Source organism: Haemaphysalis longicornis, unplaced genomic scaffold (assembly GCF_048455015.1).
Source record: "Haemaphysalis longicornis isolate Haplotype H1 unplaced genomic scaffold, Haemaphysalis longicornis Haplotype H1 scaffold_12, whole genome shotgun sequence".
Lineage (NCBI taxonomy): Eukaryota > Metazoa > Arthropoda > Arachnida > Ixodida > Ixodidae > Haemaphysalis > Haemaphysalis longicornis.
The window spans coordinates 72,956,827-73,101,005 of NW_027526225.1; the positions used below are offsets into that span (position 1 = coordinate 72,956,827).

Here is a 144,179-nt window from a genome sequence, read left to right on the forward strand (position 1 = left end):
TTCAGAAGTGTTGGCCACTTGTAGCGTTTCACAAGTGAGCGATTGTATTCGGAAAACGTTTATTTATAAGACTTTTTAGGGGCGAAGCTTCTCTTGCTCGTGCTCTGTCCCGTCCCTCGTTGCTGCTGCATACGGCACGGCACATTAATGATGATTGCGGCACGATACCCCTAGGGATTGGCCAACCAAAGATTGGCCGACGAGGTCAAAACGTTCAACGCGTACGTTGCTGCCCAACAAGGAGGACAGGAAGAAGAGGTTGTCGTTCGTCGCCTGCGAGCTCAAGACACGTACCGGGGGTACACGACACAAGACGCTCTGCACAAGGCGACGGCCAAGGTGGCTAAAATGTCGCACGCCGAATTCGCCCACTTACCAATGGAAGTTCTCATCGTACAAAACAACCCCTACACAATCACCACAAACATTGACGTCGTCGACGGGCTTGTCAACGGAGCGGTGGAAAGCTTGACGTGTCGAGCCTGTATATGATGTGTGAGCGAATGTTTCACGGGTTTACCGATAAGCATTTTTGCTTCGCCCCTCTCATCATCATTCACTTCGTGGAGATGGCGGAATTTTTTGTGTGGTTTGTCGGCGCCCACAGGGGCCTTGTGCCACGTGCTACACTTTCCGAAGGGGTCAGCAGGGGTGGCACTCTTCGTCCAGGGCTCCAGCGGCCTCTGCTGCTTTGTGTGCGCGCTCAGTCAGAACTGTGTGGTCATCCCAGTAGTCGCTGGCCAGCAGTGCCTCCCGTTGCTCTGCATTAAGGTTTGGGATTTTGGGGACAGCCATTGTTCTTTGGCATTCCCATGTGGTTTGGCAGGGGATGGGTTGTTGATTGCACAATAAGCATGCGAGAATTGTTCGAGCATGAAACTCGTGATTCATGATGTTCCGGCGGGATTCAAGATGTGGACGTTGAGGTCGCCCTGCGTCGACGTCGGGTGTTTCTTCTATATTTACGGACGGGAGCGCTCGGAGCAAGAAGTACTCCACGGTGCACTGGAGTGTGTTTGGTCCATTGACCAATGTAGAGTGCGACCACCACGAGTCCGTCAGGAGTGACTATGGCACAGACGTGTCCCATGTCCCTGGACACTTCGGTAGCGCGTACGGAGGAGCAACCATCAATGTTATTTTCGACGTACACGACCAGCCCGCCTCCCCGACGACCATCACCCGACCATTTAGCTACGGGAGTGTAACCGTTCAAAGGACATCTTTCCACGTTTGTGGGAAGCACAGAACACCCCCCGGCACACAGAATGGCGTTTTAGAGCACGTCTTTTGCGTTTTTCAGAAGATACCGGACGTTTAGCGCTCCGATGACAACGACATCGTTGTCGCCGTTACGGTGAAAGTCTCGAAGTGCGGATGTGGTTGAGGCCGACAGGTGACGTTTGTCCATTGAAGCTCGGTCTACGTTCTGGACTCCGTGTTAGAATTTCCAATACTCCGCCGAATTGGTCAGGATGAGACGGCCGACGTCGGTGCATCCAGAGAGAGGGAGAGAGAGAGTAACGTAGACCAATTTCTGGAGATGTTCGCGGTTGTATTCGTAAACCACGTCTGAGTACGTCGCCCCGCACGATCTGTATATCGTGACTGCATTCTCCTGCATGCAACGCGTTTTCCTGTCCATAGTCACGATCGCGGTTATCTTTCCCACAGGTACACAGTTGGTCTCGATCTTCATCCCCCTCCTGCGACCATTGTCCACCAACTGCTTGGCTTTGGCTCTGGCTGTCGTGTCGGTACCAGGAAGTACCACGCCGGAGTGTTTCCCGGTATGTACTCTACGAGGCGAAGGACGTTAGCGGTGTTGTTGAGCAACCCGTCCTTGACGTCGATGTTGGTGGCGATCATGCACGGCTTGCCCGTTGCCAAGGCAATTTCTTGCAGAAGATTGCCTGCTTGGGGGGCTTCTGAATTTCGCCTTGGCACGAACCCGTTCATCATCAGGACGGTATCCAGTGTAGACGTCCAACGCCTTGCAGATTTTCACGTCGTCAATGTCACGCAAGTCAACATCGGTGTTGAATTTCGACTCCTTTTCGTTGGAGTAGAAGAAGATTCGAATCGTATTTGGCGCACACAGGACCGCTTCGAGCGCCGCTAGGAACCGACTCCCGAGTAATGCGATCTCGTCCTCTTCCAGCTTCCGGCCAGCGCTGATTTTGGTGACAATGGCCGAGTAGGACTGACCTTTCTGTCTGACAACCCGACGCAGAGGAGGGTAGGAGAGGTAGTGGCAATTAACGTGCGAGCTGAAGCGCGACACTTAAGCGCGGGGGCCCGCGCCAGCTGTGAGCGGAGGAGGATAAAAATCTTTATCGTGAGCATGGTAATGTTCGAGTGATCCCTCAGTCCAGGAGACCATAGGACGACCATACTGCCTCAGCTCTGTGTCTAAGGCCTGGACACAGAGCGAGAGCTGCGCCCGAAAAACACATGAAAAAGTTGGCACAGTCAACACCTTATGTCTGGACACTCCCCCTGAGTGGGCACGTGTCAAACACTTCAAGGGCATCGTCATCATCATCATCATCGTAATCGGCATCAGATCACGTGTGTAAAGTTGGCTTCACCGCAAGCCGTTTCGGGGCACGCCACCAGCGATGGCGCAAGACAGCCAATACAAGCTTCGCTTAAAAAAAACGTCTTTCGTGCCTGGAGTAAAGCTGAATAAGCTACCAAATTCTAGTTCCTTCAAACTGAACGAACTTGCATTTTGCCATCGTGGCCCCTTTAAAACAAAGGAGTGCGGCCGCTTGGCGCCTGTTGCAGTTATTCCCGACGCGCGCGTTGTCGGCTGTCTAATGAGTTCAGCGTTAAGGAGGCGCGTCAACTCGTTCTTCGCTTCAGTGCACAAAAGCTGGCGACGGCGACAATGCAGATGCCAGCAGCAGTGCAAGATTGTTCGCTACGCCACTGGTAGACGAAACGGTAGCTGTTTAGAAAACAGCCAGCGCAGGCCGCAAGGCCAGAGTCGGCAGTTGCCAAAGAAAGGGAGTGCAAGTGATGAAGTGACGGTTGAGAGAGAAAGAGTGCTTAACGGAACAAAGGAGGCAGCGCGAGAAAGAAGAGAAGGCCAAAGACAACGTAAGAATAGAGCGGGCGACGAAGCCTGTCGTATACTTAAGCATCAACGGGGAAACAAAAAACGGAGAGTAGGGCGACGCGCTAAATAAGGCGGAAACAAACAAACAAACAAAGCAAGGGGAGACCGCCGGCGTCGCGGAATTGCGTCCGCACTAAATTCCAGCAGCCAACAACACCACCCGGAGTGCGTCCTGCATCCTGAATTAATGCAATTGATTTGATTGAAGGAGAGACAAGATTGACGAAAGTAACTATTCATTGACAACGTCGAGCGGAAGGAACGAGACGGCGCACGTCAGACACTTCCTTCCCATGTGGAGTTAATCAGAGCAAGCGGGGAATTCGCTGAAGCTACACTTGGACTTTGTTATGGAGTGGTGAAAGGCTACTAGCTGTTAATTATAACTAGAAGAGAGAGAGATAAACACTTTATTGAGTGTTCTGTGGTCTAACGGGCTGTAGTGGCCCACCAACTTGTGCCGGCTGGCGACTTCGGTAGCTCTGTTGACCCTGGCTTTGCACCTGTGGGCCTGAGCTCCCCAGCACCTTTTCCCACTACCCCCCACAAGTAATTGGAGGAAACGGGTCTTTAGGACATCCCCATAAGATGCGAGAAATGGTGGCGAGGGAACCGCATGCAGGGCATTCCGTAGAGGGGTAGTTATAAGGTCGAGTTGCGGAATCGGGGAAGGTGTTTGCGAGGAGAAGACGCCATGCTTGTTCGTGGGACTGGTCGAGCTGGGTATGGGCGGGAGGGTACCTACGGCAGCCGAAGCGATGATGGGTAGTAATTTCACTTTATGAGTCTGTCCCTGGCAGGTCTCGCCCCGGCTCGTATCGTAAGCCCTCGAGCCGCGTTGTGGGCAGCCTCATTTCCCTCGATACCAGTGTACAGATAAGCTCTACTGGGGAATTGGGTGGATTTTGTTGCAGAATTTGGAATGCCATCCTTGATATTAGCCCGCTAGCGAAAGTTCGAGCGGCCGTTTTAGGATAAGAGATTACGAGTGATGGGATTGGCCTCATCTTGAGTGCTAACGCAATGGCCGCCTGTGTGGCTGGGTGGAGAGTGTTAACGGTTAGGGAGATGAGTGGGGAAGGTGGGGGAGGGTTGGTATCGGGATCGTTAATTGCAGCGATGGCATAGGAATGGTAGTGCCTATATTCGGCAACATCCACATATACTCGATCGGGTCGAACCGGGAGGCGTTTATGTAGCGTATACCCTTTATTCTCCACAGCCCGCGTTGTGAATAGGATGCATGTTGCGAGGGATTGATCTGATGATGAGCGGAGTGAATGTCGCTAGAGAGGGGATATTTCGCTTCAAGGGCGTCGAGAATGGTTATTCCTAATTGGTTGAGAATGTGATGCCCAGTGGAAGTTTGCGATGGGCTGACCACCTGGATGGATAAATGGGCTTCGATTAGCTCCTCTGTCGTGTTATGTATCTCAAGCCCCTCGAGTCTGAAATGTACTGAGAGGGAAGTGAAGGGCAGCTTTGTATTCCCGGCAGATGAGGCGACTGACTTTCTATAATTCACTTTTGCTATAGATTCAAGTAGGGGAGTGAGTACGCGAACCTGCTGATAACAAATGCCTGGATCAACCGGATCCTCTCTACCTCCTTGTGCCCCTTGCGACGGTTAGAGATTCGCCTTATGAGCCCAATGGTTTGGTTGCCATGCTGTTCCAATTTAGGGAGAAATTGCGTGTTGGCTCGATTTCGTTGAATTATCCCCAGTAAGGCGCGATTCATACAGGCATACATTAGGCGTCCTCGATTTGCGGGTCGTGGATGTACTCATGCGCCGAGGTACGCGTTCCGGTTCATGACGTTAGACCTCAAAGCGCGGCGTTAGTCCTAACGTCAGGCAGTCGCATTCCCGCGTCGCCCCTCTCCCTGCTGGGCAACCTTTGCGCAAGCAAGTTATTAACTGGAGAACACGGGAGGCTTCTCAAAACAGGCTTCACGAACTCCCCTTGCAACTGGCAGAGATAGTATAATATTGCTGTCGCACTAAAAAGGCTCGACAGGCGTTTCTATGTCTGAGCAGTTATACGCAGTGCTGGAGGCGTCATTCAGGATTTAAGTTTCGTATGATCGAATACCTTTTTGACCTGAGTATCAGCGAGAGTTCATCCCTATTCTCAACCACGTGTGAAGGCTGAACGACGAACGCAAGCTTGCTCCTTCGAGGAACATCGTAAGAAGCGGGGAAAATCCTGTTCCTAATGATGACCAGTGGCGTTTGACCCGGGATTCCGGGATGAGGAGGATGGTGACAATGATCACGAGAAACGCTGGGTACCATCTCGATCCCGTACTTGATAGCAGACTAATGTGCAGGCGCTCATTTCAAATTTGACATGCAGCCTAGTGATGTATATATGCCGTGTTGGGAAAAACATGGTGTTTCAAAAAACGCATTTGGTGAGTGAAGAAAATAATTCCAAGGGCAGTGCTTTGATTTTTGTAGTTAGAGCAGGTTGTTTGAGAACTAAAAGCTTTGTGTGGAAGTACTATACACAAAATGACGGGGTATGCGTGGTGTGCGGAAAAGAAACAGAAACTATGCGGCACGTTGTTTTAGAATGTGAATGTATCCATCCAAATCTTTAAGAGCGAAATATTCGGCTTCCAGATGCCCTCAGATTTAAGGGTAGCACAGAGGGAGTTAACTTCAAGGCTGTCGAGACGACTAATAGAAGAATAAAATGCTGGTGGACGAAAAGCAGAGAGGGGAATACTGCCTAGGACAGCTACCACCTGCAACAGGAAAAAAAAAATATTTTGTGGCTGTCCTAAAAGCAGCGCTAGTATTCAACGGAGAGTATAAAACATAGATATATTAGTCTTTTCTTGATAATCAATCAATCACTAGCAATCAGTCAATCAACCAAAAAAAGTGAGCAAAGTCATCAGAGAACCTTTCCGGAGGTAAGAGATAACGGAACAGGGGATGGCAAAAGAAGGATAACACGAACCGGATCTTGCGATAATTGTCAGGGGTTGAAGGAGAACGGGTGATGAAGGTTCAAAAATGAAAGGTAACAGTCTTCGATTGGTAAAGAATATATCCGAACATACAGGAAGATAGAAGACGAAGGGTAACGTATATGGGGTAACAGAATCTGAATGGTCACAGAACATAAGCAGGACTTCGGGAACTACGGGATAGCAGATGAAACGGTGTAACACCGAACCAATGCAAACATCAACAGCCAAGTCCGGAATTGACTACAACTCCGGAGAGAATCCAGAGTTCTTAGAATTAAGCACACACTGCCGCAAGAACAAAGGGTTCCGGAACAAGCAAAAGGTAACACAGGCCGCATTCTGTCGACGTCAGGGGAAGTGACTGAGAAAGATGGAATGGGTGGAGGAAGGGGAGATGCACGAGAAGGATGAGGAGGAAAGAGGGAGAGGCAAGGCGGAGCGCGGCGAATTAAGGTCACGCCGAATGTATCCAGAATAAACCACCAGGGCCAGCGCGCAGGTTCGCGGAGAAAAAGGAAGAACAAAATGTAAAACAAAGTAACGAAGGCATGAAGGAATGGGTGGAAGGGGGGCAGGCGCTGATGGTTGGTGATAGCAACTCTCTCTCTCTCTCTCGAGAAGATGGAAAGGGAAATAAAAAATACACAAAAATAAAAAAAGACCGAGAAGGGAAGAGGAAGAGCAGGGAGGATGCTGGTGGTAATGTTGCTTGTGGCAATGGTCGGGTGCCAAGAACACCCCCTCCACCCTCCACCCGGAGTAATCTACGTACGTCCAATGGTTCAAGAAAGGAGGAGGAAGGTAAGCGCGCGAGGACGACAACAGGGCGAAGTGTTTCGCGACACACGCGAGGAGATACGCTTGGAGCCAGCGAGTACGAGAGTCGAAAGAACAAAGCCGGCACCAGCGCAACACCCTGCGGTGTACCACTAGTGTCGAGAGCACCGCGTGAGAAAGCCGTCGAACGCACGCCATGGACCGCGAGGCAAGCAGCCTGGTGATAAACTACGCCGTCCTGATCATCCTCTTGCTCATCCTATGGGTTCTCTACACAGGAGTGAGTATTGAAGGCCCATTTCAAAACTTTCACCCGTGGAAGACCCTTAATTGCTCCCACCCTTTTTTGGGAGCCGCTGCGTCGAACTCACTGGACTGTTTTCCGCTTGCTTAGTTTTTGTCATTGCTAACTGTAAATTCCTGCATTGAAAGGTACAGGTATTGGCACTGCTAGCCTATCCATTCCTGAATGAATGGTAAGACGTAAGAGTTCTAGTTGATCCTCTAAGATCGGCTAGAAAGTTAATGCAATGACATTTTTCATTAAGAGAGACATTACAAGTAAAGTTGCCCCTTAAACGATTTGTTTGTTTATGGCTTAATATTTCTCAAGCGTACGTATCAACCTAACTACTAGATTTTGTTTGAAGTGCACAGGATTTATCTTTGTTACAGTTTTAACCGGTTTATTTAATTGCCAGTGATCAGAAAATTAAACAAAAAACATGTTGAATAACTTTTAAACATATGTATTGAGGTAAAACCGCCCATGCTGCCCAATTTCCTGCGCAGAACCATTAAGATTACGGCTGAAATTTTATTCCAGCCACAGGCAACTCAGAACTCATGTTTTATCCTGTGGCTGAAGACTTACTTGTTGCACTCAATTAACATAAACATTCGATTCGTTTTTCAAATCACCCGCTGCGGTGGCTCAGTGGCTAAGGCGTTGTGCTACTGAGCACGAGGTCGCGGGTTCGATTCCCGGCCGCGGCGGCCGCTTTTCTGACGGAGGCGAAAAGCAAAAACGCCCGTGTGTACGAGATTTCGGCCCACGCTAAAGATCTCCAGGTGGTCATAATTAATCCGGAGCCCTCCACTACGGCGCGCTTCATCGCTTGCGTTGCATCGGCGCGTAAAACCCTACAATCAATCAATCGTTTTTCAAATCAGTGGACGTCTATCTATGCGCAAGCATACTTTAACGTGTGTTATCTACAATTTGTTAGCTCGGTAAAAAAAATTTCGATGTTACTGCGCTAATAGCACTGGGGTGGGCAATAAATAGTTTGTGGTAGGAAGTGAAATTTCATATGTAGCTGTTGACAGTGCGTGGCCTAGGAACAATGGACAGTTTTGTCCCGAGTCGTAGGCGTTTCGCAGTGGCCAGGTCGTTCAGTAAAACACGCTTTTCAACGCCACGGTTTGTTGGCGCTCGCGTTTGGAAAACTCCCTCCAAACTATGTTTTGTGGCGCACTCACCTCAAACTTGGCAAAACTAGAAGTGGCATTCTGTCCCCTTGCGTGGAGAGTAGGTTTAGACACTAATTACAGCGAAAACCACGGGTTCTAAACCTGGTTTAAGCCCCAAATGCAAGCCACATCTCTTGAGTGGTCACATTTAGGGGTCACAAATCGCTCAAGGCAGTGAAGACGAGCAAGCGTCACTTAGTGGTGGAGAGTCTTTTGTTCGTCGTATGTGATATAAAACCAGTTACAACGAGTAACGCCCACATGTTGGTACTAACACCGTATTCAATATTCCTAACTGCAAAAATAGGGCAAAACAGGTCATGCGTGAACAGCAAGATTCTCGAGGAAGAACTTGCACCGCACTCTTAGCTGCCCCTAGAGCTGACGGCAGAAGCTGCAGGACACCAAGCGCTTAGTCATTCTAGAATTTTTTTTTTATTGCTGAGGTAGGAAATGTATTACGCGGCACATAATTTATGGTACCACATACTACAGCTACGCAAGAACGTTATACAGAAGTTAACGAGAGTGATGTTGTTGTTGTTGGTATATACGGAAATCAGCGTTTTTTTAACGTTCCAAACCATTTAACATGCCGAATAGATACCAAACATCCCGCAAGGACGCGCTGAGCCACCTCAAATGGACTAATTGCGGACTACCGGCAGCAGTAGTCTGCTTGTTCGCTCCCTCAACGTCGTCATCGGAGTGGGCCCTCACGTCCATATTCAGCCGCTACTAAAACACACGCATTCGCAGCAGCACTGCATCCGACTGGAACAAAACCTTCGACACTAGACCACCGCCATTTATTTCACGGAAAACAAGTTACGACAGGCTCAACAAGGCTATGGTCCATTCTCAAGCTGCATGCATCACAGCGGATGCTATACGCAGCCTTCAGACATCCGCCCAATGAATGCGTCTAACTCGCTGTGACATTTCAGAGCGCCGGGCCCGAGAAAAATCTACCATCTCTTCCTAAAGAAAGTTGAGAGACGCGCGAAAGCTAAAAGCGCGCCAAACCTTCACTGAAAGTGCGTCCAATGGATCCTCAAGCCTTCAAAGAACCAAGTCGCAAACGAAGAACAAACTCGTGCGACGACTTCTCGCGCGTCAAGTAAACGCATATACGAACGATCTAAACGTACACCGATACGTGGTTTATGAGATAAAAATATATGCTCCTTCTTATTGCCTTATGTAGAAGCGTTCCGTTTTCGCCATTTCCAAATGACCGCTTTAAAGGAGCCATGAAGACAAAATACAAGTTGGGTTTATTAGAAAGACTGCTTAGTCCCGATAACAATGATACCAATATCATCGCAATCTTCGAACAAATAACGGAGATGTTAAAGAAAACGTGTGAAGCAGTCGCGACTCCCTAGCCGATTTCCTGCAACTTTTCTATGACGTCACGGAACCTTGTTTCTGCGATTGGCGGCCGCCTAACTGACCTGTCGCGACGACACACGACTGGACGTCTGTAATGGGGCCTCTAGTTCCATTTGACCGCATCACTTGAATGCTAACGTGCAGTTAACGCACTGAAAATTATGTTTTATTGTGGGCCCGTATGACGACATTCTTGCTCAAACACGTCACTGTGGCGCAAAATTTGAAAGTTTTTAAATACTTCTTGCTTTTTATCGTTAAAAAACATCTTTTGTGGATGTAATGGAGCTGAGTGAGATACTGAATCCTAGTTCTTTCAAATTAAACGAAGTTGTATTTTCTCTTCATGGCCTCTTTAACACAATGACATCCCGGTTTCACGCACGCGCCGTATACGTCCAGAGATCTCATCACAGGTTTTCGGTCGACCAACCGATCTATCGGACGCCATCGGTCCAAATAAGTTAGCTTTCGCTTCAAAAGCAACACTAGGCGGTGAGGCCTTGCGCTTTCACCGGCACAGAGGGAGGACGGGACTGTCCTTCCAAAGGAGGCCCAAACGCGTCTGTTGTCGCATTTCTTCAGCTGGAAACGCGGTTGAATGTCACGCTGAGTTAGACGCGCTCAGAGCGCGGATTGCTGAAGGCCTCGAAGAATTTGCTGTGCTCCGCGCAGTTTGCGAAATGAGCTATAGCTCTACGGCCATTGACGGCCCCGAAGGAGACTACAACCCCCACTCCGCACGAACGCTTCCCGAACAATTGCCTTCGAAGCCTGGGCAACAACACACGCCAACATTTCGACGACCGTACCACTGGCCGGAACAAAGTCATCACTCGCACGGCCACCCAAGGACCGCTTCACAACTTGGCTGCTAACCGATTATCTCTGCACGTGAACCACGGTTCAAGCCAACCCTGACAACTCATATATTCCAACTCCCGTTCCGTGAAACAGTGAAATATACAGCTCGCGGTACAGTCCAGTCCTTTTACGTACACGCCTGGCCTACGAGCCCGGAAGATCGGTTCGCATCTCACGAGCTGCGGTGTTTATTATGGACACTCCTTACACAAAACATTCAGGAAGTACCCGATGTTTGTCGCACTACGCTTGGCTTAATGAAAATGCCCATACGCCTGCTCTCTCGTTCTCTTACTCACTCGTTTTTTCTGTGAGCTGGGCTGGGGCTGTTGGCGTCTCTTGTCGTAGTCGTCGTCTCATGTAGTCACGGCACTAAAATACCGGGGGAACTCGTAATGCGTACTAAAAAAAAAAACACCTGGACACTCGTTTACGCCTCGCGCTAGAGAGCTTCGTGCTTCAAATACAAGAGACTGTTACAGCAAGGCTGTATACCTGTACCCCCCAACGGTTTCATCTCCGTTTGCAAAAACGCCAAGGCGCCAAGAATACACTTATACACTGCGTGCTTCGCCCCTCACTAGTTTTCACGTTAGTGGAGATGGCCCGGGATTTTTCTCGAAAAGGCCGAAAGCTCGTTGAAGTCACTCGCGCTAAAAAGACGAAGAAACGATGCGAAGAAAGAGATGCAAATGCGGTGTACCAGTCAACGAGTTGCGAATAAGCACCGCTGGGTTTTCCGTCGATTAAGTTACTGTGGACTAACTTAACCAAGATTTACTGGTAGTAAATCAAATGGTTTGAACATCAAATTGGGTATATTGCAGTTTGCATGGGAATCGAACCCAGGTGCTCAGAGAGAAGCGTTACCAGCACGGTATACGTCAGCCCGTTGGCTGCAATGGAACGAGAGTTATAACTCTCTTAAGAGGTCTCCATCACGACTGCAGGTTACGCAATTACGTTCTGCTAACATCTTATCTAAGTCAAGCCAAATTCAATTTTGTTGTCCTCATTCTTTTTGTCGAATTACGGAAACTCGCTACGTTTTCTGAAATACCGAAACTGCTTCCGTTTTTTTATGGAGGTGCCGGATTACGGACGCTCCCTACGTTTTGCGAAATACGGAAGCAGTTTACGTTTTTTACGCAGGCTTTGTCCGTAAAAATACGAAATTTTCTTACAGTGTTGAGTAGTGCGTACGGAACTGACGTCATATTAAGTGGCAGGTGAACGTAACGGCAAATGAGTACAACAGGTTCACCCAAACCTCGGAGAAATCCGATTCCTGGGATGTCATGGCCGAGGTGTCGCCAATCCGCCTGGAAAAGAAAATCCGAGACCAAAGCCGCAGTAACGGAATCGAGGAAAGAGACGCAAACATAATGTAGTAACAAAAAAGTACTTGATAAGTACCACCTGGGGTACTTATCAGGTATCAAGTACTGGGGCAAGTACCGCCTGTGGTACTTGATAAGTACCGCCTAACGCTTTCGCATTCAGAGCATGTAAACAGCCTCAAGTTCCCCGAGGAATTTTAACGTTACTTTTGATCTAGAATGCCGAATTAGCCACGCACTTGTTATACCCAAGCTGTTGACATTGTTCTGAAGAAAACGCTCAACCATAAACCACCGCTGAAAGAGGCATCTCAGAAGCGCAACGAGAGGATAAAACAGCGGCAAGTCGTTGTTTTCGCTCTCCGCTCCCCAACAAAGCGAACGGCGCGTTGCTATTTGTGGACCCGAGTGCTGCGTGGCCAACGACTGGCGCGCACTCAGCTGAGTCGGTGAGCCGCCGTTCGCAGCCAGCCACATGGGCATTGAGTCGGAGAGGATGAGCCGTGGCTTGTTTACAAGGTTCCGGGCGAACTGCCTCAAGACAGGCGAATTAGTGCGAGAGAAAAGGTTCGCCGTATTAGCGTCAAAACAAACGATGGAGCTGCGCCCATGTGGAAACGAGCGGTTAACGCTGCGTTAGCACTGAGTGAGTTTCAGACGGTTTCTCTTTACGCGCGTTGTATATGCGGGGATGCTTAAAGGGTAGCAGCATACAAGAGGGGGATTCCTGCGGGTTTTAAACCGCAACTGAATTCCGCAGTATGGTTTAGAATTCTAAACTTATGAGAATGGTTGGGGGAGGTCGGAAGCACAGCACATCGTAGCCAAAGCCGTTTGGGCACACACTTTCTCTCCGGGGGCACGTTAGCGGCTGTGTCGAACTTATTCTCTTCTTGGCTTGTTTTTTAACAGAGGAGCTGTTGTAGCAGGCCGTAATGTGCGCTTGAACGTTCAATGCGCAAACTACACGACGACGAAGAAAGAATACGATGCAATGCGCAAACTTGCAACTTTTCTTAAACACAGGATTCAACGGACTCGGGAGATTATTGAGGCACATGAGATCACACGTGCCGGTGATAATTGTGTGAGCATGCCCTCCGTCACCGCCGAGAAAGAAGTGTACTTTTTATACAAGGCCATGCTTTGTAATGACTGAGCAGTCTGAACACGTTCCCTATAGTGTCGTGTGGAAGATAGGGTAAGGTAACGTGGTGATTTGGTGTATGTAAAAACGCGTTTCTTCCTAATAAAGTTAGTTGCAAGTTTGCGCATTGTCTCGTCTTCTTTCTTCGTCTACGTGTTGTTTGCTCATTGAACGTTCAAGTATGATATACCAACTCGCCCAAACCTATACCTTGTTAACGCATTGTGTGGCACGTAACGCGTAACGCGTTAAAAATACCACGAAAATTCAGAGCACTCGTGAGCGCGTGCCTCACGGCGACCGCCCAGCGTCCCCGGGCTACGTGTGTGTAACGCGTTACCGAGACAATTTCCAGGTCCTACTCGCTCGATTTGACTTGCAGGAACTGTTTAAAGTCTACAATGGCGAGGATGAGCTTGCAGAACATTTGCCCCTCTCGGTGTAATGGTTGCCATGAGGTACACGACGATATCGATAAATATGACGGTGACTACTACTAGCACAGTGCAAAGCGATGACGGAACATCCAAATGAACAATTTCAAACTACTACGAATGCGTGGTCATGTGTCCTTCACTGCTCACGTAGAAAGCAATCCTGCAGCTTCGCTATGGTTGAAGCCTTGCTCAACTTTAAGCAAGCTTCCCCAGTTTTTTTGTTTTTTTTTTGAACGCGAAAGCCTTAGTGCCCTATTGTGCAAGAAACCGGTGTCATCGTTGTCCGTAATAGAAAATGGCCGTCGCTTTGAAGTGTAAAAACACATTTGAGTTTGTGTGTACGTTGAACCCGATTATCCAGAGTAGAACTTGAGTGTGTTACCATCCCCCTGCACAGCATATTTCGGCCAGTGGAACAAGAGGTCTCTTTTCTTCGTCTGCTCAGCGCAATTCTGAGCAACTCCAAGCAGCCCAAAGCTGCTCCCGCCTTAGCCGTTCTATGGGCAAATAAAATACGAGCTGCTTGGAGCAGCTCAGAACTGCTCTGAGCAGACGAAGAAAAGAGACCAAAGGGTTAGCCCAGTGAGTGCGGCGCTGACGTCATATCACGTGACAGACGAACGTGACGGCACGTGATTGAAGCAGGTGCACCCCAGCAACGGAAAACTCTCTGGGGAAGCAATGGCGTGAAGTGTCGCTGGACTGCCCGTCGAGACGATTCGCGCTGAAAGAGGAAGAAGCGAAAGCGAAGAAAGAGATGCGAAGACAACGTATCAGTAAAACAGCCTTTGATAAGCATCGCCAGGCTGTGGCCTTCACGGCACGTAAGCTGACTTAAGTGCCCGAAAGATTCTTTGGTTTGTTTTATTGTACTCCGAATTTCCACTCGCTTCTCCTTTCTTTCTGCTCTCCCCTCCTCTCTGCACACGGACGCCACAAAAATGGCAGGCTCACAGCTTCGTTGTAAAATTGTTTTGCGTGTTTTTTTCGCTTACTAACCAGAAACATTGGCACTAGCTGAGAAAAGAATACCAGTAGGCAGTCGACGGTTCCCGTTTCGTCAAAAAAACACAACCGCCCTCTTCTAGACATTTGTATCCCAACAGGAGGGCTCCTATACGCGGATAGTTTTAACTCATTTCCACACACTGGCCGCTGATTTTCTGTTCTTCAGTCGCTACTGTACCCATGCTTAGTTGAGGATGAGGCAACGGAAACTGCTTCCCACAAGTCTGAGAGGTTCTGGTGAAACATTGTTTATTTTTTTAAGCCGTTCGAAAAAAAATGAGCAGGAGATGCGCAATGCGTATAGTTCAAATTAAACAACGATGATGAGTAGATGCTTGCTGCAATAAGGTTTATACAGTAAAAGCTCGTTAATTCGAACTCGAAGGGGACCATAAAATTGTTCGAATTAAGCGGAGTTTGAATTATCCGGCGGTCGCTAGAATGAATGGAAATCGAACCACACTGCGCGGGCAGAAAACAAAGAAGCGGCCTCTGGACTCGTTATCGCGAATTAGGCGCTACTACACGTTTGTGGCAGGTGATTTCGTAAATAATGTTTCGGAAATAATAATGGCATGCGCTGGAACACTGGCTGCTTGGCGTGGCGCCCTTTGTAGAAACGAAAAAAATCCCACCATCTCCACGAAGGGAATGATGATGAGAGGGGCGAAGCGAAAATGCCTATCGGTAAAACCGTGAAACATTCGCCCGCACATCATAGAAAGACTCGACACGTCAAGCTTTCCACCGCTCCGTTGACAAGCCCGTCGACGACGTCGATGTTTGTGGTGGTTATGTAGGGGTAGTTTTGGATGATGAGAATCTCCATGGGTAAGTTGGCGAATTCGGTGTGTGACATTTTAGCCACCTTGTCCGTCGCCTTGTGCAGAGCGTCTTGGGTCGTGTACCCCCGGTACGTGTCTTGAGCTCGCAGGCGACGAACGGCAACCTCTTCTTCTTCCTCTTCTCCTTGTTGGGCAGGAACGAACGCGTTGAACGTTTTGACCTCTTCGGCCAATCTTTGGTTGGCCAATCGCTAGGGGGATCCTGCCACAATCATCATTAATGCGCCGTGCCGTATACAGCAGCAACGAGGGACGGGACAGGACCTCAGCAGGAGGAGCTTCGCCCCTAATAAGCTGTTCAGGAGCGTAGCGCGTGCGCCGCGCTGTTGTTTTTGTTTCGGTGTTTTGCATATCTTGTAAATTTTGTTTGGTTTGGATTTGCAACACATTGTATTCCCTCTGGGCCCACATCTTCTGCGAGGAGCGATGGAAACCAGGGGTAACCGTTCAATTAACCGTTCTGGATAGCGACGCGTTCGAATTATCGGGAGTTTTCCCCCATTGAAATGTACAGGGCTGTGCTGGGACCAGGGCGTGAGTTCGAATTACTAACCGAGTTCGAATTAAGCGAGTTCGAATTAACAAGCTTTTACTGTAATAGAGAAAAGGCTAAGGTATGGCGAATGGGGAGATCTGAAATAAAAATTCGGGCTCCAAGAAGCGCCATCTGTAACTGCTGGAGGAGCCCAAGCTCCACTGAAAAAGACAGGGTAGAGTTGTAGGCCACACAACAGTAGGTAACTGCAACCACCAACTGGTCTTACCCACTCTGCGTAGCTCTCGATCTCTTCCTGGTGAAAGTGTCTTCTGCGGACTTGCTTCGTCGTGGGTTTTGTATTTATAGACGAAGTTGTGTCTCTTTGGGTCTGGATTCAACAATCTACAGGCTATTTCAACTATATGCAGCTCTATTTATGCAAAAAGATTATGCCTGTGCTGCACGGCCGTTTCAAATGCCTTCCGAAGGCTTTCGAACCAATTGTTTATCGAGTGCCCCATTGTAAATACATAGGGCGAATTTGGAAGTGAGCGTTCTACTGAGAATCGAAAATTGCTGTGTAGACCAGTCATTACCGTAGTTCGAAAATTCAGCATTGTCGTCGTAACCAAGAGATGGCACGCAAAATGGCTGAAGGCGCAAAAACTAAAACAACGTCACAGAATGCTCAGAGAGAGAGAGAGAGAGAGAGAGAGAGAGAGAGAGAGAGAGAGAGAGAGAGAGAGGGAGGGAGAAGGCTCTTTAATGTGAACTGGTGAGGTCAGCCCTGCTAGGGACAAGACTTGCTACACCAGATTGGGGGGGGGGGGTGACTACGTTGATGAGTGGTGAATATTAGACATTAAGGGTAGAGCAGGAAGAAGACAAACAAGAAACATTAAAAAAGAAAGTAAAAACAAGAGAATGCTGCCAGCAGAGTCCGGACGTAAAAATACAATTGAAAAGAGAATCGTTAATGTAAACACTGAAACACAAATTAAAGTAAACGACGCGAAAAAAAAGAAACTGACGTTAAATTACTCTGTGATACCATTGTAAACCACGAAAATAAATGAATTCAAAAGTAAGTAGGGTACACTTGGGTCTGGATGGGGTTCGAACCCAGAGCCTCTGAATGCGAGACGTGCACACATCCCAAGCACCGTGATGAATGTTTTACTATCTTTTTGCTCACTCTCAAGACGAGCGGAGGGTATAAAAAAAACCGTTGGCCAAATTTCGGCTGACGGAAAAACTTTAAATAAATATCAATCATCCACAGTTCTTTTAGAATAGGTGGCCATTCCAGGTTAGGTTATTGCAACTTATACACTTCGAAGAGGCTAATTGATACACTGCGCGAAGTATTCGTTCATGCGTTATGAAAAAAAGAGCTCGAAAAAAATTACGCCCACCTCCCCTCGCGGGAACCCTGGTGTGATGCAACGCATCTCATGGGGGGTTCCATTGGCGTTTTCCATCGTATTGATTACGCTTATAGCAGGGATTCTCACGTGAAGGGGAGGTGGGCGGACGACCATCGGCTGAGACCGCCGGAGCGCGGCATGCCGCTTTATATTCACAGTGCCCGAAGGAGAGGAGAGCGCGGAGAGAGAGAGTACTGCACATGCGCAGCGCGCGCAGCGCCGAGCGCAGCGCCGCCGTACGGCGCCTAGCAACGGAGTGAGAGCGCGCTGCGCCAACCCGCAGCTGTTCGGGAGAGAGCGTTCGCTATCGGAGAGAGGAGAGGAGGAGAGGCGCAGCTGTGCGGACAACGCCGGACAGACGCAGGAAGGACAGAGGGGCGAGCATGAGATGCGTTGCATCTAAAATACGGCGACGCCGAATAGAAAACACGTAGGACGAAACGTCTTCTTTTCATAGTGTATCAGAACTCGGGAAAATTTTAATCTCGTTCATGGTATGACACCGTGACGACTTGATGGCATATCTGGCTGAGTAAAGATGGACCTACTGAGTAGTTTCTGGCTTTCGACTTAAAAACATGTGTTAGGTACGCGTTCTGAGTCCTAAATCAGTAATTAGAACAGGCTAACTGCAGAACTACAGTTATAGCACAGTCATAGCAACATTGTGGTATTAATTTATTAGAAAGTGCGAAATTATTATTTTTTTCTAATTTAGGAGGCTGTCGTAGCAACAGTGAACTCAGAACACAATATCAAAAAAAGACAGCAAACACGTATACGATGCCTGCCAGGCAAAACTATGAGGAAAAAATGCATTCTGCGCTAATACTCCTGGTTAACATAAAGTTTATTACTTCTCATTCTTCCGCGCGGAAAAATATGTCATGTGATACCATTTTTGTTTAAGATCCGTAAGGCGATGGGATTGAGAGGACAGACAATTTGCTTCATTAAAACTTCGCTCGAATGTTTTTGTGGGCGAAGGCACTTAGGGGCTGTCGCTGTTGGCGTCTTTTGTCGTCGTCGTAATCGTCGTCTCATGTAGTTACGGAACTAAACACCGGGAAACTCGCTTACACTTCGCGCTAGATATCTTCGTGCTTCAAAGACAAGAGACTTTTACAACAAAGCTGTATACCTCTACCCCTCAATGATTCAATCTCCGTTGGAAAAAACGCCAAGGCACCAAGAATACACTTATGCACTGCATGCTTCGCCCCTCGCCAGGTTTCACGTTAGCGGAGATGGCCCGGGATTTTTTCTGTTTGTTACACATCTAAACGCCTGCGTTGAGCTGTAGCAGGTGGTTTCGAAGCATTTCATACCGCAATCATTGGGTCACGTCCGCTGAGGCCTTCACGGTGAGATATTAAACGCGTGCCGTGGTGTGCGCTGTTCTGTTTCAATCGGGAGAGCAACATCACGGGGAGGGTTTCTGCGTGCGCGTGATGTTGACCAGATCTGTGGCAAACGGCTAAATCACAAACAAACATAGAAGAAAACACAAAACACCTTGCCTTAAAACACTAAGCAAAAGGGGTGAAGTGCGCAAAGAATTTAAGCACTTGCCACCCCTTCTCTCCGAGCCCCGTCTGACTTTCTAAATATTACCTCGACGACCTGAAGGAACATCGTCAAACGGCATCGCGGAGGGTGAGGGGAGGGGTCCTCTTAAAAGATAGATGCTGCGCCTAGACGCGTCAAGTTCAAATATGAAGGGAAGAAAACAGAAGGCAGGAGAGAAGGGGGAAAAAGTTGGGACGTGAGCGGTGCAGTTTTCAAAAATACCTGGCCCGACGGTGCACGCCTTTAGAGTGCAAGCGTCACAGACGTTAGTTCTTGAAACCAGGACACATACGCCTCGTTCGCAACCGAGTGCGGCTGCGCCCCGCTTTTCGTTATTGGCTTTATGGGCTGATAAAAAGCATTTCGAAGAATGAATTGTAGTGTTTTGTTCTTTCAAGTGCTTGGCGAGTTGCGGCATTATTCGCATCCCTCTATTTATTAAGTAGCTGGTTTTATAAACTGTAATTGAAGCATACATAGTTACAGAAATCTAGCGCAAAGCCTCCGTATTTTCTTTCATGACTTAATTCAGCAGCCTTCACATAGCTTACTATCAGGCGATAGGGAACTATGGGCCGGAGTGGTTGCCGTACCGTGACACTTTTTAGAGTGGCATCCTTTTGCGTAGATATGTTTTCACTCACTCACTCGCTCCCTCCCTCCCTCCCTCCCTCCCTCCCTCCCTCCCTCCCTCCCTCACTCACTCACTCACTCACTCACTCACTCACTCACTCACTCACTCACTCACTCACTCACTCACTCACTTTCCCACCTCTTCCTCCTCCTTCTCCTGCTGCTCCTCTTCCATCCTCCATCCTCATCACTTTCGCCATCACATTCATCACAGCATAACGAACCGACGTTACCACTCAGAGGGCCGTTCCATACAAAATCGTCACGGAGGCTACGGCTGATCTGAGCTCTTGTGTATACCTTAAAGCTTGTCTCTGGAATGAGAGCGCGTACAAAGGCGTCCCACACGAAGCGACGGAAACAAAGAACACAAAACCAGTGAGCCTGCTTCACAGAAAAAATAAGAAGTGGCTTAGCTCGGCTATGCCAGGATATACGTAGCGTGAGCCAAGGTTCAACTGGTTATTCTTAGCTTTCCTGGTTGTCTACGATTAGCTTGATTATCATGCTTACTGCAGCTTCAATGACATACAGAGGGTATATGCATTATGTGACACACGTATATTTATCAAGCGGCTCCGGCGCAACGTCACCAATCTCCCCAGAGCTAAGCTGGTTCCACAGACCTCACGCCGGAGTTGCTGCGACGCACGAGCCATCGGTTCCACACCCGGCCACCCCTCGCATGATCATCAAGTGGACTGGGCCGCCACGTGCGGAGCGGAGGTCGGTGAAGACGCTGGGCGCATGGGGTGTGTGAGAGACGCCGGGCAGCGAGCAACGTTCTGTGCTCCGTGGGACGTCACTGCTCCTCACGCATGCGCAGCACGGCTGTCCAGGAGCCACGCGAAACTGCTCAACCTCGGCCAGTGTAGCTCACGCTACAAAAGCTTAAAGGAGTACTGACACGAAATTTCAAAGCTTAGATAACTATGTAAAACGCTTCCTTTTTATCAGGAGATATCTCCCAGCAAGTTTCAACAGCAACCGTTCAGCGAAACATATTTAAAATCCATTTTAATCTTCGCCCGCACGAGAAAGCCCAGAGCGGGCCGACGTGACATCATCTGCTATGTGCCCCAAACTGCCGACGTCGGGGCTCCCGTGACGAAGCCGACGCGCTGGCTGTGGTTGGCGCGCGCTGCTCGGGCGTGTGTACACGTCATGGTTTTGGGACTGACGTCATGCTGCCCGGGCCTGTGGGGACGGCGAAAACCTCGGCCGGTCTGGGCGCGCGCGTGCGCTCGCTCGCGCGCGCTTCCAGAGAGGCAGCGATACGGCAAGAATGGTGACGTCATGTTATACATGCTGTCATGGCGGCCGCTCGGCGTTTTTCAGTCGAAACCGAAACTGGCACGAATAAACGACGCCGTAAATGAATGTTTACGCTGCGCTCGACCGTCTAATCTGTCATTCTATGATTAGTGGGCTGGTATGTACGCATAGCAGCGAAAAAAACGTAACATAAAAATTTCGTGTCAGTACTCCTTTAAAGAGGCAGGAGCGACTAGCATCAGCGGACCACGTCCACACCTAAAATGCGCAACAAAAAAGGTCTCGCAAGAGAGACGCATGCGTAAGCTGCGTTCAACGTCCATCGCAGAAATGTGCAAAAACTCCTACCTCCGCTCCCCACACGGAATGATACCTCCGACAAATAGCCACGGAGCCAGAAAAAAAAAACTTACGAAAAAGCGGGTTATTAAAAACAAAAGGCATACCAGTATAAATATACTCCAGAGAAAAGACGAGTCGCTACTGCGGCTGCCGAAAAAAAGAGTATACACGAAAAGGACAACATGGTGAAAGGGAGCGGCCCCCTTTCCGGTCACAGGCCAATCGTACACGCGAGAGGCGAAGCAGCGTGCGAGGAGGGAGAGGGAGAGAGAGAAAGAGTGAAAAGCCGCGTCTGAAGTAGGCGACCAGCCAATCGCATTTCCAGATCGCGAACGAACGGCTTCAAAACGAGCCCACGGGGATTTAGAACGCAGTGAACGACTCGGTAGTGGGGAACCTCGGCGTTTACGCGAAGTGTCGCGGCCACGACGGTGCTGGCTACCACGACGCAGCATCCAACCCGCGTGACGGATTGAGAAAGGTTGCAGTCAGTCCACAGTTCCAGCCTCCAACGATCTTCCAAATGGACACCCGGGAGGGACAGAGCTTATTCATCAACTACGTCATCCTCATCGTGCTTCTCCTTATCCTTTGGGTACTCTACGTCGGAGTGAGTAGCCGATAACTTCGTTGAAACTGGCTGGCGCGAAAAAATCAGGCTTCGACTCTAAAATAACTGTAACATACACATTTCGGCAAATTTCGTAGGAATTACTTGCGATACGACACAAATGTCCGGTCCCACGAACAGTTCGAGCAGCGCGTCAGCTTATGAGAACGTAATACGTTTGATGTGTTGTTCAGCCTCTCTATCAGTGAAATAACTTGAATTGTGTTTGCACCGTAATAACATGCCAGTGCATTTTATAGCGTTAACTTCGTGGCAGAGGAGAATTTCTATTACAGTCAATAAGCTCGTCAAACCTCTAGAGAAACTGTGAAAGTTGTAGCTTATGCCGGTGGGAATTTTTTTCTTCAGCCGCAAATGTCTATGTTTGCAGCGGCTTCAATTTTGGATGGAGTTATAAGCTTGTTGACGTTTATGCTAGTAGAAAATGTTACAGTTTGTATTTTGCAGGAACCTTAGCACGTTTACGATCTAAACAAGCGCTCCTGACACACCCAACAAAGACCGAATTTTGAATATTAGATGGTGGCTCGATCCCGTGCTCGAGAAACAGTGATGGTGACCTAAGATATAATCCAGAAAATTTTAAGCGACAAATGCAAAAACATTTGGAGAACACGTTTAACATGGCCGTGTAGGTTTATCCCAATCGCACACTCGTCGTTCAACTGCCCGAAAATCATTTTACAGTAACATTCCTCGAACAATTAAATAGATAGTAATCCTCAGCTGCGTTTATACCTTGTTTTCCTCTTAGCTTTCAAGATACATTCTCACCGAACATTGGATATTAGGGTTTTGTAAGGTTGTAGGTTGCGAAGAAATCCGCGCAACAAATGTTGTCCCAAAGTTTCCACTGCACGTTATAAACGAATGTATACAAATAAATTAAGGGATTCAAGTTATTGACGAACGCGATATCTTCTCTTTATATCGATGTCCTTACTGTGTCCCACAGCAGAGAAAAACTGCTTAGTTCCACACCCCCTGCCCAGGCCCTCCCAACTCCTTCGCTTCGTTGCTTGATTGAGCCCTTAAATGCGACTTCGGGACGGCGCAGAAAAATCTCCACAAATTTCTAATAAGTTTTCAATTTAAAAAATGTTAATTTTGCCCTTAGGTCATTGTTCTTTGCAACTCTCAAAAAGCTAAACAGGTGCTTTTTGTAGTTTGACAGTCGCGTTAGTTGGAGTTCATACTTTTTAAACTTTCGAGTTATGCCCCCTTTTGGAGATAAACTCAAAACTGAAAGCAGGACTTGAAGGTAGTATGAATTTTTATTTTGTGTAAAGTTTTTAAAAGGATGTGTGCCTTTTTCACGCAACCGCGTGGCTGCATTTGAGTGGGCCCAGGTGACTTTTTGTCTTACCGAATCTTACTTATCCTTGGGAACTTCCTTCCTATGCTTTACTAACTAGGCTGGCCAGTCCACGCTATTGTCGTCAGTTGACTAAGTCACTGGAATAGTGAGATCGTGTCTCAAGGCACCAGCTAAACCTTCTTCCTACCTACGAATTAGCCTTCCGATAACATAACCAAATTTAACGGTACCTTTCAGGCTTGTATCGACCAAAGCACAGCCTATCTGTTTGAAATCACCGCGGATAACCTTTAGATGGGCCATAAAGACTAAATAGAAGTTTGGTTCATTCAAAGAAAGCTTTCCTTTTCAGCAAAAATAGCAGCAATTTTACCGTAAATTTCCAACGAACAGTCTTACTTCCTCGGCGGGTTCTTATGACGTCGCAGGATCTTGTTTATGCTATAAGCGTTCGCCCACAATGCCACCGCCAACAAACGTAGCTCTGCGATTTTAGTGAGGCCTCTACTTTCGTTTGATCATACAAATTCAATGCTAGCGTGTAGGCAACACACTGATAACTATGTTTTCAGTGTCCTTACAATAGCGTCCCTATACCGACGTCATGTAGCGCGAAATTTGAAAGTTTCTATTTATTTCTGAGCTTGTTTCAGTTTTAAAAAAAACGTCTTTCGATCGGAAATGGAGTTGAGCGATTTACCAAAGGCTAGTCATTCAAATAGATTAAGGTTGTATTTTGTCTTCATGGCCCCTTTAAGAACTGCGCCTTGGGTTTAGAATAACCAAAGGGCTCCAACGCTACGAGATAGCCATTTGAATGAACGACTCCGTGCCCACCTGTTCCACCGCCCTGTCTGACCTCACCAACCCGCCCTTCTTCCCAGGGCGACCACCGTGGTCACTCCCGAATCTGGCAACGCCCTCCACCCACCCTGTAGGCGCACTATTGCGCGATTGTCCTCCTTGTGGATTTGGAGCCGCCAATGGCGGGAAAATTGAAAGAAGACTGCTCTCGCGGTAGCGAAGTTGTCTTGTAGCCCGATGTGCAAGCGCGCTTCTCCAAGAGTAAGTTAATCGTTTTCGTTTCTGCCTAGAGCTTCGCCTGCAGTAGGCAAGTGCTTGAGCTCTCTAACGTGGTCCTGTTGTCCGTCACCAAGAAAATGGCACCTTGATAAATGCCAACAGGGCTTCGACGAGTGAATATTACAAACTGAGTTACTTTCAGTCTGGTGTCTTGAAACAAGGAAGAAAATGTGTAACCTTTCACAACGCAGCTGAGATCACATCTTCGTTTTTTATGGTCCCTGGACTGGTGTGTACGTCTTCGTATAATTTTGTCGTTTCAACCGGGTAGCTCCTTGAAAACTCATTTCACGTTAAACTACTTAATACTAAATGTGGAGCGAAAGTCTGGCTCAAATTGTTAAAAAAACTATTACTGATTTCTCCGTAGGTACATGATCACAGCACTGAAATTATCCGACCTCACCCTTAATCCCTCTTTTCCCTTTTGGCTGTTACGAAAATTTACGGATTCAGCCCCGACACAACTTGATCCCTTCACTGCCCCCCATCTTTTTCCCTGGTGACGTTCAACTTGCCCTACGTCCAATCTTCGCCACTTTGAGCTAGCACCTCTTTTCTTTGCCGCTTTAGTTGCGTGCATCTAGGACTAACGCACTCCGATTTCATTCTTTTACATCGAAGCACTTTTTCAAGCTTCGCAATGCACTGCACCGTATTTTTGCTTACACGTTTATGGACTGTTGGCGCATGCCTCTTTCGTTTCTTTACTTTCCCAAATAAGCTGCCCGTTACACTGCTTTTGCTTCCGGCTATTATCGCCTTGTAAGTGCATCTTCTGCATAGTAAGTTCAGTGCGGACGACAGGCAAGCTTCGCTTGCCACATCGTTCGCAATGCTGCTAGCGTGACTATGCTGACCCTTGCGGAAGACGTGAAGCCCACACAACACGTTAGACAACGTGCTGGCTGGTTAAAAGGGCAAAGAGAGATGTGTGCTAATGCGCCGGATAGCGGTCCTCTTGTCCCTGAGGAAACGAAGCCTTTCGTCATCAGCCAATGTGCAGGGATAAAATCTCGAAAGCGTCAATGACCTTTTAGAAATTTTAGAATTTTTAGCTACAGTCTACCATCGGAACAATTTTTCGAAGAAGTATTCGTGCCTTTGTGTATGTCATGTTTTTTATGGGTGACACAGCTTTTTTTTTTCTTTTTTGTTTATCAGTGTTTTCTTTTTGTTCTCGGATTTCCTGAACTTTTTATTCTGCTTGTCCTTCTTGGCTGTGTTTTTTCATTGTCGCGAGCCCTTTTTTGTTTCTTTTGCCTTTTATTGCCGCTTTTTGTTGCAATTTCTTGTTGAACATTTTACTTTTTTTGTCGAAAGTATGAAACACAAACAGCATGCTCATTTAGGATTCATTGCTATCAAGTACAGATGATGGGCGGTGCGAGCTCTCATGGTATAAGTTGTCGTGTTCTATGTAATAATTCTCTACGTTATTCGGAATGTAGAGAAACCGGTAAGTATTCTAGCAAAAAAAAAAGATGTTTCCAAAGCATAGCCAGAATATCGTGAGGTTGTGTTTAAAGTACTGCTCGTAAACAATGCTTTGTAGTTTACTCTCATACTGCGTAGAATATTCAGTCGTGCAAAAACATTTAACAGGAATTTCCGACCTTAGAACTCAGCAAAAGTGTTATACTTCTGTGTTGTGTAGCCCCGATAATGGTCGTTTGTGATTTCCGCAATGCTTATGAAAGTGAAGCGACAACCCAGTAGCTCGCGACGTAACTCAAAGGGACCCTGCAACACTTTTTAAAACATTTTTTTCTACATCCGCAATGCTTAAGTTAACAAGCACATACAGTACTTAGACTAGGAGGTCACAAAGTGCCTCAGCGAAAAATTACTGCTCTATGCCCGTCACATAACTTAGAAACTTGGCCAAAAAGATTTTCTCTCTTTCCCGGTATTGGCGTTCTTCGTGCGCTCGAATTACGTCATTACAGCGGTATACCTACTATTGGCCGGTTTTCCTTCAATTGCAACAATAAAAGCATTCGATAGCCGCTTTTAAAAAAAGCCACAAAAGCAAAGCCGAAACGGAAGGCGTATCTGCTGCGACGAGCAAATCACGCAGTGCCGCTCCATGATGGCAAAAACTATACACCATTTTCCATAAGCAGCCGGGAAAGGAGGAAAATACTCTCAAACCAGTTCTCTCGGCGGCCGACCAGTGTTGCCTGTGCGCGCTGGGCTGCTAACATCGCTCGGCGCGGTATGCTCCGCTGCGTATACAGGGGGTATTTCGCACCGCGTGCTTAGTTTTTGCGGAACTTTCAACTGTTTTAGCCAATGCTGCGATGCCGTTCAAGGCGCAAACGTCACTTGGTCAGCACTGCGCGGTGGTGGGTTATTGAACAACCAGCGAGAAACAGTCGCTGACAGCACGCATGTGCACGACACTGCCTGAAGAAAATGCAGTGCGGTTGCGGCGTGTTTTTGCTGCAACGCTTCCCAATACACACCGAGTTGAGATATTGGTGGATGCCGCTGATAAATCGCAACGACTTTGTACCAACGACCAACTCCAGGGTTTGTTGGGTGCGCTTGGACGGCAAGCAGACGGAGCAAAATCCATTTATCACACGCAAAGCTGCGTCAGGGAAACGAACCCCCTGAAATGTTAGAAGCAACTTTATCCTTTACCATACAGAATTGATTGATTGGTTGATTGATTAATTGATTCATTATGGTGTTTAACGCCCCGACGCTTCATGGGTGATGAGGCGCGCCGTAGTGGAGGGCTCCGGGTTAATTTTGACCACCTGGGGATCTTTCACGAGCGCCGATACAATACAACATTACAATAACTTCTGGTTCCTTGTAGTCAATTTAAAGTACCATATATTGTTTGGTCATTACAGCCGATTGGCATTAAAAAATACCCTTTTCATCTAATCTAACCTTTAAAATCACGACGTTTTGTTTACTTTTTTTCAGGCCAACGCATTACACTGCCAAACGATATGATAGGATAACTTTCTCCATCGCACACAGCTGGTCGATAGCAGGATAAGCAGGCAGCCCAATGTGGAAACGAAGCTCGAGATACGCGTGAACGCTGCATTTGGAGAATAGCTCAACCTGTTCACAACGCCGTCAAAGGAAAAGCTTCTAATTCTTTTTCGTTGTCACGGAATCTAAGTACAATTACAAAGCAGTGACTGCTGGTTGCGTAAAGCATTTGTGGTGCAAGCAGCGGTTTCACAAAGGTGGGCTCCGAGCGACAGGCCACATGCGCTGCGCAGAGTTAGGTCAATCATAATCACGATCATGATCAACCAGAATTAACTCGCCCGAACGTCGACCCTTCTGCTCAACCTTCGAATAGTGGTTGTGCGGTCGTGTTATTTTTCCGCCCAGGTAATTTCGTTTCGTCAGTAACCGTCATAAGTCTAGTTAAGAAAGATTATATTACATTGCAATGTCAACAGCGTAGCAATCGCCTCGTCGAAAGTCCATCGCAAGCACGGTTCACCGTGACCCACATATGCTGTGCGCGCTTCGCATTCGACGTCCGCGCTTCCGTAAACATGACTAATCGGTGAACATAACGAGCACGGTGGCATTTAAAACACGTATTTAATCCCCGATATCGATTTCTATGTCAGTCGGTGCCATACCGGTACGTTTGCATCGCGGAACTGCGGAGCACCACCGGCACCACCACCACACTGCTACTGCTGCTCGCAACAGCCGGGGTCAGAATTTCCCGCTCCGGCAGCAAATTAGGACCTAAAATCCGTCCGCAGATGATGAAAACAAAACAGAACACACACACACAAGCACTGCAACCGCTAACTTAACGCCAAACCACTACGGTTCACTTGGTAATGCACGGGTACCGAGCAGACGCACGGAAAGAACGGAGCACTTAACAGCCCAGCGCGGAAGTTTCGGCGGTCGCTTCATAGACGGTGCTAGCGTCAGGTCAGAAAAAGCAAATGGCGGCGCCCACCTCTAGCAAGGAAAATGGTGTATAGCTTTCACGGCACTCCCAGACCCGAATGAATAAGTGAAAGCGTTTATCGGAGGTATTGCAGAATCCCTTTAAGACAGCGATCGTCTCTAAACTTCACAAAAGCGGAATTTGAAAAAACACCGCGTTTGTAGTGATGCGTGTCTAAATACAAAAAAAAACGCACCGGTGTGACCAAAATATTGTCATAGAAATAGGCATCAGTAATGGGACTCGCTCTCTGAAATAAAAAAACAAAGAAAAGAAGCACGTGCCTTCGTTGCTAGGAAACGCCTGGACATATAAAGATTCATGAGGAGGAGTAGAGTGCAGCGGCTCACCCGCCGAGCGATACAGCGCTTTTCGGGTGCCGCTCTCTTCGATAAAATCTCTAGTAAGACCGGTCTGATCCAGTTAGGTGGGCTTTTGATATAGAACGGGTTTTAGTGCCACAGCGTTTGATGTGCCGCTTGCGAAGCGCTCGCACTAAAACGTGGGCAATCTACGCAACACCGCACTCGCAACCCCAGGTCAGCTAGTACACGTAGAGACGTTACTCAGCAAGATTTCACGCACTGGACTATAATGCTTTCGCTTTCTTACACGTGGGTGCCCTTTTCCTCTGCCGATTTTTTTGCCCGCTGAAGATCCCCAGGTGGTCAAAATTAATCAGGAGCTCTCCAATACGACGCGCCTCATCGCCTGCGTTGCGCCGGCTCGTTAAACCTTTCCATCAAATCAGATCAGATCAGATCAGATCAGATCAGATCAGATCAGATCAGATCAGATCAGATCAAATCAAATCAAATCAAATCAAATCAAATCAAATCAAATCAAATCAAATCAAATCAAATCAATTTTTTGTAACAACGAATTCGTCCTTTTTTCTGCAACACTAAAAGCCCATGTAAAGCGTGCTTTGCCTGTTGGACACACTTGTCATGGAACAAAACCAACCAAACAAATTTCCCAGGCACCGGAATGTATTCCGGCGCTACCCATCGAAGTTCACGCGGCATTTAAAAATTTTCTCAAGTCGTTCGACCGCAACGCAAATCTAAAAATACAGCCAATTTCAGTGATTGCACCGAAAGTATTTATATAGATTAAAATCAAAGCGTTGTGAACAGTTCTAACGATGAATACACGCCTAAAATGAGAAGGCCGGCATATTTTTCTCAATACCACCTTCTTCATTTGTTTGTTTTTATTTCTGAATCTGAGACTTTGAATCATGAGTTATGTATTTATAGCGAACGTAACCACAGTTATTGCCACTGATAAAGCAAAAAAAAGTAATGGGAATTCCAAGAATGGTCTACTAATGCGAAAGCACTTCTACACTGTTCCTCATTTTAAGTATTTTCCTTCGACAAATAATGTAAATTTACGCCATCGCAGGGCACTACACGGTTGGTTTTTTGACACTGCTTTTTTTCTGTGTGTTGCAGTTTTTTCTTTGGGAATGGGGGGCGCTCTTTTATTTTTTTACTTCGTCGTGTGAGGGAAGACAATAAGGCGTACATTTTTTATTTCAATAGTTTATTTTCATTGCTTATTTAGTTTTATTCTATTTTTAGTTTTCTTTGTAATTTCCTTCAACCAATTATATCCAATCACGTTATGGTAAGGATTAAGCGCATTAGCTCCCCCCCCCCCCACTAATTCTGCATATTTGCGCAAATGCAGGTGCCTGACACCGCTGTTTTTTTGCTGTTCCGGTTTGTTTTATCGGAGCTTTTTTTTATTTTTCTCTACGTTGTGAGGCAGCTGTGTATAAATAGACATTTTTTTTGGTTTCGTCATCTTATTTTCTTTACGTTTCAATTTTTATTATTTTTGGTTGTCAAGGATTTCTTTCGAGAAATTATATCTATTTACGATGTTCTAGCAACTATTAAACGCGTTAACTTCACTAATTATGCATTTTTGTCGAAATGCGGGGCGTTATGCAGTTGATGCAACGGAGTACTCGTTAAAGAATGCCTACGCTTAAAATGTTTGTACTGCATGTGCACAGCACCCCGTAACAAAAAAAGATCCCTTGAATGACACGTACCGTCACGGACAAATAAAATGCGAACACGAAAATAAGATCCAGAACACACCAATAGCGCGATGTCTTTCCATGCAAGTTAAAATGACGCGTGGCTTAATTACGGAAACAAAGTTTGGAAATGTGGCTTTCGAAATACACCAAAAGCGTGCATTATTGGCCCTACATGAACCGTATTTTTCGATTTCGCATCTTCTGGTTCATATTTTCATGTTCGCATTTCATTTTGCCATGACTGTACATGAAGAATTGTACATTGCAGTACAATTATCTCCATGTACACAATTCTTCATGACTCTACACGGAGAATGTACATGGAGGATGGAGAATGTACATGAATGCAAATGTCTGTACATGGAGACTGTACATGGACTGTGCAATTCTCCATGACTGTACGTGAAGACTGTACACAGCGCGTTCCTCTGTACCCGTCTGCTTGTAGCAAACGTGTTCTCGAAGCGTCCGCGACCAACGCCCACGTCTTTCACAGCAGCGCGTCCGGCTACAACCAGTATTTCAGCCTTACACGCGCGCGAACCCGGCTTAACCTCGTCACAACAGCGGCCCTGACAAAAGCGACGCGCACGAGAAACTCGTTGAACCCTCGCAAACCCAAACAAGCCAGCCGTTGGGACATGGGTCTATAGCTGGTCGCGTTACGGGAGCCAAGAACGCGGCTCCCAAAATAAACATCCGGCCGCCGTTACTCCTCGCCGCTCAACCTCGCCCTCCCCCTTTCCCCTTTCCCGCCGCAATTCCCATCTATCAAGCCGTGAAGAGGTTAGGAGTGAACAGGAACGCCGAGGTCACGGGAGCAAAATAAGACAGCCGTCGCCAGCGGCGGCGCCACCGTGGCTTCCTTGCGATGCGGCACTCAATGAACATCTTAAAAGGACCATGAAGACAGAACATAACCTCGTTAATTTCCAAAGAATTAACCTTTGGTAACAAGCTCAGCTTCAATTAAGCCATGAAAGACGTCTTTATAACTGAAAAACGCAAAAAATATCAAAAAATTTTCAATTCTCGCTCTACAAAAGGTTAGAAGTGACGTAAGAGAGGCCAGCACAAAAAATTCCCCGCATTTCCCCGAGGGGAAGAATGTGAAAGTGCGAATGCAGGAGTTGAATTTGCGCGGTTCGGTAATGTTCGCGAAAGAGAGATCACACACACACACACAACTACAAAGAAAGAAAGATGCATTTATTCACAGACACCTATTTGTGTTGTCGTTGTACTTGATTGCTAGAGCAGATCTCAGCTTTGAAATTTCGTGTCAGTACTCCTTTAAGCGGGTGCATTAGCCCTTCTCACGCCCGATTCCTGGCCAATCGCCCACGTGGGTATGTGCCATGTCAGCGGCCAGGCAGCGCGCGCCCATCTCCCCCCGTTGCCAAGGAAGACGAGGAGATTCCTGGCCAATCTCCCACGTGGGTATGTGCCATCTCCCCCCGTTGCCAAGGAAGACGAGGAGCGCGCGCACCCGCAGCTGTTGCTATGTGGACGGACGGCGGTCAACGGAATTCAGGGTCGCTTATAAAGTGCATTCGCACTTAAAAAAAATCATGCACCCTCCGCCTAAGGACAACGATGGTTGAACGCGAAGCTTTCTCGTGGTGGATTCTTTGCTTGGCCAATCCCACACTTCGAGCATGTGCTACGCTGGAGGTATGTCTAGAATACCCGCAGCAACTGTCGGGTCTGCACTCCGTGGGCCTAGCGTTTGGGTTTGGGGTGTACGGGATGAATCGGTACCTGTTGCTTGGCGTTCGCTTCGACCATGTCCAAATGGAGCAATCGGATAGACGCCGGCTTCATAAAGCGAGGGAACCGGCTTCGATTCCGGCCACGGGAACCGTTTTTCCTTTCACTTCACACACGATCATTCATCATCATCGTCGGAGAAAGTTGACTTTTCTGCAGGGCGTATTGGCGTACACCGGCATCAGTGAGGACAATAAAGCTTCGTTTTAAAAATATTTATCAGTGTGTTAACCGCACGCAGCGCTCAGAAAAAAAAGGTTAAACGAAATTAGGAACACTACTATGATTGCACAGCCACGTTGCTTGGTGGTGGCTATGGCCGTCGGCCGCCAATAGCACGAACAAGATTTTGTGACGTCATAAAGACGCGGCCAGACAGTGGCTGGTGAGTCGATACTGCTTCATCTGCTTTCTTGGCTCATACCGTAGTTTTTGAAAGTTTATGATAAAGTTTGTATTGCTGCTGGTGAGCAGAACGGTCATTTTAATGAACAAAACTTGTATTTTGTCGTCATGGCCTTTTTAAACACCGAAGAACGTACGATTTTTTAATGGATAACTTCTTATTCACCTATTGTGACCGTTTCGTACAACCAGAAAGCAAAATAACTAAACATGTGGTGCACTTTCGGTTCATTCCCAACGGATACAGACGTCGCGTTTTCAACGCCTGCGACACGACTTGACCATGTTTGCATCCTGAAAGCTACGCATCAGAACTTTGCGGCATGTGTCTGAATCTGTGCTGCAGTTCTTCGCGTGAAATAAAAACTCAACTTTAAGTGTTCTGGCTCACAATATTCATTGGTTCTGTGGCTGCAAACGCTCATTCTCCCAGCATTCCTAACAAACTCTATTTTTCCTTCCTCCCCCCTACATCGGACCCAACTTCGCGTTCTAATCATTTCTATTCTATGTCGTCCACTGATTACGAATTTCCGATTGGAGATTTCCATTAGAAATTGGTTTATGGGTTGCTCAGGTACAGGTGCACATACTTCTTAATACATCTCACATGAGTGAAGATTACGCCTGTATGCCCAAAACTATTTTGCGAATCACTGCGAGTTTCCTTCGTATTGCTAGAATATGGAAAAAGATGGGTCATTCTTGATGTACCCGATGTGCAGGAGCACTAGCCATAGCTTTAGCCTGTACCTCTCTTAACGCTCACGACTGGAGCCTGTATGTTCCACGAACATCGTACCAGCTATCAGTGTAGAACACCTATAAGAAATACTACCGGTATACACACGAATATAGTTAAAGGCCCGGTGATTACCCTTGCCTATCCTTTTAAATATGTCGGGTGCACACGGTGGAAAACAAAGGCTTAGTGGTCAAAAATTCAGAGAGGCAGTTAAGACTTAGAGTGCTATAGGCTTTATATAGTTGTTGAAGACTGCGACGCTTAGCCTCCGCCTCGATTTGTCTTAGCTCTGCATCCTGTTCACGTTCGCTACATTTAGCTTCAGCCTCGCATTGCTTAACACCGTCTGCCTGTCGCGGTGCACGTCACAAACGTATATCGTGTTCTTTTGACGCCACGCTACAGGTGGTAGTTGTGCGCTTAGGTGTGGCCAGTGCTAGCCTATCTGCTCACAGTGCGGTTTTTTTGTGTTCCCTCGCTTCTTATTCTGAGGCACACTTCCGTGGGCATCCACGTTTCCGAGGTGCCGCTGAGGTAGTTGCTGCACGATCTATCACACAGAAATGCAAAGCTAGACGCGGAGGGCAATGCGCTCCTTTGATGGTGATGTGTATGTTGACGTCACAACCAAATGTGTATTGGTGAGTTTGCCGCAGTTTTCTGACGGACGCTGTCACCGTCACTAGATACCCTCTTTTAAGCGGCTATATGAGATTTGTGGGCCATCCAGTCAGGTTTTTGGTACCATCGTAGACACACCGGACGTCGGATTTCCGTACAACAGGCCATATGAGAATTTCGCCTTCACAAAATTTATTGCTCCCGGGTATCTTGTAAACTGTACTTAGTAAACCTTCTCTACGAGCTGATCCTATAATCCAAGCTCTGGCCGTGTTCCTGCAGCGTAATAATGAATGAATGAATGAATGAATGAATGAATGAATGAATGAATGAATGAATGAATTTATACAGGAGAGGTTGAACGAATCATGTTGGGAAAGAGGAAGAGGTGAAGAGGAGAAAAAAATGTTCGCAGGTGGCATGGGTTTATTTCACTCATCCACTCCCACACACGGACACCTTAGTGAATGTAATTTGGGCAGAAAGTGCAATTGTAAAATTAAACTTTCTTACCTGGGTGATTTCACGTGGTTGGATTTATTGCAAGTTGTTCTACAGACAAAGCATGATTCACAGGGGGAGAAAAGTGTAATAGCAAAATTACTTCTTTTCATCCTGTAAATCGTGCTTTGCCTGCAGAACAACTACGCCATGCAACAAAGCCGACCCTGCGATATCACCCAAGAAAGTAAGGTCCCGGTTTACGCGCCACTTCATCGCGACTGCGCCAGTGGGCCCGTTTCTACTCCACCTTTCTAAACAGAGCGAGACAGCACAGAGACGCGCGAGCATAGCCAAGAGAATAACAGGTTAAGCAAAAAAGTTGGAGGAGGAGGGGATAGGCGACGCCACCTGCGGGCGACACTGGACGCCACTTTCCGCTACTACTATTTTAGCCGCGCAGGAGCGAAGGCGACCTGCAATGCTGCCGGCGACAGACGGGCTGGCTCCCTTAACGCATGCTCCCACGGGCACCATTTCTAGGCCACTAAAAATATGAACCGGGAGGCTTCCGGGCACCGCATGCCTCGCGGGACGGTTTCGCGCACAGGACTGCGACTCAGCCCGGGGGAACTTGACTCTCACATTCACTGGCTTTCGCTCCAGGGGCAGTGACTTTATTAGAGCGACCGGGCCGCAGGTGTCGTTGCCCGTTATACTGTGAATGTGAGCAAATTACCCGCTGCCACCGGGGTCCTTGAATGTGACGAAAATTTGAAGCAGAGCTGGCAGTGGCGGAAACACCAAGGGCTTAGAAAAGAGCTTAGGTCGAGATCAGCTACGCGGCCCCAAATAAAAAAGCGCACAGCAGCACGAAAGCATATGTCTCGGCAAATGTGGCCTGATCGTATTAGATTAAGGTTTGCCTAACTGAAATCACGCCTGATGTTGCATAAAGTTGATTCGCTCACTTGCTCACATTAATTTCAACGGCTCTTTCAAATGAAAACGTGTCAAAAATACCCGCGCTAATTCATCCCACTTCATAAAGCTTAAATGATATTAGTATTATCGAACAATGTTCTCGAATATCCCTGAAAATTTATTTCTCACTGCGCCGAAAGCAACAGCGCGGGATACGAGAGTAACGTGTACACCGACATCCAGAAAAATCAGAGCTATTTGGATCCAGGACAGGGAGTTATTCCCTCCCTGGACAGGGAGTTATTCACAGGGAGTTATTCACACCGGAAGTTTATTCACCCACTCGCTCACAACAATTTCAGCGGTTTTCTAAACGAAAACGTGTTAAAAATACCCGCGCTAACCCTTTTCACGAAGCTTAAGGAATATTACTACTCTCAAACAATTTTCTATGTAGTTTATTGGCGACTTTGCCGAAGGAAACAGCGCGGAATACGAGAGTAACGCGTACACCGATAGCCACTAATATTTGAGCTCTGTGAATCCAGGACAGAAAGTCGGAATGTGCTTCTACTTTTACAGGACCACTTCGCAGTGGCTTCGCGCGAAGACTGCTCGAAGATAACACCCACATGCCCCTAAAAACAACCGCGGCCTGCGTTGTGCGCCTTCTGAAGAGCGCAGCTCGGTACTAAAACCAGGGGGCATGTGGTATGTATCAGCGGAGAGCAGAAACAACAACGCCGGTATAAGAAGTGGAGTCAGAGCGAGGGAGGGAGTGAGACAGAGAGATAGAGGGGGAGAGAGGGAGTGAGAGCTTTATTGAGTACTGAAGACGTTAGCCCCATTAGAGACAGTGATTGCAACTTAAGGTGGGGGTGAATGTAGTAAGGCTATAGGAACGAAAACAGAATAAAAAACGGTAAAATAATAAAAAGGATAATAACGAAAACCGATAATAAAAGGAAAACGATAACCAAGAGGGAAGATAAAATTGAACAAAATAGTAGCGGAGAAAATTTTTTTTAAATGTCATAAAAAAGTGTAAAAAATTCTGGGGGCCGGACGGTTACACGAGTGAGTGAGTGAGTGAGTGAGTGAGTGAGTGAGTGAGTGAGTGAGTGAGTGAGTGAGTGAGTGAGTGAGTGAGTGAGTGAGTGAGTGAGTGAGTGAAGACAGCGCTGTTTATATCCAGGCCCCGAAATTTTGCTCTAATTCCAGTTTTAGTTAAGTACATAGAGCACGCATGCTGCCGCTCAACTACACCATCCTAATCACCTCCTTCGTAGCGTCTCCAGGGTGAAGAGAGAAGAGGAAAAACATCTCCATAACCACTTGTTTCAGCTATTAGGTGACTTATGATTTAGTGATTTAGTGACTTATGATTTATGACACAGAATCCACCACAAAATCCTAAATGGCGAACCACAGTACCGCCCCCGGCGTTCAAAATCACGACCATGTGGCTCACATCAAGCAAGCCGGGAACGTGGCACGGCTGATTCCAGGCACAAAAAACGTCGCTAACAACAACATCAACACGTAAAGCCTAGCCAGATCAAACAACGCAGCTTCCGGATGGGGGAGTAGATCGAGAGACGCAGAAGAGTTGAAAGGGGAAGCTCCCGAAGACGGCGCTCCTAATATACTCGGTCCGTGCACCTTTGCGTGACTACAGACCCAGGCGTGACGTTGAACTCCAGCTGGCGTCAACCGCGAGCTTAACTACGCTGTCGTCGCCGTCACTGCACGAGGCGCGTCCCCGAAAAAGAGCGGGGAAAAAGACAAATTTTGGCACAGTGCTCGGGGTCAAAGCAAAACACGAAGGGCCGCGAGAGCGTTATCACGCGCTCCCGGCTCTCGTCGGAGCTTAGCATGGGGTAAGCGACGCACGGTGTCGGGCCACTGCGGAGAACCTGTGCAGAGAAACAACGCAAGGGCGGGGGCGGTCGGCGACAGTGACGTACAACGGGCGGTGCACAACAATAGAGAGTTTTAGCAGTCCGTCTGTTCCGTCGTGTACGTTGTTACCGGGATTACCGTGACCCGACTGCGCATGCGCGCGCGGAAGGGCGAGAAGGAAGGGCGAGGAGGCACACCCCACCGTGGCGAATGCACGGACGTGGCGAAGGCCGGCCCGCGGAACTAATCCCCCTACCGCGACGAATGCCCAAGTGCCCAGACAGGTGCCGGTCAACACGGTAACTACGTACCATACGAAACGGACAGACTGCTGAAACTCTCTAATGACGTACAGTTGACGCACGCCTATGGCTCCTTGGTATAGTGAGAAACCATTTCAAGGCTACACGTATTTTATTCGATGGGAATCAGCTTGAATATAAACGAACACAAAAGAAGAGGGGGATAGACGACACACTGCTGACTAACAGAAATTTTACTGAAGGAAACGCAGATATATAAAAATAAAAAATGCAAAAAATGCGAAATTTTTGTATTCTACGCGCCATTTTACACGTATTTTATTTTTAGTGCTCTGTTTAATATGCTTGCGGTCAGAATCTCGGGCTGTAGCCGCGTATCGCAGTTGTTGACGTCTGCAAACCGGTATAGTGTTAAGGAGGTTTTATCCGCAGCTGAGAAGGCTTAGACGAAAACCGGGAGTCGTTCTGGAGGTCACACTCGGAAGTGCAGCTGGGGCAGCCGGCGGTATCTCGATACCAGCGAAGCGTTTGCAAGGTAGCTATGTCTGTCTGCGTCTTCGTCGCAGAGCCCACGGGGAACTATGCACGATGACGTTGATGATAATTATGGCTTGGCAATCGGCACATGCCCAACACGGGAGATATTGACTTTTATATATATATATATATATATATATATATATATATATATATATATATATATATATATATATATATATATATATATATATATATATATATATATATATATATATCGTACGTTGTGTGTCTGTGTGTACCGCTGAAAGACATATCTACGAGATTTCACTGTGCTAGTATTTACATACTTATGCGCTTTCTCAAAACCATTCGCAGCTCAGCCTGGCTGGGAGCATAACCTCGGCACACTCAAGCTGTCTTCGTGTTTCTCCAATAGCTTTTCTTCAGAAAGATTTCCGTATTCAGTTCGATTTCAATTGAGCGTAGATACAGTTCATAGCTGTAAAATCAAAAATGTATGCATGCTTAGGTGAGACATCAAATCCCACCTCCATTTCTTGGTAAGAATTCCCAGCAACACTTCCAAAATTTAAAAGCAATGCAGTTGCGGTGTCAAGACAGCAGGAACGGCCATCAAGGTGTCACAGCCAGACTACCCTCGGTCTGCGAACGTGCGCAGGAGCACGTAGGTCCAGCGTCTTCCACCCTTTTCGTTGCTTTGTTACTCTTCGCGCTTCGATGCGCCCCATGGTGCATGTTCCTTCAGTACCCAGCGAGACCGGGCCGCGGTGGGCCGAGTATTTTTAGAGGCTCCCTGAAGCGTCTGCCCGAAATAAGCGCCACACAATCGGGCAGACCCGAACATCGATGAACACGCCGCGACAGCTGAGGCGGTACGCGACGCTGACGCCTGCAAACCTGCGAGCGGTGCGAGCAGCGAGAGCATGCGGAGCGACCGAACACTCAGACGTAGGGTGTAGATTTAGCTACCTAAAGGGAGTTAAATCTAATACACGTGAGCGGAAGGAGCGACCGGACACCCTTATGAGTGTCACTGCGGTGTTTGGCTAGGCATAGGGTGTAGATTTAACTCCATAGAGTGAGTTAAATCTAATACACGTGAGTGGAAAGAGCGACCGAACACTTAAGGCCCGTTCACACTTGCGGCGCGATATCTGTCGCTTTCGTCCCCCGGCGATCACTTTTGTCGTTTGATCTCGACAAATTTTTGTCGCCGCAACAGAAATTGTGTCGCTTTGACGTAAGTGTGAACGGGCCTTTACATGCGCGGTTTTGTGCTTTTCGCGGTTGCCCTTGCATTTCTGTGTTTGAAATGCTCAATAAAGTTGAGGTTGATGTTGTCATTAGCATGTATGTTAAAGAGACTACGGGGTGTAGTTAATACACAGAGCCCACGAGTGAACGAACGCCTTCACGTGGCTGTCATCAGGGTGTATGCGTGCAACTATCTAAAGGGTGTAGTCATGGGCGCCTGCAGGTTGGTGCTAAAGTCCCTTTAAGCCACACCACTTTCCCCCTACCCCCGCATTCTCTCCCCCTTGCGTTGCAAAACGTATTGGTTTGCCTTCCTCGAGGCAAAATTTGGCCGACGTCCATGGGTGTAGTTGATACTTCAGAGCAGTGCACTATGGCGGTATTCTCGTGTTTTGTCCCTTTTGTGTCCGTTTCAAAAGTGTCCGTTTTGAGTAAGCCCTGATTGGCTAAAAGTGAACATCCGGATGTGACGCCATGCAAGAACGGCGGAGCTATGAGCCGCGGCTTCTCGGAGCAGGCGATTTCGAGCAGACGATTTTTCGTCGACTTGTTGGTTCGCTGGCGTAACAATAAACACATAAAAGATAGCTTGGAATAGGTTTAGTCGTTTAAAACGTGTTTACAAGAACAGCTGCGCAAAATTCAATCCAACGCCCACCTGCAACTGAAAGTACGTCGCAATAAAACGGACGCAAAACGGACGTTTTTAAAACGGACAAACGCGAGAATACCGCCCCTGAACTAAAGGGTGGCTAACCGAGCCCCGTTACGTGCGTCCCGGTGGGCAGAAGTTTCCGAGACGCGATAGTGACTATCAAAGTAAATTTCTCTGCTGTCTGACGTCTCAGCATTTTGATTTATATTCGTAAGCGAAGCATCACGCTCCGGAGCATGTGGCAGCAGCTTAGCTACCAGGCTGCGGAAAAATTAACTTTTGATGAAACAGCGTTCTGCAAGCTTTTATCCCGGGCGTACGTGCCCGAGGTATAGGGCATATGATTAGTTAGCCACGGTGCTGTTAGTAAGCAAGAGCGCTGAGAGTGACCGGAAGGCATTTAGTGCTTTTAGCTGGATGTAATGCTTGAAATCCGTAGTATTCAGCTACATAGGTGTATTTAATTTTAAAGGTGGACTCGCCTTTAGAACACATGTATGTTTGACGCAGAATATCAACGCAGCAGATGGGCATACTTTTATCCCAAGCAACCACAAGATGTCCGTCGGCTGTCCAACGTACGTCCACTCCGGCTCAAGCGGACGTCTGACGTCCGTTTCAGAGCCGATGAATATACCATGTACTGTACGTCCATGGGAAATCCGGATTTAACAATTCCGTACGTCCAATCGGACGTCCGAAATTGGATGCAATGTGGATTTTCAGTGGACATTTATAGAATTACAAATGCTTTATACCACGGGCCTGGTGCACTGAAAAACGAAGAAATTAAAATGCCTACTTCAGTTAACAGCTAAATTTTTTATCTGCGTTCCAGAACATAATCATATGTGTACACTGAGAATCACATGTTCCTACAACAAATAATACACCTCCCAGAACAAACGCACTCCCAGGTAGGCAAGTACAAAAATAGAATTTATTAAATCTAGTAGCGGTTAGGACCCGCTGTAGTTATCCACTACACGGGCGACAGGACACAGGATATATGAAATGTGCTGTATATACATGAGCAAAAAGAATTTATTATAACCCACATATATCAGGGCTTGAGCGCTGTGCCAAGCACGGTAAACTTGCTTTACTCAGTTCGCAGTTCTCAGTGCTTTTAGCCCTCCCACAAAGAGATGATTGTTAGAGTCAGTGAGCTGATTAAAAAGTAAAAAGTAGACATAATCTGGTAACACACAGACATGACTTACAATGTACAAGTCAGGGTGTTGATGTACAAAATATTTTTAATTGAAAAGTGGGGTGACTCTTCTGTTTTAACTTTTATTTTACATTGTGCCATTGTTTGATGCTTAGTGGTAATTTTGTATGTCCACGGGCAGATGTTCTTCGGACATATGGAAACGTACGTCCTTTGTACATCCGCTGCTGGATGTCTGCTGTACGTTCGCAAAGGTATATCCTAACACGGAAGTACAGTGGCCGTCCAAACTTTACATTGGATGTTCACCTGTTTTTCGGACGTACCACGGACTTCGGTGGTTGCTTGGGACACACGGAAACTCACGCATGCATGCACAGACACATGTAAACCCGCCACGATCCATAAACTTTATCAGCTTTCTTGGCCTATATTGATGATTACGACGATATATAGCAGCGGTGGCGAGTACCGAGGGCAACATACTCGTCTAAACACAACTTTCCCTGATTGATTGTGGTGTTTAACGCGCCAACGCAACGTAGGCGATGAGGCGCGCCGTAGTGGAGGGCTCCGGATTAATTTTGACCACCTGGGGATCTTTAACGTGCGCCGAAATCTCGTACACACGGGCGTTTTCGCTTTTCGCCTCCATCAGAAAAGCGGCCGCCGCGGCCGGGAATCGAACCCGCGACCTCGGGCAAACACAACTTTCGCACTTCCAGCGTAATCGTTCCTCACCCGAGCGGGATTTGAAAAAAAAAAAAAAATACTACAGCGGCGTTCTTAAATCTAAGCCCACGTTGCCCTTTTGCCCCCAACATTTTCGTAAAAAGTTTGCTGCCGCAGTTTTCAGGTGGAACTATACTCAGGTACAAAATAAAAACGGCAACGATGATGATGATTGATAGTGGTATCCCCTTTGTAGCGGGGCGATGGCGTGTGTTATCTTACCAGAGAAAACTAAAAGAACTAATATACCTATGCTTCCCACTCTTTGTTTAATACTACCGCTGCTCTTAGGGCAGGCACAAAAAAACTTATTAGGCACAAAATACTTATTTTTTCTGTTGCATGTGGTAGCTGTCCTAGGCAATTATCCCATCTTTGCTTTTCGTCCATCTCCTTTCCGTCGCCTTCACATCCCTGAAGTTAGCTCCCTCTGCGCTACCCTTATGTCCTAGGGATTCTGGAAGCCGAACATTTCCCTCAAGTAGATTTGGATGGATACCCTCGCATTCTAACACTATGTGCCGCATAGTTTCTGTTTCTTTTCCGCAGACCACGCATACCCCATCATTTTGTGTATACTTTCCCACGTAGCTTCTACGAAAGCAACCTGCTCTAGCCTCAAAAAGCAAAGCACTGCCCTTGGAGTTATCGTAGAAATTTTCCTTCCTGATGTCCAATTCCTCAGCATAGTGCATCTCTAACGACGTTTTAGCTTCCATTTTTCTCTCCATTTATTCGTTTCTATCTGCCTTGCCTCTTTTTTTGGTTACATTGCCTGTCTTGGATTCCCGATTGTTCTGCGTATTTCATCGTTAGCCTTCTAGTCTTCCTTAGGCACTGCGTGTCCACGCTTTTCATGTATAGGTGCCTAAAAACTTTAGCTGTCTAAAACTTTCGTCAAAGGAAATTGCCGCTGTGCCTCATCACTGCAGCCAGATGTCACTCCGCGTGGCGCAAGTAGTACGTTACTGATAATATTTTGAACATGGCACGAGCCGTTTCCGTGATTTTTTCGGACTTCATATGCTTATAAACTACTCCAGCGACGACAAACGAACTACATGAGAAAATACAGACGACATTACGCATTCACAGAAATCTCCTTTAAAATCACGCGCGCCCATTGACGTCAGGGTCCGTCGCTTGGGCGGAGTGATACCGTACATGAGCTATTGCCGTTCTTATCTTGTTCCCTATAGTATAGTTGAACTCTCCGCTCTAGAGTAGATATTTTGGGTAGATTCAGACACGCAGAAAAATTAAATTCATTTTTTTTTCTTCTTGGAGGCGCTGGCGGTAACGCTGCACTAACAACTTCACACAGCAGGCCGTGGGGTTGCGCGGGAACAGTCCACGCGACAATGGTGTACACTGTAACGCGACTAACACCGAGATGGTACAGGTTAATAACACAAGAACCAATCACGGCTTATCGACCAAGTTGTTATTATCTACAGCAGATGGTTTGGTGCATGTGGAGTGTATATATTTCTAAGTACTTCGCAAGTGCCGTCTTGAATTTTTCACGCAGTACTGATGCAAGATCACTCATTCCTTGCTTGTTTTCTTTTCAGATGTAACGGAACAGCCAACATGGGCCCACAACCAGGTAAGGAGGTGTAATACGTGACACAATACTATTGACGACAAAAACAAGAAAAAATTGCACCATCTTCCCATAGGGCAACCCTGAGTAGTATGCAAAGAAGCCATGGGGTCGACTGAAGTTCCCATTAGTTTTCAGTTCGTCGTTTCCGTTGACGTTCAGCTTCGCGTGCCTTCGTTGTATCAGTAGCTTCTTGACGTAGTTTGAATGAGTGAAGGACATAAGGCGTGTTCGTAGCACATGCTCCCGTCTCGGTTTCAACAACTTAAAAATAATGTCACCTGATAGTATATATAAAAAGGGTGCGACATGCAAAATACTGCGCTTCAAAGATCAACGCGCGCGACACAAACGGCTCACGACATTGGAGTTTTCGGAACCGAAACTGAATAGAAAAGGCAGCCATAGCGGCAGCCGGACATGACGTACGTGATGGAACGGAAGCGGCCGCGTCACGGAAGAGCGCCACGTACCTCCCGTTGCGGCCAGAGAGTCGTGGGATCGAAACCGGGCACCGCCTAACTATTTTTTATAGTGGACTGCGCTGACGTCAGCCCAAACGCTGACGGGGCTGAAGAGACGCGCATGCGCAGTAGAGCGTGGACGGAGGACAATGACAACGAGGGAGGGAGGGACACAGCCCCGAGCATGAGATGCTTCTCATCTAAAACAAACCAACTGCTACTGCAGGCGATGTGCACAACATGACGTTAAGTTCGTCCCAACAATGGTGTCACAAATAGGTGAATTTGGATTCACAATGGGCTTCATTTCTTACAAAAAGAAGAGCAGAAAAATATTGTTCCTTGCTTGATGCTACGATAAGTATTATATTTAATCTGCAGCATTGAGCAAATAAAGTGTGCTTACGTCTTATTCGTTAACCCTTGACCACTCCTCCAGTGTGAACATTTTCTGCCTTAGTACGACCAAGGGACGACAGTATGCAGGGGATCGAGAGAAGTTACGAATATCAGCTTCAGGTGAGGTTATTATTGATTGAAGCTATGGACAAATAAAAAATGATTACAATAGTCCCATCAATATTGTTTTACCAGATCTGACAAAAAGGGCAAATGATAAAGTACGATGCTCGGTCTCGGCCCGCAGAAAAAAAAAAAAAAAGGAGGCTAACCCTATTCTGTACCGCTAGTGAAGAAGTATAAACGACTTCAAGAAAGTGCGCTTATTTTCCAGCGAGAACTGAAAGTATTTTTTTTTCTTTAATTTCGTCCTTCGAGAGCGGAACTTCCACGCAAGGTGGCGGTCCGTAGCGGACTACGCGCCGCTCTTCCCGCCTTGTGCCATCAGTGCGCATGCGCAGGCCGTCTCGCCACTTCTCGGTGCTGGTGGTTCGCGGAGTTACACTGTAGCAGAGGGAAAGCGCTTTCGGCACCGTTTGAACCTCTGACGTCATAACGTCACGTGAGAGCCCTTGGTGACGTCACTTAAGTACGCCAAGTTTCACGCCTTCAAACAGCTGACTTCGGGTTGGCTTTCTTGCATGACAACAACGCCGTGCAAAGAAGCCTCGTTTGATTGCTAAAAAAGAAAACATTGTTTGAACGCAATCAAACGATCCTAAAATAAACTGACCCTTCGATTTTAACTTATAGTATGGTAGCTCATTTAGTATAGGTATTGGAACATCTTTTACAACACAACACAAACATACAGAACGCACCGATGCCCTCAATAGCCTAGGTTCCTTTCCATCATGAAGTTAGAATTACCTAGTAAAGTAGAACTTTAAACTCAGAAAAAAAAAACTAGATTCTCTCAAGTACCAAAAGTACATTTGTTTTGTAGTACATATGCTTGTCTTGTTGTGAAACATCAATAGCCTGAGTTCTTCCCAAAATAGGTCGTACCTAAATTAAAATGCCTTAGTACTCTCGTCAAGAAAATATACCTTATGTGGTCAAGGAAAATGTCAAGTTAGGGAATTGGAAGCGGACACCTGCTTCTACATCCCCCCTCCAAAAAAAAAAAAATATAGTGATGCAAGCATTCGTTATTATGCTGAGAATTATTTGAAAGTTTTTTTGCATTACTTGTGTGTAAGTGGAACTTTTTGCCAGAACTAATAGCTGAACTCACTAACATTTGAGAGGAATCCTCCAAGGTGGAATAAGCTTCTGCAAAGGAAGTGGCAAGCACCTGAAATGCAACCTGATGATGTCAACGATACAGCCGGACCTATATGTTGCAGCACATGCAGCAAGTTAAAAGAATGCTCGAACGAGGCGCTTATGTAGGCAACACTTTTTCTACACTACTAAACCTGGTGGCAATGTTTACACTTGTGAACATTTTGAGCAGAAATAAAACATTAACAATATTTGAAGCAAGACATCAATACATAACTAATATTTGCATTGTTCTTTTAATTAAAAATACATGGCTGCTTGATTTTTGTGATAGCAAATAAAAACATACGCCGTGAAAGGAACAAAAAGCACTGGCGGCGCCCCCTCGTGGCAGTGCTCCAAGTTCACAAGTAACAAAAGGTTCCTGTAGATGGCGCGAGCAGTACAACACCGCTAACATGAATTTGCATGTTTGTATGAACGGGAATCGATCTGCTGGCTTTGAGAAGTTCTGTGAAGCGTAGCCTTGCGATTAAGTGATGTCAGGCAGCTTCACTGTTAACATCAGTGCTCGCGACGCCAAGTTAGTAAAGCTGGGCAAGTTTTTTTTTTCCCACCACGTTGCTCAAAAGTAGGACATACCTGCCTCATGAAAGGTCCCTACACGCAAGATTTCAAATTACACTACTGTTTCATTCACTATTTAAATTCGAATCTGGTTTTTAAGTGCAGAGCACTTTAGGGGCTTCTCTTGCCATCGTAGCTCACCTGCTGGACCCAAGTAGAGCTGCACGGCGTTCCATCATAGCGACGTCCCACAGAGGCTTCAAAAACCAACCGGTTTATATAGTCATAAGCGTTTCAAACTTGTGAACCGCTGGCGTTGGTCATACATCTCCCCATTGTTTAGCGCAAAGAAAACTGCAGGTACATTTGACGCAAACTACATGTAATTAACCGGCAGAACCCGCGTTCATTTACTTAGGAACACTCATTAGGTTGGTTTTTCAAGCAAAAAAAAAGTGGAAGTGCAGCCGCAGCGCGTGCGGGAGGAAAAGTGAGCACAAAAAGAACAAGAGCACCCGCTGGCGCAGTTTGAGGCAGGGGGCGCGCGAGCACTGCGAAGGCGGAAAATTTGAATTGCACTGGGTGGTGGCAGCAGTGAGCGAATAACGGCGCTACAGCTCATTATGGCAAATCACTGCTCTGCACTTCCAACAGCTTTCATATTGAGTGTAACAGCTTTACTTTTTATTGCTTACCCTTTATATGATGTCATTACCGAAGGTTGGATCCGTGCCGGTGGCTCAGTGGCTGCGGCAATACTAATCCCAACTCACAGGCTTGATTCCCAGCAGTAGGCGATAGACCGAAAACACCACAGTGGGTTGACATTTTGGTGTACATTAAAGATCCCAAGTAGCCTTCCACTACGACAGGCCTCGGGGTCAAGGTTCAGCTTACGCGAGCTTGAAGCGCAATAACTAACGCTACTCCTGTCTTCCTTTTTTTGTTCCTTTCCTGATTGCCAGAGGGCCCTCAACGCACAACTCCAAGGCTGCCAAGATACTGCACTTCTGATGCCCTGACAAGCATGGCAACAGCATCGTGACCAGTGGAACTCCCTGAAGAACACCGTGAATCCCCAACCCAGCAAACAGGCTTTCTGGCCCAACAAAAGGCCAATAAAGGCATCTGATAACACAAAACCATGAAGAAATCAACGAACATCTATACAGAACCTTCCACATCTCGGACTCTCGAAGCGCAATAGCAGCCTCTTCACTCATGTACATATTCAAACTGTGTGCCTTACAGCTATGTTCTGTAGATAGAAGCTAAAGAAACGAATGATTTAGCCTAGTCCAGTCACAAAACATGCTTTCGGGTTGCACTCATCTTAACCCTCTTTGACGCATTTATGTTCTTTGACAACATCAACATGTCTGTCATGTTTTTCATGTCCTAGCCAACAAAGTATAGACGCCATTGAGCAAGGCTCCTAGAGCACATCATGTCACTCGCACCAAACGCTGAAATAAAAATTTTCACGACTGTTGGAGCATTGTGTCTCAGTTTGCCTGCAGCATGCTTCGAGTACTGAAACAAAAAATCCTGAAGAGCAGTGGATATAGTGGGTGACCGAGAACAAAGAGCTACTATTAACTGATGATCAAGTGAAAACACCACTATTGAGTTGTTGGTGGCTAATTTTATTTTTCAATTTTAAATAAAGGATAAAATAAACGAAGTTGTGGTTAACAAACCTTTATTTAAAATAAAAATAAAATTTGCCTAACTTTAAAAAAAAAAATTGGAAGCAGCTCATTCCTAATTTTTTTAAATTTAAGCATCAGCTGAGGGCTTCAAAAGCCAACAGTCGAGGCTTCAAAAACGGCATGCTTCAAAAAAAGAAAAAAACCCTGCATCCCTTTTCCTGCATCTCCCCATTGTGTTTGATGAAATGAGCATCTCGTAAAACAACACTTTATTTAAAAAAACTCCCACTTGAGTTGGTTATTGAGCCACACCTTTGAACGCACACACGCGCATACAACACGACTCAATGACATACTCATCGATGGTGTACAGGAACCGCACTATATACTCGAGCCCAATCCCTGCATTTAGTTTCCCAGATCATACCGAATGAGCGAAGTGAAATACTCTATATGTATACACATACGCATATATATATATATTATGTACATTTCACGCCACAGCGATGATTGAAAAAAAAAAAAATTCCCGCACGGTCGAGATCACGTCAAACAAAAAAGCAGCACTTCCCAGGAAAACACAAGTTTTCAAGCAAAGTATTACACACACAAAGATGCAGCTCGAAGAAACAAGAAACAGGTGGTTCAAAGCATAGAGCACAAAAAAAAAAAACAAAGCAGTGTGCAGTCTCGAAAATACACACCCATACCACCACACAAAACTGTTGCCTGGCATCGTACGTCGCAAGGTTAGCGAGAAAAATGTGATATTACCACGCCACTCAAACTTGAGCGCAAAATAAGATGATCAAACTCACATGCTATGAACTGGCACAAAAGAAACACTCCCCAGAGCCGTGTGCTTACTGTTACTCCTACCCAGGTTCATATTGAGGCTAAAAACAAGTTAAAACAACCTCTGTACTGAACGCCTAAAAGCTCAGGCACACACCAAGGCTTGTGTGGAATAATACAGAATGCAAGAATTTTCTTTTTGGCTCATGGCAAAGTCGTGATTCTTCTACAAATTAAGCAAACTATTTTCTTTGCCTATCTTTCCGTGCAGGTTACGTGAGATGTAAAAAAAAAAAAAAAAACTTGGACTCAGTAGCTTTGTTTTAGAACCAAGCTTATAAAATTGAAGACACTCGTTACTAAAGCGCAGTGACAGCTGCACTGGCCAAATGGGCAGAAAAAAAAAAAGCGGCAAGTTATTGAATCATTACAAAGCCATTCGGAAATTCAAAAGTGACCAAAAACAACTCGTAGAAACTATACATACCTTCTTGTAACAACGTCCCAATGCCTCCCACGTAATGCTTGAATTTTTGGCACAAAAAAATGTGTAGAAAAATACCTACAAAGATTTAAAACAGAAATGCTTGGTATACAGATGAAAAATTTTAGCAAATGTGGACTCAAAATGACTTGGTGCTTGTCCCAATCTCTTGTGGTGGTGTCACGCGTTTTGCGGTGCAGTAAGTATGTTTACCTTCAAGCCTTAACTACCCCAACAGCATCCACCAATCAAGAACAAAATCCTACTTTGGGTGAAAATACAAGTGATACCCAAACAATCCAGCTCACAGAAAAACCACCTGGCAAGCTCTTAACAGCGGCGAATAAAACATGAAACTCAAAACTCCCCCCCAACTTCCTGTCACAGCAACTTTGCTGTTGCAATTTTTTTTAAATTTCATACAGGCAGAACAATCGCAGCAAGAAAAGGCAAGGCGTCCTCCTCAAAAAACTTTCTAAACGTGGCATGTAATACGGAGCGATGTTTTGTTGAAACAGCAACGACAAATGTTCCAACAAGCACCTCCCAAATGTTGGGTCCATTTTCAACACACTCTCCAAGTTCACACTGAACCCCCAGATGGCGTTCTCTCATCGATCTTCTAGCTGCTCGAATGGGCATACGTTTTCCAAAAACAAATGATGCTGCTGCAATGTTGCCTCTTTCTTCCTTTGTTGCACTTATCACGCAGAATTTAAGTTTCCATTCAGTGGAACACACTTCTACGACAAAGCTCTTTCAAGAGCTGACCACAGAACTAGCTCTGTCCAACTGTACAAAGGTGGCAGTTTCCTTTTTTTTCCATTTTTACACGCTATGAGACAGAGAGAGACTACTCCATCCACCACTGAAAATAATTTTGGCCACTGAAAGTTCCTCCTCTATGTACAAACACATGCGCGCACAAAAGAATGGCATGGATAGTTAACACCACACACGCACACACACACAAAAAGAAACAGTACACAACTTTGGTGAAGAAGAAGTCTGATGTTCCACTGTTCATTCACTCAAGTCCGACACCTTCCAGTCTCTCTTTTTTCTCCCTTTCTTTCTCGTGGTGGCTTAGCTGCTGACGCCGTGCTTGTAGGAGTAGAAAGAGAGCGTGTTCTTGGCCAAAGCGGCCAGTCCCCAGCCGGCAGGCGTCGTAACTGGACACACGTCCAGGATGGTGTTGGTCACTCCCAGGCGGTGAACCCGCTTCCCCAGGGCGGCATCCCACACGAGAACCTGCATGGATGATGATGACAATGTTCATTGCTGCAACGTCTTCTTTCTGAAGTGGACTGACAGACTGGTGTGGTCCCAGGTTGCTGTATGACCTCTCAATTCCATAGTTGTACAGTTGGCTAAATGCACGTATTTTTATCTTGACTTTACGAAGTAATGTCGTCCGGTACTTCCAATTTAATGAAGTCACGGCAAGAAAGCAAGAACAAGATTCTGGTCGAGGCACGTTTTATTTTGCTTCTCAGAGCCCACATTGAAAACATTCAGTGCTCGCTAATTCTTAAAAGGCTAACATGAAAGAAAAACGGTGAAAGCTACTGTTGTCAACTATTAAAAGTAATGAAAGAAGCCGCTCAAACTGCTCATGGACGGTTTAATACAGTTAAACCTCGTTATAACGAGGCGGTCTATAACGAAATAATGGATATAACGAGCAAATCGTAATTCCCCTTGAAAGTCCCCATAGAAACCGATGCAACTGCTCATGGACGGTTTAATACAGTTAAACCTCGTTATAACGAGGCGGTCTATAACGAAATAATGGATATAACGAGCAAATCGTAATTCCCCTTGAAAGTCCCCATAGAAACCGATGCATTTAAAACCTCGTTTTAACGAGGTAAAATTTGCCCATGGTGGAATATAACAAAGAAATTTCGTTGAGAAATCAAATTTTGAGCTAATTTTACAACAGTGCGCAACGCGGATTTGAGACAGTGCGTGACGCGGCAACTGTATTAGCAGTTCAGAACTCCCGCCACGCGCGCAAAGCTGGATGGCGCGCCATGCGGACGCTGCGCCCGCGAAGTCCCCACCCTCCTCTCGCTGCGCACGGCATGCAGACAATGGGGCCCTTCGATTTACAGTCTCGGCCTCACCGCAGGCTCCCCGAGAAGCAGTCCGACGTTCGATTTTCCCATGTATCCCTATGGCTTCGGGGAATCCTCAAACTACCCGCGATGAGAAAAACCCCAATGAACATGGCGCGCGCGGTTGTGGAGCAGCACGTAAGCGCTGCTCCACACAGTGAAGTGGTCTGGGAGTACTCCCTTCAACTCAAGATCATGGCTTTATCTCAAGTGTCGTGGTTGCATCCCGCGCCCATACTGCGGAGCTTTTGTACATAAAGAAAGACACTCAAAGGTTTTATAACACCTATCCACTGTCGGCCCGCAGCGCCTAAGCCTTACACTGAATGGACGAAAAGAGGGATAACTTCGAACCAGCACCTTGGCGAGGTGAAGTTCAGTTCATGGGGCACGGACGCGGGTTCGATTGACTAACAGCGGTGTTTAAATGTGACCGAATTGAAAAAAGAAAACAAAGCGGAAACCTAGTGACGTCTGCGATCATATTTAATGAGGCGTTGCGGAAAAGCACCGGTTTTACGACGACACATGAACTATCGTCGGCTATCCGAATTCCATTGCCCGAGAGTTAAAACTCTTAATTCATGCAATTTTCGCGACCGGTTTTAGTAGAAATTTCACTCCAAGTGGAAAGGTAAGTGCATAGCAGTTGTTTCTGGGCGATAGGCATTTGTGTGAAACCTCAATAACTTGTTAACTGTTAGGCATTTGTGTGAAACCTCAATAACTTGTTAACTGTACTGTAAAATCAAAACCTTGATTTCGATTTAACGATATTTGCACCTCCAAGTACGACTTTGTTATATTGAGGTTGCACTGTAATGCGAAGGCAAAGTAACCATTCGTCATTAAGGGTGACAGAGTGGATCCCTAGAGAAGGCAAGTGTGGCAGGGGGCAGCAGACATTTAGGGGGTTAGATGAGAAGTATGCGGGGAGTAATTGGTCGCAGTTAGCACAGGACCAAGATAATTGGAGATCCATGGGAGAGGCCTTTGCCCTGCAGTGGGCGTCGATGGGCTGATGATGATGATGACACTGTACTAAGAAACGCCTTTTTACCTCCAAAGGAGAATCTTTCTTATATAATGATTCCCTCAAGGACGTCGAAGGTCGACTGAGCAACAAGATGTTTAATGAACTGTTAAAGGGAGTGTAGGCAAGAGCCCAAACCCTCGCCGCCTGTGTGGTCCTCACCTGCTTGAAGGACTCGTCGCCGGCCACGGCCCAGCAGTTGCTGGAGTTCTCGGGGTCGAGGCAGATGCAGGAGCGTGACAGCTGCACCTGGGTGGGGCCCCCGTTGAACACCTGCACCACGTTGAAGGCACAGCGGCCCTCCGCTTCGTCCATGGGGAACACCAGGTTGCACACCTGCAGGAAAAAAATGGGGCCGTTGCTCTCCCACTCTCTATTATCCTCCACCCTTGCATTTCTTGCCGGTTTGTTTGGCTATTCCCAGCTTTTCCTCTATTCCCACTTCAGCTATAGGTTGTACTCACTAGTGTGGCACGTATGCCGGCAACCATGCGTGCGCGCCACCATGCCGGTGCCTGCACGCTCCCGTTTCTCAAGCGATGTTGTATGTGCTCGGCTACTTGCCAATTGATGTCTTTAGTCTCCCAGCTAACAACATACTCACTGTTACGCGGCCATTTTACCCCAATCAGCATGTGCGTGAACGCTCACAGTTAATTTGGAAGCAGTATTTGGATTTTTTACTGAACGACTCTGCCGTGAGGAAGGTGCGGGGCACACCTGTGCCAATATCTGTGTTTGCAGGCAACTGAGCTGCAGCGTAGGCATTTTGTGCGTCCCGCCCTTTCTTTCGCAACCGCGGCTACATTCTCCGGTGGTGATGTGGATATCTCTAGGGCAAGTAGAGCATCACCACAAAGTGTCACTGCGATTACTCATGTCTGCTGACGCTGCAGCTGAGAATCGGGTAATAACGGCGTAGACAATAGACGCCGGGGCCAGTTTTTGTTTTTCTGTGAGATGCGGATGCATGCACAGACAGGGCGGGCGCACGGTCATGGCAGTTTTCAGTGTCGCCAAAAAAAGAAATTGCCCACTAAACTTTAATGTTAACTTTAATGTGAATACCATCTATAAGTGGTATTCACTGTAAAGTTTAGCTGTCAATTTCTTTGCTTGGCAACACTGGAAACAGCCATGGACATGGCCGAAGCTCCACGGACATGGTGCGGCTTGTTCTACTGCGCCTACAAGCTGGAGGGAAGAAAAAAAAAAAAAAAAAAAAACGCCAGCGTGCATTGTTTGCTTTGTTTCAGCCCGGTTTCCAATGGTGGTATCAACAGAGATGTTATAAATCCCACTCAGATTGGACTCGAGGCATTATTTTACATGAGGTGGGGTAGAGTTTGGAATGTCCAGCACACATCATGTGCTTAGCACGGACAAGTACCGCCATACCGCGGGGCCCGACGTAACCAATAACGACGCATTCACATGGTTGCCCGTATGTGTGCCTCGCCAGTGAATACAAGCTATGCCCAGCCTTTCCCTTAGTCGCAGCTTTAGTTATTTTAAGTTCAGCTGTACCTGGCTTTTGCTTTCTTCCCTATTTTAGCTATTGCTCACTTTCCCGTAATCCTGGTGGAGCCATCTGTTCCCGCACGGGTAACTGCTTGTGCTGGAAGCCCTGCTCTGGAAAGGGGTAACAGGCTGTAGCTGGAACTACTTGGAGTTCTCCAATATGCGCCATTTCTGCAACTCATCTTCACTTCAGAGCCTGAGCCGTGCGAGCAGCCCAGCTTCATTTGTAAATAAAAGGCAAGCATAATGGCGTGGCGTGTAGGGGACATATACCAAGCCCTGCTGAACACTTATTTTCATTACAACACTTACTAAATAAGAGAAGAGTTGGTTTTTAAGTTAGGAAACATTACATCAGGTAATGCCTACTAACACTTTTATGTGATTTCTTTTACGGCTAGCGGCAGCAGCCGCAAGAATAAAAGGAGGGGAACAGCGCAAAATGAACCAACATGCCCAAACCTCAGTCCTTGCAAGCCGCAAGAAGCTGAGTGTTGCTTCCTCTTTCTGACTACAGATGGCAGGCCAACCTGGTTGCCCCTGTTTGCCTCCAGCTTGGTGGGGTCAACCGCAGACCACTTTTTTGTACATGGGGACCATGGAGAGTTTCGCAGCTCTAAATGTTGATTGAACAGTTCTGGGAGCTACCTGCGTGGCTCCATGGCTGTGGGTACGTCAGCGCACCTGGCACATTTTCTAATGCCAGAAACGCTTAGTCATGTTGATTACACCCAACACTAATGGGCTCAGCGAACAAATTCGGCATGATGACCATGTTCGCTATGCACAGGTCGAACTGTATCATCACACCTACTTCAACTCTCCGAAAATCTAGACAATGCCCAAAGCAGTATTTTAACACGACAGCTGTTTAGGCCCAGCTTTGTCTGTCCTTGCACCAAAAAAATACCAAAGCCTCAATTAAAAAAAAGGCAGCGAGGTCTTGAGAATCGAACCCGGGACCTTTACGCCGTGAAACCAGCAACCTGGGCCACCTCAAAGGCCAGAGGGGTATGGGGTTAGTAGCAGCGGCAGAGAACAATAACATGTGCAGCCAACCGGAAAGAAAAGGTACGAGTCCCCGTGGTTGGAATTGAACCGGCGTCTACCCTATTGAGCTATCATCGCGTTCCGAGCGCACAGCATTTCCTTTGAATTCGTAGCGCAGGCATTGGCTTTGCACCTGGCCGCCGGTTCTAGCGCGTGCCAATGCAGCCCACTTCGCGAGAGACGTGAAAGAATACGGACAAAATGATCCGGGCCTGCCAGTCGTAGAGAACTTTCAGCGGCAAGTTCGGACATCCATGTGAGATGCAACCGCCGGGTCTCCGACGGAGGGAGAGGGGCCGCCAGCTCTGCTGCTTCTCCAGCCTTGCACCAGTAGTGCAAGTAGTGCAAACACCACTTTGCCTTGGAGGCTTTACTTGTACGTTTGATTGTCCCGGGCAGAATGAAGAGTTCACTTACGGAGTGAGTGATGTGCGGGTTCCTCAGCGTCGGCCGACAGCTCATGAGCAGGTGTCGCGTGTTCTGTTCGTAGCTGATGGAAACGCAGTTGCCTGGAACAGGGGGATGAAGGCACGAGGGGTCAGACAAACGCACAACCGTGCGAAAGACCGCGCAGAGCTAGAACGAGCAGCTCTGCGGAACTCTCACCTTCGAGGTGCAGCGGGTGCACCCTGAACTCGTTCTCAGCCTGCTTCTCAAAGAAGGAGCACATCTGGAACTGCGACACCAGCAGTCCAGAAGGAGACCTGTCGAGGAAAGAAAAGGAGCGCAACATTGGGGGCTTTGTGGCAACTGGCGGGAAATTTTGAACGAACCGCAAATTATAAGGGAAACAATTTACCATCGCTCACTAGAGGAAGTTGACAGAAGCATGAAAGCTAAAAGTGCGTCCAATCGATCGTGAAACCTTCAGACCCAAATCACAAACAAAGAACAAACCGATGCGACGATTTTTCCCACAGTAAGTAAACACATCTACAAGCAATCTAAATGCATATTGATACGAGGTTTATCAGATAAAGGTATACTACTGTTCTCCTTCTTCATGATCAATGCGTGTATTGTCTTATCTAAAACGGTTCCTTTTCCGCAATTTTCAAGTAACCCTCTTGACACAATGGAAGCCCGGTTCACACGCGCACTGTGTGTCCAGAGATCTCATCAGAGCTTTTCGGTCGGCCGACTGGTCTGTGGGGAAAAGCATTACTTTCCTGACAGGACGCCATCGGTCCCTCTAAGAAATCTTTCGCTTTAAAGAAAAAAACGCCTCAACGCTGGTATAGACGGGCAATCCTATCACCAAAAGAACAGAGGCACACTGCAACAGTTTTTCTTGGTTCATCAGGCTACTTCATTGAACATATCCGAAAAACGACACACTGTTTGAAGTTCAGGCCTGGATGGGAAAACCGGTTTTTCTAGTTCCCACGTACCAGGCCCAAACTTCAAACGGTCGTTACTTCTGCTACAAACAAGATAGAATGATACTGTTAGTCTTATTGCACTCCTTGATTTGTGCGCAGTTCACTGGTACCTTGCTCAGCTGCATCACTCCAGCAGCTTTTTTTACAAAAGCTGTCACAAACTCAAATATAAAAATCGAAATAACTTTGAATATACAGTGTAGACCGCTTATAACGTATGCCGCGGGAGCCGCAAAAATCCGCACTATAAGCGGTACCGCACTATAACCAAAACACGCGCCAATTCAACCACATCGCCACCTATCTCTCAAGTCAAGCTATATTTATCATCACTCAAACGCACAGCACTTAAAAACGAAGGCACGGTCTATATTTCGTATTATTTTTAACATCAGCCGCTGCTGCAGGGCAAAAGCGCAGTCTTACAAACGGCGAGCGCGGCTTTAACTTCCGTTGTGTTTGTTTTGAAAGACCATGGCTGCGTTTTTAGCGTCTATGAACAGATGCCGCAAGACGTGATAAGAATGCCAGCGGGATTTTTTTTTTTTACCCCACCTTGTGTTCACGATGCCGAAGGCGGCTGCTTATCAGCGCAACGTACTGGTGGTGGAAATCTTCGGCTTCGCGCGGCTCGAATGTTCGGAAAGGGAAAGAGCGGTGGCTTATCTGCAACAACGTTCTAAAGCGTGAACCGCGTGGTAGATTTGGTATCGCGAAAACGTGCAGTTCACGCCAGCGCGGATACAACTGGCGTGGTGTGGGCGGCGCGGTAAGAGGCGGCAACATGGCGTCGGCACTGGCCGTGAAGCGGTGCAGGCAGTTCCAGTAAGTTCCAGCGACCGCTTCTAACCGCTCGCTGAAATGCCGCACGGGGCGCAAGCGAAGATGCTCATGCAAGAAAAGAGCTAATAATGTGGGCGAAAAGTGGAATATAAACTGCCATCTACGCTGCTTGTGAAAGCGCCCACCAAAAAATACCGCGGTGGTAAGCCTAAACATCTCCGGCGCGGCTAGCCGGCTCGGAGCGCTTCGAATCTCCCGCCATTAGGTACGCGTCTCCCCATTGGTGCAAGTCGTCAGGCTCCTCCCACTGCCACGCGAAGAAGCCACCGCGAGTGCGGAATCGTCGATACGAGCACGAAAAAAAAAAAAAAAAAAAAACGCGCAACGCCGATGTGCACGCTTCGTGCGCGAAAACGGGCCATGCGGTTCACGATTAATAAAATCAACTTGCCGCGCGCAGATGGGGAGACTGTCGCTATCTTCCGAGATGCATCAAGCAAGGTCAATTGTGGTTATCAGGTACGCACGAACTAAAGGGTGCCTATTTTTTTTCTTTGGGTGTCTACGTTAGAGGAGGGCAAGGGGTGCACGCTGCGTCAGATGGCCGATTTCATCCTTTCTTTTTTCTTTTGCTACCCTAAAACGATGCCTCAGCTGCGCCGGTCGATCCGCAGACCCGCCGAAAAACCGCACTATAAACGGTATTGTGCTTCGGCCAACCGCATCTTAAGCGGTATGCTTATGCATTGAGTTCTATGGGAGGCAAACCGGTGGTCGCAAAAACCCGCGTTATATCCGGTCCCGCACTATAAGCGGTTACGTTATAAATGGTCTACACTGTACTCATTTTACATGAAAACAAGTTTTATATCTACAGTCAGAATGAAAAACTTTCTATGCCCCTAATTTTCCTCATCATAACCGCAAAAATAAACTTGTTTGGTTTAGGAATAGTGTGCCCCCTGAAAGAGTACATCCCTTCCGCCTTTCAAATATAGATGAACCAACAAGCCCTGCATTGTCAAACAAAAACCCGGCTTTGACGAGCGCAAGTCACCTGTCCTCAGCGGAGCAGGCGCCCCGGGGGATGTGGCGCATGGCGACAACCGGCTCGAAGCGGTCCGTGCTGGGCAGCTTGCAGACCGACTCGGAGGTGACGCGCATGTCATACTTGAAGACGGCCCCATTGCGCAGCCCCACGTAGAAGCAGTTGCTGTCGTCCTGGTCCCACGCACAGCTCCACGCCTCCATCGGCTGGTTGTAGCTGCCCAAGGGGGGAAAACGAAACGGTCGGCACTCCACTCATGACACTACTACTAAAGATGGCAAGCGTTATTACATCACACTGGCAAAAGCTGGTGCTTTTGGGTTTTGAATTACAGAGCACCTTTACGAAAAACCCTCCCACATGACATTAAAAAGGGATCCATAGATAAATCTTGTTGAAAAAAAAATCCCCCCACCTCCCCGAAGGGGATCGTGCGGAAATGCCAATGCATTGGGCGCACCGAATTCTTCTTTGCGGTATTGTTGCCACGAGGGATTCGACTTCACCGACTTCCATCGCTATCAAGGCGCCAGTCGGCAAGCAGTCACGGAGAGAGGCGCGCGCTCCCTGCATTTATATGCGCAGCGAGCGGAGAGAGGTACGCGGAGAGGAGAGAGAGACCTGCGCCAGCCCGTGCGCGAGCTCCCTCTCCGCCCCGAGCTCCGCGATGCGAGCGCCCTCACACGCCGAGCGCGCTCCTCCTCTCCCCTTGCCCTCCGCTACTCCACACCTGCTCCGGTTGCTAGGCGCACGCCGCTCAACGACGCAAGACAACCTGCGGCTAAGAAATGCATTCGCATTTAAAAGCGTTGACACATATTTTCACTAAAGTAGTCGACCGATTTTCCAGACCTGGAGGGGAACAAAAAATAGTCGAAATAAAAGAGCAGTCCGGAAAATTCGTGAGCCATTACTTCTATGGGACAACCGGCGGTTCCTCAAAAAAGTCAGAAATACCCAGCAAGTCCGAATTTTTGAGTCCGGAAAAACGGTCGGCTACTGTACTGTTCTACGAAGCAGCCCAAGAGGCATGGAAAGAAAAATGACGATAGGTGTCATAGTGATGGACATCAGAAGCAGCAGTGAGGATCAGGAGCGGAAGACATGCCAGATCAAATCCCAAGAAAGCAGTGGCCTCGGGTGGGACAGGCAATGTATGATGATGATGGCAATGGTGGAGAAGATGGCAATGCTGCAAGATGACAAACATCACGCGGATGATGATGAAGTTGGTGACGATGGAAAACAACCAGCCCCGTGGAGATGCCCCGCAGCAGGAACTACCGTCAATCCCGCACTGACCTCTGGACGGCGCTGTTGCTGACCATGGCGGTGAGTTTGACGGTCTTGTCATGCGAGGCGCTGAGCACCAGGGCGTCCTGCCGGTGGAACGCAATGTCCTTGATCTCCGCCTTGTGGGCCATCACGAACTCCGACGACTTCAGGTCCAGCAGCGAAACCTGAGGGGAATGGGAAGGGGGGGGGAGGAGATACACCTCGTAACTGCGCAGCCGTGCACGGATTGACAAGGATGTTTTTTTGTAATTATAGGTCCTGGCACTGCCTCCACCACTGAGTTCCTCTCGTACTTGGCTTGGCTAGCCACGTGGCTTCTTTTCGCTCTTGAAGCCAAAATCAACAAGAAGGGGACACATTTTTTTCTTGTTCATCTTGCATGAAGCTTCGAAATAGCCGCTGACAGATAGCTGTTTTGGAGCTCCTCTTCCATATTATTCAAAAATTTTTACAAAAATATACAGTCGAATCCCACTACAACGAAATTGACGGGATGTGCAAAAAATTTCGTTGAAGCGAAAATTCATTGAGGCGAATCTGCCCCAACACAGCACAGAAGGGTAAGAAAAATAGCACGGTATATTTCCGCATCATTGGCAGCATAATACTGTTTAGAAAAAAGAGTGACGCACAGTAACGTCGTGTTTAGTCAGATAACAAACATACCAATGGTTATCTGTTTTTTTACCAGCACGCAAAGAGCGCGATACTGAGGAGAAGGGGAGAGGTGAAGAAATGAAGAAATGCAGGCGCAAAGCGTATTGCTGTACAACAAGGCGTTTCCACCGAGCTGATGACTTGCTGCTAGGCGGTTGGAAGCCCCCCTCTCGCCTGTGGCAGGAACGGCGCCGTTATCTTAATTATCCTCTGACTAGGCACAGCAGCAACTGACCTTGGCAGGCAAGCCGCGTGCGCTTGCATTTATCACGACCGCCCGCTCGCGACTAAAATAGGGTGACGCGGGTTCAAGACTAAACCCGAAAACATTATTTTTGCTTTTGACTTTGAAGAATTGTAGAAGGAAAACTGCAAGGGCAGCTGCTTACAACACATACATTACGGTGCTGCGCCAGCAGCCATGCCAGCAGAAGAGCACATTCGCACAATTTCAACTGGATACAGATTGGCTATAGCTCCGGCTTGGCGAACCTGGCTTGCGCCTCGTGTAAAGACGGCCCGCTGCATTGTTATCACCATCACACAATGGCGTCAACCTATGAGGTTTTTTTTGTTTTGGGTGGAGTGTGGGACTCTAGTGTGGGTGCACCGCGCATGTTTTCGGTGAAACTAAGCGTCCTGAACGTATAAAAACTTACAGATAGCTGTCGCTATGCTTATTTTATGGCAAAATAGTTGTTCAAACCCAGCCCAAATCAACAAAAATTTCGTTGAAGTGAAAGCAAGCCAGACAAATGGTTCGTTGTGGCGAGGACTTTGTTGCATTGACTTCTATGGCTAACTGACGGGGACATGGAAATATTTTGTTGAAGCGGAAATTTCGTTGAAGCGGACTTCGTTGTAGCGGGATTAGACTGTAGCTGCTTTTTTTGCAGCCACAGGCAACTGTTCAGCCTATCCACAAGCCAAGCCAAGTAACAATAGAATGTTCCTCCCCGGTACATGACAGCGCGCTGACTGAAGTGCGGCTCGGCTAGACACTGGCGTCAGGTTTCCCTCTAGTACAGTTAAACCTCGATGTAATGAACTTCAATCTAACGAAACCCTCAATGTAACGAACCATGGAATTTTCTGTAACTTCAAGCATATGCACACCATGTATTTTCACCTTCTCTGTAACGAAGTTCCATTTGCCGGAATTTCAATGTAACGAAGTTTCACGGAGAACTAGGCACGATATTTAAGTTGTACGGGTATATTTTGAAAGACGCAAGCGCCGAAATGGGGTCTCAATAAAACGCAAACGGCAACACGGGCCGCCCAATGCGGCAGATGTAGCGAGCCACGGAGTCTGTGAGCAAGCCCCTTGCCTACAAACTGCGCGACGTGCATACACAGCTGGCGCACTGTTTCTGTTTCTGTCGGAGCTTAATCGTCTACGTGGGCATCAGCGCGAACCGCATGAAGCGTTTTCTCCCCACTAAAACGCAAAATGCACCCCCCGCAAGCCACAGGCGCGCTGACGCAGCCGCAGAGACCACCTGCGCGATGTGGGTAGCTGCAGCGACCGCTTCTGACTGCTCGCTGAAACGCAACTTGAGGGGCAAACGAGAGGGACAAGCGAGAAAAAAAAGCAGATCATGTAGGCAAAATTTTCACAGTAAAATTTCATACGCGCTGCTTACGAAAGCGCCCATCAAACACCTCTACGGTGGTAAGCCTAATCGCCTCTGGCGGGGCCGTTGCTGCCGCTGCTCGCCCTTCATTCGAGTTCGCTCATGCTTGTTGGGTTTCATCGTTCTAGCAAACATTTGTGAATCTTTATGAGCCTTGTGCGCGCGTTTTTTTTTCACACCCGCGTCCGCAATGGCGCGCCGGCGGCGGCTTCTGCCTCAGCCAGGAAGTGACTCGTGCTGCACGCGGCAGTGGGAGGAGCCTGACCAGTTTCCCCAATGGGGAGGCGCGCACCCTATGGCGGGAGCTTCCGAAGCGCTCGGGGATGCCGGCTTGCCAGATGATTGCCAGCTTGCCTACCGTGGAAGAAGCCAAATGAGGTAGCAGACGATCAAAAAATCTGGTTTCACAATTTCTGGTCGTCTGCTACCCCATTTGGCTCCTTCCTGCTGTGGAAGGAGCATGAACCCCGATCATTTCTGCATACCCCGGGTGGCACCATCGTTCCAAGATCAGCTTGCACTGGCTGGCACGCCCAAGTCGGCCGCCATTCTCTCATAGGCGAAAATTGCTTTCATTTATTTTTAGAATAAACATGTAAGTACTGCCATTGTTCCTGGTGCCAATTAAAATAGACCACAAAATGCGACCTTCGTGTGAAGTTTGAGCACAAACCGAGCAGCGGTTCACTCAGGAAAAATATTTGAAGTGTTCCAATTATCGTTGCAACACCCTGTATTAGTACAAAACTCTCCGGCCTCGGCCCACCTTGCGGAGCCCGAAGCCGGAGAAGAGGCCCGTCCGGTTCTGGGACACCACGAGCAGGTCGAGGACCCCCGAGACGGCCAGACTTCGGCAGGTGGTGTTGGCGCCCAGGTTGATGACGCGGTCCAGAAGAAAGCTACCAGCCGACCGCTGCGACGACGTCGTGGGCACACACAGGCTGCTGCCCTCGCCACACCCCAAAGAGGAGGAAGAAGGGTCCAGCCTGGGGGAGGAGAGAGAGGGACACCCCCGCTTATAATGAACAGGGGAGGCGACAAGGGAAGAGCGGGGGAATACCACTTGTCGCCTCCTCTCCCACTTCCTTTTGGGAATGGGAGAGGAGGCGAGAAGTGGCCGCTGGTTGCAAAACACCGCAGAAGAAAGCAGGTGGAAGAATATAGCAGGGGCTTCGCAGAATATTACTAGTGATTGTACAACTTTAGTCCGTTATTTTGTTATAATTTTCACTACAAGCCCCCCTTACCCGACGCCCTGCTGGGCCTGTAAGGTACTTTGAATAAATAAATAAATAAATTAATTAATTAACTTCTCACTGCCAAGTGAGTAGGGAACGTGACATGTGGTACGGTGTTGTGTACGGAAGGACTCAAACACAACGCACTAGTTTTGACCCTTCCTATGTTTTGCCCACTATATCCTACACCCTACACCGCATCGTCAAGGTGTTCATAATAGGACACCATAAAAACGAACAAATCGTCTTCACAAATGCTTTCGAATTTATCACACATCTGCACGGTCTTGCTTGCACTTTGAAATTGAGCCTGTACACGATTCTACTCGTGGTGGCGGCATCTTTATCTATGCAGTGCCGTCTGCGAGCGAGTCGATTTGGCGGCTTGTATGACTGCTCGTACGTCATGTAACCGCGTGCAAGCCCTTCTTGATGGAAGTTTTTGGCCAGCACATTCTATGCTCTCATCTGTACGTAGTCGAAGTGAAAAAGTTGTTGTTTGGGTCAAACTGTAATTATCTAGCTCAAAACAGCCATGTTTTGGGGGGGCCAGACTGAAGCCGCCATTCATCTCGGAGCAACCTGATCAACACCAGTTATGAGTGTACACTCAAAACTAGTGGTGCATCACTTCTCCATAACATTATTATTTTTTTTTACAACAGCATTCCCATATGACAGTTACTTGAAAGTTGTACTGCAAAAGTAAAAGTTTCTTGGAAAAAAAAAATTGTGGCCCCTGTCCTTAGGCAGCAGAACCTGACAGTGTAACGTAGTGTTGACTGCGAACCTATGCAGGGTATATATTTACGGTGCATACCGTTTCTAATGTACCCGATTATAGTGGGGGACTAACAAAACACGGGTTTTTGCGAACACCAGTCCGCCTCCCTAGAGCTCAATAAACTCACGGTTGCCAAAATTCCCTCTTGCTGAAAGTTGATTTTATGAAAGCTAAAAAGGAAGCTCAAGCATCTACTAAAAAAAAAAAAATTCCCGGGCCATCTTCTCCACTAACGTGAAACCTGGGGAGGGGAAAAGCATGCAGTGTATAAGTGTATTCTTGGCGCCTTAGCGTTTTTTCCAACGGGGATGAAACCGTTGGGGGGGGGGGGGTAGAGGTGTACAGCTTTGCTGTAAAAGTCTCTTGTCTTAGAAGCACGAAGTGTTCTAAGGCGAGGCGTTTTAATACCGTGACTACATAAGACGACAGTTACGACGACATGAAACGTCGACAACCCGAGCCCCTAAAATAATGTTTGCACACAATTGAAGCTGTGAAGCAACTTCAACTTTCATCCCCGCCCGCCCCCCATCCCCATACCGGGAACATAGGGAGATGATTGATTGATTTAGTGATTGATTACGGGGCTTAACGGGTCGAAACTAACTACACAGGTTATGAGGCGTGCCGTAGCGGGGGGCTCAGGATTAATTTTGACCAGCTGGGGATCTATAACGTGCGTCAAAATCTCGAACACGAGGGTGTTTTCGCTGTTCGCCTCCATCAGAAAAGCGGCCGCCGCGGTCGGGAAGCGAACCCACGTCCTGTAGGGAAGATGGCTCACCGCATCCTCTTGTTGGACTCCCTGTAGTGGCTGTACTCAGACTTGACCTTTTCGTAGTCCAAGAGGAGCAGGTTGTACTTCTGGCGCATCAGCTCGGCGTCAATCTCGGACCGCTTCCGTTTCTCCCGCTCTTTGCTGAGCTCACCAACCACGCGGTCGAGTTCCGTTGTGTCCAGCGCCTGCGCATTCGTTCACTCATTCATTCGTTCATTCCTTTGTTCATTCATTCATTCATTCACTCAGTCCATCCATGTATCAGATTTTTGGGGCATAAAATTGGATTTCACTATGTTCGTAAGTATTTGGAAGGCAGACACAAAAAGAAAAAGTGAAGCCGTTCCACTCAACGTGAAAGCTGTTAAAAGTGCAGTGATTCGCCATAATGGGCTGTGGCGCCGTTATCCGCTCACTGCTACCACCCAATGCGATTGAAATTACCTGCCTTCACAGTGCTCGCGCGCCCCCTGCCTGAAACTGCGCCAGCCGGAGTTCTGTTCTTTTTGGGCTTGCTTTTCCTCCTGCACGTGCCAGCATTGCACTGAAACATTTTTTTGCTTAAAAAACCAACCCAACGTGTGTTCCTAACTAAATGAACGAAGGCGCTGCCGGTTAGTTATGTATATTTTGCTTCAACTGTACCGGCAGTTTTCTTTTCGCTGAACAACACGGAGATGCGTGACAAGCGCCAGCAGTTCACGAGTTTTGAATGCTTATGCCTATACTATAAACTGCTTGGCTTTCAAAGCCTCTGGGTTACGCCGCAACGGCGGAACGCCATGTGGCTCTACTTGGGTCCAGCGAGCGAGCTACGAGGACAAAGCAAGCCCCTAAAGAGCTCTGCACTTAGAAGAACAACATGCATCAACACAGACAGTTGCGGCCAACTTTTGCCCACGGGCCATCACGCGGCCTAAGCAGCACGTCTTGATAAAACAAATGAAGAGAGTGTCCAGCTGCCGAACATGTTTATTCCCATCATCATTTTTCTTTGCGCCCTTTCATTTTTCTTCGTTGCCATGACTCAACACCTGCCTGCAATTCGAATGGCAAAGTAAAGAGGGCATCCAGCAGGAATATACTTTGCTACTTGCCGTAACGCTACTTCTGTTTTAACGTGCTCAAGCTACTCACATAGGCCTCAATATGTTGAAGGCTCCAACACATCCACCAGGTTCCCCTTTCAGTCACCTAGAGCCATCAAGCTTTAACGGTGCTGGGGACGCGTTCGTCTCGGGATCGATTCCCATCCAGACCCAACTTTACCCAACGTTATGTTCAACTCAATTACTTTTGTTCTCTTTGAGTAATCGACAATTGTATGCGAATTTCTTGCTTATGCAGGACGTCGGATTTCCGACGTACGAAATCAACCAAGGATTTCGCATTAAAATGGTGTTCGCACCAAACTGCCCGACAAGCAGCCATGGTGGTTGCCACAGTAAACCCAAATTTCAAGCTGTCATGAATTGCCGTTGTAATGTGCGAAGTTGTGACAATGCTACCATTTGAGAGATCACCTCGCCTTAATACTGTTGCCCATTAAAAACCCTTTTTCCGAGATTCTACACCAAAACAACACCAGAGTAGTTGCACTCACCGCGAGCTTCTGTGCGTAGATTGGACGGATGTCACTCTTCCGGGCCGACGCGTTGCACTGGGGGCATTTGGCGGCCTGCCCTCGAACCCATTTTTCGATGCAGCTGAAAAAGAAACGTTACGCAAGTGTTTTGAAGACTAATGCAAGCAAGAAAGGCCATCTTGGTGCAACTCGGGTAACGCACAAAAATTTGCACTCATGCTCTGTAGCCGATTTTTTTACGAACAATTTTACACAGCCAAAGAGGGAACACTACTTTCAAGTTGGGCGAAGCAATACCTGAGGCTACGGAATCCACCACAGGGAAGAGCTACAAATTGTTTTAGGCCAAGTGGGAATCTTTAAAGGGACCAACCATGTGGACAAAATACAAATTTGTTTTATTCAAAATATTTCATGTTTTATAGTTCCCCCGCACTGGTCCGGCAGCAACTGATGCCGTCTTCACAAAGAAATCAATCAATTTAAGCTAAAATTTTGATTCTCCTGCCAAATTGTATATTTTTGGGACGCCAGCAATGAAGTAATAAGTGCGCGTATTCAAACGAACTTCCACTGCGTCATTCGGCTCTGCAGCCTTGCTTGCCGTCAGTCCTCCCAGATGCCGCTACCATACTCAGCCACGGACCGTTGTCCGCCGTTGCTTTGTTTCTGACTGTATTTACACCTTACTTGTTTTTGTTACTGTAGAAAGTAATTGTTTCGTGAAACATGGGATATCCTTGACAAACAGGGTCACGTAAGACAATGTCGCTTATGCCAATCAGCCACTGTCTAAGACAACTCCATAGCGGCAGACTGCTGGGCAGCTAAAACAAGCATAGTGCGCCCACTACCAACAGCAGTGAGCATTGGTACTTCTATGCTTACGTGTGTTTTCGTAACTTTCATTGTTTACCGCACCATTCTTACTACTGTAAAATTATTATGGAAACATTGGGACGGGAACTCTTACAAAGCCAGCGCAGAAAACTTCGACTGAGGTTTTATTCTTTAATTTACCATTCTACTACAGGACTGGGTTGCGAAAAGTACGTACTCGAGCCTCATTACAAACATGGACATTTAAATCACAAGTCCAAGATCCATAAATTTGTCTGCAAAACTGATTTGTTTGAAAAATCTTTTTTCCCTCAAATCCCTAATGACTGGAACCATCTGCTTTACCATATTGTTAGTACACAGAACGCAATAATTACATCTGCTCGCATGTGTGCGCAATTTACGCGCTTTTCTTTTTTGGTGTTTCAATGGCTGCAGAACTGATGCTGCCTCAATTATCATCTATGCTGTTTTGTTTGTAATGCCTCAGGCGCTGTGGATATTGTGTGAATACATAATAAATAAATATGCGAGATTTAAACTTGAAAGCAACTGCAAAATTTTGGCCTCAGTAATTACACAATAAAGCAGCCTCAAGTTGTGGCTGACAACACCAGGTCCATGTGTATACGCAACATTTACCTGAGTCCGTAGAGATGTCCACACTTTAGCGACGCCAGCCGATGAACGCCCGACGCCGTCCAGGTTTCAAAACAGATGGTGCACGTCTGAAATGCAACAGCAAGTAATGATGCGAGGGGAAAAACAAAAACGCGTGGGTACAATGTGGCCCACTTTTGTTAAAGGGACAGACGACAAATTTTTGTGGCGTATATTTTTCCCATCCCAAATGAAAGAGCAATCACTTAAAACACTTTTAACCTGAAACGGTTTTGCTGGTTGCGCCCTAAACCTTTTGAAATCGGAATTTTTAGATGTACCAGCCACACGTGTCCAACCAAACGGAATGCTGGCAGCCATGAGAGAACACACTTTTAAAGGGGTCGTGAAGAGAAAATGCATTTGTCTTTGATTAATTTTGTCTGCTTGAACGACCTTTTAAGAACATAAATCCCAAATATTTTCACAATTCATTGCTTCTGGAATTTAGGAGGCGCCGTTGAAATTCTCGTTTTGAGGCGCATCGCAAGCGACTATGCACGCACGGGCGGTCGGCAGCGCAACTAGAATGACGTCAGGTGAAGTACATTCGAGAGTTCAACGCGGTTCAATGTTCTTTGTGTATAATATTCTGCAAAGCCGCAAACCCAATATTTTAAAAATAATGCCTCCTTTATTCGTTGCCAAAAAACAGTTTTCTATCCACGTCAGCGGTGTCGTGACCACTGCAGTTGTCTGGCAACCATTGCAGCAGAACTCAGACCTACTGGGTGTTTGTACAGTTTGTAGCCAGTTTCCCTGCTGAATTTCACGTTCTTTTCCCGAATTCTCTTCGGAATATTATCTTTTTTTGTATGAAGTGGTCCAAGATCGCTCAAGCAAAAAAAAAAAAAAAAAAAAGTGCTCCGTGTGCGATTCGAACTTGCGGCCTCCGGGACAGCCCAACGTTACGGCCAGCCTAGTCGGACACTTTATCCACTACACTATCGCCGTGGGAAGCTCGCGCGCCCAAAAACTGCTGCATAAAAGCCTCTTCACATTTGTAACTCAGAAGTCTGTCGTGTTTTCATAAATTCTAATCTACCCAGAGCTTTAACCGCCAACTTAATGTTGAGCGCTTCTGCAGTAAGCCAAAGCGGAGCGTATACAGTCGACAAAACAGCGTTAACAGCATTGTTTATTGCAGGAAACAGGAAAGCAATAGTCGAACTGCGTGATGTTGGGACTCGGCGACTCGGCGCTGTATCGCTGCTTGTGGCTAGTTATTTTTGCGCTTGATGAGTGAATAATGAGTGGGTTTTAAGTTCCGACTACTCGAAGTTCCTTCGATAAACGTGTTTATGTAATAAACTCTCATTTTAAGCGTTCGGTCATGTATCTCGTCAGGTCAGAAGTTTCACGTTCGCGCAACTCACATTACAGGCTACGTGAGACAGACGTCGGCAAACTTGTGCAATGATATCGGCTAGCAAAACGACAGCTTAGACTCGTGGAAAGCAGCGTAAACAGTTTACGAATGCCCAGTTTAGATTAAACGTGGTTACTTCTGCCTGCGCCACTCGCCGGTGTTGTTGACTGAAAGTTCGACCATGTTGATCAGTCGTATCAGAGATCAGACGTCTCCCGTTCAGTTGCAGGGCGAGTTTCATCATGGCGCCGATGTTGTAGCTTTATCTGACCCTTTGCAAGCCCGCCCTATGCCGACATATTGTGCAGACGAGGGAGAACTGTGATTGGCTGCTTACTGACTTACTGAAACGTCACTTCACGAGTTGAGGAGGAAAGCCTCGGTGAAACCGTAACTGCATTTATTTACCTATTTCCCAATATCGGACGACGAAACGGGTATGCATTGTTTGTTTATCTAGGTTCCACGGTTATAAGCGCACACACAACACAGTTTTTTTGAAAATCTCTTCACGACCCCTTTAACTGCTTGTGAGATTGAAACAAGTGTTTCAACAAGTGAGATTGAAACAAGTGTTTAAAAACTTGTCGCCGGGTAAAGCAACGTTAATGTGCAAATTTTCCCACTCCTTCATGTGGTTTTTGAAACACCCGTTGCAATCAACGAAGCAGTTCGGACACGTATAAAGTAGTGCCACGTGTAGACACTACAAGTCGCCACCTTTTTTATACTTCAGAAATTTTAGTGCAAAACTGAAATACTTCCACCTGTTTATTTAGAAACTCCTTACCCCGGTACATAAAACACTGCCTTTCATATAAGCTAGATGATATGCACCCCACAAAAATCGATTGTCCCTTTAAGGGCATTTGAATGACAATAAGGTTTGCAGCAATCGTTTTTGCACCAAAGTACAAGCCACTGGCTGCTTACATACCGTATTTACTCGCATAATCCTCGCACTTTTTTTTCGGAAAAGTCAATGCAAAGTTAGAGGTGCGAGAATTACGCGGAAAAAAAAAAAAAATCCGGTGCACAGTGTTGCCAATTTGCCTTATGCCAGTCCCGCTAAATGTAGCGGTCGTTTTTTGTATAGGTAAGCTCAGTGTTGCCAACAGCAGCTATTTCTTTTTGTTTTATTATTTACATCGTAAACAGTCTCCCGTCGATCAGCGATCATGAAAGTGCTGCCTTTGCTTTCTGGCGCGCGCCCTATCTCGTCGTCGTATGTGCGTGCCCTACTCCAGTAACGCACGTTGAAGTCGGTGACGCCGAAGTGCCTGCCTGCGGCACGGCTGCCGTGTTCGATCGCGTACTCTCTCGCTTTCAATTTGAAAGCGGCAGTGTAGCTGGCGTTCCTCCGCGAAGCGGCACCAAGCACAAAACAATTAGATTAAAAAGTTCTCAAAATGGCAGCGAGCTATCCACCACTGACGCGAGTGACTCACTGACTGCTGCCGCTCAACGGCAGGACCACGACGGCGACACAACGACACGACAGCGGGCTGCGCGAACACCGTCTAGTTGCGCGCACGCGAAACATGCGCGAAACCGGCTCAAGGACAGTGTGAGTAGCGTGTTAGGGCGCCTGTTAGGGAGTAGCCATGCAGGTTGTTAGGGCGCCTAAATGGCCTTGGATACACAGCGCTCTCCGCCGAACGCAGAGGCGGCGGGGGAGGGCGCGCATTGGAGAGCGCGTGCGCCATGCGGGTTTCGCGAGCTGCAAAGTTGGGGGTGCGAGGATTATGCGAGGAACCAAAAAATTCAAGTTTTGGTGGCTCACATTAGGGGTGCGAGGATTACGCGAGTGCGAGGATTACGCGAGTAAATACGGTACTAGGCAAGTTCTGCTTACTATTCGCCGCGAGCTCGACATGCAGGTGGCGACAGCGTCGCGCTGCTAGTGTGGATGCTCCGCTGAGCGGCCGATAAGAATGCACACTGTGGGCGCGCTTCGTGCCTTTTTCCCGCCGTATGTGCGCACGAAAGGTGCAAACAAGAGTGGTATGCTGTAGTTCGGTTCCTCAACGTTCAACTTATAGCATGGAAGCGGCAGTCAGTTTTCATTACTACGCCAAAAAAAAAAAAAAGCGACGAACTCATCGGGAATTGTGACAATGAACTTGTACGCTGTGGCTCGTAGCAAGCTCGATCTTTCCAGACTACGGCTTTGAGCCTTCAATAAAAGCATAAATAGAAACAAATCAGGAAACATCGATCTCTGAAATTCAGTTGACAACGGCAATCTCAATCGCTTTCACTGGTAGCATGACGCATTCTTGCATTTGTCGGATGCCCTGAAATGGTAACACTACTTAATTAACTGACCCGAAATTCTTTCTAAGAGCTTACGATATTTTTTGCGTGTTCAAAAGGCAACATAAAATTACTGAATTTTGATCAGCGCAGAAATATAAATGTAACCGCTCTAACGGGTCTTTTAAATGAAATTTTAACGACTCTGAAGGAAGGTTTGATGAATAACGGTTTCGGATCACTTATTTACGGCTTTCGTCGCAAGTGAACTTGCGAATTGAATTGTCAACGCACGCAGTACAATCAATATCTCATGTTTAGCTAGGTTTTCGCAAAGTGACAAGCTGGTTTACAGTGTGCAAACCAAGGTTCTGGGACCTCACAGTGAGCAAAAATTTTCTGTTACGGCGGCTCTGTTGACCATTTGCGTTCTTTTTGAAATCTAACAGGTGCCTGCAACAGCGAGATGTTTTTGCATTCTTGCGGATAAGGTCGCTTACGAACCCTAAAGATGGCAATAAATGAAGTTGTGCTGTTGCAGATGTAGTAAAACATTTCCTTTTTATTTCTCGTTGCGAATCAGCGCAACGGGTTCCCGGTAACTACTTTGTTTTGTAAACTGAATATCGCCTTTGTCTAGGCATTTAATTCTTGAGGATTGGTTAAAAAATGAAATTCTGTGCATTTAGTTTTTTTTCGGGAAGAGGGGGGGGGAGGGTCCTGCCAACGTTGCAAGAGCAGCGAGTAGAGAACGCATGTTACGCGAAAAGCCAAACTGTGGTTATCAGTATTACTTACAATCGAAACTACACTAGGCGTCGTGTTCTGTAGCGGTGAAAAAGCAGTACGTATTTTTAAAACTTTGGTCCGGGATTGCCCAAGAATTGTGGCTCGCCTTTTTCAAAACTGTATTGAAAGCAAGCATTGAGGGAAAAAATTAAAAAAAAAAAAACAGCGAGTCATGGCACACACCCCTCACACATGTGGACAACAACGTGCATTATATTACGCGTTTTCTCCTCTTTCTTTAAACTTAGGTCCACCTTAAGAGGTTAAGACGTGACCATATTAGGCATTTGGTTATGCTGAGTGGGACACGTTTCTGGATAAGGTGATTCATGCCGGATTTGAAAATGATATATATGAACATGACAGACGCAAACTCACAACTGCTTAATTTTACCGAAGAATCCCCCTAAATACTCTTGCGCATCCATAGAAACGTATTTTAAATAATACGTAAAATTCGCAACTCGATACAGTTGAATAAATGTTTATTCCTCCTCCTCAGTATAAACAACGACTGTCCAAAAATGGTATTTATTTTAGAAAAGGTACGGCAAGGACACGATCACACAGGCGCTCGCGGGTGTAAAATACGTGTCCGGTAATGTATGGGCGATAGCGCACGGGTCGTGTGCAGTGTAAATGTTTTTGTTTGTTTCATCTTTCTATAAGGACACAGTGCAATTTTACAAGGGTGTGGAATTTGCCCGCGTATGCACAGGTCATGTCGCTTCTTACCCGTTTCGCGTACTAAACTTTTATCCTTTAAATAATCACCACGCCACCTTCAAAAAGTACCCTTCGACGCTCCCGAAACGGCAGACGACTGCACTCAACAATAAGAAAAGTGCAATGTGTGGAAGCAATGTTTATAACACGTTTCACACTCGAGCGGTGACCAGGGCGAGGATGTTTTGGGGAATTAAACCAGCGCATTAAGCCGCAATGGCCGCTGATTATTGCGTTTCTAGAGGAAATGCGCAAGCAGAGGTAACTATGTCATTGCTTACTGCCAAACGAGAACACATATTCGTTGTTTTGTCGTGTGCAGCACGCGTCTTGCGCCGCACGCAACGTGAAAAAGCAGACGACGCGAGAGCGCCATCCACACTAGGAGCGGTTCGTCCCGCCGCCGCCAGGGGCCGACTGTGTTCGCGCTCGGGGCGAATAACAGCAGCAGACATGATGACATGGAGGTAATGCCAGCGGCCAAAACGGAACCACATTTTAGATGCAGAGCATCTTATAGCGGCGGCCTGTCACGCGTCGTCGGTGCGCGCCGTCCGTCCGCACCCGCCAGCTGTGCGATAACGCGCGCTCGTACCCTCCTCTCCCCTTCTCCTCTCCGCGCCGTCTGTGCGCCGACGCGCTTCTCCCTCCCTGTCTTCACCCCGCCAGCTGTGTGATATCGCGCATGCGCACCTCTCTCTCCTCCCCCTCTCCACGGCCGCTGCTACCGCGCGCTCGTACCCTCCTCTCCCCTCCTCCTCTCCACGGCAGCTGATACCGCGCTCTCGTACCCTCCTCTCCCCTCATCCTCTCCACACTGTGCGCTACGCGCTTTCCCTCCGCGTCTCATCCGCAAGCTGTGCGATAAGCGCGCATGCGCGACTCTCTCTCATCCTCCTCTCCACGGCAGTTGCTTTATATACCCCGTGCGTGCGCCGCTGGATCAGTTGCTTCTTCGGTTGATTTGCGCAGCGCCGTCTCGATGTGCTGAATGGACGCCAACGAATCTGCCAACGAACTGTCTGGCGCACCTTCAAACAGCGCCAGTCAGTCCGTTATGCTCTGCATCCTCACAATCCCCCTCGGGGAGGTGCGGGTATTTTTTCGAAGTGACAGTAACACATAGCTCAACTTTGTACTCTCATTACTCATACTACCCTAGTCTTGTAGGCAGCTATTGCAGCGAGTGGTAAAATTTTCAACTGCCCAAATGACTGCCTTTGTTTTAGGCAAGAATAACCCCTGCCTGGTTCGGCTTTCGAGATCACAAAAACAATGTCAAGCCCATTAACTCAAAGGAAAAAGAAACATTCTTCTGATGCTGTTTCACAAATACGCACTTGTTAATTCAGCATCACTGTGCAAAGGCAGAAAATAAAACTCTGCAGCCAACATTTCTTTTCCTACAAGGGATTAAAAAAAATGCCCAGAAAACAGGGCTCACAGCCCTCAATGTAAGGCTGCCGGTCATAACTGAAACTTTGGTAGATTACATTCCAAAACTTTCATCAGCAATACGAGAGCCACTGAGAGCACAACACAAGTGTGAGCACAGCATCTGTTACCGGTCACTCACAGCATTCCTTACCCTTCTTTTTATAGACACAGCATCCTCCACTACTATTCAAGTAGGCCAACGTGAGATGACGGCACTGCCCAACTTTACAAGTGGCTTTTTTTATGCATCGTAGTAAAGACACCAGATAAATGCAATTTTCCTCGCATCAGCCCTTTCTTTGTTGTTGGTAATCTGAATACTGAAGCAAGTCAAACAATATAGGTATACAGACACTTCGGTAACAGTATTTTTACACACGTTTGCTCAACCAGGTGTTCAGCTGTTAGCTCCATCAGGCCACATGTTCTGTATTTCACTTCAGAATCACTGCTTTCGGCTGGCTCATTACACTAAACAATAACTTCCTTTTCTGGTAAAGGTTAAGAAATGTGGTGTACCCTCCCTATTTCATCTGTTTGCGCAAAGACAAGACGAGAAAATTCCCACTTTGAAGTGCAAACCGGCAGAATACGTTCGAAAGACCAGTTCGAGCAATGCTAATCAAGTGGAAGCAGACGCCAAACCTAATCTCCATGCTACTAACATTCCGTTTAGTTTTCGTTCTAGCGCCCACAAAACACATTTCGTTTACCGTTGTTTCGCCAATGAATTTTGCTTCCGCCAGCAACGTTTGCTAGCACAGTCAATTAGCTTTGTGGATTGTCTTAGCCACCCACATTTATATACAAAAAATGCATAATTGAGAATTATCTCAGTTATGATAGCGGCAACCGCACGTTCCTATGGCTTGTTCTACAATACGTGTTCCTCGATCCCGCCAAAAAACAGACGGTTCCAAATCTTCCCTCTTGCTTCGACTACAATGTAGGTGGTGTGGAATCGATTGCATAAACATAACAAATGGTGTTTGAATTTGTTGAACAAGCAGCTTAATTAAGCCACTATGGATAACGTAGTTCCGAGCGCATCACCTAGAAAACGACGCGCAATGTTTGCAAATATAATTTCATCCAGCGCGCGCCAACTTCTTTCGTATTCGAGTGCTGCACTGGTATCTATCTACATTATCCCCAAATGAAACATTTTAAATTTTAAATAAGCCATCATAATTGGCGAGACTGCGCTCTTCTGCGACACGCTAACATTAACACACTTTGCAGCAAGGATTTTGATCAAGATCGAAGCAAATGGTTCTTACGTTATTAGTCCTTGCGCATCGCTTCAAAGAACAGAGAGAGAGAGAGATTGGCACCTTGCGTCAGAGTGAACACCTCAGCACGTGTGCTGGAGTCAATGGCCTCGCCAAAAGAAAACAAAGATGCGCTGAGGAAAGGAATGAGGAAAGCACAGTAAACTAGCAAGGGAAATGAAGTGTAGCAATTACAATTACATTTAATTTTAATGTAATTGCTAGGGATGGGCGAATATAGATTTTGAGGTTCGAAGCGAATTCGAAGCGAATAGTGATTTGGTCGAATAATTTCGAATCGAATAGTTCGAATAGTACACATTGCAAATCACAAAGACAAATGAGCAACTTGTGACCTGACTAATGTACACATTTTTTTCTAATAATTAGAACTCACGTAGGCACAGCATTGTGTAAAACTATTACCAGTTGAACACTTATTGCAAAATCTTACACACAGCTTTCCTTTGCTGTATTCACAAGTTTTCATGAAGAAATGCCTGTTGCGCGCCACATGCTCTAGGTGCAGCAGTTTCCGCCGGCTGCTCATTCACAAGTTTAAGCGCCGCCTAGAAACTCGCAGAGTTAAGCGCCGCCTAGAAGCTCCGCTAAAAAAAGAAGTATTGTAGCCACTAGTATCCTCGGCCGTCGCCAAGCAAAGCGCAACTAGCTCGTGCAAGAAGCTGGCCGCCATTTTGAATAGTCTCGCTTAGTGCGGCGTACGCGGCGTACTGCCGCGCTGTGCGAGCCTATTCAAAATGGCGGCATGCCTATTCAAAATGGCGGCCTGTACAAGTCTGCTAGCTTGGTGCCGCTATGTTCGGAGCGGTGTCGTTTCAGTGCCACCTTTTTTTTTTTAACTTAAGTGTGCTGGCGGCCGAGAGCTTCGTCGAACCTCTAGGCAAGGCAGCAACTCGGCAGTGCCGGCACTGATAATAGAAATGTCCGCGTCGGTGGGTCTTGAGCCAAGCCTGGGGTAACTCTCGGAAAGCTTGACCGAAAAGCTTGGCTTTTAGCTGCCTATTCGGGAGCATCAAATAATTCGAAAATATCGAATACCTGCATTCGGATCGAAGCGAATAACGAATAGAGAGCTATTCGATCGAATATTCGACAATACCGAATATTCGCCCATCCCTAGTAATTGCTACATTTAATGTAGAACCAAACCTGCAGAATGCCACTCCCACTGAAGCTTTACCCAACGCGTGTTGCGGTGATGACTGCACCTAGCAGATTAACTCTTTCGGGACCGCTCCATAGGCCATCGATCACATATGATCGATGGTTTCACGAGCCTGCAGAATACAAATTTTCTCTTGATGGAACACCTAGCGACATCTAGGAGATAGTTTGAAAACTATAGTTTTCTCTTTTGTGAAGTTTCTTTTTTTATCGCCAGGCGGCAACGCATCAGATATTTTATTCTGACGGGCAGTGGTTTCGAATGTAAACAAATATGGCGTCATACTTGCGCGAGCGCGATAAGAAATCTGCCTCATCTCGTCTCGCATATCTTCGCCTTCTACTGTGGATTTTAACGATGAGAGTGGCAGTGAAGAGTCGGAATACGGCTTTAGAGATCGGATTTCAGCTCGAGTGAGGATTCAGGTGTCGATCAGCCTGGAACATCAAATCGCGCTCAAAGGTGGGTGTTGGTTTCGGTTTCAATTGTCTCTGGAGTAGGTATGTGCGCTTGAAATATGTTCTGGCTGGTTTATATTTGTTCGCTAGGGTGTTAACTACCAATGGTGGTGATCTCCTGCCACCATTTCAGAAAGGGATCAAGTTTTCGCCGAGACGAAAGCCCGGCGTGTACCTGGGCGACGACGTAGCCATGGCACTAGTGCCAAAGAGATCACGCACAAAACAAAAAACCAGTTACACCTAGCCGCATCAAACTTTCGCGATGAAGAAACAAAGCATTGTGTTAGATTTTGTATATCCTGAAATAATTTGATTCTTTTTTAATATTTTTATATTTACGCTTTTTTCTATCTTTTTCTGTAGTTTTTTTACGAAGTTCTTACTTTAAGATTTTTTCATGGTTCTATCGTCAGTGTTGAAGTAAAACTTAGTATTGTATGTCAAAGAACATATAATTAGCTGCATTTTGGTATATGCTAAGGTAGGATGGTGACTTTGCTTGATGTAATAAAAAATTTGTAGCGAGACCTCACTTTACCATCACTTTTTCGGGCGGTCCCGAAAGAGTTAAGGGGGCACACTGGTCTTAAAACAGCTTATTTTAATTTTCAAGTAAACTCTGGGAAATTTCTCAGTCTTGCTGCTATTTCCCACTGATTTCAAATATGCCATTATTTTTTTTCAGTTGGTCAATTATTTCCTAAGATAATTAGAGATAATTACCCATTTTTGGTAGAACAATAGACAAGACAAAGGTAGTCATAAAACTGTAGTCTTCATATTTTCCGATACTATGAACTCTGGTGAATGCATTAAGAAAAGCGGTTTTTTTCATGCATCGCTTGGAACTAATTTTACAGCTCATTAAACTTTGGTGTCACCAGTGGCAAGGAACCATTCTGAGTGCCCATTTCAAACACCAAAGTTTAATGAGCTGTAAAATTAGTCCCAAGCAGAGCACCAAAAAACCGCTTCCTAAATTGCACTCACCAGGGTTCGTAGCATCGGAAAATATGAAGACTACAGTTTTATGACTAACACTGTCTTGTCTACTGTTCCTCGAAAAATGGCTAAGTATCTGTAATTATCTTGGGAACTAACTGACCAACTGAAAAAATAGTGGCATACTTGAAATCAGTGGGGAAGAAGCAGCAAGACTGAGAAGTTTTACAGAGTTTACTTGAAAATTGAAAGAAATTGCTTTAAGACCAGTGTCCCCCCTTAACTGGCGACAAGTACAGCAGCATAACAAGCGATAAAGACATTCTGTACAAACAGGAAACGATTACGCCATCTGCCCTCCGCGTGAAGTGTAGGGAGCCAGGGCTTATTATATAAGCCACTGGCCTCCACTAGACAACTGCAGCTGTTCCGTCAGCCCCATGCCCAAACATGCTCAGAACAAAGCAGCAACCCAAACCCAAAGTGGTCACCCAAGCAGTGGACCAAACCGGTAACCCAGTAATCTGACTCACGGTGCCTTCTTCGTCGGCGACGCTCCGCTCGTGTGTGGAAGGCTGTGCTGTTTGCACTTGTTTCTGTTCATCACTCGGCTCAGCAGCCGCGCAGGGGCCACTGTCTGGTGGCGGGCGGCTGTCCTCTTCCGTCTCCGCGTCGTCTTCGTCATTCTCTTGCTCCGGCGGGGGACCTGCGTTAATTCACCCGAGAAACATTTAATAAAAATATCCACACATAACATTTTGCACACTGTGGCAAGTTTAGAAGAAACATTAATTAAAACGAGAGGCGGCCATCGTGGCCTTTGCAGTGTGAGGTTGCAGCTGAACACTGGAGTGTTGAAGCCTACTTCCCAATCCACTGTCCAGACTTCTTTTAAGAACGCGAGCCCCTAAAGTGCAGAGCACTTTAGGGGCTCGCGTTGTCGCCGTTGCTTGCTCGCTGGACCCAAGTAGAGCCACACGGTGTTCTGTCGTTGTGGGGTAACCCAGAGGCTTCGAAAGCCAAGCGGTTTAAAAAGTCATAAGCGTTCGAAACTCGCGAACCGCTGGCACTTGTCATACATCTTTCCGCTGTTTAGCGCAAAGAAAACTGCAGGTATATTTGAGGCAAAATATACGTGATTAACTGGCAGCACCCGCATTCATTTAGTAAGAAATGCTCGTTGGGTTGGTTTTTACGATAGTAAGTAAAAAAAAAAAAAAGTGGCAGTGCAACGCTGGCACGTGCGGGGAGGAAAAGTGGGCACAAAAGAAGAGAACTCGGAGGCGGGACAGCGCACAGCGGAGGCAGGAAATCTAAATTGCATTGGGTGGTAGCAGTGGGTGGATAACGGCACTACTGCCTATTATGGCGAATCACTGCTCTGCTCTTCCGACAGCTTTCACATTGAGTGGAACGGCTTTAATTTTTTTTTTTCTCTTCTGTTCCAAAACACGAACAATGCAGCCTCAATAACGTAAGTTACAGCTTTTTCAATCGTAGCAAGGCTAAAAGTGGAATGCCTAAACCAAATTCTAAATTGCACTTTGCTCACAGCCAGCAGCAACACAAAATTTGCCAGTGCGCCTTTTAGCAAGAAACAAGGGGAAACTACTCTTTATCACCCCTAACTTCACTTCTTGGAGGCCCTAAGTGACCCTACTCAAAGTTCATTTAACTCTTTTGCTACCGCCGAAAAATTGACTAATTTAGGGGTCCAAGAAAACATTTTTTTTCCTGCTAAAAAACTGGTTAGGCACTAATTGCAGGAACACAAAATGCAGATTATTTAACGGCCTTTCCAATAACACCAGTTTTTTTAAGGTTTTTATATATCATAGTTGTAAAAAAAAATACCAAAATCAAAATTTTTGTCAAGTTGTCGAAAAAAATGATAAAAAAGGAGTTCTGTATATCAAACCACCAGTAGTAGAAAAAAAATTAGAATATACATTTTGTAGGAAAACATTTCAAAAACACGCCCTAGAAAAAATGTTGACTTGCGCGGAACAGTTTGTCAGATATAAAAAAAAATGTTAGCATGCACGGTGCTCGTGTCATACGGTGAAGCCCAACCTCCAATTCAAAATGTGCAATTTCGGGTGGGTTCCTGGAATAAATCTGGCGTTTTGCCATTATCAGAGGCACCAATTCACCCCCACATAACGTAAGAACGTCTTGTCAATGGCTGACTTTGCATTTCCAGCGAGCACAATATTTGGGACAAGCACGCGATGAGGAAAAAAACATGCATGAAGTTGGAAACGGAACGCCGTGGCTGATGCTTGTTGTCGTTCAGTTATCTCTCAAAACATAAAGCTGAGCTTTATGATAATCTTCTTGCTTGCAATTGTAGCCTTGCTCGCAAAAATGAGGTATGATGAGCTAGAATCGTTCCCTGCGATCTTTGGCCGAGTAGCTGTTGCGCGATAAAAAAGATCAGCACAACGAGCCTCCTCCATTGCAGCGCCACCTAACATTTTTGAAACGAAATAGCACAAAAACTTATCAGAGACTCCGCCCGAATAGACAGTTCAACTAAGCAGCAACATTAGACACCGGGATATACCCTCGCATGAAAACGAAACTGGAAGGCGAACAGCTGGCAGTGTAAGGCCGGTTTGAAGCACTGTTTTCGGCGGAACAGATATCTGGCGACTGGGTGTGATCTTTTGACTTGCATCTGAAGTTATTATCGCAGAAATCGGGTTAGGGTGGGGGAAAATGAGGAGCGGCGTGCTTTGTTCGAGGATCAGTTGCGGACGCTCCAGGCACCATGGCAGGTAGCCTTGAAGTTGGGTAACTGCGTAGTAGCGCTAAATATGAATTTCGCGATGCAGAAACGAAACCAAAACTGTTGTAAACTGTTCGCGAATGGTCCTGGGGGAAGTAGAACTACCACATAACTTAGAACAACGCGCGCAAAGGCCATAAAACTGTTTAAAATCATAAAGTAGCTTAGCAACCAGGCACTGCTTGAAATTTTCAGCCGATTTCTGGGATTACCGTAATTACCTGATTCTAACGCGCCCCCGATTCTAACGCGCACCCGATTTTCCAGGCAAAAAACCGAAAAAACTTGCACCTCCGTTTGTAACGCGCAAGGAACTTTGTGAGCAAGAAAAACGAATGCGAGAGAAACGGGCGATTTATTCCCTGAAGTAGTCTCACTCATCTCACTCCTCGTCGCTCTCCGAGATCTCCTTGTCGCTTTCCACTGACCGCAACAACTCGTCATTGGTGCCGTCAAGCGCGTTCACGATGCCACACTTCTGAACGAACGTTCAACCATGTTCGATGGGATCGTGGCCCACGCCTCACATGCCCATCCCGCGAGCTTCTCCAGATGCATACGCTTCAGCCAACCGCTCGTTGTGAACGCGTGGGAGCCGCTCGTAAGCAGCGGAAGCGGCGCACCTTCGTTGCCGCTGCTGCCATTGCTGTTATCAAGCACGCAAGTGGAATAATTTGACGATTTGTGTGAACGCCGAAAGAAAAGCCCAGGCGCCTAGATCCGAAAAATTGTTGCTAAAAGCTTTGGCGCCATCTTGAGATGGCGATGGGTGGAACGAAATTTCAGCTGTTTCGGCAGTTTCGGTTTCGCATCCGATTCTAACGCGCATGCGATTTTTCAGCCTATTTTTGCGGAAAAAAGGTGCGCGTTAGAATCGGGTAAATACGGTATTACTGTCAGAGTGCGAACCTGACGATTGAAAATCGTTTGCTGGTTCACCATTCACGCCCCGATAGCAAAAAACAAACGCTGGTGCAGAGTAATTACGAGTGGCACGCATTCTTCGCTGGTAGCAGTGACGCGCGATGACCACGCCCCTTTTCCACACCCAGGCGATTCAAACGCGTGTCAAAAATCACGTTTTCGTTGCAAAAATGAAAACAAAAGTGATTTTGAAAGGCCATTTTCTGATCTAACTCCAAACAGCTTTACTTGTTCGAGCAACGCCTGGAACGCTATGAAAACGCGCTCCCAAAAGTATCGATCAAATTGATCGATTTTGATAGGCACGGTAGCGAAAGAGTTAATGCACCACGGCAAAATGCGTGCAATGATGCCTGTTTGTAGTAAACAGTGAGCGATCAATTCAGTTCAGCTGAAGCTATTTAACATGCATATAACATCGCGTGCAGCCGAGATGTGATTTTTTTTGTGGTTCCACTAGGTGACAGTTGCCGAAACATAATTTTTCTGGTGATCTAATGACCTCCCAATTAGACCACCACACTCTTAGATAAATCTTCCCAATCACTTCAAGTAAAAAAACTGCTATAGTAGACCAACGAATACGTCAAGTTTAGCGCAAACTGCCTTGAATTAAACTTGATAACTACAAAACAAGAGTGTGGGGTGGCGACCCCACAGGCTTGAACAGACTGGCTCAAGCCATTAAAAACAAAATTTTCAGAATTCCACGGCAAGAACGTGGTGCCATCTTGGTGCGACTCCTGTTAACAGTGCAATGCTTTCAATGTCGAAGCAAATTTCAGGAATTCAGGTCATCTGTTTCCTCATCGAAACACTGAGTTCAGCGGGACTGAAGTCATTCAGTCGTAGGCAAATGTAAACCCACCCTTTCGGTTTTTGGTGTTAAACAAGCAGAGGACCTGCAGCGATGCTATTGCTAAGGTGAAACACTCTATCAGCCGTTATTAAGTGGCAATATCTCAATTTCCAGTTCCTGACGTACTGCATCCATTGATCAAATTTGATTTAATTTGATAGGCAAGCCTGTTGACCAAGAGCACTGCTACAACTTTTGGTACGTCACAAGGTTTACCTCAGCAAGGGGGTAATCTCCAATCAACCCATTCAAACAGAAATTCCTACATAATAAAGAAAACGTGTCCTGCCGGAAAAAAATGTGGCGAGGCACAAACCACCAAATCCTTCGAATAAAACACAATTGTAAGTTGTGCGCCATTTTAAAAGCTGCGGCCTTACTCATAAACAAGGATGCTAATAGGTGGCAGTCTGCTGATTGATTGATTGATTGACTGATTGTGGGTTTTAACGCGTTGACGCAACGTAGGCAATGAGGCACACTGTAGTGGAGGGTTCCAGATTAATTTTCACCGCCCGGGGATCTTTAAAAGACGCCGAAATCTCGAACACACGGGGTTTTTTGCTTTTCGCCTCCATCAGAAAAGCAGTCTGCTGCGTTGAACCACCAAGACAAGCCAGGCCAAGCCTGAAAGCGGACTTGCCAGGTGAGGCGGTCCGATCGTCGTCATTGTCGTCAGCGTGCTCGTCACCTCGGTCCGTCCACACTTCGACTACGCTGGAGACGTCCAGTTGTTCCGCTTCGGACAGCACTTGCACCGACGAGGAGTCAGAGTCGTCGTAGTCCTCCTGCGACAAAAAAATTCCAGTAAATAAGCACGCTCGAAGCGGCATTTTAAAGACACATTGAAGAGAATTAGGGATGTTGCCCAAATACCTTGCGAGATTATAATTTCAGATGCGTAGACGCCACTCTCAGTTCTTTCGGCCAACGACACCAGCTAGAATTCTGCGGATTTTTTATGTGCGCAAGCAACAACTCGTGAGGCAACAGAGGCCTCTGAAACACAAAACATTCGTGTTTGTTTAATAAGGGAGCAGATGGGTCTTTGGGGCTAAAAAACAATCAAGAAATCGTTTTCTGAAATACGGCATCTGTGGCATCCACGGCCATTTTTCTATCAGTCTGGAAATTTCCTCATCAAAAGGAACCATATTTTATTGTAAATAGCAATTTAAAGTGCACTCTACAGCGCAGTTCGTGCAGAATTTCAATTATGAAATGGCACCTTTCCTGCAACACGAAGCTAGCATTTCACCCTCTGATATCTCGGCACCCAGAACAGGTATAGCTGTTTTTTTTTGTTTTTTTTTTGCTTCTGATACCTAATGTGTGGAGAACACCCTGTTGGAAACAAATTTCTCAAATGGAGGTTTGGAAAATTATTGTGTTCAACTGACACCACCTGTGAGCCATTTCTGGCAGAGCGCGGGAGGAGTGAAGTTCAGTGTGTAGTGGAATGACCAAAAATAGCTAAATCAGAAAAGTTTTCCCAACTTCCTATTCTTCAGTCATTTGTCTGCCTACCTACAGGGTAATCGCCATTGTATGGAGCGGTTATTTTGTGATTGCAACCCAAAATAATGGCAACTAATGACTAATTATCTAGAAAAATAATTAACTTGCACAAAATATAATTACAGATTTGAAATCAGCACAGAAAACTCCATAACACTCAGCAGTTTCATTAAACTTGGTTAGTAAATAAAAAAAAAGTAGCTCTAAGACCACTCTTCCCCCTTAATTAAGTTGGTTTGCAAGCTTGCTTGCTTTTTAGTTGGGTTCGCACACTTGCTTTGACTCGACAGGTTTCAATAACTGCCACTGCGCGACCAGCGTCGGCCGTGTCTGCACTTCCACAGACCTCTCTTAGTTGTCCTTCCAAGCATTTACGCGCCTTCTTTTCCTTGTTTTTCTGCTCTCCCATGGTGGCAGGTATGCTGAGTGTGTCTACTTTCCACCCGACAGCAGGCATATCAAAATGCCGAGCATCTAGTTTCGTCTGGCGTTTCAGGGCAACAGTAGTCGTCCATACGATTGCACATAAAACCAGAAAGACAGCCAATAAATGCGTGCGCACACCTCTTGTCATCCCGACCACCAATTGAGATAATGAACGAGTTCGAACCTTAGCTCAAAGTTCTACCTCACCTCTGTGTCATGTGCTAAACAGATTCACTGGTCATCCACCCTGACTAATCTGAATAGTTTGCGATTTTTTTTTTTTCACAGGAAAACAGCGTTCAACAGTGCCTCCTTCCACTCGCAGCGTCCATCTTGCAAATTTGGTGACGTTGGCTGTGACAAGCCCTCGCAAGTTAGCGAGGCAAAACTTAACGAACTGTGAGCATGCTTTTTTGCGAAAACCATTTGTGAACAAGCAAAAAATGTCTGTATAGGTCCTATAATTAGCAAAAAAGTCAACATTATTAAGGCTGATAAAGCTTTGAAAAACAACAGCTTAACATTCCTGCAACCAGTTTGCAAGGTAGCAACTAAGGGTGCATAGTGTTTGCTCTTTCTCCAAGCTTCAAGGGATGAGGGCACCTAAACTTTCTTTTATGATGCGAGAATGCCTCATCATCCCTTTTTCGTTGAGTTATTTTGTAAAGTTATGACGCCAACTTTTGGGAAACTGAGCGCGGTTGAGGCTCTAGAATACAGCTAAATAATTCGCCCATAAAATTAAAAAAAAGAAGACTACGACGATACCTACACTTTCTTTTATGATGCGAGAATGCCTCATCCTCCGTTCTCGTTCAGTTATTTTTTTGCGAAGTTATGTCACCGAGTTTTCAGTTGCTGAGCACGTGATGTTGCAAAAACACAGGACAACAAAGGATCCCTATTTGATCCTCTTAGACGAGTATAAACTGGCCACATGTTCCGCTAAACTAGTGCTGCAACAACGCTACGATCCTGCACCGTCCACCTCGTACACTGTGGCTTCATCCTGTTTGCTCCACCAGGCTGAGGTCACAGCAAGGGTGGTTTCTCAAGAAGCGGTGAGCTTCCCCCCCCAGCAGCTGTCATCATCGTCATAACTCAATTTACTCGAGTGGGTATGCGAGAGTAGTGGGTAGTATGCTGAAGTCGAAGCCAAACGGTAACTGGTTCAGCGACCGTCAGCTTCTGACGACCGCTGTCAACCTCACTGGTCAATCCTGCTGAATGAATATGTTGCTAGGCCTATGCTCAACTTTAACGTTGATTTGCGCCGGGTGGTTGATGATGTTAGACCTCAAAGCATAACAATAGGGCTAGTTTCGGGCAGTCACAAACCTACGCTCGCAGCCAACTGGTATTTTGGTGACAAGTTTTGGTCATGCTTCCCTGGAAATGCCATGTTTTTTTTGTTGTTGTTTTTGGCAACTGAGCCAAGTAAAGCGTCAATGATAGGTACTCACACATTAAAGGGACCTTGCAGCACTTACCATCGACTACTCGGAATGTATTTTGTGGTAAAGTCCCAGCAATGTACTCCCAAAAGAATCACGAAAATCCGTTCACAATCGCCGAAACTACGCGCAATGAGAAATCGCGCCTATTCGTTCCCTCTCAACTCAACTGCAGACAACGCGCCAAAAGCTGCGCGCTCTCTCCCAGAGAGGGAGGCGGCTCGCGGCATTCTCTTTGGCGGCCTTCGATATATTACAGGCCAGGGAGTTTTCTCCTTTTCTCCGCAACGTGGAGGTGTCTATTTCCAGTCTGGTGCCACAAAAATGCAGGCATGGCTGCCTGCTCACAAACGCGTGCTCAGGCTGGAAGGGCATTTTTGAAGCAATAAACGTGCGTTGTCTGGTGGTCTCGTTGAAAGGGGAGTACAGTCTACGCTCATTACAGCGGATCCGGCAACAACGAACTTTCGGTTACAACAGACCATTTCTGTTGGTTTGTCTGGTCCCCATGCATTTTAAATGGAGTCCACTCCGCTCACAACGGACCCGGCTAGAGCAGACTATCAGCTACAACAGACTAAATTTTAGGCGAAAATTGTTTCGACTGAACGTTTATAGCGGACTTCCGCGGGACCGGCGCCCGGTGTGCTTTTTCTTTGTTTATTTTGGCTAGAAAACTTATGTCTGGCAGCATTGCTGGCAGCTGAGTCGTTAGCACAGCCAAGCCAAGCCAGTGCCAGTGGCTTTTTTTTTTTTTTTTGTGCGACCAGCGGCATGAGTGGCAGGGCAGGTGATTTCACTGTCGGATAAATTAAGCGTAATTAACGCTGTTGAACATGGGGAAAAACAGGCTGACATCGCCAGAAGTACAGGCCTGTCTAAACACAGTGTCCGCTCTACCGTCAAGAACAAGGCCGCTGCCGATAAACGCTACTCCGGTGAGATTGAAAACAGGGTGAAAACAGGGCTATCAAATACTCGAAGTGGTGCACTCCGAGGCGAGTTTGCCCTCGTCAGTTTTTTTATGTAATAAAAAACTCGGGTTCAGTGAAGTTCGGCTTTTATTATTCCCACGCATGCATCGTTCTCGTTCCATTCGGTGAAAAAGGTAAGAAATGCCTCAAGTAGGGGTTGGTTCCCATCCATTGTGTGCCATCTGCCGGTAACCGTGCACAGTCCAACTGGTCTAACTTTCGATTTTACAGCTGTCCGTCATCAGATTATTTCATTACAGCTGTTTCAATGACCAGCCTAAAATCGCTAAAAATATGGAAGCTGCCTTGAGGCTGCGATCTGACTTGTTTGACGAACGGTTTCGGGAACTCGTCGTGAGGGGATTTAAAAGAGCCTAGCTAATGTCGATGGCCACGACTGATGTTTTATAGCTGGTTAAGGGGAGACGTGGGTCTTGAAATGAACTTTTTTATTAATTGGTCTGTGATAATGAAAATCACTGTGCATATGTGTTTTGTCTTCCTCATTTCAAATATGTAATTAGTTTTCAAGTGGTATAATTATTTTCTGAGTTATAAAGAAAACACTGGAGCCTAATTAAGTAATTTCTTACGGGCCTTTAAGGAACTTTTTATTCAATTTTTTTTTTAATAAATGGTATGGATGTGTAGCTTAAGACCTGCCATGCATGCTGAAGCTATTTATATTCCTGTAAAGATAGTTGATTGGATAGAATTAATCTAATTATGCCAAGTACAGTTTTCTGAAAACTTAATGACCTCTAATTATTACTCATAACATTTATTTGAGGCAAAATGAGCCAATTAAAATAGCTTCAGCATGCAGTTCATTTTATCCCGAATTCAACGGTATAACACTTGTAGAAATCCTTTGAAAAAAACTACCTCAAAACCCCTGTAAGGCTAGGCACATATGCAAAAAAAGGGAAGCTGAGAAAATCGCAGTTGAAGTTTTACTACAAGTGACAGTTTTATCTATTGAGCATATGAAAAAAAGAAAGGTTCTAGAATGTAGCTCGCGTTTCGCTCAACACGAGCATACCAAGTTTGCTGAAATCAGTTGGTGGGAAAATTATGAAATCCTCTGTCTACAGATGGCACCTGGCAGAAAAACTGAACAAAAGCAAAGCCAGAACGTTGCTTCAATTTTTATGCTGTTGGCATCGCGCCGTCTCTCTTTGGCGACTAGGGCTGAGGTGCCGAGCGTGCACCACAGTGGTAAACGCTATTTTGTTATGTTACTGCATCATTTGTAGCAATCAAATCGGATTTGCATCGCGTGAAGTGAGTTGCAGCGAAGGGGCTGGTAACGGAATGCCCGCCACTGTTAACGTGCATGCGCTTGGCTAGGTGGGATAACCACGTTTTCGGTTTAATCTACTCGTATATCACGTCACCAACGCACATTGTGCACAGTGCGAACATTTATAATTCTCAAATCGCTCATCTATATGGTAACCTGCCGACGAGGAAGCGCGCGCCGGAGTGCGGGCCGAACCGCCGCAGCATCGTTGATAACAGAATGAACACACTTCCCTTGCGACGTCGGCATGCGGCATCCTCCACTTTATCATTTATTTTCTTTCTATTTGCTGCTGATCGAAAGATAGACGCACCTTAGTGCCCCCGCAGGCGTAATCATATCGCTACGCTATCGTCTCGGCAGCCCGCGCGGGCGCTAAGCCTACCTCCGTCTCGGCGCCGTTCTCGCGATAAGTCGTCGTCACAGGAGCAGAAAATCGTATTTCAGGCGCTTTTAATAATGCCTGTTCTTCCTTTCGGTTATCGATAGACATCTTTACTTTATTTTTACGCCATGCGGGGCTTTCGCCGGTCCTCGCATAGACGAATACATGAGCCGTTGCCCAGTGATGAGAGTGCCGAGCAGACGACCCACGGCGCCCAGCCAATGAGGTTGCGCCCTGCGGTCACGTGCAGTCAGTAACCAATTAGGCGGCGCGATCCGTCTCTTTTCTACCCCGGTTTTACTCGCAACCAACGGACGAAACGGAGTGGTTCTGTCGGGGAATTGAAAACGAAAAGACGCGCTTTCGAATGAGACCAAGATGGACGCCGTGGCGCATGTAGAACCCGAGGGGCGAGTCGTCGAAAAAATGCTATTTTCGCGTCGAATCTTGGCCGATTTTACCGGGCGTCGGTGCTATAAATTGATATTATGGCTCAAATACGTACTCCTGGGTCTGGATATTTTGCTAACCGGTAGAAAAATAGCACTACTTTCCGAAAATGGCGATTTCTAAAAATCGATTTTTTGGCCAAATTTCGGGATTCCAAGACCCGCGTCTCCCCTTAATAATTGCGCCTAGTTATGTTCTTGCTTTATTTGTTCAGCTTATCATGCGTCTTTACACGCTTGACCGCATGCACTAGGCCTTCTCCAAGTGCCGGGGCTAAGCTTTGGAAACTGTTTACGCGATTCTTTGCCCTCGCACGAACACTGTGCAGAGGTGCTGCAGGCGTGTAGAAAGAGCAAAGTGTATGTACTATGCATGCAATATCGGTCTAAGTACCCACTGTAAGGCTCATACCCCCCCCCCCCCCCCCTTGTCGGATACTGCATACTTCGGCTACAGCGGACGTTTTTGTCCAAATTCAGAGGGTCCGTCGTAACGGGCGTAGACTGTATTGAGATTGTCACTCAAACTCCACGCGCACTCAAAACACAAAAGAAACGCCAAAACTGTGCGTACAGGTTCAGGCATAGAAGGGGTTGGTACACCGCACTGACCTTGGCGGATCACCACCGGAAATGCGAGAAATAAGCCAGCGGCAGCCAATAGGACAGCCATGGCCGCAACGTCGTCGTTTAGGCCATGCCAAGGGTGCATAATGAGGATAATTGAAGAGAGCGCGATTGGTATTTCCGCATCTTTCACAATAATTTGTGCACTCACTGCTTCACGTGGACGTGTAATATAATGCTCAGGTATTCCTGGCAATGTAATCTAAACGTCGCGCAGGTTTACTTGCACTGCCCAAAGTGTGTTGCAGGGTCCCTTTAATATTGATGCTCTAATGAAGCACCGCTGTGACAGTTCCTGGCACTGTCACTTATGACTGAGCAGTTATTACAGATAGGCTCAACACCTATCTGTAATGGTTAAGAGCGGACATAAAAAACAGCACTAACGTCACTCATGTCTTCAAGGCTGACCAGTTGGATGTCATTGGAATCACTGGTCATGCTGTCGTTGGAGTCCAGGAACAGTTCCTCGTCCTCGTCTGACACGCTGCCGACCACCCCCGAGAAGTTGCTAGCCACTTCCCACAGGGCGTCCCCATCTGGCGGCTGGCTGCCCTCGTCGTCCGACAGGGTGGCCGTGTCGTCGTCGGACATGCGTGTCCGCACTGACCTGCACAGAACGAGAAGCGATTAAAAAAACAAAAAATTAAAGCCGTTCCACTCAACGTGAAAGCTGACGGAAGTGCAGAGAGCAGCGGTTCACCATAATGGGCTGTAGCGCCGTTATCCACTCACTGCTACCAGCCAATGCAATTCAAATTTCCCGCCTTCGCAGCGCTCGCGCGCCTTCTGCCCGAAACTGCGCCAACGGGAGTTCCGTTCTTTTTGTGCTTGCTTTTCCTACCGCACGTGCCAGTGTTGCACAGACACTTTTTTCGCTTACTAACGTAAAGACCAACCCGACGAGCGTTCCTAACTAAATGAATGTGGGTGCTACTGGTTAATTACATATATTTTGCCTCAAATGTACCTGCAGTTTTTGTGCGCTAAACAACGGGGAGATGTATGACAAGTGCCAGCGGTTCACGAGTTTCCAACACTTGACTACATAAACAGCTTGGCTTTCGAAGCCTCTCTGGGACGCCGCGACGACAGAACGCCGTGTGGCTCTACCTGGGTCCAGCGAGTGAGCTACAACAACAAGGCAAGCCCTTAGCTAAAGTGCTCTGCACTTAAAAATGACTAACAATGCCACCAAGATTGCACGCAGCAATCTTGTACTGACGACCACGCCGCATTGCTTGCATTAAAATTTCGAGCAGAAGTCAGACACTGCGTGACGGACACAGTGTTTGGCGACGGTACTTGAGCAATGTCCGCAATGCAGGCAAGCCTTAGTGACGAGCTACCATTTTTGGTTTTCCAAAGCTCTACCACCCAGGAAGAGTTCCCAGTCCGACACACTGCCGACCATCACCCCAGAACTGGCCGCGCATCTGCTCACTTAGTTGCAAATGTCATCAAAAGACTGTGGTCTTCTGCCACATAAATTCCTCTTTTCTATCTCCTGCCCACCTCTCATGCCCTTCCCCTTTCGTGATAAACACAGTGAAGGATTACTGAAGCATATTCAATTTTCCCACATTCCACAGACCACACGCCATCTATTGGAACCTTTCTGTACTGCTGGACTTTGAATGCTGCCAGGAGGTGCAGGCCCTTGCCGTATTTTTTCGTTAAAACACTGTTTTCAAGAGGTTCTTATTATTTGCTATCACAAAAATCAAGCAGTCACCTATTTTTAAATTAAAAAAAAAAACACTGCAAGTAGCAATTATGCACTGATTTGACCTCGAGTATGCATAATGTTTTCTTCTTGTTGAGAAATGTTGACAAGTGCGAGCTATTTTACCAGGTTTTGAATGGTTTTGCCTATATAAACGTCTCAATGGTGTGTTCTCGTAACTTTTGGCCAGGTGGCTGAATCGAGGGAGGGGCAGAGAGACAGATCAAAATTGTTGACGTTCAAGTAGCCTAAGAAAGACTATCGCTTTAAAAGTTGCTAGCCGTATCCCGGGGGAAGTCCAAACCGTACCGTTGGCTGCCTTCGTCATCCGACAAGGTCGCCGTGTCGTCGTCCGACATTTCCGCCCGCGCTGTCCTGCATAAAACGAGAAAAAATAAAAAGAAAGAAAGACAGAAAAGGGCTCTAATAATGCAACCGAGATTGCACACAGCAATATCAGCTGTACTTAATGACGATGCTGCATTGCTTTCGTTCATATTTCAAGCAGAGGTCGGGCATTATGTGACTGACACCGCGTTTGGCAACAGTACCTGAGCAGTTCGTCTGCGATGCAAACAAGCTTTAGCCACAAGCTACCGTTTTTGTTTGTCCAAAGCTCGACTGCTAAGATATGCAACATATATATGCGGTTCGAAACAAACTGCAGGATTATTCATCTTCCCATGCTGTGTATAAGTGTAATTTTTGGGTGTCGCACTGAACTCATATTTTACTCCTGCGACAGTACTTCAGCGACTTGTCTGCAACATTAAAGGCCAACTGCACTCAAATTTCACCTCGACCAAATTTACTTTGAACGTACAGTACATACCCCAAACCAACTGGGGTTGTGACTGGTAGCGCCGTGAAATGCGCTTTTAATTAGTTAGAGACGCTTAAAATACCTTCATTGTAGGCAAAGATGCACCTAACGACCGATTGGGCTAACAGCCATGAAGCAGAAGCGACATTGCGGCCGGCCCTATGCTTTTTCTAACGGCCAGCCAGGAGAACCGGTCGAGCTCCACTGGTCGCGCTTCTCCAAGGGCTGCGGCGAGGGCGATGTGTTGCACGCAGGTTCGCCCCAGCCGGCCTCGCTCGTTGGCAGGAGCGTCACTTTAACCTGGCCGTAATGGCCCCGCTCGTGTCAGATTCACTTTTAAGAACTCAGATTTTTTATGGTCGTTTGCGCCACAGATACGCGCATTTCAGGTGCCATATTTTGTACCTTTCAGTCTTTTTAGACAGACTATATGAAAATAACGTTTTCAGGAAGTTGAAATTTCTGAGTGCAGTTGGCTTTAACCTGTGGTCGCAACAACAATCCCCCATTATGGGGCTTATCGTTGCTGGATTATTTGATTTTACGTTCTACGAATCAGTGGAATTTTCAACTTAATTCGCTTGACACTTTAACTGACACCACATGGAATTCATCTGCGACACATACAAAAAAATAAACTGCCACCTGGAACTCGTAACACCTCCCACCAGTGGCTATCGTTACTCCTAAGACACTGCTGGTCATAACAGTTCTTGATTGATTGCAAGCTTTAACGCGCCGACGCAACGCAGGCGATGAGGCGCGCCGCAGTGGAGGGCTCCGGATTAATTTTGACCACCTGGGGATCTTTAACGTGCGCCAAAATATTGCACACACAGGCCATTTTTGCCTCCATCAGAAAAGCTGCCGCCGTGGTCAGGAATCGAACCCGTGACCTCGTGCTCAGCCATAACAGTCCTGAAGCAGCTCATGTCAATGCCAGCCTTGGAAACAGTTCTCTCCACAATCAAAATGATTGGTAAAGTCTCACTAAATTGTAATGACCCATAACGATACCCCATTGCAGGCAAAAGATTTCGTCACTGCATATGCAGGGTGGTTAGTTTCTTCACGAAACACAATGTCACTTAATCGTGGCACTTGAATGCAACCTCTGAGTGAACTTCAAGCATAAATTACCCAGAATTATCACTCAGTGAACACTGTTTTTTACCGGTACAAGGGCTAAGAAACTCTTAGTAACATGCATCATATTCATTATGCAGACATTTTTTAAGCCCAAAAAATATTCGCTTTTTTTTTTTTTTTCTGTGGGCTAGATCGTCTATCAAGCTAACGCAGTATCATGCATTAGAAGTGATACTGCTTGCCTGTAGAGGTACTTTGTAAGAATAATCTATTTACCTGAACAATATTTTGCGTGAATTTTACGCGCTTGAATAAGCGTTACACTAAACGTGCCAAACAACCAGCCCTCGATTTTTTTTTTTTTTTTTTTGCGAGAAATGCATATATTTTCAGCTACTTCCTTCACGGGGTACCAATAACAAATAGTTGAAAGATTTTGGGCACGTCGAAATTTATGGACACTTAATCTCAGTAATTAGTGCATCCGGATTTTCAATCATGCTACAAATAAAACTCAAACCGTTAATTGCAATTTTCAGAGGAGAACACAGACTGCTACGGCCGAATAAGCGCAACTCGTAGTAGCAAAAACACAAAACCTGTAGCGGCTAACGGGACCACTTAAGCTACGACGCGAATTAGCGTTAGAATTAGCAGTCAAAGGTTCGTGCACTTGACATAAGAGCTTACGTACCCAACCAAGACCCCCAAAACTACAAACGATGCGATTAAAAACGTCGACAGCAAAATTAATCGAAGATGGCTGCTTTTCTTTGTTATTTTGCTTGTACACAGCGAGCGCACGGAAACGAAGCAGTCGAATTTGTGCGAGCGGTCGCGAACATCCACCGAATTGCCTTCCAAATAGTTAAAACTGCGCTTGCGGTAGTATATCTCCACATAACGCGGACACATCAACGACAGAACTCACTCAGTCTAACGGCAGCGACGTATGGCCCCAATACGCTAACAGATAAACGATTGCTACAATAAACTTCAGAAGGCACGGAACATTACCGGGATTGTGACAACTAGTTGCTTAGTAACTATTTTAGTCAAATACATACAACTGTACAACAACGAAACAAAAGCACATGATTTTTTTAGTTACCTGTTCCGCAAGCGAAGCACATACAGCACTAGTCAGCTGTACATCACGGCGCGACTCATTTTCAGTGCCGCGAAGCGAAAGAGTTTAAAACTTGCATACGGAGTCTTCAAGCTAAGCTTATAATTTGAGTTATGCTTTAGATTACGATCAACAAGCTGGTTAAACAGTGCGGAAAGTAAAAAATCACGACGCTGCACACAGCAACTCTACGGACCGAAAATCCCGGTCGCTGTCACAGACGCTCCACGCGGGAAAAACGCTTAACGCAAGCGTCGGAAACGCTGTCGACTTAGCTGAAAAATAATTTTCATGGGTGGCGGCACTTTTTCCCTGCTCAGTCACGGTGTTGGGGCGAATTTAGCAGCTGAAAACAACTCTGTTTCAACTAGGCGCGTACTAATGCGAGAACCGAACTGAACCACAGAACAGGGAGGATTTTAGAGAAGCAAAGGTCTAGCTTTGCCTGTAGTGCCAGAAAAAGCGTAGTGGCGGCGTCGTGAACTACCCAGTACGCCCGCTTGATGGCGCTGTAAACACGGCTTTGTAAACATGGCGGATGCTTTTTGCACAGGCCGCTTGAGCTCCTTAATAACATGGCTGCTCTCGCACGGCGGCCGCCGGCTCGCTGCTCCACGGCCGGACTCGACTCTCCTCCTCCCGCGCGCGAAAGGGGCGTCGAGTCCGGCCGTGGCTGCTCCTGATGGCTCCTGGCTGGCACGCTGGTCGCGTGTTTACTTGCGCCGCGCTAGTGAAGTGATGTTACGCCAGGTGACCAGATGGCCTCGACCGGCACAGACCACAGTAAGCAGCAAGTGAGAACAAATCGTTTATTGACATCCGCAAGTTTACAGAGGCCAGGACATCATTTCATTTCGATCGCTGCAATTGTACGTCGCTTTCGTGACAACATTTTTTTTTTTTGCCATAACAACTCGTTCACTTGCGCTAAGATTTCGAACGAAGGGCACAAATGAAGTATTGACGGCGACAACGGTTTCCTTTGCACCGTCTTTCTAGCGGAGTGCATAACACTCACCTTCTGTTGGAAGAATCGAATATTCTGGCCTCGACAGCTGCCTTCCGATGCGGAATTTCCCACATTTGTCATTCCACAAGCACTCAATTCCCGTGTTTTGCCAGTCCTCTCAACAACTGATGGACGCAAAAGCACATAACAGCAATAACAGTCACGAAACCGGTGCTCCGCGCACATTGAAACGGTCGGCCGTTGCAGCGGTTTCAATTTGAATTGGCGGCTTTGTGGTTGCGAATTCAGAAACGAGGTGGTGCACCAGTCGGCTGGTCGTAAAAAGTTGCGTACATTTTTGTTCAAGGGATGTTTGATGCGGAACTTGTTAATAGTATTTTTAAATAACACATTGTAAGCGAACTGTGTGGGCTCTTTGAGTCACGGAATGAATGTTTTGTATTCTATACCAAAAGTAACATTTTGCCTGCGCCGTCTGGTGGGCTTGATGGTCGAAAACAGCGCTTTAGGTTGGTCACGTGGGGCGTCGATTTTTACGCCGCCTATAGGGAAGACAGGGAACGTCCAAGCTTGAGAGGCCTGACTGAACTGCCATGGAGCAGGGTTGCTTGCCGTGACAAGCGACGCCTAGCGAGTTGAGCCAATTTTAGCCTGCGGCAACCGCGCTCCGTTGTCGCGTGCATGTGACGTTCAAACAACTATCCAACATTTACAGCGAAAAAACGAAGTTTATTCTTCGAATTGCGGAGTAATTGAAGAAATAGAAAATATAACTGTTGCATTAGAAGCTGCCAATCAACCAGAGTAATAATTATGGTTCAGTTTGGAGCACTGGCCCGTTGCTGGAACCCGCGTGTTCAGGGCTAGCCCGTGGCTGCCTCGCGTGTCCGGTGAAACGCTGGCTTTTCCACACGCATAAAGCGAAACATCCATGGAACTGATTTTACAAAGCTGTTTTGGGCCGGATTGCGATTTTGTTAGTGGGTTGACCACAAGCAAACATCTTTGGAGAACACTCGCGTCACCATATGTGTCCGACACTGGATAACCAAGCTATTAGGTAGTTTGATGATCATCTAAAAAAGTGGCTCAGGTCACTTCCAAACCTTTTTGTCACGAGCAAAAGCAAAGACTAGTATGCAGACTTGCCCTGTGAAAGCTTGTCTTTTCTTGAAATCGCAGCCGCCGTCTAGCTATATCTAATAGATGATTGGAACTTTCCTTTCACTTTCACTGAAGGGCACGAACGGACAGCCCAGCCAGCGCGCCATCGATGAAGCTACGAGGAACCACCCAAGCAGCAGAAATTGCCAAGCCCAAGCATGGCAAAACATCAGTGGCCAATGTGTCCGAGCTTGGCAATACCTCGGCCGCCAATATTGGCTGGTGTTTGGGAAAGGTGACAAGCCAACAATTGGCCAAGCCCTGGAAGGCCAATATTGGACAACGCTTGGCAAAGTACCTTGCCATGATAATGCCAATGGGTGGACCCCACGCTATTTTCATGCACATTTTTGGCTTTGTGGCCAGTCCTTATGACCAATGCTTATTTTACGAGTTGCCTCGCGGCCCGATTTCTGCTTTATACATGCCAGTATACAGGAAATTATTAAACGAGTGCGCATTATTTATTTAATGCGCACTCGGTAAATAATTTCCTGTACAATGGCATGTATAAAACAGAAATGGGACCGCGAGGACAATAAGCAAACTGCATCAACTTTGCGAAGCAATTATAAATACGTGACTTGCCAAAAACAATTGAGCAACACAACACACCGGGTCTCTCTGTGTAGCTTTTTTATTATGCACATCAAATATAGGAGAAATCTGACTTAACAGTGGCAAGAATACGAACACAAACATGAAAGCAAACACAAATAACAGTCGAGAAAAAATTTAAAAAAGCGCTGCTCATGAAGCGCGAACCGATTATCATTCGTTTAACTGCTTGAGATGCCTACAATACAGAAGCATTCAGGTAAATGAAAACAGGACCCTCATTCCCGGTAATTCGCCGACCTGCCAAGACCACAATATGTTTTTGAACAGTACTATTGTACAATAGCCCAGCTTGAAAAGCTTGTCACTGCTGCATCCGCCACTTGTCCACGGGAAACACCTGTGCGTCGTAGCGCCTGTAATAAGTAAAAAAAATAGTTCACTATAATGCTAAATTCACGCTGCTTACTAAATACAGCACCTATACAAGCCTTACAACATGTCCGTGTGAAAATATTCAGCCTAAAGTTCTAGCTTGTTAACACTCGCTATGAAACATAAAACGTACTGCACTATTCATTTTTCAATACTGCGTTTTACGATAGCAGTTACTTTGCTCGTTCTTGAGAAAACAGTCCGGAATTTCGCCGAAAATAGGCTTCACTCTTATTGCAGTAGCGCAAAGTAATATAAAAAGTCCAATAGACAAAGCGACACGCCAGCGGTTCCGTGAAATTTTGTTGTGCCTTCGCTCACTTCTGCCCCGTCAGACGCGGAAGACGCGAACGGAACCCACGGAGAATCCCAGAGGTAGTGTAATTACTTTGTCGCTCGACAATACCTTTACATTGCTCAAGAAAATAATCAAACGAAAGCTTCATTTATAGCTAGAGTTTAACTAAGCCAGCTTAATACATCCGCAACTCTTATACGGCACACGAGTCTTGCTTCAACGCATGCTGAACGTCGTGAAACTGCAGTGGGAGCACGGCTGCTTGTTCGGAAAACACAAAGCCGGAAAAAGGATAGCTAGAACTGGCGTCACACAATTGGAAGCACATGTATGGGACCACTTTTTTCTTCGCAAGAACCAACAACATAACACTAAGCAGCACTCGCGAGCGCCAGTTATAAACGACAGCTGAAGGTTTGGCGGGAACTAGCGCGAGCACTCCCGCACCGCGAAAAGAAAAATGAAATGGTGACTTACGTTTTCAGCGGCGGCCGTAGCAGGCAAACGATGTTATTCCACCAGTCAGGTATACTTCACACAGCCACCGACACCAAACCGCACCTCACAGACACGTACAGGAGTGCTACCGAAAGAGACGGAGCCGTCGGTGCAACGCGTCTGTCCACCGGACCCGCCGCGGGTTCAAAGAACGCGCAAAGGCACAACGCTGAAGTAGTTCGACGGTCACCGTTGTGTTAGGTAACACAAATGACCAATTCCTACTGAACGTTTAACACTCTCTCTTACGCTGTTTTGAATAAGCTGCACTTTAGTTTAAGTACGCTTTGTTTCGTGGCACCGTGCTGTGGCTCTTTAGGTAACTACTTTTTGCTGCGTTGGGGCCTGTTCACGGCGCTCTAACCGTCGTTATCCGTTGGGGGACCGCCGCGGGCAACGACCGCAGTGCTGCCCTCGAGTGGTGCTGCTTGCGCGCCGGGTGCGCATGTACACACGCAAAATAACGCACACGAGTGCTCTACAGTGAGACTTCATGCAACAATATGCAACAACAGGCAAGGCTGTCGGCATTTACACTTGCCAATACTTTTTATTTAAATGTGTTACTTGACACAAGCTTGAAAATGATTTGGAACTACTTTTTTTGTTGTGCGCTGCGCGTGAAAACAAATTCAAAAACACGCAAACTTCAGTAATATTTTGAGTGAACTTGAGTGGTCATTCAACTAACAAGAAAATGCCAAGACGTGCGTAAAGGCACTCATAAATACCTGCGTCACATATAGGCTACTACTCTTCATAAAATGTTATGATCAAAAATTACGTCTGAATGAGCGCGCTGTCCAGTGTGATTTTTTGCGCACCGGCCAATGCGTGTCCTCAAGGCCGGTCATATAGCGCTCGTTGTCCACGAATGGCTTTTGCGTACAGGCCGGCGTCTGGCCAAGCTATCGGCTGTCCAGTGTGATTTTTTGCGCACCGGCCAATGCTTGTCCTCAAGGCCGGTCGTATAGCGCTCGTTGTCCACGAATGGCTTTTGCGTACAGGCCGGCGTCTGGCCAAGCTATCGGAAGCCAAAGGGAAGCCAAGGGGCGTCCAATGATTGGCTATCGGCCAATGCTGCTTGGGCAGGCGCCGGCAAAGCAGCCGAAAAGCAGCTCTACCATGTGTGCGCAATTTGTCTAGTAATTGTCCCTGTAAACTCAGTCAGTGCAGTGTTTCATATATCAGTGGTAAAACCTTTCGCCTAATCATCTGGTTCACTTATGTTGAACCGTGTTCACAGACAGTCCGGCCCCTGTTCGGCAATAAAGCAAAGGTGATCGCAGCTGTTTCCCCTAGCTTAGTCACGTGACACCACAGCAGTGAAGCTCGAAGCAATAAGAATGGTGCATCTTGTGTGCTGGTGGCTCAAGGTCAATGCGACGTGATGAATGACCATAGATGTAGCGCAACAGAGCTTTCGCTCTAAAAGTAGGAGTCATTGTCTACGAAATCAGACAGCTCACCCTACACTTGTAGGTGGCACCACATCCATCGCATACGCACTTTGGACTCTGGACATCATTTTGTGAATATAGATGCCGGAACATATTGAACATTGAGCGTCCTCGTCATCAGTTTGTGGACTGCCATCAGATTGAGGGTCCCATAGGAATGCATGGTAAAATCGAGCATTTGATTGTGTTTCCCGCTGTCCTCGGACGGTCCAGTATTGCTAATTGAGAAGGCGCATTGAGACTAAAAAGTGTATATTTTTAATAAAGAACATTACTCGGCTGACTGTGCAAGAACCTCGCTGCCGTCACAAACCCGCACCAGGTGAATTGCACTTCAATTCTTATTGGCTACAAAGTGTAGCGTTAGTGGGCCTTTGTTGGCTGCCTCGGAAGCGATTCACTACATGCCACAAGCCAGCCTAACCTAGGAGAAAATAATTTTTTCTAGCTGGATTATTGAACCGTAAATTTGTTCCAGCTACAAATATTTTTAGCTATAAATTGAATTTCTAAGCTAATTTCTAGCTGGATTGAGATTTTGTTCTGGCTGGCAGCTATTACTTCCAAACAGTATTTGTCAGTACAGCTGGAAGAAAAAAAAAACTGCAAGTTGGAAATAATCGTCTCTTGCTAGACCAAGAATTTTTCTAGTTTGAGGTAATTGATTCCAGCTAGAATCTGTACACAAAATGAAGTCAAAAATGAAGCTGGAAATTATGATTTCTTGCCAGAAATGCTCGTTCCATTTTCATGGAGGTTCAGAATCGTAGTGATGTTGTAGTGAGGTTGAGAAGTGTAGCAATGTTTTGAAATATAGTCGCTGTACCACGGTTGAGCCCTACCTCGTGGGTAGTTCACTAGATGGCACAAGAACAAATGCAGCGACACATTCAGTGGCAAGCCCAGCAATAGCATTTGCTTACCAAAAGAATAGGTTAGGCACCATGAAAGTATTTCAGAATAAAAGATGTACAACAGCTAGCTTGCCAACATTTTTCTAAGAGAGAATGATGTATTTATCGTTAGGCTGCGTCTAATTTCACGGAAGCCGGGAGAATTACCTCCGGGAAATTCTCACGGCAGTTCCCATAAAAGCTGGCCCGCCTAAAATTCAATGAATAGTATTAACTCGCAATGTAACCTAACATAACCTAACCTACCCTACCCAAAGTGTTCTACCATGCCAAACAAGCTTACCCAAATCCAGCCTAACTGCAACGAACCTAATCTAACACAGCCGAACGACACAGAACACAACCTATATCAAACACAATCCAACCCATTGCAGAGTCGTCGATCGCTTGATGCAGTAATAATGAGAACGAACAAAAGCACAATGAGTGGAAACTTAAAAAATTACGAAAGCTAAAAAAAACAAACACAACACTTCCCCCTGTCAGGCTCGAACCAGAGCCTTCTAATTTCAATCAATTGTAGGATTTCACACGGTGACGCAACGCAGGCGATGAGGTGTGCCATGGTGGAGGGCTTTCGATTAATTTTAACCACCTCGGGATCTTCAATGTGCGCCGAAATCTCGTACACACTGGCGTCTTTGCTTTTCGTCTCCACCTCGTGCTTGCCTTCTAATTTCAAAGCAGGTGTTGTTACCATAGCGCCACCGGAGAAGCTATAGGAGCGACTTTTCAGGGAGTATTTGGGCCAGAGGAACTTCGGGTGACGTGTTTAGCCAATCAGAGACGATTTCCGTGCGATGCTGCTGATGGTAATTCTAACGGTTGCCGTGATAATAGACATTACCTTATCGTTGTATACCATGCATTACCAGGGGCATCTAAAGCAAAACGTCGACTGTACTGACCGTAACAGCTGCCATGCTTGACGGGTGAGGACAAGCAGGCCATCAATCCAGGAAGGCATGCTGTTCTACAAAGCAAGGTCCGAGACAAGGAGAAAACACAGCAAGGCTTGTGGGATCCAGCACTGTTGTTGTTGTTGTTGTTGCGCCTTTAGGTATGGCACATACCCAATCAGGGGATCGGCCAATCAACAGAGGATGGTTAAAATGAATGGAATTCTTTTCTAATCACGCGACTTTTAGGAAAGATAATTTAGACCGGTTTGAAAAATTTTTGAGAAAAAAGGGGGAAAAAAATCCTGAAAAATCAAAGCGAGGGTGACCAATCGCAATCATAAAAATCCAGCACTGAACACTGAATCTTCCTCACCTCACTCTTCATTATCAATCATCATCACCACATGGACTAATAAATTGAGAAAAAAGAGAGATTGTGTTTGGCACACACACATCTGGCTTTTTTCCGGCAGTTATTGCCCTTTCCACAAAAAATTAGAGGCCACGGGCCCCTTTTACTTGATAAAAGTTTGCCTCAGCACGACGCACTGATGTTCACACATTCACTCCATTAAGGGGTGTCTTCTTTCGTAACGCTCCCACAGAGCCGTGAAGTAGGTGTGTGATCATTGAAAAGTGGTCGGGGAGAGGGTGTAAGTAACCGTGAAATCAACGTTGAGCAAATGTATGTATAACGGCATTTCACTTTATTAATGCGGGTTGCATGCTATAGGTTGAATTCACTGGCGAGGCGCGCATGCAGGCAACCATGTGAGTGCGCCATCACTGGTTACGTCTGGCTCTGTGGGATGGCAGTACTTGTTTATGCTAAGCATATGACGTGCGTTGTACGTTCCAAACTCTACCTCATCGAACGCAAAGTAATGCAACTTCAACGTGAGTGCGATTAATGACATCTCTGTTCTCGACTCCAATGTGAGCGCAATTAATAACATAATGGGGCCTTTCGCTTTGTCCAAATCACTTGAATGCCAAAATGCAGTTAATGCACTGATACTATGTTTTTAGTGCTGGTCTATGTTATACCACTCCTGCCCAATTACGTCACAACAGCCCGAAACTCGAAAGTTTATATTTCCTATTTCCTACCAGTTACCAGAGTGAGCGAGTCATCAAAGGCTAGTTCTTTTGGCCTCTCGAAAGGCATTTCTGTCTCACTAGCCAAAGGTGTAGCACGCACATGCGCCCGGTTTCATGCATTGTGTAAGTGGGCTTTTTCTCGATGCTTTGGCGTTATGCACAACAGCCAACTTGGCGATGCACGTGCAGAGAAGCCAGACTAAATGGCATGCCTTGAGGCAGAACCAAGCTTTGCATTAGTGCAGGCGGCAGAGGCGAGAGAGTGGCGATCTGCTGAAGAATTGGCTTACAAGTACGTGTTGATGGGCTTTACTCGCTTCATGATTTAACACGGCGAAAACGTGCAAACAGAAACTACATGAAGACGTAAGCACTGGTCAAGCCTCCTCTCTTTGCGTCATTTCGTGCGCACCTCTTTACTGCGTTAAATTATGAACAATCAGTCATGCTTTACATAATACGAAACTGAAATTTCTCGTGATTTCATTTGGCAATCGCTGTTCCAGCCTCTTGCTGTGACACACGACAGTACACTCCAATTCCACCTGGACCACTTAAAAAAAATATTTGTGCGGTGAAACGTCATGCACCATTTTACAGCACACATCGCTTGCACATCTGCTGGGGTAGTGGTGGGGTTAAGAGGTTTTAGGGGTGAAGCCCTTTAGAGGCTGGGGCTGTTGGCGTCTCCTGTTGTCGTCGTCGTAATCATTGTTCGTCACATGTAGTCACAGTACTAAAACACTGGAAAACTTTTTTACGCCTTGTGCTACAACGTAACACGTACTAAAAAAACACCGGGACACTCGTTTACGCCTCGCGCTAGAGAGCTTCGTGCTTCAAAGACCAGAGACTTTTACAGCAAATCTCTATAGCCGTAACCTCCAACGGTTTCTTCTCCATTGACAAAAACGCCAAGGCCCCAAGAATCCGCTTATACACTGCTTGCTTCACCCCTACACAGGTTTCACGTTAGTGGAGATGGCCCGGGATTTTTTTTTTCCACTTCAGTAGCCGTCACCGATGTACACAGCGATATCCCGCATTTTTCTCAAACACAAATCACGCATCTTTTTGCACGCTGCAAAATAACCAAGAAAAAGCTTCCACTTTAGCAATTCTGAAATCCAAGTTTATTCAACGCTACGCATCTACGCTCAAAACTGTCAGCTGGGCTCGTTTCGGCACATGACGGATATTCTTCTCGTCTTGTGCACCGGAGACTCTTTGAAGAACGAGTGCTCGTTGGCCAGTATCTCGTGCGTGTAGTCGTACCTCGCTGCACCCCTGTCAGTAATAAAGCATGCAGAGGAAAAAGAAGACAATGAGTTAACCGCAATGACTGTATGGATGCCACAATGCACGTACAAGCATGCACACAGATTGACTAGCTTTGCACGCAACCAGGCGTACGTTGTTTCATGACGAAACATAATTACAGTCGACCCTCAAAGTAGTAACGAGACAGTAATCTAGTTTGTTATATCCGATATTCGTTGTACCAGTAGAGCTAAAAATCGGTTCAAACCAGTCGGTAATCGGGCTCCTGCAAAGATCCTTGATACAAAAACGGATCATTTTAATCTTCTCACCTACTATAAACGAGGTAACACTTATCTTTCTCCTTGTGGCATTTCAAGCTCAATGAACGAGAACGTAAAACAGGAATTAACAACAGAACAAAGTTCCTTTGACGAAACAGGCCTGCATTGTTGTTTTTTCGAGGAAGGACGTGATCTTTGTCTGGTGGCTATTCACAGCACTAAGCAGGATGAAGTTTTTCACAATGTCCATGAACAAAGCGGACTTTTCTACTTCAGCAGTTTTGGACGCCCAGAGCTTTTCCAAGCAGCTTCTCAGCCTACTGGTCAAATATCCCTTCGTTATATCCGGTAGTGCGCACGTCTTGCAGTTTCACTTTCGTTATAAAAGCAAAGGGTCATTGAAATGAAGCGTGACCAACCAAAGTTCACATTTAGTTCGCTATTACCGATTATTTGCTGTATCAATGTTCATTATAAAGAGTTTCAACTGCCTAGAGAACGCTGTCGATGCACTTGTCACGCAAAAAAAAACAACAACATTACAAACAGATAGTGCTAGGGTGGAGAAACAATGCCCGAAATGACAGTAGGAAAAAAGGCCGGCAAAACAGGCACACAGACGATCTCGCGGCTTCTTTAAAGGCTGAATTAGCGTTTCGAGTGGGGCCTTGTTGGTTCATTCTGAACTTACAAAACAGCGCAAATGACGAGGACTTCTTTCTTAGTCCTCGTCATTTGCGCTGTTTTGTAAGTTCTTTAATAAAAGGGCCATGCAGATAAAACACAACTTTGGTTCACTCGAAAGGTTCCCTCATTAGAATCATACTGACACCACTTTTAACGCACACTTCCTGCAAATAAGCTATATAATAAGGAAAAAAGGAATGACTTTGTGACCCACTAGCTCATTTCCCGCAAAAGAACCTATGACGACATATGTGCCCAGCTGTGCGATTCGCTGAGGTTGGCAAAAAAGCAAACGCAAATTAGGCAGGGCTTATAAGCTTGCCGAACGAGTATTTACCCCTAAATGTAAGGCATATTCATTTTACAGCAGTAAAAATAGTGGAGTAAACAACGAAAGTTACAAAAATACACTTAAGGATAGAAGTACCGATACACACTGCTGTTGGTGCTGGGTGCAATATGCTTGTTTTAGCTGCACAGCAGTCCGCCGCTTTGAAGTTGTTTAACACGACACTGGCCGATTGGTGTAAGTGATGTCTTACGTGACCCTATTTGTCGAGCATACCCCATGTTTCACAAAATGATTACTTTCTACCGTAACACAAACAAGTCAGGTGCAAATACAGTCAAAAACAAAGTAACGGCGGCCAACGGTTCGTGGCTGAGAATCGTAGCACCATCTGGGGGGACTAACGGCAAGCAATGCTGCAGAGCCGAATGGGGCAGTGGAGCTTCGTTTTAATACGCACCGTTATTGACACAAACACACGATTTGGCGGGAGGTTCAAAATTTTAACCTAAATCGATTAATTTCTCAGTGAAGACGGCATCATTTGTTGCCGGAGGGGGCACTATAAAACATGAAATCTTTCGAAAAAAAAAAGAACTTAACTTGTATTTTGTCTTCATGGTCCCTTTCAAAGGAAGTATACGACCCATTAATTATGGCCCAACCAACAAACATCAGGTCAGTTAACGAGCAACCATGTCATGTTCTATCCTCCGAGTTCTTTTCCCATATAAGTTCATGCACTGGACTAGAAGAATGAGCAGATGTGTGAATTCCCACCTAATAGTAGTAGAGCACTATCTTATTAGAGTCAGTGTATTTTAGATGCTTTCAACACATTTGTCCGCACAATTTTAAAAGCTTTCGACACAAAAATCAACAGCTCTGCTGCCCCCAAAGCTTACCTTCCCTTGCCAATACTGGTGGCACATGATATGTAGCTGCTTGTGCTTTCTCCAAACAAACCTTGAACTAAAAATCAGTGCCCTTCTCACACGCTACATCTCCCATGTCGTCGCTTACTATACTTGCAGATTTGCCACCTCATCTAACTTTCACTTCACAAAAAGTTCCCAGTGCAACAACTTTAAAAACTGATGGTACCGTATTTTCGCACTTAAACCCCCCCCCCTGCATATAATCCGCACCTCCAATTTTAGCCCGCCAGAAAAGAAAAAAAAAATCCTCGCATATATCCCGCACAATTGATACGGGAAAAGCTGCACCAAAGCTACTGCTCAAGCAACACATCACGCACTATGTAGACAGAAAAAGCGTGTATTCAGCAAGTAGGATACACTGAATGCAAGGTGAAAGTCACAATTCACTAATAAAATTCAGTTGCTAGAGTGCGCTTGTCCTTATTTTTTTCTTCCTTGTCCATGTATGTTTTGCACAATCGCTGCCATGGAAGGCTTAGTCAGTGTTACTGCGTAGGAGCTTCGCGGCACAACGCGCATTGCCATGAAGCTGCGCTAAAGGAAAAACCCTCGCTTATTTTCCGCACCCCTACTTTGCCACTGAAATTTTCGCATTTTTCGTGCGGGTTACACGCGCGAAAATACGGTAACTGAAACTATGCTAAGCCTCAACTACTGCCAAAACTTTGCGTTCCAAGTCAAGCTAAGAAGTCAAATGACTGAGCCTGGGACAAGAATGCTCGACAAAAGAAGTTACCTATCACTAAGCGTTCAAAGTGATGGTGGTGCACAGTACCTCATTATATACAGCGATCGCCTCCTCAAGAATATCTTGACCCACTTCTCAGGCTTCTTTTCAAGGACAAGTTTCATGATGCTGCATGACAGCAGAGACAAGCCTGCAATGGTGTCCCCACAGAACTGAAAAATATGACAGGTTGAGTGAAATTCACAAAAGACTACACAAAGGTTCTTCCTAAAACCTCTTTTAGATGACCTCTGTTGAGTGCGAGACTCATTTCGCTCAAACATGTTTGGACAGATACATCACAAAATTCCAACATTTGACCTTACCCACTTGTCTAAAACTGTTTGTTTATCACACGATCTCCAAATAATTATGATGATATTAGGAGACTTATTTTAGGCAGAGGGTGTTGAAAAAAGCTCTCTAATCCACCCTCAGAGGTGGAAATTTCTTCGTTCCCTCTTGGTTACGAAAGGTGCTTGTGTTAATGCAGGCTTTGTATTGCCAAAAAAAAAATATCATTTGAGCTGGTCTTAACAATCTGACCACTTGAAACTGTGACAATGAATGAATGAATGAATCTCAATTCACTAAATTCAACTACCAACTTTGTTGCTAAAGCAATTCATACCTGAACAAGGGCTTTTTTTTTTTCTGGTCTCAGCTTAGTCTATACACGTGTTTCTTTTAAGTGCTTTTTCTTTGAATTTCAACTGCAACGACAAAATTTTTTTTAACTTCTTAAGATGGCACCCCAAATCTAGCAGGAGCGTTTAATACTGGTGGTACTACCTCTTCCCTAATTTGTTTTAGAAAGTTATGGAGTTCGAAAACTCTTCTCACTAAAGAAATAGTTAGCACGGCTGACTTAAATGCATTCAGTAACAAGTTTGAAAATTTTTTAGTGGGAATTTTAGTAATTTTCTTTTTATCGTCACGTTCAGTTTTTCACTCACACTCACTTTCACTTCAACCGTATTAGCAAGTGTAAAACGAAACTACGCAAAATCATCATGCTCCATTTTTTACACAATTTACAGCAAATTTACGCGGTTTAATTAGTAGACGAAGCAGCCCAGATAGTGCAAAGCCAAACGTAAGCACTTTAAATTGAATATATTTGCCATGGCTAGTCTAGCGTAAGTGTGTTAAACGCCAAGCTTCATTTTGATTTCGAGTGTTTCTTCAAAAATAAGCAACAGGTTAGTTCACGCCTGATTATACCTCCAAAATGCTAACAAACTGTACCACCATCGACGTATGAAACTCACCCGAACGCTGTCCACGTGCGGTTTTATGTGACCTTCCTCGAGTAGATCGAGGCATTGGACGTGCTGTATTTGGTTCACGTGTGGCGGGAACGCTAGGGTCCTAATTCGACTTAATATCGCCTCACACTGAGGTGACCAACTCTGGCGCTCGATCTCCCGATACCCATGAATCGCCTGCAACAAACAAGCAAACAGAAACATTGTACAGCTTGATTGATTAATCAATCAACCTGACCATGACAAGCAAGCACTTCCGCTAACATGTTTCTTACGTCTATAGAGCTAATTATAATCGGTGCTGCATTAACGAAACGTCCTGTGTTATCGGGGAACTACCCGAGCAGCACTTCGCTGTGTTTTGCCAAACCGAAACTACTTTGGTATCGCTCGCCCTTAAATCACTCGACAGAAATAAGACAACGAGCGGGTGGGAAAGCGACGGCGTCGCTCCTACTAACATCATCCCAGTGACTGCTCTCATATCGCAACCTCTTGAACTGTGGCTCGATTTCTCCCAGCAATGTTGACTCTTCTTCCGGCGTCACGAAATCATCGTAGACCGTCATGTTTTGTGTCACCTCGGCGAGCGTACTGGGGTCGGAACCCTCGAAGTGATCCGTCGTATCTTTTTCAGTAGTCGCTACGTCTTGCTTAGACGCATCATTTATACCGACTTGTATCGAAAAAAGTCTTCTCGGCGAACTCAGTGCGGCCCGTAAGAAACAGGAGCAAATTTTCGACGATGGTAGCACGACACGGCTCACCGCCAGTGCGGCCATTTTGAATTTCACACGACAGCGCCCTCACTCTCAGCGAAACATCCATCGATTTCGGTTTCGGTTCTTGTTTTGACAAATGTTTTCGCTGGGAGCTAGAGAGAGAGAACAACTTTATTGTGTGCCCGGTATGAGGTTGTGGGCAGAGGGAGAGGTTGTAGATCCTCCTCGAAATGATAAATTCAGACGACGTTCTGCAAAATGTCTTGCTTTCAAAGACAAGCACGAAAGGTGGTAGTTGCATGGTTTAATGGGTTTTCGAAGTTGATGTGACGTGCTTCCACAGGTGGCAGACGTTCTGATAGATCAATAGTTTATGATCAGTAGTTTATAATAAGTTTAAAATTGCTAACATCACTTTCACCACAATTTTCGCAGTGCTATTTTCCCTTAGTTTTTTATTCGTAACCTGTTTTCACGATGACACCCAGCCTGACTTGGCCAATCCCCCAGAATGGGTTCGCGCCAATGATTTCTTGGTTCCAACCAACCAACATGTAGGTGGTAGTAAGGGTGAAAACATTTATTGAACTCATTTGTTTGTCGAAGAGCAGCCTCGATCAGTGGCGACTCCTCCAGACTCACACTCTCCCTTTCTGAGCAGTACTTCACCACATTCACCCCTCCCTTTACCCCTCCCCCAGCTGTCCTGCCTGTGGCTCAGCTAACCCCACTCCATGCGGGCTGCCCTTTCCCTCTAATGACCTAATGACCCTTTTCCTATAAGCAGTGGTAGGGGTCGCTGGGTAGATCTGAGAGTCTAGAGTGTACTAGAAGAAACTCTTCTAGTACATTCTAGTCTGACCTAGGGACATGACACAACTCTCTATCGTGGACAGGGTCACGCTAGTCGCCGCCAGGCTGGAGCCTGCGGCCACCCCGACTAAATTTACTACAAATAATAAAGTTCTCTCTCTCTTGGAGTCCCCCTGGATCTGTCTGTCCGCTTCCTCTGTCGCCCGGTGGGTCATTTCTCGGGAGAGCGCGTGTGCGTGCTCATTTCCAGATAGGAAAGCATGGCCAGGGGAAGAAATTGTATGAATCGAAGGGTCTAAGAATGATGTTTGCTTGGGTGGAGAGGAGTCCAGAAGGATATATGCACGGCAGGCGGCTTGGGAGTCTGTTATAATGTCCAGATATCGTCGTCGTCCCCTTCTGCGGGTAGGGGGGTGGTGATGTGTAGGACACATCCATGTACCATATGCTGTCTGTGCATCTGTGCCTCACGCCGTAAGATGCAAGTGGTGGTTTTAATAAACTCTATGGTGGTTTTAACTTGTGCGTGCGAACTACAGTAATTTTCCCTTCTTTGCTTCTTTATTTATTTCTTCATTTACTGTTTAAAACACTGTAACCGTTGTAGAATAAAAATTGTTCGCACATGATGTGCTAACTAAAAATTGTTCACACGGGACGTGCGAATAGGGACACCAGCCAGCGCCCTCATCAGCTGTTTGAACTTGTTTTGTTGTTCCCTGGCCTCCGCGATCAGCTGGGGCGCCGTTTTCTCGGAGGCCACGGTTGTCCAAAACAGCTGCTGCCTCCCTTGCAGTGAACAGCTAATGCGTTACTGCATGTCGTTTTGGAGTAATTGATCATTTCCACCGTTCCCGAGTATGTGACGGCGTTGTCGCGTGCGTTTCGCGCTCGAAATCAAATCGTCGGCCCCAGCCAGGTATGCAGTCGTTTGTTTTCGCAACGTGTGTGGGTTGCATTCGAGGCGACTTCGCTTGGTGGTGCGCTTCACGCTCTGATACCCCTGAAACGCGAGCTTCTTTTTAAACTTCTGCATACCCCCTAAATTTGAGCACCGAAACTGGAGGGCCGGTTCCGCTGTGTTTGGAACGGCCGGCTCTCGGAGTCCTTGAATTGTTTACCTGGCTTAAGGTTTTACATACATCGCCGATCTGCTCTAACTCGGATGCATTCAGGAAAGTGCATTTAGAAGTGCCTTCAGAAATATAAACCACAAGGCCCCTTTCTACTAACGCAAAAAGAGCAAGGTATGTCGCGTTTTTTTTTCTTCTTTCTACTGTGGAATTCTCCTCGAGGAAATTGCATCTTCGCTTTCAGATACGTGTTTGAGAAGGAAATGTCTTCCCGGCGGGCGGAAGCCTCGTTCGAGGAGCTGCCGAACGAAATTCTCTTCAAGATCTTCTCGTTCCTGGACGCACGGTTCGTCATCGAGGTGGTCGGGAAAGTGTGCACGCAGTTCGCGCTTGTTCTGGGCGACTCCGCCTTTTGGAAGACCAAGCACGCCCTGGACTGGCCCAAACCGCTCCCCTTGCCGCCAGGTGACTATTCGTAGCGAAAGAGAAAAAGACGCGGCGCAAGCGAAAGCAAATGCCGCCTCCTTCAAGCGGCGATACTTAAGCAGTCTACATAGCCGTACTAATATAATACAACCTTGTGAAGTGTTATGCACATTTAGGGGCCCTATTCTCGACTGCAAAAATTAAGCCATGTTTTTTGCGTAAGCACAACCATCGCCTCCTGTATTTTTACAATGCCAAACGCATCGCGCACTTCCCAATGGGAGTGTACGCCTGCAGTGCCCACATGTCGCGAGGTGGGGCCCCTAGCCGAACCGGGATCACGCAACTGTAACTGACTTCGAGAGCGGTTTGTGCCTTTTTGCCATGGCAACCGATGTTTGAGAGGTTTGAAATTGTCAAAGAAATGCATGGCGCTCGCGCTGGCGCTAGAAAGCTCAGAGCCGCGGCGGAGCATGTTTTGAAAACGCTGCCGCTCTCCACCACGCGTCGCCCCAAGCTGAACTGGTCACATGATTGAAGCACTGGGACGGCTACCGATTGGGGGATAGTGGCCAAAGTAGAAGGAGAGGGCTTGGTTGGCCGGTCCGGGCTGTTGCGTTTGGCATTGTAAAAATACAGGTGGCGATGGCACAACGTAAGCAATCAGCAACGTGATGCACGTATAGCTATGACGACATGCAGTGTAAGCCCTCATTCCCACAGCCGTTTTTCACCCCGTCACGTCACCGTCACGTTACCGTCTTCCATCATGGGCCCCGTTTTTCGACCGATTTCTTGCCGAAAACGGTGCGACGGTGACGGGAGGCCGAGCTCTACAATTCCGTCACGTCAACGTGACGGGACCATGCCTTGCACTAAACCAGTTAATCAGAAAACAAATTTTTACGGCTAAATTTAGCAAAAAGTGAGCACAAACTTTTTCTTTACTTTTCCGATTAAAAACGCTCAATTCTGGGCTAAACTGATCACTAGGCAGACGACCCTGTAATCTGATGGAGAGCTTCAGTACGAACGCTACTCGTTTACGTCTCCGTCGCGGTTTCTTGACGTGACGATGCCGTGACGGAGAAGGTGACGGCTGTGTGAATGAGGGCTAATATGACGCTTCACTCATAAAGATCACGACGAAGGTATCAAATATTGTGCGAAAAAGATATAAAAACACTTGGAATGTCTTCTAAAAATTAAGACGGAGCTGAGGCTGCCAAGGGAGACACATTTCTGCAGGTCAAAATTGGCATCAACACCACAAGGCGATTAATACCCCTGCTACACTAGCGTCCAAATGTCATTTGAACCAAATGTCATTTGACTCAAATGCCAAGTTGTGCTGCTACACTAGGTTTTCAAATGCCATTTGGCCCAAATGACATTTGAGCCAAATGAGCACCGAGAGAGACATTTAAGATTTCAAATGCCATTTCCAGCACTCTCGGATGCAGCGTCTTTGATCGGCAATAAAAAATATAATACTTCCGTACGTAAAACAAACAAAATATTGTTTTTTGTGGAACTTTGTTCACTGTTTATTTACTTAAAATACGAAATCAACGTATTTAATTTTCATACTCTCAAAACCAGTGGGTCAGTTGCAAAAAAAAAAAAAAACAACGCAAACAGCCACCGCGTTAGAGTCAAAACTGCTGTCTCTTCTAATTGATATCATTTTACTGCCTCGGACTGCTCCTAAGTTTGATTGTTGTATTAGTGTATGAAAACGGAACGGCGCAACAACAGCGCCACTACAGCACGGCAAGCAGTCGTGAAAGCCTTCAAATGCCATCGAAATTGTAGTGTAGCACGGCGGATTCTGAATGACATTCGAAGCACCCCATTTGAGTCAAATGACATTTGGTTCAAAGGAACATGAGACAAAACTGTGTTGGTCATAAAACTGTAATCTTTGCATTTTCCTACACTATGAACCCTGGTGAGTGCAATAAGACTATCAGTCTTTTTATGCATCGCTTGGAACTAATTTTGCAGTTCATTAAACCTTGGTGGCACCAGGGGCAAGGAACCATTTTCAGTGCCTATTTTAAGCACTGAAGTTGACTGAGCTGTAAAATTAGTTCCAAGCGATGCATCAAAAATCTGATTCTCTTATTGCACTCACCAGGATTCATAGTGTAGGAAAATGTGAAGATTATAGCTTTATGACCAACACAGTTTTGTCTATTGTTCCTCCAGAAATGGTTAATTACCTCTAATTATCTTGGGAACTAATTGACCAACTGAAAAAATAATGCTATACTTGAAATCAGTGAGGAAAACGCAGCAAGGCTGACAAGTTTCACAGAGTTTACTTGAAAATTAAAAGAAATAGTTTGAAGAGCCATGTCCCCCCCCTCAACCTTAGGCGCACTGTTATGGTGTAAAGCCGTTTCGATTATGGATAATTTGATTTCACGCTTCATTTTGGACAAATTTTAGTGGTACGGCCAGACACCAGCTTTAAGCTCACCTGGAAATTCTCAAACAGTGCTCTACTCAGAATGCCTAGCCCTGCTGTCTTACCTTTTTGACTTGTTGGTACGTATAGGTACGGTTTACATGTGGACACCTGCAGTTTTAACACAGGCAGGTGCGTCATAGTGGAGGGCTCCGGAGTAATTTTGACCACCTGGCGAAAGATCCCCAGGCGGTCAAAATTACTCCGGAGCCCTTCACCACGGCGCGCCTCATCGCCTGCGTTGCGTCGACGCATTAAACTCTACAGTCAATCAATCAACACATCAGCAAAAAAAAAAAAAGAGTACGGTAGTCTTAATTTTTGCAACACTTGGAATGCAAAAGTTTTCACTCACATTCAAAATACGTCAAGTGCTGAAATCTAGCTGTTGACTGTATCTTTCCATGGTTTCACTTAAATGTCCCCAGGTAATTTATATTATTTTGGACCCATCCATGACAGCTTCCCTCACAGCCAAGGTGTAGGGCACATAAAACCCCAGTTTGAATTTTTTTATGCTTTGGCAGGTGGTGTCACCAAATTGCTGAGAGAAAAATGCGTACAAATTGCTTGAAAAAAAAAAAAAACTCTAAATGTGGACCACATGCTTTCAGACATTTATCCGAAAAAGTAATGCGACAGTGCTCCCACCTCTATTCAGGGTCTGTATAGTTGGTGGTGCATTGAGTGTGTGTGCACATGTGGAGGTGTGTATGATGTGCAGTGGGACGGACCTCCTCCATTGTGCTTGTGATTAATGCCTAAAATTTCCAGTTTCAGATATATAAATTAGGCTTAGGGGAATAAATGCTATTGCACGAAAAAAAAATTTGCCTAAAGGTACGGGAGTTTTGTTGAGCAGCAGTCCTCTGTTGTTACTGTCACTACTATTTCGAGATTTCCTCTGATTACTACATTTAATGTCTTATATGATTAAGCCTCAATCTGCGAAGACAAACCACAAGCTTGTTTATCTCAAAAAACTGGTCGTTGGTGACTCACTTAGATCCGTAATATTGAAATTTTAAGTGGTGTGCTACACGTAACACCGGCAGTGGTAACCCATAAGAAATAAAGACTAAAAACATGGTTATCAGTATGTGAACTACATGTTAGCATTGAGGTGATACGATCAAATGGAACGAGAGGCCCCACTCTAGTTGGTCAATCATCTTTCTTGTGGCTGCGGCTTTCGTCAGAGGCCGTCAGTCGCACAAAGAAGATTCTGTGATGTCGTGGAGAGCTCGCCAGAGAGTGGCCAGGCTTCATCTGTCTTCTTTAATTAGCATCCTGGGCATTTGTTTGAAGTTCATGATAAGAGTGTTATAATTGTTATCGGGAGAAAGTCGTCTTTTTAATTAATTAACCAGACCTGTACTTTGTCCTCATGTATCCTCCTTTAAAGATTTCTTTCCTGAAACTCAAGAAAACCCACCACCTTGAAGGTTAGCAACTTCCCGGACCTGAAGAGCATCAGTTTACGGAGCATTGATCAAAGAGAGCGTTATGGCATTAGTTTTTTTTTTTTCTTTTTTCGGTTTTTCTTGTAGCTCTGACCTAGTTGCCTTGCTTTTTCCCAGCGGATGAATTTGACTGGAAATGTGCCTGTGTCGAAAGGGAGCGGCACTTCAAGCTGTGGACCGACTGGGAAAACGAGATGAAGCCCATTCGCATCACCGCACCACACATTGGAATCATGAACTCAATATTGCTGGTGAATGTACGTACATCTGCCTCAGTCTTGAACTTTATAAACTTGGGATTGTGTTGGCTTAGGATTTTTTAAAACCTGGCCGGCTGGGTTCTCATTGCACGATTTGTCGAAAATTTAAGTGACATTGCCAGGGGGTTTCCGTTTAGCTCCGTTTAGTTTAGTTTAGCTTAGATTTTAGTTTTTCCGTTCTTCTGCTGTGTTCTCAATATATTACTGTTGGCCCTTGGTATGGGTGAGGCACTTTTGAGTGCTGAGTATTTTTTACACTATTTTTTGGATGCTATTGGTAGTGGGTGGAAGGGGAAAAAATGCCCGGATTTTTATACAGGGCTTGATGAGGCCCCAATGGTGAGCCATTTAGCTGGACCATTCTTTGAAGGGGTAGTGACACCAAATTTTTGGTTTAACATTATTACGCAGTTCGCTTCCTTTACTAATCAGAATACTCTGGCAGAAGTACAAGTGGCCCACAACGCGTGGAACATACTTTAATTTTGATCTCATTTTATCACGCTGACGGAACAGCACACGTACTGGCAACGAGCTTGCTTGTCAGTCGCTGACAGCCCGGATGCTCGTGTGGTGGTTTCTACGCCCTAGCTTATCTTGCTTTTTTTTGTGTCCCACCAAGCCGTCAGCTTTGTCGTTGGCTTCAAAACCAAGGCCAGCTTTCCCGACCACCCCCTTCCCCCCTGCTCAAAGATTAGTTCCCACTGCATTCAACCTCTCTGAAACTGCGCAGAGTAGGAGCTGGTTTGGCGTGAAATAGGGCGAAAGATGCCACAAGCCCCACCAAAAGGCACACTTTGTGTTGTTGCTTTTGCCATACACAAGCTTGTCGGTTTTGTTCCTGACAGTTATGCATTTTTCTCTGAGAGAGAACAGACGGAGGAGTTTGATTGGCTGAAGGCTTCTATGTGACGCGCTTCTTCGAGCTAGTTTGACGTCGCACATTGGCTTAGCCACACCATTTCCGCACATCTCAGAACTGTGGCAACATTATCGATACAAAGTTGGTTTAACCCCTTAAGTGCTTTATTTTTTTAGAATTTCCTGACCAAAAGTGCCTATTTTTTTTATTGCTGATTTCGAATCTGATTGTACTAAAAAGCAGCTAGTCGATGTTGAAAACATATTTGTACCACATAGTTAGTCAAATCAACACAATAAAGTTCATTTCTGAAGAATACATAGGAAACCAGCTACCTGCTGCTAATAAAATTAAAAACTTTATAAATTGAACAGTTGCAGATGCCACACCTTTTTCACTTGTGTAGGCCAAGCACCTTTGCAATAGCAGGAGTGCAAGGAATACCCACATCTCTTCCTTTGTCACTGGCACCCATTTTTTGGGGCGGGAGTGATCACTGGGACGAGAGCATTTCAACTTTTCAGCCGCTTTGTGATTGGTTTTGTCTACCACTAATGATATAAGTTCATCGTCCATAAACTGCTGAATATATTCCATAATGTCACCCGGCGATGACAATATGAAAGTCTTGCTTGGAATGGCCAAGAATGGAAAGTGAGGAGGCTTCACAGGAGGATTGTCCACATCAAACAGGATCCACTCGCAAGCACTCGCGATGTTTGCTTCCCCGCTGTCTTCGTCATCACCGGAGGAGCTGCTCAATTCACCGTCATCGCTGTCTTCACTTCCACACACAAGATAAACATCTGTATCCGAATCATCATCACTTGATGAAGATGACGAAAATGAAAAGCTTATTTTTCGAGTTGACGGGCCAGCTATGCATGGGTTGGCGGGTCTTTTCATAAAAAAAGCGCGCCTTGCCGCAGGAGAAAACTAACGTGTCGAGTAAATGCTGCCATCTAGTGGATGGCACGCAATCTAAGCCGTAGACGAGCGCTTCTCGTCCTGAACAGTATAGGGCAGTACCTATTCCGCTAAGACGAGCTCTGCTCGTCCAAAGCAGTTTGGTGACAGTTTGGGCAGGACGAGCTCTGCTTGTCCAAAGCACTTAAAGGAGCCATGAAGAGAAAATGCAAGTTGGTTTTATTCGAAAGATTTCGTGTTTTATAGTGCCCCCAGCGCTTGTCCGGATACAAACGGTGCTTTATTCACTGAGAAATTAAACAATTTAGGTTAAAATTTTGATTTTCCCGCTCAATCGTGCGTTTTCATGGTCCCAAGTGACATCACGGGAACCGACCGCTCTGCAGCCTAGAGTACCTTCACTCACGCATCCGCCGTACAGGGTAGAGACATGTAACGCTGGCGCCGCCATGTTCGGTTGCTCGCTCGCCGCCGAAGCAAGTCATTGTGTCAAAACCGCGCTAAAATTATCACCGCAACGCGGTTTACTGAAGAAGTTTGAATGTTATTGTTTGTTTCGCGTTGCTAGGTCTCGTGGGAAACGAAAAGAATAACGCGTTGAGCCCGTTGGCCCAATTGCGGCGGCACGGGACTGTTCAAAGGTTGTCTCCACCCTGTGCAGCGGTGTTGGTTTGTTCCCGCGTTTCTTTACGTTCCGTAACCTAGATGGCGCCACCATACCGTGGCAAGCGTTTGGTTTGTTTTTGCCCGCATTTAAACCTGGCTTGTTTTTGTTCTGGGAGAAAATATTCGTTCCCTGAAACAGTGCTCGCTCGACAAATGGGGTCACGTAAGACACCGTTGCTTGCGTCAATCGGCCAGTGTCGTCTGAGACAACCCCAAGCCCCGTAGTGCTGTGCAGCTAAACCAAAGCATGCTGTGCGCAGTACGAACAGCAGAACGCATCAGTACTTCTATGTTTACATGTGCTTTCGTAACTTCCACTGTTTGTCCCATCATTCTTATTGCTTTGTAAAGAATGTGCCCTAAATTTAAGCGCAAATCGCTCGTTCGTCTAGTTTGTAAGCTCTACCTAATTTGCGTCTGCTTCTGCCAGCCTCCGCCAATCGCAGAGCTTAGCCCATGTGACATCACAGGTTCTGTTGCGGGAAATGAGCTGGTGGGTCGCATGACCATTCCCGTTTTTCCTAATTATGTAGCTTATTTGAGCGAAGTTTACGTTAAAAGTGGTGTCAGTATGATTCTAACGAGACAATCTTTTGAATGAACCAAACTTGTGTTTTCTCTTCATGGCTTCTTTAAGGGGTTAAAGCGACATTTGACTCCACAATCACAGAGAGGCACCCTTGGGGAGTGAGCCCTATCAGGCTTTAGAAATAGAAACTTTAGAAATAGAACTGTGGGTCGTCTCAGAAGACAGTAATAGCTACTCATCTTGAATGTAAGAGTTGCGTCCTGGAAAAAAATGGCCGCGTATCTGCTCCTTTTGTTCCAAATGTCGACGAAAGACGATAGTTGACTGGCGCCCCTGCAATGTAAATGCCTCTCTTCTCTTTCCCGCTCACCTCTCATGCTGTTCCTCTCCCGTCTCGTTTCCTCCCAAGTTAACGTGATACAGGTTTGCTCAAGTCAATTTAAATTTACCGCGTTCCACTGCTCCAAGTCGGGTGTCTCGATGCCAGCACTGCTGTATGGCGGAGACGCGCGTGAATTGAGGCACTCTACTCCAACGTTGATGGAACCACGTTGCCCTACTCCACAAGCGTTCCAAGCGGAACGTGGAACCTATCTAGTGGAACCTTTCGTTGCTGTTGTCGTTCAATTTTTTTAAATGCCGCCAGGTAGCGCGGGCAACAGCAGGCGACGGTTTTCTGCAGTTGATGTAGTATTTCATTTGCTATCGCGAAAACCAAACATCCATGAATTTATTAACAAAGTAACACTGCAAATATCACTCATGTATCGATTGTCTGCCTCATATTTGCGTAATGTCTTGTTCTTGTTCAACAATGTTGACAAGTATGAACATTAACACTGGACTTAGACATTTACATTTGGCGGTGTGTATATAAGACTATTGCGCAGTTTCTGTTTCACTTTGGCTGGGTGGCTGAATCGAGTCACAGACACAGACAGACAGACACAGACCAAAATTTCTGTGTTTAAGTAGACCAAGAAAGACTATCGTCTTTAGAAAATAGGCAGTTAGTGAAATTTATGCTCCACCTTTTTTTCCAGCACGGTTCGGCTTGTGTCACGGCGTCTCGGGACAGGGACTTGAAAATGTGGGATATTCGTGACTGGGAGTCGAGTCCTCACGGAGGCTGTCCCGAGGGGAATCGCCTTATGAAGTCGGCCGTCAATGCGCACGGTGTGAGTTTGAATCCTGCTTCTTCTTTTTTTTTTTTTTTTTTGCCTTTGTTTTTTCTCTTGATGGTGTCCTTTACTGCTGGGGGTGTCGGCAGCGAATTACCGGTCCTCTCCCCCTCCAGGGCTGGATTTGGTGCCTCCACAGCATGGGCAACTCTCTGGTGTCCGGTTCTTTCGACAAAACTGTCAAGTTTTGGGACATTGAGCACGGTCTTCGAGAGGTCAAGTCGTTGACGTAAGTTCTTGTTTTTTTGTTGACCGGTTGCCACTAACCTTCAAAAAGAGAGAAACGAAAATTTTACTTGTTGACTCTTAGTACGAGACATGTGACGCTTCGCTGACTGGTACGCTAGTAGAAAAATCTAAGGCCAATCAAAGGCGGGAGAAGAGTCGGCGAGGTTCCTACAGATACTAAGGCATTAAAATCAACTGAATATTTATCGTACAGCGTAAAAATGAGGTGTGGGGGAAGCCCTTTTTGGGCTGTGTGAACCAGCACAGCGGTCAGCAGCACGACCACACATCTGCGAATGCCTTTCTGCCTAAGGGATGCAGTTGCTAGAGGTGAGATACTTGTGGAAATTAGGGGGACGTCTACTGCATGAGTGCTATTTGAGAAATAGTCAAATAAGCTGTTTGGAATGTTAAATGTAAACAAAAGTGTAAACTGGCTATACATTATAGAAACGTCTTGAAGGGTGTTGCCGGTTTTGTGAATCAACCACGCTAGACGCAGGTCTTTGCGAGCCTTTGCGAGCGCAACAATTGCTCATTTGATGTGCATCCCCATCGTGCATGACCATGGCACTCAGCCATCACACAGTCTTTGCACCACTCCTTAGAGGGGCCATGCAGACAAATACAAGTTGGTTTTATTCGAAAGACTTCGTGTTTTGTAGTGCCCCCAGCGCTTGTCCGGCAGCTAACGTATTCACTGATAAATTAATCAATTTTGGTTAAAATTTTAATTCTCCTGCCAAATCGCGTGTTTTCGTGACGTCTGCCATGAAGTCATGAAGGCGGGTATTCAAACGAACTTCCAGTGCGTCATTACGCTCTGCAGCCTTGCCTACCATCAGTCCTTCCAGGTGGCGCTAGCATAGTCAGCTGCGTACCGTTCTCTGCCGTTGTTCTGTTTTTGACCGTATTTGCACCTGGCTTGCACACATCGCTTACGCCAATCGGCCAGTGTTGTGTAAGACAACTCCAAAGCGGCGGAGTGCTGTGCAGCTAAAACAAGCAAAGTGCGCCCAGTACCACCAGCAGTGCGCATCGGTTCTTCAACTCTATGGGTACTTCTGTGTTTACGTGTATTTTCGTAACTTTCATTGTTTAGTCCGCAATTCTTACTGCTGTAAAATGAATATGCATTACATTTAAGTGCAAATAGGTCGTTCGGTTATATGCACAGCTGGGCATATGCCATCATAGGTTCTGTTGCGGGAAATGAGCTAGTGGGTCGCATGGCCATGACCTTTTTTCCTAACTATATAGCTTAAGCTTATTTGAGCGAAGTGGGAGTTAAAAGTGGTGTCAGTATGACTCTAACGAGGTAATCTTTCGAATGAACCAAACTTGTGTTTTGTCTAAGTGGCCCCTTTAAGCCTGCTCATTACAATCCCCCCCCGCCGTCTTGAGCCGTTCGTGTGCTTGCTACATAGTAAATGAATGCGTCACTCTCGCATGCAAAAAGTTGTATTTGAAGTGTGTGTTCGGAGGTGAATTGTTGCGTTTCGACTCTGCGAGCCTGTGCATGCATTTGTCTCGGTGGGATTGAGCCAAGGACGGGGCTGCAGTTCAAGCTGGGGCAACCGTTTTTCTGCTGGAGGCGTTGATACAGTCAAGCCCCACGATAGCGAAATCCCAGGGCTACGAAATTCTTGCGGCATGAAATATTTTCAAATCCCAGGCGAATGCCCGTAGAAGCCCATCTATTTGACAACTCAAGTCAATGAAATATTTTGGGACAGCGATCCTACATAAACAAAATTTGCTGCTACTCTAGGCAGCATTCCTTCTACCCACCTAAGGCTAGCAGTGTCTGAAATGTGCTTGTGGTGTCTGGCGGATAAACCAGATGGCGCCACCGTCCCTGGACTCACGCTTTGAAAACCGAAACCCAAACGCAAACACGGGCGGCCGGAGCGGGGCCGCGGGACGTGCGGTGAAGGAGTAGAGGAAAGAGAAGCGCACTCGCGCTAGGTTGTACACTTGCATCTCGTTTTTTCAATAAACCAAGTATCCGTTTAACTGAGTGTCTTTAATAAGAAGCAAGAACAGTACAAATTTCTGGCGACGAGGATGGGATCCCTGAGGGGATACCGAGAAGACCCTGCGAAATAGCACGCCTAGAGAAGATTGAAACTCGAAGACAAGATCACGAGACGAGCCATGCCCAAGGAGCCTACTGATGGACGCAGCGAAAGAGAGCAAGCAAGCCATCGGGATGGAAGCCTAAGTTCCTACCATTCTTTCTTTCGATCCGTATGTGGACCCGACATCAGTCTCCTCGAGATGGATGAGGTGACATGCACGATTTGAAAATTACCTCGTTGCAGCTAATATCACAGATGATCTGAGAAAAAGAGCACTACTGCTGCACCTAGCCGGAGAAGCCGTCCATGATATTTTTCTTACTCTTCCGAACACCAAAGCTCTCTACGACACGGCTGTTGCGAAATTGAAGGCTCACTTTGTGCCCGAGGAAAACTCCGTCTTTGAAAGGCTTCTGAAAGTGAAGCAAGAAGCAACAGAAAATATAAGCGAGTTGCCAACTAGCTTCTTCCTGCGAGTTCGGCGATGTGGACAAAGAAATCCTATCTCAGGTGATAGAGGGAACCACGTCGTCGATCCTAACAAGGAATGCTCTGCGGTTGTTTGGGGTGGCCTCGACATGGTTCGGTCGTTACTAAGTGCGCACGACGACGACGACGGCATGCAGTGAAGCACTTCTTGCAGCGCGGAGCTGAGCTGTGAAGTGAAGTTGCTTTAAGGCAAAGCCTGGAAAACTGATGCAACCCACTTTTGGTATATATTTTTTTTTGCAGACTATTTTCCTTTCTCTTATGTTTCGTTTTCACGGCAACAAATTCCGACGAAAGCAAATTTTTGGCTTTCCCGGGCGATGTGGTTGCTGCGGGGTTCAACTGTATTTCGGCACACGTCAAAAATACCCAGGTGGTCAAAGTTTATTCGAAACCAGAGTCTTTCAATGTTTTACTGGTCACGAAACTTCGGCGCTCGTTTCATATAGGGACCGCGCGCGCCGCTGCAGGCGCCACCGCCGCACGAAGGTCATCCAGCCGCCGCGCGTGCGGCGTTTTGGCCAGCTCTTGGCGTGCAGACGCTTGCTGCTTTTGGTGTCTGCGCTCTGATTAAGCGTGTTTTTTTTCGTAGTAGTTAGTGCTGAATAGTCCAGTCATTGTGTATATCACCTTCCTTCAATGGGGTTTTATTTTTCGAAGTAAATTACCGTTGATTTCGGCCGCGAACGGCAACGGCTTCTGTGTGCTCTGGCACAAGCGCTGCGCCGTCGTGTTTACGGATTTTTCAATCTATATTGCTTCTTTTCGTAAAGCAAAGGTGCAATTACCACATATACGGTAGCTGTGTAGAGTCACGGAATGCTGCGGGCCTATCGATAATACAATAAAAAAACTGAAAGAAACCAAGTACGCGTCGTTCAGACTACGCTTAATGAATCCGTTGATTGATCTGGAATGCACAGAACGCTAAAAGAGATATACCAATAGTACTGTCGTTTCGATGAGTTGTTACATACTTGAGAACATCTAAAAACGCTGCAGAAACGCGAAGGATCAAAACACGAAGAGATATATGTTGCACCATGTGTCTTTCTGCATCCACGCTTTGCAATACTTGAAAAAACAGGAAGTGAAAAAAGAACAATAAAATTGATTTTATCACACGCAACAAAAAATTTCAATGTTACGAAGGGAGACAAAAGAGCGTGGTCCAGCGTACAAAAATTTATTTTTTCGCGCTGCGATGTGCAGCACACGGGGAAAACAGAATATTTCCACGTAGCCAAGAACGAAGCAAAGCTTTTCTGAACGCAGCGAGCTAGCGATCTCTTGCACTACAAAAGACTAGAATGAAACACAAACGTCGAAGAAGCAGTCCGCAGTGTGAGCCCTCATTCCCACAGCCGTTTTTTACCCCGTCACGTCACCGTCCCGTCACCCTCTTCCGTCATGGGCGCCGTTTTTCGACCGATTTCTCGCCGAAAACGGTGCGACGGTGGCGAGAGGCCGAGCTCTACATTTCCGTCACGTCAACGTGACGGGACCATGCCCCGCGCTAAACCAGCTAATCAGAAAACAAATTTTTACGACTAAATTTCGCGAAAAGTGAGCCCAAACCATTTTCTTTACTTTTTAGATGAAAAACGCTCAAGTCTATAGGCTAAACTGATCACTAGGCAGACGACCCTGTAATCTGACGGAAAGATCCCGTGTGGATCCAGTCTGAACACTTCTCCGTTCCGACAATGTCGCTTTTTGTTGACGTGACGGTGCCGTGACGGAGAAGGTGACGGCTGTGTGAATGAGGGCTGACGTGCACAGATGAACGTCGATAAAGTGAGTTGCGCGGCGTTTGCTATGCATGCATTACGCTGGGAACGTTATTAATTTCAGATCCATGGAAATGGGATCGAGAACATTGTCGAAGAAACAAAAAATCAAGTTAGCGACAAGGTGGCACCCTTTCCATATCAAACAATATTGCCTGGCGGGACGTACGACAAACAGAGCAAATGGGCGCTCCGGTTGAAACGCCAGATAAGAAACCGGAATCGGACACGCGCGGTTACAAACAAACAAAACGAACCCTAAGGGATGATTCGCGGAAATATGAAAAGTAAAAGCACAAGGACGTCCCAAAGGTTTTTTACACGTGAGCCTGAGCGCAAGGTAATACAAGTTTGCAAACAGGTAATGGAGCACCGCTACAACCTGACTGATATGACAAAATCCGGCTTTAAGTTACCCTTGTACAAGTCTAGGTCCACGATGCTCTCAAAATGGTACATTGCTTTTTCCATTCTCACATACAGTGCATTTCCACACACTGTCGCACACTTATAATCGAAGCTGAAATCTCCCTTTGCTTGCCTTGGATTGGCGCGCCTCCAATTCCCATGTAGGTGCCCGTCGCTCGGTCAACAGAACAAGGAAACATTTTCTGTGGTATCGTTGTACAAGGAACGACATCCCGGGACGCAACACATGTTCGGCATCGTCGTTGCACTACTTAAGTCGCATCACAAGAGTGCGATATGCACGTTACATTTTTTTCCCGCACAAAACAAACACAACTCGCCGCGGCTCCGCCGTTCGAGCCAGCGCAACGCCGCCCGAGGAGTGACCTCAGTGAGAGGGTGGCGCCACCGCGCGGCGGCCAAACGCAGCATATGAAGCTCTCCCATTGAGTTACGGAGCAGTTTCGTGACCAGTAAAGCATTGAAGGACTCTGTCGAAACCCTCCACTGCGGTGCATCTCATAGTCCATGGGTGTAGCTTCAACATATAACTACCTCCCCCCCACCCCCCTTTCCAACTTTTTTTTAAGTGCAGAGGACTTTAGGGACTCGCCTTATCATCATAGCTCGCTCGCTGGACCCAAGTAGAGCCACATGGCGTTCTGCCGTCGCGGCGTAACCCAGAGGCTTCGAAAGCCAAGCGGTTTATATAGTCATAAGCATACGAAACTCGTGAACCGCTGGCGCTTGTCATACATCTCCCCGCTTGGTGCAAAGAAAACTGTAGGTACATTCGAGGCAAAATATACGTAATTAACCAGCAGCGCTCGCGTTCATTTAGTTAGGAGGCTCGTTGGGTTGGTTTTTATGATAGTAAGCGAAACAAAGTTGCACTGCAACGCCGGCACGTGCGGGAGGAAAAGCAAACTCAAAAAGAACAGAGTCAGAGCTCCCGCTGGCGCTGTTTCAGGCAGGGGGTGCGCGAGCACTGCGAACACGGGAACTTTGAACTAAATTGGGTGGTAGCAGTGAGCGGATAACAGCGCGACAGCCTATTAGGGCGAACCACTGCTCTGCACTTCTGACAGCTTTCACATTGAGTGGAACGGCTTTAATTTTTCTGTTTGTGAGCCTGTCTCGCTGTCTGCAGTTTCGGGTGGCCGGTGACCTCAGTGGAGAGCTCGTGTGGGGAGCTGTTGATTGGACTCTACGATGGAACTCTGTTCCGGTACGATCCTCGAGCACCCGACGACCTGTCCAGGCTGGGTCGGGCTGGAGGGTCGGTCACCTGCTTGGCGGTGTCCGACACCACGGTGTTGGCGGGCGCTTCCCGGATGCGTCTGTTCGCCCTCGACGTGCGTTCGAGGAAGCGAAGGAGGGACCTGGAGCTGGTGAGTGGACTGGACTCGGTCTCGACGGAAAGGTTCAATTCAATTCAATTCAATTCATTCATTCAGCATTCTTAACAAAGAACAACACGAATGCTAGGGCAAGGACAAAAAGCCGCCATGCAGCAGCTTGACAAAGGTCCTTGCCGCTGAGTTTGGCAAGGTGCAGCGACAAGCATGATCGAACAAAAACACAAATACAAGCTTACATCGAACTTAGTTAAAGAACAAGCGTACAACCGACACATATACATTACACCTTGATACAAAGTTTCACAATGTTTCGTTTCATTTGTTTTGTTTACGCTGTATTACTTGATTACGTAATGTTTCGTTCGTATTACTTTCGTATTACTTATTACGTAATGTTTCGTTTGTTTCGTTTACGCTGCATTACTTGACCGCTTCTCAGACGCTTTAAGGGGTACACTGCTCTTAAAAGTGCTTCCTTTAATTGTTTTAAGTGAGCTCCGTGAAACTTGTCAGTCTTGCTGCTTTTTTTTCCCGCCGATTTCAAATGTGCCATTATTTTTCGAGTAAGTAGTTCCCAAGATAATTAGAGATAACTAGCCATTTTTGGAGGGGCAATAGACAAAACAGTGTTGGTCATAAAACTGCAGTCTTCCTATTTTCCCATACCATGAATACCCTGGTGAATGCAATAGGAGAATTGTTTTTTTTATGCACTTCTTGTAACTGATTTTACTGCTCATTAAACGTTGGTGGCACCAGTGGCAAGTGACCAGTGAGTGCCCATTTCAAACACCAAAGTGTAATGAGCTGTGAACACCAAAAAACCGCTTCCTATATTGCATTCACCACGGTTCCTAGTATTGGAAAATATGAAGACTACAGTTTTATGACTCGCACTTTTTTTGTCTATTGCTCCTCCAAAAATGACCATTCTCTAATTATCTTGGGAACTAATTGACTGACACAAGAAATAATGGCATGTTTGAAATCAGTGGGGAGAAAAGCAGCAAGACTGACAACTTTCACAGAGTTTACTGCAAATTTGAAAGAAATTGTTTTAAGAGAAAAAAAGATGACTCGTTTTTTTCTTCACAATTAGGGAAGTTCAGTTCCTTGTGCACAGTTTCCATATTCGCACTTTTCTTAGAAAGTCGTATTTCTCGCTCAAAAACAGTTTTTCCGTAAGCAAGTAGTAAGTGCACCACATCCTCTTTAAGAATGTTCTCCGTGTTTATCACTTTTCATCAAGAAACTTCCCGTTCAAAATCAGAATGCTTTTGTAGGACTAGCTGTATTAAAGTGACCCAGAAAAGCCTTTTGTAAAAGTTACAAAAGGCCTTTATTGCCGCGTAGTACCAATACAGCGATGCAATGCTGTAGGAATTATTTATCTACATTCAGTATTAGCTGCCCCAGAAGCAATTAAGTGCACCTCTCCCCCCTTGCCGATTGATTCCTCCTCCCCATCTGCTTCTTTCAAAGCAGCTGGGAACACTGGGAATAGCTATGTGACATCGCAACGCTCGACTTCCGTTCTCCGCTAGCTACATTCGTGCGCCTAGGCACGTATCAATCGCTGCAGACCCGCTTTTGCCTCGGGATCGCGCGGGAAGGAGGAAGAGCAACCGAAAGCCAATGGCAGTGACGTTGCCGGCGACTGACCATCGGCCGAGTTAGGGGGGCGCCTCGCCATTACGTCAGCCGCGATCGGCGTTGCATCAGCCGCGGTCGGCGTTGCGTCAGCCGCGGTCGGCTCGCTGCAGTGGCGCGCTCATCGGCTGAGAAAGGCGATCTTCAAAAATTGTTTACAAATTATCCGTACAACGTATGGGGGCTCACACTTGGCTCAAAAATCCCCCGTTATATGTTCTACCACCTGAATGCATTTGATTGCCACGTTCACAAAGCTTTTCTGGGTCCCTTTAAGAACTTGCTCAGCAACCATTGGAGAGCTGATTTCCCGGCGAGGGCAATCCAAAGACGCTGTTGCACGTCTTTTCCACATTGGTCCTTCGGAGCCGCGCACAAAAAAAACGTCTCTTTTGGGCTTCACATTCCAAGATTGCAACATTGAATGCTGTTCTTTCATTAAATGATGATAATAGCAATGCACAAGCCAGCCTTTTTAAATAATTCGGATCAAAACCTGGGCGCAACACCACCATCAAGGGGCTGAATGAGCTTGTTGACCACAAGCGAAAATACTTCGCGAACAGAGCTGTACGATGGTGCACAAAATGGCAAGGAAGGACATAAGACAGGCTGAAAAGCAAAAAAAAAAAAAAGACTTCTGTGGTGATTACGAAGCTGGTGCTTTTTAAATAAATGGCTCGAGTAATGTTTGGCAAAAAAATTATTGTTTTTAACCTCTTTTTTTTTACTTTAAACCCAATTATCTCAAAAGAATGTTTTTAATTACATAGGTACCAGTATGTCCTATATCTTCCAGAACAATGACCTGATTTTTTTCCCTGTCATCTACATAACTTGTCACACCTACTGTACTATGTTTGAAAATATGCGCACAGCCATTTTTTTTGTTCCACAACTTTTAATACTATAATAATGCTAAAATTTAGGTACAGATGGACAAAAAAATCATAAAAAATTGAATTATGTTTTTATTTCTACTATAGTTTTTTAAAGGAGCACAAAATTTGAAAGAAAATGATATATACATTATGTAGATACCTTTATTAGATGCTGAGAAAAATGTACCTCAAAATGGCTTACCCTGTGCTCTTAAAGGAGCCATGAAGCGAAAATACAAGTTCGTTTAATTTGAAAGAACTAGAATTCAGTATCTCACTCAGCTCCATTACAGCCACAAAAAATGTTTTTTTAACGAAAAAAAAGCAAGAAGTATTTGAAAACTTTCAAATTTTGCGCCACAGTGACATGTTACGAGCAAGAATGACGTCATACGGGCCAACAATAAAACATAATTTTCAGTGCATGAACTGCACGTTAGCATTCAAGTGATGCGGTCAAATAGAACTAGAGGCCCCATTACAGACGTCCAGTCATGTGTCGTCGCGACAGGTCAGTTAGGCGGCCGCCAATCGCACAAACAAGGTTCCGTGACGTCATAGAAAAGTTGCGGGAAATTGGCTAGGGGGTCGCGACTGCTTCACATGTTTTCTTTATTATCTCCGTTATTTGTTCGAAGATTGCGATGATATTGGTATCATTGTTATCGGGACTAAGCAGTCTCTCTAACAAACCCAACTTGTATTTTGTCTTCATGGCTCCTTTAAGCCGCCGAGGGATTTCGAGGGATTTTGCAACTTGTGTGACTCTCAGGTTGTTCTTTGTTCGTGATTGTTTCACGATTATTTGTTCATGATTATTTCGGGGTGAATTCATCGGTGCTTGTGTTGTTGGAATGCTAAAGCGTGATGGCTTCCCCTGGTGTATGCCATGGAGCCCTGAGGGGTGCACTATTTGGTCATCTGTTGCCATTTTGCTAATTTCTAGCTTTGCATTTGTTCTGCCTGGATATGAACAACCTTTTCTCATGCTAAATTAACAGCACTGATATTTCCGGCACTTCCTTCTCCTGGCAGGTCTTTGAGGAAAGCTACCCGACGTCCCTTTCATTCGACTCTCGCCAACTGTGGATAGGAATGCAGTCCTCGGCCATTGCCACTGTTGACATGACCACAAGTCCATCCAAGCTTGTGCAGGTAAACATTTGCGTGTCATCGCTTGGAAGATGTCTCTGTTGCAGTTATTGATGAACAAGAAACGCTTATTCACTGCATGCACACAAGAATCACTGGATAGCTTTGGACATCTGGCGCAGTTGAAACGCAACTTAAAAGTTTTATTTAAAAAAAAAAAAAAACAGAGGTGGATACAAGCTGTGTTGGTGCACTGACTGTGGTGTGTTGTTGTTTCTGTCCGAGTGGTAATGGGCCTCGATTTGCAGTTAGTTGCCACAGTGGCAAAAGCGAAACGTACAGAGGAGTATGAATATTCGAAACTTGAAGTACTCTGCAATTAGTGTTTGGTATTTAACCCCATTCACAGCACACCATTCCAAATATTGAAGGTTTTCGAATATTCAAATTTAGTTCGAGTTCATTCAAGTTTATGAATAAACTCAATAAAGGTTGGCTCTGCTGCGGGACACGCGAACCTTTAAAGGGGCCGTGCAGACAAAACACAAGTTTGGTTCATTTGAAAGATTGCCTTGTTAGAATTATGCTGACACCATTCCTAACGTAAACTTTGCTTAAATAAACTACAGCCTACGCCCGTTACAACGGACCCTCTGAATCCGGAAAAAAACGTCCGCTGTAGCCGAAGTATGTAGTATCCGTCAAGGGGGAAGGGGGGGGGGGGGGGGGGGGGGCTATGAGCCCTACAGTGGGTACTTTGACCGATATTGCATGCATAGTACATACACTTTGTTCTTTCTACACGCCTGCAGCACCTCTGCACAGTGTTCGCGCGAGGGCAAAAAATAGCGTAAACACCGTTTCCAAAACTTAGCACCGGCACTTCGAAAAGGCCTAGCGCATGTGGTCAAGCGTGTAAAGACGCAAGATGAGCTGAGCAAATAACGCAAGAATATAACTAGGCGCAGTTATAAACCAGCTATAAAACATCAGTCGTGCCCATCAGCATTAGCTAGGCTCTTTTAAATCCCCTCACGACGAGGCAGGTTTTCCCGAAACCGTTCGTCAAACAAATCGGATCGCTGCCTGACGTTCCCTCAAGGCAGATTCCACATTTTTAGCGATTTTATTCTGGTCATTGAAACAGATGTAATGAAATAATCTGATGACGGTCAGCTGTAAAATCGAAAGTTGGACCAGTTGGACTGCGCACGGTTACTGGCAGATTGCACACAATGGATGGGGAACAACCCCTACTTGAGGCATTTCTTACCTTTTTCACCGAACGGAACGGGAACGATGCATGCGTGGGAATAATAAAAGCCGAACTTCACTGAACCCGAGTTTTTGATTACATAAAAAAACTGACGAGGGCAGACTCGCCTCCGAGTGCACCACTTCGAGTATTCGATTGCCCTGTTTTCAATCTCACCGGAGTCGCGTTTATCGGCAGCGGCCTTGTTCTTCACGGTACAGCGGACACTGTGCTTAGACAGGCCTGTACTTGTGGCGATGTCAGCCTGTTTTTCGTCGTGTTCAACAGCGTTAATTACGCTTAATTTATCCGACAGTGAAATCAGCTACCCTGCCGCTCATGCCGCTGGTCGCACAAAAAAAAAAAAAGAAAAGCCACTGGCTTGGCTTGGCTGCGCCAACGACCCGGCTGCCAGCAATGTTGCCAGACATAATAGTTTTCTTGCCAAAATAAACGAAAAAGCACACCGGGCGCCGGCCCCGCGGAAGTCCACTATAAACGTTCAGTCGAAACAATTTTCGCCTAAAATTTAGTCTGTTGTAGCCGATAGTCTGCTCTAGCCGGGTCTGTTGTGAGCGGAGTGGACTCCATTTAAAATGCATGGGTACCAGACAAACCAACAGAAATGGTCTGTTGTAACCGAAAGTCCGTTGTTGCCGGATCCGCTGTAACGAGCGTAGACTGTATATAATTAGAAAAAAAGGGATTGGCCATGCGACCCACTGGCTCATTTCCCGCAACAGAACCTATGTTATAAGCCGTACTGTGCGATTGACTGAGGCCGGGAAAAGCACACGCAAATCACGCAGGGCTTATAAGCTTGCCAAACAAGCTATGTGCGGTAAATGTAGGGCACATTCTTTTTATGCAGTAAGAATTGTGGGGTGAACAATTAAAAGTTATGAACGAACACGTAAACACTGAAGCAGTTAGTGCGGCACTTTGCCGGCTGACACCGCTAACACAGCCGTCGCACGCACTGGACTTGTCTGAAGCAGCACTGACCAACTGACACAAGTGGCACGGTCACTTACGTGGCCATGTTTGTCGAGTCATAGCTTAAGTTTTAGGAAACGATTAGTTTGAAGCATAATAAAATAATGGCAGGTGTAGAAGTCCGGCCAAAAGCGGAGTGCGAACACTGGCACTCCAGCAGTATTGCAGTGCCATCGTGACCAGCACAAAGCAGTGTTGGTCACGAAACTGCAATCTTCACATTTTCCAACACTGAACCCTGGAGTGCAGTAAGAGAATCAGGTTTTTGATGCCCCACTTGAAACTAATTTTACAGCTCACTAAAGTTTGGTGTTTGAAATGGGCATTCGAAATGGTTCCTTGCCACTGGTGCAAGCTTAATTAGCTGTAAAATCAGTTTATTCCTTTATGCTTTATCGCAAGGCATGCCCCTCTATGTTGGCTTTCTTACAATTTGCTACCACAATTGGTTGTATTCACTGGCGTGCATGCATTGCGACAACCATGTGTGTGCGCCACCATGCCGGTGTGTGCACGTACCCATTTCTAAAGCGGCGTTGTGTATGCTTGGTCACTTGCCGATAGAGGTCGCTAGTCTCCCAGCTAACAACGCCCTCACTGCTACGACACTGTTGTATCTCAATGGGCGTGTGGGTTAACAGTCACAATTTCTTCGGAAGAATTATTTGGTTTTTGTACTGGACGACTCTGCCGTAGGCAAAGTGTGGGCGCACCTATGTCGATACCCGTGTTTGCAGGCAACATAGGCTCTTTGCAGGTAACGTAGGCTTTCTGCAGGTAACGTAGGCTCTTTGCAGGCCTTGTCAGACAATGTAGGCTCTTTGCAGGCAATGTAGGCTCTCTGCAGGTAGCATAGGCTCTTTGCAGGCTTGTGCAGGCAATGTAGGCTCTTTGCAGGTAATGTAGGCTCTCTGCAGGCAACGTAGGCTCTTTGCTGGCCTTTGCAGGCCATGTAGGCTCGTTGCAGGCAACTGCTCTGCAGCGTGGCTCTTTGTGCGTCGTGCCACTTTCTTCCGTATCAGGGGCTCCAATCTCCGATGCTTATGCAGAGTTCTCGAGGGCACGTAGAGCATCAATACAAAATGTCACTGCGACTGTTCATAGCTGTTGACACCACGGTCGAGAGTCGGGTAATAATAGTGTAGGCAACGTGTGTTGTGGCCTTTTTCTTTTTTTTTCTGTGAGAAGCGGATGCATGCATAGACATGTCGGGCACTGTCATGGTGGTTTTCTAGAACAATCTAGAGCCAGCCCTCCGACGTTTGCCTGCTGACTGTTTTTAAAAGACTTGCCAGAACAGGTTCCATGATATTACGAATTTTGTGTGATTTTTCATGTGTATATTTGTGATTTCACATTTTTGGTAAACGTAAACATTTTATACACTCTTCAGAACTTGTATCTGTTGCGTATATGGATTTTATCCAACTCTTCCACTCCTGCTATGTTTCTTGTTGAGACAGCAGTATTTGTAAAAACAAATAAAATTCTGCCGGGTTCCTAGACATGTGGGAACAATGAATCAAGTAAACATTCCACACGGTGACTATATGAAGTTTATGCGCAGTAAACTTGCAGCCAAAAGGCAGTCCCCATGGGATACCGAAACTAACAACAATCTTCATGTGGTTAAACCCACCATATCGGAATGAGAAACAACCAGACCTGAAGAACGCCTCACAAAAGTCATTCTATGTCGCCTCTGCATAGGACACACAAATCTGACACGTAACTTTCTCCTGATGAAACAAGATGAAATGACATATGAAGAATGTGACCAAGATCTAACAGTAAACCGCATCTTAATCTCATGTGCGAAAATTGAGGTCCCGAGAAAAAAACATTTTAGGCAGTTCTACAATGAACACATCCCCTTTCACCCAGTTTATTCCTATGAGATGATGTCTTTGTGGAAATTTCCTCCGTTTTTTTGTTTTCCAAAAAAAAGCAAAGGTGTTAAACAAGCTATATAAATATCCTAAACGCGAGTAAGCACACACAGAAGTAAACACACAACCTTCTGTACGGTGCATGATGGCCTTAGTTGCTTATGTGCCAAAAATTTGGCATGAATTTGGAGGGAGGGTTGATTATGCAGGGAAAAGTTGCAACAGATTTCTAAAAGTTGAAATTTCATACAATAACAATGCTAAGAGAAGTGCTAAAAGAAGAGAAGAGAAGCCTTACCTTTCTAGTAAAAAATTAGTAGTGGCTTAGCTCTGCTATGCCAGGATGTACGTAGCGTGAGCTAAGGTTCAGCAGGCCACTCCAGTCCAGTCACTGCTCCTGGCGCATGCTCAGCTCGGCTCTTCACGAGCCACGCCAAACGGCTATCAAGCGGCTCCGGTGCAGTATCAGACTTGGCTACTGCGCAATAGAGGCGCGCACCTGGGCACGCGCCGGCGCCAGTGCGTCTGCCGCGGCTATGATGCAAAACAATCCAACACAGTCCACTTTAATCCAATCCAAGCCAATCCAATCCAATGTCCCTCGCGCTTGCGCAGAACGGCCCTTCACGGCACTCGCGAAACTGCTCAACCTCGGCCAGTGTAGCTTACGCTACAAAATACGTGGGTGATTATGTAATGAATTTTGTTTTTTATTCACAACATGCTAGTGGCCTCCCACTTGCCACGGAGCTGCTGTCCTCCTCACTGAAGCCACTCACCGCTTCACATTTGTCGTCGGCCCACAGGGCATCGTCTTCTGTGCCGTCAAGACACTCCAAAACTTCTTTTCCCACACCGGAAATCTTCCCTTCCTTGGGCCCACAAAACACACGGCAATCCCTGTTCATCGCCCAAACCTCCTGTGTTCACCAGCGGCACTGGGTCAACACTGATGTGCCACCCAGCCGTGCAATCTCCATGTGCTTCAACACATTTATTTATTTATTTATTCAAAGTACCTTACAGGCCCAACTGGGCATTGAGTAAGGGGGGCTTGTGGAGGAAATCACATCAAAATGACGAACAAAAGTTATACAATGATTAGTCATTTCATATACAGATATCGACAAGTCAAGTAAGCAGTCAAGAAAGAACTTCATCACATCATCATCACAGCGGCAAGAGAATTATTCATAAAATAAGAACATCATCAAGCAAAACACAATGCAAAACTAAGAAAAAACCAATGCGAACGGAATCATTCCGGTTTAATCTGAAAAATGGATCTGCAAGTGATGACAGAATATTTCCGGGTTAGTCAGCGACGCGATGGTATCAGGAAGATCATTACACAAGCGGACAGCGCGTGGAAGAGCGGATGAATTAAATGCGTTGGTGGTGCCGTCAATGCGTGCGAAGCTACGTTGGTTAAATAATCTGTGTGATATGAAAACAGGGGTTATAATGCGCAAAGGGGAATACTATCTGGTGCTATGAATGTATTTCCCCACCACCTTCAGTTTAAAACTGGCTGTGTAGCTTATGTACTGGTCTATTGTACACCATGCACAAGGAGCACAAAGAAAGGTCGGAACACAACTGAACAAAACCATGGAGCGTATTGGCGAAGTCGTGGGACAGCACAGAACAGGGAAAGAGTGCGGAGTACGTTTAGTGCTTTGTTCGCACGCCACAGAGCTTTCGTGGCGCTGTATGCAAGAAGGTTTGTTTTGTGTTTAGCAGGTGGCACTCTGCAAGTGTGCAATTTTTAAATTGTGAACCACGGCATTCGCACTCACGTCTCTGGCTACTGTTCAGAGTTTTTGGTTAGATGCATTTTTATCGTTTTTGCGCGTACTGTGGCATGATATCAAGTTACTGCGATCGTCTACGGCATCAGCAACCATGCGGAGATAAAAATGCACCCACCTCTCCGCGAGGGGAACCCTGTGTAGATGTGACGCATCGTGGGGTTCACTTGGTGTTTCCGTTGGATTGATTCTGAAATTGCGTGAAATGTGTCGGGAACGCGTATGATTATTATGTTTTATGATTATTATTATGTTTTATTGGCCAATCTTGGTCAATCTCGCTAAGTGGTATGCTTGGGGCTTCGCTGTCGCAACGACCTTTACTCCATCATTGTTGCTGTAAGTGGGAGCTTCTTTTCTTTTATTGCAAGTGTTAATCATTGCCCCATCATGCGTTGTATCAGTAGCATCTTGACGTAGTTTGAATGAGTCAAGGATATAAGGCGCGTTCGTAGCATTTGATTCTGTCTCGGTTTTGTGGCGCAGTGGGAAGAGCACCATGTACCTCGCGTTCCGCCCACAGAAAAAGTCGTGGGATGGAAACCGGGCGCCGCTAACTATTATTTTTTTTATAGTGTAAGGGGAGGTGCGGACAACGCCGTATGGAGGGACAAGGCGAGTGAATGAGATGCAGTCGCATCTGAAACTTATTCCCGCTGCATTTTTTATGCAAGGTGACAGGAAAGTAAATTCTGGAGAAGAAAAGGGAAGGGGGGGGGGTGTTTACGCAAGTGGGTTCATTACGCAAGTAAATATGGTATACTTTCTCTATTTGTGGCATGTTGAGGAGGCACCCTGCACTTCTTCATGGCAATGTATTCCAAAGTTTTCTTCTCCTAATTTGTTATGTTTTCGAAGTGTGTTTAGTGTGTAGCGTAGCGTAGTACACACTAAACCAGATATATTCAGTCCAAAATATTCGATTCAATTTGCAGTCAGTTCTTCCCTTTTTGTGTTTGATTCGCACTAAAAAATTTCATATTTGCACAGCCCTGAAGAAAGGGGTTTAGCCCTTTCAGCCCTGAATTTTTTATTTGTTGCGAAAATCTTTTTTGTGTGTGTTTTCCTTATTCTTGGGATTGTATAAGCTCATGAACGAAAAATTGAGCTTGTGGAGCAAGTAATTAGCGGTTTAGAGGCATGACATCTAATTAGGTCATTAGGCAATTAAAATTTTAAATTCCTACTGAAAAAAAATTACACCATCTTCCCGTAGGGGAACCCTGAGTAGTATGCGAAGCAGCCATGGGGTCGACTGAAGTTCCCATTAGTTTTTAGTTGGTCGTTTCCGTTGACGTACAGCTTCGCGTGCCTTCGTTGTATCAGTAGCTTCTTGACGTAGTGTGAATGAGTGAAGGACATAAGGCGCGTTTGTAGCACATGCTCCCGTCTCGGTTGGTAGCGCAGTGGGAAGAGCGCCACGTACCTCCCATTGCGGCCAGAGAGTCGTGGGATCGAAACCGGGCACCGCCTAACTATTTCTTTTTATAGTAGACTGCGCTGACGTCAGCCCAAACACTGACGGGGCTGAAGAGACGTGCATGCACAGTAGAGTGTGGACGGCGGACAAGGGAGGGAGGGACACAGCCCCGAGCATGAGATGCTCCGCATCTAAAAATTTTTTTCACTTGTTTTCCTAAATTTTGAAGACCACTGAGCCCACATACAAAAGTAAAGCTGGTATTGTGAGTACTTTTAGACTGAGAGCCATGTAAACAAACTAGGCGTTTGGTCCCTGGGGTCACCCCGACATCAGTTGGTCTTCACTGCAATGTCTTCCTCTCTCTAGTGTTAAGCTGTAGCAAAAAATGGACAGTGGTAATATCTATCGAAAGAGGCATCCTTGTAAAACTATTTCCCAGAATACAAGCTGTTTTAGGTGCGGAGTACCTTATGATCTCCCAATGTCCGTCCGCGTCCCTCCGTGCGCACACCACCATCAAGCGAAAATCAGGCGAAATTCGATTTGAGCCATGAGTTGCAGTTTCGTTTCGGGAATAATCAAGGTGCAAATCACGGCTCAAATAGAATGACGGTCGGGGCGCAAATCGGATGTCACTCGGGGCGCAACTTGGGTGTCATTTCGAGTACCCGTATGCCGCACTGTCACCATCATCCACGTAGTGGAGATGCTGCCATTTTTTGGTTTTGTTTTCAAATTACTAAAGACTTTTGGTTGATATCCTAAATACAAGACACCAGGGCCGGAAGGGTTGAGAAAGGGAGCCATTCCATCTAGGCTTTCTTCCCCAGAGCGTGTCTTCCTGGAGGGGCTGTGTGTGTGTTTGCACTTCTGTTGATACGCCTGTCACTTGTCGGCCTATACTGTGTATCTAAAGAGGAGCTGAACCTCCATTTCTTTTCTTCGCGTTTCTCTGTCTGCGCCAGACGGTGAAAGTTCGCCCAGACGAGCAGCACAAGCGAACGGTGCTCGGCCTGGTGACCACCATCCGGCATACCCTGGGCAGCGTGCTGGTGTCATTCCAGGGCGGCCCCATGGCTATTCTGGAGCCTACACTTGACCCCGATGTCAGTGCATGGGGTCCCAAAGACCAGTCCGTGCTACGCGTAAGCAGCTCTCGAGATGCTCTTGTTTTTTTTCGCGCCCCCATTTATTTTGTGGTGGCACTTTACGGTGGCCTGGGAGGTAAAACCAGCCTTCCTGGTTCCCACCTTTCACACCCAAAATTCAAACGGTCGTAACTTCTGCTACAGACCAGATAGAATGATGACGTTAGTCTTATTGCACTCCTTGATTTGTGCGCAGTTCACTGGTACTTTGTTCGGCTGCATCACTCCAGCAGTTCTTTTACAAAAGCTGTCAAAAGATCAAATATAAAAGTCCGAATACATTTGAATGTAGTTGTTTTACAAAAAAAAACAAATTTTATATCTGCAATCAGAATGAAAAACTACACATGTCCCCCAATTTTCATTATCATAAGGGTTAAAAAAAACTTTTTGTAGAGTCATGACCAGTGGGCCCCATTAAGCCTGCTTGTGTGATCTTAAGGGGTCACATGGCTTCTTGGCACCAAGAAATTGCCAAAAAAAAAGCATTTTTTTCGGCATCACGTTTTTCTTAGTTTGCTCAGTTTTTCTTCTGAAAAGTTGGTACTTCAGCAGTACCAGTTTAGTTATGTATTTAGTTATGTTTTAGTTATGTATTTTGTCTTTACAGTGGCGGCCATTTTGGTACCATTCGTGTTAATAGACGACGGCTGCGGCCACTTTTGTGTTCGATGAGGCGCCTGAGACTTTCACCTTAAAGGAGCCATGAAAAGAAAATACAACTTCGTGTAATTTGAAAGAATTACATTTTTTAGTATTCAGTATCTCACTCAGCTCCATTGCAGCCCCGAAAGATGTTTTTTTAATGAAAAAAAAAAGCAAGAAGTATTTAAAAACTTTCAAATTTTGCACCACAGTGACGTGTTATGAGCAAGAATGACGTCATATGGGCCAACAATAAAACACTGCACGTTAGCATTCAAGAGATGCGGTAAAATGGAACTAGAGGCCCCATCACAGACGTCCAGTCATGTGTCGTCGCGACAGGTCAGTTAGGCGGCCGCCAATCGCACAAACAAGGTTCCGGGACATCATAAAAAAGTTGCGGGAAATTGGCTAGGGGGTCGCGACTGCTTCACACGTTTTCTTTAATATCGCCGTTATTTGTTCGAAGATTGCGATGATATTGGTATCATTGTTATCGGGACTGAGACGTCTTTCTAACAAACCCAACTTGTATTTTGTCTTCATGGCTCCTTTATTAAGAACCATCATGCACCAATACGAATAGCTTTACAAATACATATGGATGTTCCCAATGGCCTAGTTTGTTTATTTTCGAGATACGTCACTTCTGTGCTGAAATAAAAAAAATCTCTTTCCTGCTAGGCAGGTAGCGCCATCTAGTGAAAATTGGATAAACCAAAATGCATTTTCTGTTTATTTTTTAGTTCAGTAAAGAAACGGTATATTTCTAAAAGAAGCAAACTTGGCCGCTAGGAACATTTCTACGAATCTGTAAGACTTTTTGTATCAGTACACGATACTTTGTAAGCCTGTGCATCATGAATAGGAATGTGATCAGGTGAGTTAGAAACATTTTTTTTGCTTTCCAACTAATCTTGATGAAACTTTACTGGCTCAGTCAGTTTTCTTAGCTGATTTCCAATAGTTTTGATGTATGGAATTTAGTTTCAGAGATACTTAGAAATCCTTGTTGATTGTTCTTAGGAACAATGAAAAAAAACCTAATCAACAAAAAATTACCAGCAAGGCATGGATAGATACCAGAAGTTGTGGAAAATGAAATGTGAGAAGCAGTTTTTTTGTTTTGCGGTCAGATAGAAGTTTACATCAATTCTAACTTGTAGGTTTGAATTACTCCGGCTAACCAATTAAAGATAATGCTACTTGAAGAACTACTGAAACACAAATGCAAAATCTGCTTCCCTTATCGGATGGTTTAAACATTCAGCTTTACGCTGCAAAATAAATTCTTTCTAGCTGCTCTACATGCTGGTATGTACCTTTCAAGAATTTTCTATTGCTCCAGTACCACTCGTGGCAAAAAAAGAGAAAAGTATGGAAAAGTTATTTCATTCATCGAAATTGGGTCTGTACGGCTTTTATAAGTACCTGGCATTGTTCAAGTACCAACATTTCAGAGGAAGAACTGTGCAAACTAAGGAAAAAGGGATACCTAAAAAAATGTTTTTTGGGCAATTTTTTTGGTCCCAGGGACCCATGTGCCCCTAATAAATGAAGGTGGTTTCAACTTTCAAAAAGCATTTCCCGAGCTGACCACTGTATGGCTTCACTTGCCTTCAAAGTGCTTTGAACGCAATGAATGAGTGAATAACTTCAAACAGGCACAATAGGGAAAGTGCTGAGTACCGCACTTTTGCACGTATAGCCCACCCCTGCATGTAATTGGCACCCCACTTTCAGCCCGCCGGAAAAACAAAAAAAAAATCGCATTGCCCGCACATTTGATACAGGAAAGGCTGCGCCAAAGCTACTGCTCAAGCAGCACATCAGATACTATGTAGACAGAAAAAGCGTATATTTAGCAAGTAGGATGCCCTGACTGCAAGGCGAACGTCACAATTCAGTAATAAAATTCAGTTGTTAGAGTGCGCTCGTCGTTGTTTTTTCTTCCTTGTCCTTGTATGTTTTGCACAATTACTGCAATGGAAGGCTCAGTCCGTGTAACTGCGTAGGAGCTTCACGGCACAACGTGCATTGCCGTGAAGCTGCACTACAGGAAAAACCACGCGTATTATCCGCACCCATACTTTGCCACTGAAATTTTCGCATGTTTGGTGCGGGTTATACGTGTGAAAATACGGTATGGTATTGCCATTCCTGCCTGTTTTACTTGTTTCACACGGTCTTTTTCGCCGGGTTTGTTTTTTCTCTTTCGCAGTTTGACTTTGACGGCACGACGCTGGCAACGGTGGGTACGAGCCACATCGAAGTCTGGCAGCCCAAGTCCAAGCCTTGAAGTGTTCTCTGCGCTGCTGTGATGGCATTTGCCAGCGGAGGTTGGCTACATTTTTTTTCTTGGGAACATTTTGCAGCCACGGAAAAACGAATAATTTAAGGGTGCTGTTGCTGCCCGATGCTTATCGAATTGTGTATAATTCAAGCAACTTACTCATCGTTTGAACAATGCAAAAAAGTGCCTTGTCTCTGCAACTTTTGTCGTTAAGGGACATAATAACCTGCGAGGTGTTGCAACAATGTTTGAGGCACTTGAAAAATTGTCTTCTTTATTTTAGCAGAGCACTCGCTTGTTTGCTCTAAAATTTTGCACGAGAGTCTCATTTCTTTGTTTGCTTTACAACCAAGAAAGATGACAGCAGTTTCGTGATTATGTTCGAAGTTGAGTAAAAATGACTAAGTTGCGGGAGCTCTGACTGCAGTGTAGAAAAAAAGGAATCTTGTGTGATGGTGGCACAACCTGTCATCACAAATGCTTTGTATTAAGAAAACATGTATTCTTTATTTTAGCAAACCACTCGTTTGTTTGCACTGAAATTTTGCACGAGCCTCATTTCTTTGTTTGCTTTACAACCAAGAAAGATGACAGCAGTTTCGTGGTTATTTTCAAAGTTGAGTAAAAATGACTAAGTTGCGGGAGCTCTGACTGCAGTGTAGAAAAAAAGGAATCTTGTGTGATGGTGGCACAACCTGTCATCACAAATGCTTTGTATTAAGAAAACATGTATTCTTTATTTTAGCAAACCACTCGTTTGTTTGCACTGAAATTTTGCACGAGCCTCATTTCTTTGTTTGCTTTACAACCAAGAAAGATGACAGCAGTTTCGTGGTTATTTTCAAAGTTGAGTAAAAATGACTAAGTTGCGGGAGCTCTGACTGCAGTGTAGAAAAAAAGGAATCTTGTGTGATGGTGGCACAACCTGTCATCACAAATGCTTTGTATTAAGAAAACATGTATTCTTTATTTTAGCAAACCACTCGTTTGTTTGCACTGAAATTTTGCACGAGCCTCATTTCTTTGTTTGCTTTACAACCAAGAAAGATGACAGCAGTTTCGTGGTTATTTTCAAAGTTGAGTAAAAATGACTAAGTTGCGGGAGCTCTGACTGCAGTGTAGAAAAAAAGGAATCTTGTGTGATGGTGGCACAACCTGTCATCACAAATGCTTTGTATTAAGAAAACATGTATTCTTTATTTTAGCAAACCACTCGTTTGTTTGCACTGAAATTTTGCACGAGCCTCATTTCTTTGTTTGCTTTACAACCAAGAAAGATGACAGCAGTTTCGTGGTTATTTTCAAAGTTGAGTAAAAATGACTAAGTTGCGGGAGCTCTGACTGCAGTGTAGAAAAAAAGGAATCTTGTGTGATGGTGGCACAACCTGTCATCACAAATGCTTTGTATTAAGAAAACATGTATTCTTTATTTTAGCAAACCACTCGTTTGTTTGCACTGAAATTTTGCACGAGCCTCATTTCTTTGTTTGCTTTACAACCAAGAAAGATGACAGCAGTTTCGTGGTTATTTTCAAAGTTGAGTAAAAATGACTAAGTTGCGGGAGCTCTGACTGCAGTGTAGAAAAAAAGGAATCTTGTGTGATGGTGGCACAACCTGTCATCACTAAGTGAAATGCTTTGTATTTAGGAAAACATTTTGTTATGAAAAAGACAGATGGTTGGGCCATTCCAAAGTTCATTTTACTGCCATTGTGGGTGGGGCTCCTATTGGAAAATTTTTTTTCTTTGGTTTCTTTATAATTATGATGTTTAGCTAACCTTATGTAACCAACAAACCAGTTTATGGAATTTGACTTTTTTGCAAAAGTTGAGTGCGAACATGCTAACTGCCCACAAAAACGTGGCAGTAGCAATGCAGTATGGCTACCTATTCACCTGCTGTTCGGGCATATAGTTTAAGTGCATGCGTGTTTCACTGTTTTTATGTTTGCGTTACTCATTTGTTGTTTTCCCGTGAAAGTATTTATTTGTAAGTGCCGGTTATTTATTTACATCCGTGCTGCCACTAACCAATCGAAGTGCACCACAGTCGTTTTTCAGTGTTACCAGAGAACAAAGTGTATTGTGCGGTCATGCGTGCTGTCATTAATTTATTGCTATGCGTTTTCCCCAGCCCCAGTTCTGTATTTCGTGGAGTCGAACTTGATGTCTCTCTATTTTTGGGTCCCATATTTTTGTGGTTATAATTGCCACCTCTCTTTGCCTTGTATCTCCCCTTTCCAAGCTCAGTTATGTTTCAAAAACTGATTTAGACAGTTGTTGGGCCGTCCTCCTTTATAAAAAACAAAACTCTGCAAGCATATATTAGGGCATGGATCTAGGTCGTTAGGGAAATAGTTTTTTTCTCTCTCTCTGCAAGCATATACAGGGGCTTGCATTACAAAGGTATTTCTGATAACAGTGCAGTGTTTTTTGATTAGGGTGATACTGCCTCGACCAAGTGATGCAGTGCATCCATGGGATCAAAATGAATGGGATCAAATGCAATCTATGGGTTCTTCATGTAGCCTAAAATTGTTGGCACCTAATCTCCTGTGCTCACCACTTAGACTTGTGCAGCCACAAAGGCTGTGTCTGCCAGGTGCATTTCAGAGACCAGAGCATACTTGAATGCATTGTGATGCTTTTGTTTGTTGTACTGTAACAAAAATGTGTTATTTAATAAAGAGCTGTCATATGTATCTGAATTGTGCAGAGGAGCTTTGTGTTTCATACAACTCATTTCCAGTAGCGGAGCTCTGCTTACACTACTACACATGGTCAATTGAAGTGCTTGATCGATAATGATTGAAGAAATAGTCAATTGAAGTTGTGGGTTGAAGTACGAGGGCTCTAATCTCGACTGTCGAAATTTTCTGTAAATTCATGTTTTACGTAAGCAATCTGCGGCATATCAACGTAATTGTCTGTCAAAGCACAGTGTAATTTAGTGTACGAAAGATAAAAAACAATGCATTTTTAAAAATAGATGCAGTTTAACACACGTGAAATGAACACTTTTTACAGATAGAGCTATGATCCAGTAGCATTAGCCAAATGAGAGTGAAAGGGGTTTGTTAAAGTGAGAACATCATACAATATTTTTTTAAATATGTTCTTTTCATCGTCATAACATATTTGAGCTTGGTTTAATGCGAACTTGCAAACTATTTTCTGTTATCACTTTTACGGCTGCCACTCGTAAATCTATTGCCTGTTGGGGTGTACACACTTCATGTTGTAACCACAGAAAACGGATATGGTCGTCGGTTCTGTGTTGTGGCAGTGACAGGAAATCACTTCGCCGGATAATGGAAAATTATACTGGTGCTACTGATTCACACATTCCTCAAGCTCAAGCTCTGATAGTAAATAAAAATGGCATTTTGCTTTTTTCTCCTTTTCGGTCATGTGATCGGGCCTGTCCACACAGAGTTCTCTGTAAAAGGCATGTACTGCCCCTTGCGATGCTATTACTCCAAACCAATAACTACAATTTTATTGCTACTCGTGAAAAAAAAT

The 144,179-nt window shown here is 46.0% G+C and overlaps 3 protein-coding genes and 1 long non-coding RNA gene across 7 annotated transcripts; 2 read left to right on the forward strand and 2 right to left on the reverse strand.

Annotated features, from left to right (window-relative positions):
- Nucleotides 1–6,929: 6,929 nt before the first annotated feature.
- LOC144162806 (uncharacterized) lies at nt 6,930–47,300 on the forward strand. Of its 2 annotated transcripts, none has more exons than XR_013320772.1 (3): nt 6,930–7,163; nt 43,121–43,155; nt 46,775–47,300. It is a non-coding gene; the product is annotated as an uncharacterized LOC144162806 (long non-coding RNA). The 2 variants fall into 2 exon arrangements; XR_013320773.1 differs by lacking the exon at nt 6,930–7,163 and adding an exon at nt 21,430–21,726.
- A 415-nt stretch (nt 47,301–47,715) lies between these two features.
- LOC144162805 (E3 ubiquitin-protein ligase RFWD3-like) lies at nt 47,716–94,484 on the reverse strand. Of its 2 annotated transcripts, none has more exons than XM_077693469.1 (15): nt 94,263–94,484; nt 91,335–91,400; nt 89,687–89,909; nt 82,807–82,951; nt 78,123–78,295; nt 67,135–67,220; nt 65,671–65,773; nt 64,074–64,252; nt 62,034–62,253; nt 58,980–59,137; nt 57,687–57,893; nt 55,071–55,168; nt 54,882–54,973; nt 52,056–52,229; nt 47,716–49,991 (listed from the first exon to the last, which is right to left on the reverse strand). In XM_077693469.1, the coding sequence occupies exons 2-15, from the start codon at nt 91,382–91,384 to the stop codon at nt 49,827–49,829; spliced, it is 2,073 nt and encodes a 690-aa protein (XP_077549595.1). In that variant the 5' UTR covers nt 91,385–91,400; nt 94,263–94,484; the 3' UTR covers nt 47,716–49,826. The 2 variants fall into 2 exon arrangements, with proteins under 2 accessions (XP_077549595.1, XP_077549594.1); XM_077693468.1 differs by having other exon boundaries at nt 94,049–94,484.
- An 8,992-nt stretch (nt 94,485–103,476) lies between these two features.
- LOC144162809 (alpha-ketoglutarate-dependent dioxygenase alkB homolog 7, mitochondrial) lies at nt 103,477–108,604 on the reverse strand. The gene is made up of 4 exons (XM_077693472.1): nt 108,284–108,604; nt 107,826–107,999; nt 106,603–106,727; nt 103,477–103,653 (listed from the first exon to the last, which is right to left on the reverse strand). The coding sequence occupies exons 1-4, from the start codon at nt 108,602–108,604 to the stop codon at nt 103,533–103,535; spliced, it is 741 nt and encodes a 246-aa protein (XP_077549598.1). The 3' UTR covers nt 103,477–103,532.
- Nucleotides 108,605–110,094: 1,490 nt separating this feature from the next.
- Nucleotides 110,095–143,359, forward strand: LOC144162807 (F-box/WD repeat-containing protein 9-like). Of its 2 annotated transcripts, none has more exons than XM_077693470.1 (9): nt 110,095–110,276; nt 110,675–110,895; nt 114,910–115,049; nt 119,080–119,214; nt 119,334–119,446; nt 125,364–125,604; nt 129,141–129,260; nt 137,537–137,716; nt 140,586–143,359. In XM_077693470.1, the coding sequence occupies exons 2-9, from the start codon at nt 110,694–110,696 to the stop codon at nt 140,661–140,663; spliced, it is 1,209 nt and encodes a 402-aa protein (XP_077549596.1). In that variant the 5' UTR covers nt 110,095–110,276; nt 110,675–110,693; the 3' UTR covers nt 140,664–143,359. The 2 variants fall into 2 exon arrangements, with proteins under 2 accessions (XP_077549596.1, XP_077549597.1); XM_077693471.1 differs by lacking the exon at nt 110,095–110,276 and adding an exon at nt 110,348–110,604.
- Nucleotides 143,360–144,179: the final 820 nt, after the last annotated feature.

Excerpts from the sequence above, each read along its gene's own strand:
- LOC144162805 (XM_077693469.1), bottom strand. The coding sequence starts at position 91,384 with ATGTCGGACGACGACACGGCGACCTTGTCGGATGACGAAGGCAGCCAA. Across the intron at positions 67,221-78,122 it reads TCGCCGACGAAGAAGGCACC|ACGTGCACCATCTGTTTTGA; the intron begins GTGAGTCAGATT and ends GTTGCATTTCAG. Across the intron at positions 55,169-57,686 it reads GCCTGCTCCGCTGAGGACAG|GTCTCCTTCTGGACTGCTGG; the intron begins GTGACTTGCGCT and ends TTTCCTCGACAG.
- LOC144162809 (XM_077693472.1), bottom strand. The coding sequence starts at position 108,604 with ATGGCCGCACTGGCGGTGAGCCGTGTCGTGCTACCATCGTCGAAAATT. Across the intron at positions 108,000-108,283 it reads AGAGCAGTCACTGGGATGAT|GCGATTCATGGGTATCGGGA; the intron begins GTTAGTAGGAGC and ends TGTTTGTTGCAG. Across the intron at positions 106,728-107,825 it reads CGCACGTGGACAGCGTTCGG|TTCTGTGGGGACACCATTGC; the intron begins GTGAGTTTCATA and ends CATATTTTTCAG.
- LOC144162807 (XM_077693470.1), top strand. The coding sequence starts at position 110,694 with ATGTCTTCCCGGCGGGCGGAAGCCTCGTTCGAGGAGCTGCCGAACGAA. Across the intron at positions 119,447-125,363 it reads CGAGAGGTCAAGTCGTTGAC|TTTCGGGTGGCCGGTGACCT; the intron begins GTAAGTTCTTGT and ends CGCTGTCTGCAG. Across the intron at positions 137,717-140,585 it reads AAGACCAGTCCGTGCTACGC|TTTGACTTTGACGGCACGAC; the intron begins GTAAGCAGCTCT and ends TCTCTTTCGCAG.